Source organism: Pituophis catenifer, unplaced genomic scaffold, assembly GCF_029215685.1.
Source record: "Pituophis catenifer annectens isolate HBS135680 unplaced genomic scaffold, rPitCat1.0.hap2 SCAF_1, whole genome shotgun sequence".
Classification (NCBI taxonomy): domain Eukaryota; kingdom Metazoa; phylum Chordata; class Lepidosauria; order Squamata; family Colubridae; genus Pituophis; species Pituophis catenifer.
In genome coordinates this window covers 61,303,012-61,447,190 of record NW_027256881.1, presented here as the reverse complement: position 1 = coordinate 61,447,190, position 144,179 = coordinate 61,303,012, and the positions used below count along the sequence as shown (strand labels likewise).

The 144,179-nt window shown below is 40.7% G+C and overlaps 3 protein-coding genes across 7 annotated transcripts; 1 reads left to right on the top strand and 2 right to left on the bottom strand.

The window, feature by feature from the left end:
* Nucleotides 1-1,593: 1,593 nt before the first annotated feature.
* Nucleotides 1,594-17,302, bottom strand: DLK2 (delta like non-canonical Notch ligand 2). The gene is made up of 5 exons (XM_070950117.1): nt 17,230-17,302; nt 12,548-12,617; nt 11,187-11,317; nt 2,633-2,777; nt 1,594-2,359 (listed from the first exon to the last, which is right to left on the bottom strand). Exons 1-5 carry the CDS (start codon nt 17,300-17,302, stop codon nt 1,594-1,596), a joined length of 1,185 nt encoding a protein of 394 aa, XP_070806218.1.
* Nucleotides 17,303-49,138: 31,836 nt separating this feature from the next.
* Nucleotides 49,139-122,347, top strand: TJAP1 (tight junction associated protein 1). 5 transcript variants are annotated; one of them, XM_070932489.1, is made up of 13 exons: nt 49,139-49,357; nt 57,400-57,472; nt 90,634-90,671; nt 92,733-92,827; nt 98,933-99,013; nt 100,825-100,983; nt 106,450-106,478; nt 109,619-109,780; nt 111,581-111,647; nt 112,108-112,137; nt 115,118-115,225; nt 116,367-116,450; nt 117,944-122,347. In XM_070932489.1, the coding sequence occupies exons 6-13, from the start codon at nt 100,858-100,860 to the stop codon at nt 119,255-119,257; spliced, it is 1,920 nt and encodes a 639-aa protein (XP_070788590.1). In that variant the 5' UTR covers nt 49,139-49,357; nt 57,400-57,472; nt 90,634-90,671; nt 92,733-92,827; nt 98,933-99,013; nt 100,825-100,857; the 3' UTR covers nt 119,258-122,347. The 5 variants fall into 5 exon arrangements, 4 of the variants coding, with proteins under 4 accessions (XP_070788590.1, XP_070788594.1, XP_070788591.1 ...); XM_070932493.1 differs by lacking the exon at nt 57,400-57,472; XM_070932490.1 differs by lacking the exon at nt 98,933-99,013.
* Nucleotides 122,348-126,446: 4,099 nt separating this feature from the next.
* Nucleotides 126,447-139,404, bottom strand: LRRC73 (leucine rich repeat containing 73). Its single transcript, XM_070950105.1, has 6 exons — nt 139,133-139,404; nt 136,976-137,136; nt 133,369-133,491; nt 131,656-131,756; nt 130,221-130,404; nt 126,447-126,613 (listed from the first exon to the last, which is right to left on the bottom strand). Exons 1-6 carry the CDS (start codon nt 139,402-139,404, stop codon nt 126,543-126,545), a joined length of 912 nt encoding a protein of 303 aa, XP_070806206.1. The 3' UTR covers nt 126,447-126,542.
* Between the last annotated feature and the right edge of the window lie 4,775 nt (nt 139,405-144,179).

The window sequence follows — 144,179 nt, the reverse complement described above, 5'->3', positions numbered from 1 at the left end:
TTTTTTTGCTTAACTTAGGTATTTCCATGTACACAACCTAGGAACTTAGCCACAATCCTAAAGTGTTGACATATTTCTGGTGTGAGATGAGGGACCTGAGCAGCCAAGGCCAACATGAACATTCTACAAGTCAGCATTTTATCTTGATGGAATATAGAAAGTACTACTGAATGGAACAGAATTTATCACTCAACCCAAAGAGCATTATGTAATATTTTCTGTTTAGCTGCATCATTACCTTCACTATCATATAGAAAACGTAAAGTAATTGATTGTATACTTTTTAAATCCTGCCATTGCCAGATAAGGATTGGATACTCTCCTACCTAAATTCCTGGGGAAGTATGGCCAATCAATATGGCAGCTTCTGTGCTAAATGTACCAGTGAAGTGACTTGCTGTGAGATAACTTCCAATGTTCCCTTAGAAAAGGAACAGCAGATGAGAGAGGAACACCTGTTGCTGAAAATAGGCAAAACTCAGCACAAAGACAACCATTCTAAAAAGTGGGTTTTGTATCTGGAACCCTAAAACTTTGTTTCAAAATGTCAGCAGTTCTACCACCTCTTTTTTGATAGAATCCAACATAGATCTTGAAGCCCTCCTCTCCAAATTTAGCATGTATCTCTTTTCCTCTCTCCCACATACATGCACACTATGTGGAATCCTCCAACAATATAATTGTTTTGATGTCACTCCTAAGTTCTTTCTCTCAAGAACTTGCTCCTTGCAATTGGAACTAGAACAGAGCTCTACTTCCAATTTCATAGACATCCATCTTCTCCTGGCAAGTATGAAGGCTCAAACCAGATATCCAAGGCAAAGCAAAGGCTTTGTTTCTCCTCCCATTTGACACCATAGCTGAGGAAATGTGTTGCTGAATTGGTGAACGAACATGATATAAAATTAAAGTATTAACAAATCTCCTGAGATGATTTGGTATAATACAGAATCTGTCTTTCATTTGCAACTAAACAAACAAACAAACAAAAAAGAAAATGAGATAGAAGAGAAGTAAAAATGGTCAGCAAACTGTCTCATGGCATTATGAGAAGATAAAGGAAACACATAATGGCAGAAATGGTAGAAAATGGTAGAAAAATTCAATATTGTTTGGACCAGAATTCTAAAGTCAGGGCATATCCACAGCAGTTTCTAAACTCTCAGAAGTAAATAGGCCATATGAAATCTGCAAAGACTCTAACCAAGAGTTATCAGATGCCTGAAGGCCTAACAAAGTTTCAGCTCTTACAAACTCTACCGCACCTTTGACGCCATTATACAATGTAGAATGTATGTCGGATAACAACCTTCAAAAGGAGGGTTATCCTAGCCCAGTGTTTCCTTGGCCGCCTTGATGAGTTGAAGTCAACATGCCAATGGATTTACTGCACACATTCAAGAATTCTTTTCTCAAAGCAGGATTTACTGCCTTGTGGACACTTTCCTTCATGCCAATTCACAGCCTTCAGTTCCATGAGAGACCTCAACGCTTTGGAGATAAGCAGCCAGAACTGACCCCAGACACAGCTGGAAGGATTCTCTGAGTCGCCAGTGGGCGTTTTTAGATCAACCAGGCCCTGATTCTGGCTCCTTACAGTTCCGTTGTTTTCCTGTGTTCTATCAAGATTGTACTTAACATTCCCACTTGACATTCTTGGTCCTGAAGCTTCCTTGCAGTTTGAGAGGGGCTCTGACTTCTCTGACGCCCCTTCTGCCAATTCTTCAGCAGCAGCAACACGGTCACTAAGATCAACACAACAGTGATCCCCCCAAATACAAGCACTAAAATGAGCTGTGACTGACTCAGTCCTGAGTCTTGTTGAGTTACCACCTCTTTCACAGAGATTAACAGCCCGCCATCATTTGATTTCTCACTGTAGTTAGTGATTCGCTTTCCAGTAACTATAACCTTGGCTGGCTCAGACTGGGTCATCCAAGAGTAACTGCTGGTTGTGCTTCCCAGAGCCCTGTTGTGGTCCTTAGCATCAGACTGAGACTCAGTGATCCAGGTTGCCTCTGGAGCTAGGAGCTCGCATGTTTTCCCAGCAAAGGCCTCGGGACACAAGCAATCAAAATCGTTGATGCGATCATAACACTTAGCCCCATTCCTGCATGGTTGGCTGGTACAATCATCAATGTTGATGGTGCAGAAACGTCCTTCAAAGCCAACCTGACACTGACAGGAGAAGCGATTAATGCCATCAAGGCAGGTGGCGCCGTTGGCACAGGGACGCATGAGGCAGTCGTCGACATCAATCTCGCAACGTGCACCAGTGAATCCAGCTAGGCACTTGCAGGTGTAATTGGAAGCAAAGCCATTATTATCGTGGCACAATGCACCATTTTTGCATGGAAATCTGAAAGGACAAAATCAGGGAAAAATTAAGGCCCATTATGCTTTTTTTATTAGATTACACAATCCCATATGGTCCATTGCAAAGTTGGAAGTTTCAATTTTCTCTTTGTAAAAGTAAAACTTTAATCAATCTTTGCCCAAAGCTTACAATACACTTGTTTTCATTTACGTGGCATTTTCTATAAGATGTAAATTTCATTGTGATCAAAGCAGTGGAGCACTGGTCTCAGATTATCTTCTGCTATCACCATCTTTTTTTATTAGGACTGCTCACCCTGCTTTCTCACATGGCCCTGTCTTCAGCTCACAGTCCTTTCCATGGAATCCTTCAAGGCACAGACAGGAATATTCTCCATCACGATCATACACACACTCAGCTCCATTTTTACACGGCGACTGATGCTCGCAGACATGAACATCTGAAATAATAATAATAATATAAAAATAAAAGGTGGGTTTAAAATATATTTGAGCTTGATTGTCTCATGCCAAATGTTTTTAAAAAAACATTTATTTTTATGCTACAATCATGAAGTAGAATTTTAAAAAAATACACACAAAAGGATGAGGATCCCATAGAAGTCTATAGGGAGGTGCTTCATAAAAGTTACAATTATTTGGCCATCTACCCAAGATTCATCTTTAGGCAGTCCTTGACCATATTTGAACCCAAAATTTATGCTTGTGAGACAGTTGTTAAATGAGTTTTGCCCCATTTTATGATCTTCCTTGCCACAATTGTTAAGTGAATCACTGCAGTTATTAAGTTATGGGGTTCCCCATTGACTTTGCTTGGCGGAAGGTCGCAAAAGGGAATCACATGATCCCAGGACACTGCAACCGTCATAAATATGAGCCAGTTGCCAAGCAGCCAAATTCTGATCACGTGACCATGGGGATACTGCAATGGTCATATCACTGAAAAACAGTGATATTTCACTTTTTTCAGTGCCACTGTAACTTTGAATGGTCACTAAACAAATGATTGTCAACAAGTCGAGGTCTACCTGTAATTTAGGTTGACCTATAGGTGGAAGTTTTTTTTTTAATGAACTTGATCTCAAGAAAAGATGGTAAATTTAGCCATAAAGTACTGATGAAAAGCAACTTCATCATAACTGAGTAGCATAACATACTTAAGTGTCTGAAACAAACAAAATGACAATCCAGGAGGAGGAAAGTATAGAACTGAGTAGTTAGATCAAAAGGAAAAACATTTTCCTAAAATAATTTATTGCCTGGATTCCTTCCTTCCTTCTTCATACCCAGAAGCTACTTTTTAATTTTCCTCTCAAAAAACCTGAAACCCACTTCCACAACAATTAACCAACCTAACATGTTAATATAGCTGAGTTTAGATACATGCTTTATCCATGCTTTACACATTCTCAGAATGTAAGAATGTCCCTCCCAAACAGGATGAAATGTTCAAAAGGTGACAATTGTTGACCGAACAATGTGTCAAAGGGGGAATCTTGCAAGGGATGGAATGAAGTGGCAGCAATATTCAACAAGAGCCACTTTCGTTGAATGGCCCCACTTTTACTGAAACTGCTAAAACTAAAAATGGCTTTTTTTCAGAAGTACATTATCATTGGGGTGAAATGCTCCCAGTTCGGACCGGATCACCCGATCTGGTAGTGATGGCGGCGGGTGGTTCGGCGAACCGGTAGCAAAAATCAAAGTAAAAAGCATTTTTTCTATAACCTCTTCCGACGAAAAAATGCTTTTAAAAGTTAAAAAACTTTTTTTATGGGCTACTTTGGAAAATAGGAGAATTCTAACTTTAGAAGGCCACGATCTCCAGAAGGGGTGGCATGCATATTTGTGGGATACAGACAAAAAAAAGAAAACTTATTTCCATAGACATAAAATCAGGGAATCCCTAATCCAAACATGGACCGGAATCAGACAGCGTTACTACACAAAAGTCCCCAAATGGCTCTCCACGATGGAAGCTTTGATCTATCCAAACAGGTGGGGAATGGAGAAAATGTGCAGATATAAAGATATATTAGATGGGGGAGGAAACCTTAAATCAATTGACACTCTGAGAGACCAAAGTATAAATTTAGATTGGTGGATTTACCTACAAGTAAAATCAAGATATCAGAAAGACAAGGAAGATTATGGCTTGGAATTAGGATATAATGGATTAGATAAAATTTTGATGGGACCGGAGAAAAAAGTTTTGGCCAAATTATATAACTATTTGTTAGAGGAGGATAGAGTTGAAGAGACAGCTAAAAACCAATTAAGAGTATGGGAGAAAAATATAGGACATAGCCTAAATTTCAATGAATGGGAAGAGGCATAGAATAAAAATTATAAATTAACTAGAGCTGCGACCTATAAGGAGAATCAATACAAAATGCTTCACAGGTGGTACCTAGCACCTGCCAGATTAGCTAAAATGTTCCCCAATATGCACCCCAACTGTTGGAAATGCGGCCATGGGAGGGCACCTTCTTTCATATGTGGTGGACATGCCCCGAAGTGAAAAGATACTGGAACAAAATTTGGAGTTGGATACAAGAAATAATTGGAGAAGACATAGAATTGACGCCGGAAATATTTCTCCTGGGAATAGTAAAAAAGGGGTATGGAAAGAAAAAGATCCATTTGATAATACACATAACCACAGCTGCTAGACTGGCATACGCACAACTTTGGAAAGAGAAAACCCTGCCACCAGAGGAATTTATAATTAGAAAAATCCTGGAGTGCGCAGAGATGAGTAAATTAATGTGTGAAATAAATAACGATGAGAATTCAGATTATTATACTGTGTGGGAAAGGTGGTACGAATGGTTGAACAACAGAATTAAAGAGGGAATATAAGGTATGATAAATAAGTAGTAATTGACTGATAAAGTGATACCAGAGATATGTTATGTATATATGTATAAACATTGCAGATCCGATGTAAATAGAAATGAAATTTTTGTCTCGTGTATATAAAAAACTGAATAAAGTATATATATATATATATATATATAAAAAAAGTTAAAAAAAGCCTCTGATGATTGCGCGGCTCAGTTGGGATCGTCAGAGGCTTTTCAAAGCATTTTTTTCTGCAATCTCTTGACCGAAGAGGTGGTAAAAAAAAAATGCTTTGAAAAGTCTCTGACAATCCCAGTTGAGTTGCCTGATCGTTAAAGGCTTTTCAAAGCATTAGAAAAAATGCTTTGAAAAGTTAAAAAAAAAAAAAGTTGGCCACGCCCACCCAGTCACATTACCCACCACCACCACCAAGCCACGCCCACAGAACCGGTAGTAACAAATTTTACATTTCACCCCTGCACCTATTCCTACTGAGGCTTATATAGATACTGTTAAGTCCAGTCTAAAAGGAAGAGGACCAAGAACTCTAGCAACTGTTGTCTTCTTAAAAGATACCCTTTCAAAGACAAGAAGACACTGCTAACAAAGCTATATGGTTACTGAAATTAGGCTGAACTGCTACTGTTGTTTTAAAGCTAAAGATGGGATAAGGAACTAAGGTCAGATAAAATACAGATGTCAGTTTTTAAAGCTGGGAATTAAATGGCCTAAAAATCCTAACCTGAAGTTTAAAATGTAGGAGAAAATGCCTAGGGCTTAAACCTTGGATCTGATCCACATGCACAGGTAGTCCTCAATTTACGACCACAATTGAGCCCAGGATTTATGTTGCTAAGTAAGAAATTTGTAAAGTGAGTTTTGCCTCATTTTACAACTTTTCTTGCCACATTTGTTAAGTGAATCACTGCAGTTGTTGAACTAGTAACATGATTGAGTCTGGGTTCCGCATTGACTTTGCTGGTCATAAAGTCCCAAATGATGATCGCATGACCCCGGGACACAACAACCATCATAAATATGAACCAGCTGTCAAGTATCCGAATGTAAATCACATGACCATGGGGATGCTGCAACACTCATATATGTGAAAAATGGTCATGAGTCACTTTTTTTCAGTACCACTATAGCTTTGAATGGTCACTAAATGAACTGTTATAAGTTGAGGACTACATATACCATATTTTTCGGAGTATAAGACGCACCGGAGTATAAGATGCAGCTTAGTTTTTGGGGAGGAAAATAAGAAAAAAGCTGATTGGTGGGTGGATCGGCCTCCCAGAATACCCCCAATCAGCTGTTCTCAGAGGTGAATTTTAGCAACAGGTTCATTGGTTGTGAGCTCTGTGCCTTGCTTTTTTTTCAGCCTCTGAACCTTCTGAAACTCTGTTTTAGAAAAAAAAAAAATTCTACCTCTGAAGGCCTCTGAAGCTCTGTTTGGAGGCTTTTTTTCTGAAGTTTCTTTCAGAGGCTTTTATTCTGAAGGACTATCTGTACTATGTTCAATCTCCTTTCTTTGGCATTGGTATGTAGATTAACCTCTTCCAATCTGTTGGTTATTGTGTCATTCTCCAATTTTATTTATTTATTTATTTATTTATTTATTTATTAAATTTATATACCGCCCTATTCCTAAGGGACTCAGGGCGGTGAACAGCGAACGATAAAAATACATGTAATACAAACGTTAATAATAAAAAACCAATTAAAATATACTAAACATTCTGGTCCTAGATAATTCAAGACATCCCAGTTTAAAATAAAATCAAAAAGCAATATAAAGGGAAAGTTAGGCCAGGCCGGCCTGCTGAAACAGGAATGTTTTGAGGGCACGGCGGAAAGTGTGCAGATCCGGAATCTTCTGTATCTCTGGGGGGAGCTCGTTCCAGATGGTGGGTGCCCTCACAGAAAAGGCTATCCCCCTGGGGGCCGCCAGTCGACATTGTTTGGCTGACGGCACCCTGAGAAGCCCCTCTCTATGGGAGCGTACTGGGCGGTGAGAGGCTATTGGTGGCAGAAGGCGGTCTCGTAAGTACCCCGGTCCTAAGCCATGGAGCGCTCTAAAGGTGGTAACTAAGACCTTGAAGCGCACCCGGAAGACCACAGGGAGCCAGTGCAGCTCGCGCAGGAGGGGAGCCACATGGGAGCGCCATGCTGCTCCCATAACTACCCGCGCGGCCGCATTCTGGACCAGCTGGAGCCTCCGGGTGCTCCTCAAGGGGAGCCCCATGTAGAGAGCATTACAGTAGTCCAGGCGTGAAGTGACGAGGGCATGAGTGACCGTTTTTAACGAGTCCCGATCCAGAAAGGGACGCAACTGGCGAATCAGGCGAACCTGATAAAAAGACCTCCCGGCCACAGCCGTCAAGTGTTCTTCTAAAGACAGCCGTGAGTCCAAGAGGACGCCTAAGTTGCGAACCCTCTCCGTGGGGGGCAATGACTCATCCCCAATAGTCAGTGATGGCACCAATTGACTATATCGGGACGTCGGAAACCACAGCCACTCGGTCTTGGATGGGTTGAGCCTGAGTCTGTTCCTCCCCATCCAGATCCGTACAGCCTCCAGGCACTGGGACATCACTTTAAGGGCATCATTGGGGTGGTCCGGGGTGGAGATGTATAGCTGAGTATCATCAGCATACTGATGATACTTCACCCCAAAACCATGGATGATCTCACCCAGCGGCTTCACATAAATGTTGAACAGAAGGGGTGAGAGAACCGACCCCTGCGGCACCCCACATACAAGGGGCCTCGGGGTCGACCTCTGCCCCCCTGTCAACACAGACTGCGACCGATCAGAGAGAAAGGAGGAGAACCACCGCAACACGGTGCCCCCCACCCCTAACTCTTCCAACCGGTGCAGCATGATACCATGGTCGATGGTATCAAAAGCTGCTGAGAGGTCTAATAGGACCAGGATAGAGGAGCAACCCCTGTCCCGGGCCCTCCAGAGATCATCTACCAATGCGACCAATGCCGTTTCCGTGCTGTATCCAGGCCTGAAGCCCGACTGGAACGGATCTAGATAAGCCGATTCATCCAAGTACTGAGGAAGCTGTCGCGCTACCACACTCTCAACAACCTTCGCAACGAAGCGAAGGTTGGAGACTGGACGGTAATTAGCCAACACTGCTGGGTCCAGGGAAGGCTTCTTGAGGAGAGGCCTCACCACCGCCTCCTTCAAGGCGGCAGGAAAGACACCCTCTCTCAAGGAAGCATTTATAATCCCCTGGAGCCAACCTCGTGTAACCTCCCGAGAGGCCAGCACCAGCCAGGAGGGACACGGGTCCAATAAACATGTGGCCACGCTTAGTCTGCCCAGTATCTTGTCCACGTTTTCCGGAGTCACAGAATCAAACTCTTCCCAGGTAATATTCTCAAGACTTGCCTCCATCCTGCCTCCCGAATCTACCCAGTCAGAGTCCAAATTTTCCCGAATCTGAGCGATTTTGTCATACAGATATTGTACAAAGTCCTCGGCTCTACCCTCCAAGGGGTCCTCCCGCGCTTCCTGGTGGAGCAGGGATCGGGTCACCCTAAACAGGGCGGCCGGGCGATTATCTGATGATGCAATAAGAGCGGAAAAATAGTTACACTTTGCCGCTTTTATTGCCACCAGGTAGGTCTTAATATGAGACCTTACCAGTGTTCGGTCAGATTCAGAATGGCTGGCCCTCCAACTGCTCTCCAGGCGTCTTTTCCGGCGTTTCATCTCCCTCAGCTCCTCGGTGAACCAGGGAGCCAGGTGAGATCGACGCCGGGTCAGAGGCCGCAAAGGCACGACCCGGTCCAAAGCTCCAGCGGCCGCCCTATCCCAGACAGCCACTAGGTCTTCAGTCGAGCCGTGTGCCAGAGCCTCAGGAAATGGCCCAAGCTCCGTCTGGAACCTATCCGGGTCCATCAGGCGCCTGGGGCGGAACCACCTCATCGGTTCCGCCTCCCTGCGGCGGGGTGTGGCGGTTCGAAGGTCAAAGCGAAGGAGGGAGTGATCTGACCATGACAAGGGCTCGATCGCTATATCCCCTATCTCGAGACCACTCAGCCACTGACCAGAGACAAAAACCAGGTCCAGCGTGTTTCCCCCCGTGTGAGTAGGGCCATGAACTAATTGGGTCAGGTCCATGGCCGTCATGGAAGCCATGAACTCCTGAGCCACCTCAGACGCCTCACCGACGGATGGCAGGTTGAAGTCCCCCATGACCATAAGTCTAGGGGTATCAATCGCCACCACGGCTATAACGTTGAGTAGTTCAGGCAAGGCCGCTGCCATGTGGCAGGGAGCCAGGTACGTAACCAGCAGGCCCATCTGCACCCCATGACCCCACTTCACAAGGAGGGACTCACATCCGGCCGTCTGAGGAACAGTGGCCTCCCTCGGACTAAGACCCTCTTTAATGATAACTGCCACCCCCCCCCGCCCCTTCCCTGTGACCTTGGCTGATGAAATGCCCGGAAACCGGGTGGGCACATCTCTATGAGAGGGACTCCCCCCTCCTGGCCCAACCAGGTCTCCGTAATACCCATCAGGTCCGCTCCCCCCTCCTGAACAAGATCACAAATGAGGGGGGCTTTATTTACCACGGACCTGGCATTGCATAGCATCAGCCGAAGGCCCAGGGCCTGAGGGTCTGTGCCACCTGGGGAACGAGAAGAGCATTGGGGGCCGGAGCGTGCCACCGCTTGAAGACAGCGAGCGCGCACTCCCGCAACTTGATGTGGCCCCCTACTCCCGCCATATCTGCCCCTCCCACCTACAGTACTGATGTAATGTGTATCAACAGCACAAGCTCTAACCCTCTCCTTGGCCCCAGATTCTGCATCTCCTCCGCCGTGCTCTTCAGATGGACTAGACCCCGTCCCTCGCAGGTTAATCCCTGAACCCATACAACCCACCCCCCTCCCGGGAGGCCCCCAGCCTCATTATTTACATTGGAAACCACCCTCCTCCCAGATATAATTTTATTTTAATAAAATTAACAATTTTATTGTTAATTCTTTTTAAACATTTAAATTGGGTTGTTTATTTTAATTATATGGGCCAAACTATTTAATATTTTTAAATCGTTTTTAACTTTTATATTTATGGGTTTTATGCGGGCAGTACACCGCCTTGAGTCCCTTTGGGAGAAGGGCAGTATATAAATTAAATTAAATTAAATTAAATTAAATTAAATTAAATTAAATTAAAATTAAATTAAATTAAATTAAATTAAATTAAATTAAATTAAATTAAATTAAATTAAATTATTAAATTAAATTAAATTAAATTAAATTAAATTAATATTTGTTAACATAGATTGGTTAGAACAGTGGGTCTCAACCTTCCTAATGCTGCGACCCTTTAATACAGTTCCTCATGTTGTGGTGACCCCCAACCATAAAATTATTCCTAAAACCATTGAAAATATGTGTTTTCCGATGGTCTTAGGCGACCCCTGTGAAAGGGTTGTTCGACCCCCACAGGTTGAGAACCACTGGGTTACAATCGTTACTGATTCTTCTTTTGTTGCTTGCCATATTATTTTAGATAAAAGCCTTTCAGAGGCTTTTTTTTCTGAAGTTTCTTTCAGAGGCTTCTTTCAACCTCTGAAATCTTTGTTTGCGAGGCTGGGCGGGGCTACAATCAGAGTATAAGATGCACCCAGATTTTCACCCTCTTTTTTTGGGGGGGAAAGGTTGCGTCTTATACTCCCAAAAATACAGTATATGGAATTCAATTCTGTTCTTCTCTGCAGATATGAATACTTTTGCATCTACCTATCTTGCTGTGCCATGTCCTTTAATGTTTTGTAGTTTGGCTACCAAGTATGGGGTCAAGCTTCTGTGTGTACATACATACACGCACACACACACACACACACACACACACACACGTTCAGTGTAAAGCAGCATTATGTAAGAGTATCCACTTCCAATATGTGTGTCTCCATTGTCCAGATTTTGTTTTAAGATTTTTCCATCCTGCTTCAATTGGAGTAACCTACCTTTGTCACAGAACTTGCCAGCCCAGCCAGTTTGGCAAATGCATTGCCAGGGCTGGTGGCATGTCCCATGGCCACAGCCAGGCATTCTCACACAGTGTTCACAATATTTTCCCTCCCAACCGGGATCACATCTGCAAAAGAATGCAAGATCTGGATAAGCAGAGAAAATTCCAGTATAACATATGTCGTCAAGGTATTCCCCCCCCTCCTCCATACTAAATATTGCAAGCTAAATCTTTTCCAATTCTATGTTAGTCCATAATGTGTGTCTGATATGTATTCCTAACACTTTACTATCTACTTTGAAATAAACAAAAAGTTAAAGATACTGAACTGGAATTCTGTCTCTCATACAGATTTTCTCTCAGGCTTTGGTTAGTAGAACTTCTCATCATCCATCTAACTCCTGCCTCAGAGAAACAATCTGTTTTCAGTCAAAAAAAGGTTTCCCAGTGCTTTTTCCTCTTTGCCTTCAACCTACTCCACATCCAATTCCATTTGAAGAGTGTTCAAATGCCGTTAAAAGGAGCCTGGATAGCTCAACAGACTAAAAGCCTGTTATTAACATTCAGCTGTCTGCAATTATTTCAAGTTCGAATCTCCCCAGCTCAAGGTTGACTCAGCCTTCCATCCTTTCTAAGGTAGGTAAATTGAGGACCCAGTTTGTGGGGGCAATAAGCTGACTTTGTATAAAATATACAAAAGTATGAAGGCTATTGCTTAACGCATTGTAAGCCGCCCTGAGTCTCCGGAGAAGGGCGGCATATGAATCTAATTAAAAAAAAAAAACAATATCCCATTAGTAGTATATCGAATTGTCTGGTGGTCCATCTCAGGATCACCCAGCCAATAAATCTTCAACAGTCACTGCTGTCTAATTCAGTTTTAGTTGCTAATCATCACACCTTCATTAAAAATATATATAATTTGATTTCTATAGCTGCCCATCTCAACAAGTGACCCTTGGCAGTCCATGTCATAACACGTAAAAAACAAAACTATTAAAACAGTACAAAATAATACAGAATACAAATTTAAATAAATGTACTCTTCTTATGTCCAGAATTCTCCTTTTCAAGAACCCACAGCTCCATAAACCCTCCTTCTCTTATGGGAATATCTTGCTGTAAGTAATTAAGCTAAATCCTTCTCTCAGCTTCTATTTATCAACTTACCAGTGTTTCTTTGGGTGGCTTAGCCTCTTTGGCTTCTGTGACAGAATCACAGAAAGATAAGCCTTCTTGTGACTGTTATATGCATTGTTACAATATATTACAGTACAATGAAGAGGAAGCAACAGCAGAGAGAATGGAAGGCTACACAAAGAAAAAGCTGTACTTGCATCAAAAAAAATTGTTTACCTGCATTTGCCATCCTTTTCACAGCTGCCGTGGGCCAAATTACAGTGGTCACTGCAGTCATCACCTGCAACTTAGAACAGAGCATAGAACTTTATGCACAATAGAGCCAAGAATGCAATGTTAGCTACATCAACATTAGGATGAAAGTATAAGACTGGCATAATAAGGATTCTTCTTAATACAGACTGGTCAAATAAGAAAAAAAACTGAAATCAAGATTCTGAATGGATTTTAAACTTCTATGACACCTAGAATCACCATGGCAAGATAAGAATAGAAGTTAATAATAAAATAAAAAATAAAATGAATAAAATATAAATTAAATAAAATATTACAATCCATGAAAGTAGTACCAGTTTACTTGAGGTTCACCACTCACTTCACTGGAATAATTGCATGTTTATTCTTTTGCATATGGTCTTCTCTTTCTCACAAAAATGGAAAAGCACTTAAAGACAGAAGCTTTGTCAAAATCCTATTCTATGTCCTGCATTCTGGGTCATAGAGAACAGATCGGGACATTTTTCCCCATCCAGACGTTCAGAGTCTCCAAGGAGTGGAGCTACACTCCAACAGCATCACCTTTCTGGGCCAGGTTGGAAATATATAACTGGTTATTATCAACACCAATAACGCCATAACTCATGCTTTCAAATGACCTCACTGGTTTCATGCAGATGTCAAAGAAGATCAGTGAAAGACTTGATCAAGTTTCACATTCCAGAAACCTAGAACTAAGCCTCTGTTCCCCCATCACTAATACTGACTGGAACCAGTTGCATAGGAAGGAGAAAAATCCTTCTGCTATCTTTATCTCAAGCCCTCCAAAGGTTTTCCATGGTGGAGTTTCTCTGAATTCAGTCAGCTTCTGAAATTGCATTGGGTCTACCAGTTGCTTAAGGTGGACTGATCAAGAGGCCCTAGCTCCCTTCATGGAGAGGTCACTGTGAACCTAGGGCCAAGGTAAGGGACTGATGTTAGCATCCCCCAACTCCCAAATCACAATTTCACTGCCTTGAAAGAAAAAAACAAATCGATTGTGAGTCAGGCCCTGAATAAGTTGGACCGGGTCCTTCGTTGTCATGGTGGCCATGACTCCTTAACTACCTAAGACTCCAGGTCCAATGAAGGCAAAATGAAGTTTCCCAGGATCATAATTCTGGGGAATTCCATTGGCCACAGAATCTAGGACTTTTGGAAAGAAGGTTGATACACTATAGAGAGGAAGGTACGTAAGCAGCAATCTCAGCTGTTTCCCATAAGTAATCTCACAGAGGTCTTGCATCCAATTATGTATAGGACAAGGCCATAAAAGTCCCCCAGAAACTATCAGATAACAACAGCCACTCCCCACTCCTGTTCCAGAGTCATGTTGGGTGACACACCTGAAATCTGGGAGGACAAATTTCAGAGACAGGACACCGTCTCCACAGGGTCAAGTTATTTTACAAAGTACCTGAAGGCAGGACAAGAAGCAATGGATGGAAACAAATCAAGGAGAGAAGCAACCTAGAACTAAGGAGAAATTTCCTGACAGTTAGAGCAATTAATCAATGAAACAACTTGCCTCCAAAAGTTGTGGGTGGTCCAATATTGGAGGTTTTTAAGAAGAGATTGGATGACCACTTGTCTGAAATGATATAGGGTTTCCTACTTGAGAGATGGGGTTGGACTAGAAGACCTCAAATGTCCCTTCCAATTCTGTTATTCTGTTATAATTTTGCCCAACCAATTTTTGGTTAAACTCAGAATGCAATATAATATAATATCAGCAATATAAGAATAGTCACCCACAGACAGCTAGTAAACAGCTAGTAACCCCAATGGGGATCTAGCGTGCACAATAGCAGCTGCTGGTGGTTTGAGGTGATACCTGTCTTGGAGTTGCAATGTTACAAGAGATGGCACAAGACTGATTACAATATTTATTTAAAAGAAAGTGATGGTGAGATCTTATCTGAGTTTGCCCACAGTTTAACCATGATTTGCAGAGTAGCTTCAATCAGTTGGATTCCCATACCAAACACAAAAACCACTGGTTTTTGGCTCAATGTAAAGTATGCACCAGGATTCAAAACCTAGCCTTTTCTGGATTCCCATCAGCCATCATGGAGACGTGTAACACAGAGAAAGAAAAGAAGCACTATCTAGCAAAAATGGCTATTGCTCAGTATAACCACATCAACTAAAACTGAGGAATAGTCTAGAAATTGGAATGGATTCCTACACCTTCAGTGCTGAGGCCACCAATATTTCCAGTTCTTTGCCCCATCACTTGAGACAAGAATTAGAAGTGTTCCAAGGTGTGGATTTCTTTTTAATTATCTAAGTATCTCCAAGGCTGTAATTGAGCCATCCGCAGGTCCCACCTTTCAATTTCCAACCATTACTTCTTTCCATCCTTTGTCTCCATCTTAGTTTCTTGTGTACAAAGCTACCCTGACTTCTCTTTCATTGAGGGGGAGGGGTGATCATGTATTGTTAGGTACCTCTAGGATATGCTAAAGTTTCCATCGGGAGAAAGCTAAGATAATGCAGAGAAAACTAAATCAGGTATGATGTACTGATAACAATAGTTTACCTTAAAATGGAAGTCTAATTCTGTTCAGGGGGATAGCAGATTGTGATGGAGGGAAAGGGTTTATTAATCCTTCCTCTGATTGTCATTTCCTGCATCAAAACATCTGCCCAAAACTGAGATTTTCTCCAGGATGAAGATAGTAATAACTACAAATAACATCTTCCTTTCCAGATCAAAGTGTAACTTTAATAAGTTATGGTATGAAAATATTGCAGGGGACAAGGTAAACAATAACAAAACATTCAGATTAGATTGTCACCGCCCAGGTATGGTTTTATAGGTTTGGTTTTTTTTAAAAAAATTGTGTGTGTGTGTGTATATGTAAGTTTTGGTGTATTCGGGTCTTTACATGGGAAAAGACCCGAATACACCAAAACTTGTATACCTCTACCTGTGAAAATCCATTTTATGTTATTTTTAACTCTGTTGACTTTTTTACTTTTATTTTATTTTAATCATGAGCCACCCAGAATCATGTATACAAGATGAGCAGCCTGTATATTTACTAAATAGATAATAATGTAACCTCTGTTTTCCATTCTTTATTATTTCTGGTTCTCAGGAATATTGTAAGGCCATCTGCAGAGTGTCCAGTAGGTGTCACTGCCTACATTAAAATTTAAATGCAGTGAGGCACAGTTCAGATGCAGGACAGCCGGCACAGTACGGAACAGACATCCTGAATGTCAGCCAATTCAATTTAAACATGACTTCCATGTTTTCAATCCAAACTCATTCCAGATGCAAGCAGAGATACATCACGGTGAAAGGCTAAAGTGAGTGTTTCCATTCTAAAACATCCTCCAGCTATTTTCTCCCTTTATGTGAAAAGATTCAGGTGGAGAATTGGAGGGGGGGAGGGGGGAAAACATTTTCCTGCTCTGTGTTAAAGATGTATTGGATTTGTTCAAAGGGAAAACATTTCCTAGGAATCCTAGGATGGGTCCTAGGAAAATCCAAGGTAATCCTGTGCCACCGTTTCCCAGCAATAATTTGTTTTTTCCAATGCCGTTTTAATTTTTCTGCAGGGAACATTTCTTACCATTGGAAAGGTGTCATATCAATCTGTTATTAATATTACTATGACTTACTGTGAGAAACAAGGCAATTTTCACCTGCAGCCCATCTACCACTCTAAAATCTTTCACCGTTTTTTATGATGGATTACTTTACACTGATATTATTTTTATGATGGATTATAGTTATACGCTCCTTCTTTAACTCATACTGGGGTCTGCGTGCACCCAAACACCACAAGTGCCCAATATCAGATAAGGATCTCTTGCCCTGCTACCTTCATGCCCTGTATAGCTTTCTATTATACCATCATTCGGGAAACAAATCTCAATAGCTCCACAAACATAATGCTCTCTTTGCCATCGCCTTGTCCTCAAAATTATTTTGCCTTATGGTCCAAACCAGGAGTGGGCTTCAAATATTTTAGCAAGGGGTTCTCTGTCCAGTTGTTGGGTGGGCGTGGTCATAGTGGGCGTGGCCTAGTTCACCTCTTGCACCACGGTGGGGGGTTGTTTTTGTCCTCCCCAGGCTCTGGAGGCTTTTCTCGAGCTTCCGGGAGGGCGAAAATGGCCTCCCCAGGCTCTGGAGGCCTTCTGGAGGCTGGAAACGGCCCCATTTCCGGCTTTCCTGAACTTCTGGTAGTCCTGTTTTTCACCTTCCCCAAGCCTCCGCATGCGCCCTGCACTTACCTCACATCCAAAACGGGCCGCATGGGACTCCTGGGAGGGGCAAAGTGGACAGGGCCAGCCAGGAGTGGGATTTGGGGGGTTCTCCAAACTGCACAGAATCTTAGCTAGAGGTTCTCCCAAACCCCTGCAAACCCCCAACATCCCACCCCTGGTCCAAACTCTTCTTTGGTTGCCTTCTCTGTTTTGGGAAGGAATCCCAACCTCAACCAAATCCTGGACACTAATTTTGTAAAAGTGCTTATTTAGCACCTGAAGAACAACCCTCTTCAAATGAGACTCACCACTCACAGAGAGTTATACAAAAAGAAGGTCATGTGTGCAGTGACAAAATAAAACGTTCTCTTCTCTTCGGCGGCACTTTAGACAGTTCAAGTGAATGTTTAGTGAATCCTCACCTAGGATAAAGTGGTGATGGGCCGCAAGGATCCAAAGCAAGGACATGAGCTGAAGACAGAAACTCCTGAGCATGATCAGTGTGGCCCCACCGAGATAGTCACCTACAAGAAACAAAGATAAGATCAGAATCCTGCCTCTCTTGCACTACTAACAGGATATCTTCTATTCCAAACACTTGGATGGACGCAAAGTTAAACATGTTAAAATGAGAAACCTTTAAGAATCATCTTGCATATTTGTGCTCCATAAGCAATAGAACATATCCCTCAAGCTTTTCTCCCCATTTACTTGGGAAGGGATTAACAACCCTATATCCAAAGGTGGGATTCACTTACCTTCCCTACCGGTTTGCAAATGTGAGTGTGCGCGCATGCACCACCTCTGCGCATGCACACAGCCTTTTGCGCATGCACAATAATCACACATTACATCTGGGTGGGTGGGCAGAGCCTCCCACAGTCGCTGCTACCAGTTCGCTCAATCCGGAAAGAACCGGCTGAATCCCACCACTGCTATATCTATGAAAAACTAAGCCCTTCTTTAAAATCAAGGGCATAGATCAGAGCACGATTCTTCCGAAGGCGTCGTTCACTATATATGCATTCCAAAGTGAAATGCCAACTGTACTGAACAGATAAGCCCATTTAGCGCTTTATTTAAATTCAAAGTTGAAGCACAGAAAAGATCATGCGGTTACTTGGCTAATTAAAAGTGCAATCCTGTGCTCCCTGCTCAGAAATAATTCCTACTGTTTTCTGAGCAATTCTGACAATTTATCAATCTCCCGGCAGTACAACAAGAACACTTAATGGGAGTATAGTTTAAAATTGGACAATAAATTTAACCATGTTGCTGTTTAATCATGGCTATTCCTACTGCTTCATGGCAGAACAGCCCAATGGCTATTTTCAATTGCTGTCTACCCTTCTGAAGGGATTTGATGGTCAGATTTACTTATTTCATGTGCATCTCTTTTATTGTGAAAAATTGGAAATCCCTCATGTTAGGGGATATTGGTCAATATGAGCAATGTTAACCTGCTCCAACTTGCAAACCTTCAGAGTATTAAAGCATAAGTCTTTCAATACACTATCTGGAGAGGCAGGAATTGAGCCCAAGATCTTCCTTCTAGGAAGCATGTATGTTCCTACTAAATGCCGGCTTTTCCCTTTCTTCCAAAAACCTCCAATCAACATACTTGTGGCTATTCTATAGCATTATTCATGCCAGCAAGAGTGGGAAATTTGAAGATCCAGCAATGCAAGAGACCTGAGCTACTCTTCCGACACCTGTGAATCCTCACTGATCACACCAGGTGAAAAGTCATGATTTACTGCATCAAGAAAGACTCCAAAGCTGTACAAATAACACCCAAAAGACCCCAGCCCAGTTTTTTTTTTTAAAGCAAAGATAACTACGGACAACTTTCTCCACTCCCTTCCCACCAAAAGCACAGCTCATCCTACATATCACATACATATCCTACATACGCCTTTTTTGCATCATGGCTTCCCCTTTTCTTCTTCTCCCCATCATCTCCCAATATACAGTAAGTATGGACCATATCACTGAAAGAAGAGACACAACCTCTTCTCTTCAATCTTGGAACAAAACATACTCTGCTGTAACATTTTAACCTTTCTTCAAATTCTAGGGTAACCTCATAGATTGCATATGTACACACACGCCGAGTTACACATGCATAATGCATATGTGCGTGCACGCGCCCACTTACAGACGTATTGGTTAATATTTATTCCCTCTTTTGGCAGGGACAGACAAATCTTTTCCAGCCAGAGGGTGCATTTTTTAAAAAAAAAAAAAAAAGGGTCTGGTGGCTAAAAATTGCAGATAGAATAGCAAGGATACATTTATTTATTTATTTATTTATTTATTTATTTATTTATTTATTTATTTATTACGATTTATATTCTCCCGAGGGACTCAGGGTGGCTTACAAAAACAATATTATATAATTACAGTTCCAGAAGTAGAATTTTGGGCTTCATTTTTTATATTGGGGGAACCAAGGGCAAGAGTTTCAAGCCCGGTGTAAATTTAGTGAACCAATTTTAGTCCTTGTTTTATGAAGAAGAAATATAAAAGTTTTTAGGACACTAAGAAGGGGGGGCTGGGGTCCTTCAGCCATGCCATTCACCATGGCTGCAGTGATAGCCTTATTCACTAAAGGTGTGAAATAGATTGCTGAGGACAAGGAAGAAAAGTGGAGAGAGTAGGATATGCCAACTTGTGACTCTTAAAATAACCACCTCACATTTGAATTAAAAATGTGAACCTTTGTTGCTATTAACTAAATGCAACAGCAAGTCCAGTCAATTTTTGTGTACAGAACAGAGGAAGCACCAGCTGCTCTTTTGTTTTGGGTCGAAAACAAAGTCCCCCACCCACATTCTCTCAGCACTTTCCCCAAACTACAATCCCAAAAGTCACTGTAACATAGTTACAGTAAGTAAAACTTTTGTTGCTTTGTAGGGGTGATAGAGCTTAAGGCAATATGAAAAGACAAGAATATAATTACCAAATGTATTGCGCCCATTTCAGAATTGTTGATCTCATGAAGCTGAATGTATTCTCGTTGAAAAGATATTCGGGGTGAGTTTACAATAAAGATTCCATGCATGTTTGATTATTAAAGGATGTTATTTTTATGAGCCTACATAGAATTCTGGTCACGTTCTGCTGTGGGTAACCGAACTCTACCATTTCCCTAAAATCCTATTGTTGTTCCAATTGGCTAGCAGATTGGCTTTCATTTCTTATCCTGAAGTATTATGTCGTGGTGTAGTGTTTTGTGCTGCTGAACAGCTGCTGCATATCAGGGAAGGGCAAAATGATTCCTGTGAATCTTATAAAATAATTTATGGATTAAGGATGAACAGTTGGTAACCAATTCCTCTTGAGCTATTAGGACCCCAGCTGAATGTTGCATGTCATTGAAAAGGTCATTTCTCCCCTCCACTCCCAATAAAGTCTTCAGAGATATGACCTAAGTCACCAGTAATCATAAATCAATTATTTTTTTCTAATTGTTTTCCCCCATAAATGTATTAAGAAGCTCAGTACCCTGAAACACTTTGAAGGTTCTTCACAACTTTCCTTGTAGGAGACCTGTGTTAGTCCATGGTCACCAAAATCATAAGGAATCTGATGGTAGCATCTTTTCTAAGTAATAAAATGTTAAAAGTTTTCTCAGTATCGCTTAAATCATGTTCTCAATATTGCCACTTCAATCTCTCTGTTTAATGATTTGGGAAAAAGCTATTCCTTTCACTGGCAGCAAATAAGATTCCAAAGGAATCTTTTCATTTATAACTAGTTCAGGGGTCTCCAACCTTGGCAACTTTAAGATATGTGGACTTCAACTCCCGGAGTTCCTCAGCCAGCTTTGCTTTCGCTTTGCTGGCTGAGGAACTCTGGGAGTTGAAGTCCACAAGTCTTAAAGTTGCCAAGGTTGGAGACCCCTGAACTAGGTGGCTTTCCTGAATTAGCTGAATTGGAGTCCCCTAAGGAAGGTGAAAAAAAGATACTGGTGTACATTTCTGGGTTATAGGTTATGCAATACCATTTGAAATAATATGGTGGGGTCGCTCATCACTATGTACAGCAGAGTTACTGAATCAAGAATTCAGTAAGAAACTAGATAAGATACTGATTTCTTTGCTTCCAACACTTTCAACTGGTTGATGGACTGACAACCTAGAGAGGATAGATCAGAGAAATTAGCACTGAGATAAGTGTATATAAAAAAGCAGAGATCTATATGTTATCCTAAAATATGGAAGCAACTTCTGCTGCTTTAGAACAGGGCTCTTAGATCTGAGTCTCTAATTCCATGCCCCAGGAAAGGAACAAGCATTATTCAAATTTTACAAAGGCAAGATTGGCCAAGTAACAAACCTACAGTGGAAAGCCCTGTTAGATAGAATTGGTGATCCTTCCATGCATATGCACGCTCTTCTGGTATTTTAAAGCCTACTGCTAAAAAGCAACGTGGCTTTGTCTAACTGTACTGCAACTTTATTTATTAAATGGTTATGCTGCCCATGTCCCTAAGGCAACTTAACTGGACAAAAAGGCAACTCGACAAGGACCCTGTCCCCTACTGTCTCTGGTTCTCCCCATCCTGACAGCATATGCAGAGTTGACCTCGCCTCCATTTGAGGGTACTTCTCTTCAAAATTGCTGTCTCTCTGCAGGGCAGATTGTACTATGCTGTTTTTCTGCCTCAACCTCTTAGTAGAGGGGTCTCCAGCCAAATTCCCCAGCCAGCAGAGCAAAGCAAAGCTGGCTGGGGAATTCTGGGAGTTGAAGTCCTCCAGGCTTAAAGTTGCCAAGGTTGGAGACCCCTGTCTTAGTACAGCAAGAGAGATGAATACACAATCTCATTCAGAGCCGGCGGAGAGCCCACACCCACCCAAAAAAAGAAGGCCTTCTGCCTATGCTGGCCACATCCTCTGCCTGATGCCTCCGCTATCTTCCAGCGGCTCCTCATCGCCTGGTCCCTTCTCCGCCCTACGGATTCCCGCCGGCCCAAAAAGGAGCGCCTCTACGGAGGGGCAGCCGGAACCACCGCGGAGCAACACCCCCCCCCCAGTCCCCGCAGCAGCCCCACGTGCTTCTGCCGCCGCCGCCGCCGTCTGGCAGACGAGCCTCTCTGACAGCCTCTTCCCCGAGAGCCCCACCCCAAGGTAGGGCGGCAGGCAAGCCCCTTCCCAAACCCACAGTCACCTCCGCTCCTTCCAGGTGCGGAGGGGAGGAGCGCTCTCTCGCCCAGCCGCCTCAGCAGCAGCAGCACACATGCCGCCAGGCGCCATCCCAAACATCCCCACCCTCGCCCCGAAAAAGAGCCCGCGCCGACCGCGCCTGCCTCCATTTGCAGGGCAGACCCTGGTGTGCCAGCTCGCCCTGGCAGCGCCCCCCCCCCCACACACACACACATATACACTCCGTCATCTCCCGCTGCCTTTGCCGCCTGCCTCCTCGTGCGCCGTGGGGAATCCTCCCTCCCATTTCAGACCTACCTTTCTTTCCCGGCAGCTCTTTTTCCCCCCAATTTCCCCGGATCCCTTCCAGGCCACCCTGGCTTTCCCCACCACCACCACCACCCTCCCCTTCTCCCTTGCGCGCATCCCTCCCCTCCCACCCCGCCCCAAAAGCAGACAAACAACTTCCCCTTTTCCTCACCTCGGCGATCGCGGCGGCTCCTTGCTTCACCCCCCCCCCCCGCCACCCCCGGGCCGGGGGCGTGCCTGCTGGCCTCCTTCCTTTGCTTCGGGACTAGCGCGGGGATCGGCGAAGGGGGGCTGCCATGCCCTGCCCTGCTTGGGCACGGAGGGTTCGGCGAAGCTGCTTGCGAGCCTCCCGGCTCCTCCGGTTGTTGCTCCTCCTGCTGTTGGTGCTGCTGCTGCTGCGGCAGCCGCCGCCGCTGTTGCTGCTGCCGCCGCCGCCGCCGTGCGCGCTCAGGCCGGCTGCCAGGGGCTGCGTGTGGCTACACATCCCTGCTCCCTCCCTGGGACATGCCGCCTCCCGCAGCTCGACGATTGCGAGAGGAGGGAGCCAGGAAACCCAGAGCCCCCAAACCGCAGGCGGACGTTCCTCTCCCGCCCAGCCTGATCACCTCTCACCTGCGACTCCTTTAGCCTATGGTGGGGGAAGGGGGGAGGGAGGGGGGAAGAGGGAGCGGAGGAGAGACGCCTTTCTCCAAACCGGAGTAGGACTGGCGCCTCCTCCTCCTCCTCCTCCTTCTCCTTCCTCCCTCCCGGCTAGACCAGCACTGAGTTCTTCTCCCGCGTTCTCGTCCCAGCGTGCAAATTGCCCCGTCGCTCTAACGCCCGCCGAGTGGCTCCAGCTTCTGCGATTCGAATTCAAGGCTTCCAACAACGACCCGAGACTCCACCGCGTCGACAGGAACCGTGGGCCTTTCTAAAGCCCTTCGTGTATTTTAGGTTGCTTTTGGCTTAAGCGTTTGTGGCTGGCGGCCCGTTTCACCACATGTGCAGGGAAGGTGTAAGTCCTAAAGGATGGTAGGTTGGGATGCACGAAAGCTGCTCGTGCGATATTTGTTGGAAACTTTTCGTGGGTCATTGGCAGATTGCAGCCGGCACACACTCTCAGTCAGTCCGTATATCCCGCTCCCAGAGCAAGTTACATGTCATTCAGTTCTGCTAGCAAAAAATTTTTTATTAAACTTCAGCAAACATCAAAAACCCTGGCAGAAAGGGTCAAAAGCCAAACAAACACTAGGGAGTAAGAGACATGAACAGAGATAAAAGGATCTATGTTATGTATATGTAACAGTAACAGAGTTGGAAGGGACCTTGGAGGTCATCTAGTCCAACCCCCTGCTCAGGCAGGAGACCTATACTAGGGATTCGAACCGCCGAACTGCCAATCTTTCTGAGCGTCTTAGCCACTGAGCCACCTAGCCAGGTATGTATAATATCAAAAGGTCCAGAGCTTTTCAGAGCCATGGAAAACAATACTGTGGGTCATTACTATGGACGGTCCTGAAGTCCTTTGATTATTCCATTTTATGTACCCAGTGGAACAGATTAGAGATAGAAAATAGGATCCTAGGTGATCCTGCCTCTGTTCTGCGCCATGAATTTGGTGGACCGGGATAATGTATCCTACGTTCCTCTTCTCATCAGCTCTGTGCCCAAATTGTGCACCATCCACTATTATTTCGGGCACTGAGTGTTGCTGCTTCTGACTATCTGAACCTGAGAAAGTGGTCCCTGGGCAGTACCTTGGTAAGCGCATCTCCACCATATTGTCCTTTGAGCAATCTATCCATTTTTCTTGCCCCTTTTCATGTGTGTCCTTCTCATAGTGCAGATTAACATCTGAAGGCTTCATATTGGGTCTGGACTGCTTTGTGTCTGCAGTTCTTAAATATGCCCTGTTGTCCTTCAATAATGTGGTTGGATCTTTTATTTAGAATCTAATAATAGCTCCCTGCATGCTGGTTCCGCCAAGCAACATTTAGCCTTTGTAGATGATAAGACTACCATGCTTTGTTTCTTACTATACTAACGAGGCAATGGGTGAAACTCATTAAAATAATTGTACAATATTTTGTACCCGATTTTTCATCAAACTTGCCACATCACATTGCCGTCACATGATGTTTTGTGAAGTTTTTCCCATCGCGGAGCTGGAGTGGGTGTGGCTTGTGTGGCCTGTGCGTGATGCATCCGGCCCACAGGCCGCCAGTTTGACACCCCTGATATAGTGTATCCAAAATGTTTTGGATGATTAGTTACAGGCAGTTTAAAATTAAAGTCCATAGTAACACCAAAGCAATAACTCCTCATAACATGGAAACTCCTATCGGGCATCATAGCCATCAAGCTATTGGACCATATGGCTATGGACAATTCAGAAGGGCATTGGGAACAACTTCAGAGGCTCAAAGCACCTGTTGCTCATAGACAGAGCAGTCACCCAGGATTCAGGATCTAGACAGACCAATCTGAGCCCAGCTTGAATTCCATGGAAATGTGAATGCCTGGCACCATGCAGAGTCAACAGGATACTAAGGACCTTTCTTAGAAACTCAATGGGAGGAATCAGTGGTGAAATGTAAAATTTGTTACTACCGGTTCTGTGGGTGTGGCTTGGTGGTGGTGGGTGATGTGACTGGGTGGGTGTGGCCAACTTTTTTTCTTTTTTTTACTTTTAAAACTATTTTTTCTACAACCTCTTTGGCCGAAGAGGTTGTAAAAAAATTTTTTTTAAAGCCTCTGATGATCCCAGCTGAGTTGCCTGATTGTCAGAGGCTTTTTTTTCTTTTAAAAACATTTTTTCTACAACTTCTTCGGCCGAAGAGATTGTAGAAAAACTGCTTTTAAAAGCCTCTGACGATCCCAGCTGAGCCGCACAATCATCAGAGGCTTTTTTTTTTTTTTTTACGTTTAAAAGCATTTTTTCGGCCGAAGAAGTTGTAGAAAAAATGCTTTTAAAAATTAAAAAAAAGCCTATGATGTTTGCCCGGCTCAGCTGGGCATGGGGGGGTGGGCAGGGATTTTTGCTACCGGTTCTCCGAACCACTACCCACCATCGCTACTGGATCGGGCAATCTGGTCCGAACCGGGAGCATTTCAACCCTGGGAGGAATGTGAAAGACAACACTGGAACCCAACCCAAGAGAACTCACACAAATGGCCATCAAGTGTGGCATATACCTAGGTGAGGTACTGTGCCCGCTGCTGTTCTTCATAGGTTTGTACCCCCTCAGCCAGATAATCAGAAAGACTGAATATGGATACGAGTTAAGTGTGGAATTCCATCAGCCACCTCTTCTCAATGGATGACATCAAGTTGTACGCTAAGGGTGAACAAGACTTCAACTTGCTGATCCACTTGACTTGGATGTACAGTGTAGACACTGGAATGTCCTTTGAACTGGAGAAATGTGGCTGGATGGTAATAAGAGAGGAAGGTAGTTAAGACCGATGGGGTAGAACTACCAGTGGGCCACATATAGCAGATATACAGACCAGCTATGAATACTTTGATATCCCACAGTCACCTGCGAACCACAATGAGGTGGCAAGGAAGACAGCAATATCCAATACCACCAAAGGATAAGACAGGTCCTGAAGAGCTAGTTCAATGGGAATAACAAGATTCACACCATCAATATGTATTCTCTGCCAGTCATCAGATACCATGCCGGTACAGTGAGTTGGCTAAAGGAGAACATGGACGCTGCCATTGTGAAGACCCAGAAGCTCCTCACAATGTATAGAGGTTTCCACTCCAAATCCAACACCCAGAGACTGCACCAGCCAGAAGGAGGGCTGGCAGGGTCTAGTGGAGTATCAAAGCTATCTTGGACAAAACCCAGAGCATCTAGGACCATATCAATAAAACAGTTCCCAAAGATGAGCTGCTGAGAGCATGCCTGGGAAGAAGATCAACCAGAGGAAGTGCAAGACAAGAACCTGCATGAGATAGATATCTTGAGGTGGCAGACATTGGGAAGTCCTACCAGTCAGTGGTGAAATGCTACCGGTTTGCACTAGTTCAGGCAAACTGGTAGTGATAAAAACTACTGGTTTTGGCGAACTGGTAGTAAAAAAAGCTACCGGTTCCGCCGAACTGGTATTTCTGATCAGCGCAATTTAAAACCGCTAGAAAGCAGGAAATCCTGCTTTCCAGTGAATCTAAATCATGCGGCACAGCTGATCCCCTCCCCTTGCTGCTCTACTTACCTTCCCAAGCCTCCTTTTAGCACATACTGTTACCAGTGGTTGGAAGTAGCTGAACTAATAGATAGGTGATTAGCTGATCATAGCAGTACAAGGACAGCTTTAAATACCAGTTACATAGAAGGAAGAGTCCACCACATTAGATAGGACCCAAGGTGCAGACTATGCTGAAAAGCCTCAGAGACAGTCCAACACATAGTGGCAGGGTGTAAAGTGAAGGCAGGAGCAGCATATGCTGAACAACACAACCAATGAGCCAACCAAAGACACAACGTATGGGATAGACTCTCCCTACCCAGATGGGAGATTCCACAGAAGGTCATGGAGAATAACAGGGCTAAGATGCTGTGAGACTCCCTGCTTGAGACAGGCAGGTAGGTACTAGCCAATCAACCAAGCATTGTGGTAATAGACAAGGACCAGAAGACAGCAGTGGTGATAGACCTAGCAGTGCCAAATGACAGCAACTTAAGGGAGAAGGAGTATGAACATCTGGGAAAGTACCTGAAAGAGGAATTTAAAAGGATATGAAAGTAAACATCAAAAGTGATCCTGATGAGGGTAGGAGCATTAAGGACAGTGACTCCTAAGCTAAGAGTGCAGTGCTAGGAACAGCTAAGATACTGCACAGAACCCTCAAATTCCCAGGTCTCTTAGTAGAGGACCCGAGATTGAGGAAGACATATACAGCATCCATAGGGATAAGAAGGGAATTTATTTATTAAAACTCAAGGCAGTGAGCATACCTGATGCAGATGGTCCTTGAGTTACAACCGCAATTGAGCCCAACATTTATATTGCTCAGTGAGAAATTTGTTAAATGAGTTTTGCCCCATTCTACGGCTTTTCCTGCCACATTTGTTAAATGAATCACTGCACTGTTAAGTTGGTAACACAGTTGTTAAATGAATCTCAGTTGTTAAAATTCAATGGGCTTCCCCATTGGCTTTGCTTGTCAGACATTTGCAAAAGGTGATTGCATAAGCCCAGGATGCTGCATCTGTCATAAATATGAACCAAGCATCCGAATGTAAATCATGTGATCATGGGGATGCTGCAACGGTCTTAACTCTGAAAAATGGTCATAAGTCACTTTTTTCAACGACGTAACTTCAAATGGTCACTAAATGAACTGTTATAAATTGAGGACTACCTGTACTGCCACCTATTCCCCCCCCAAAAAAAACCTACCCTGTAAGGTGGGTTGGGCTAAGAGACAATTATTGGCCTAAAGTCATTCAGCTGGTTTTCTTCCCTATGGGAGGCCTACAACAGTCTCCTGGTTAATAAAAGCACATTGTGATCCTACTCATACTGCATTACTGTTGGCTTCAATGATGCTGCCTCCCCCACACCTCTTTTATCAATGTATTCACACATCTATATTTTGTTCATAATAGTAATTTTGTTTGCAATCATAGAGATAAATTATCCGGCATTTTAATTTATTTATCAAATGTATGTAGCTGCCATCTCCCTCAAAGTGGAGTTCAGATTAGAGGTGGGTTTCAGCAGGTTCTGACCAGTTCTGGAGAACCGGTAGTAAAAATTCTGACTGGCCCCGCCCCATCTATTCTCTGCCTCCCAAGTCCCAGTTGATCGGGAGGAAATGGGGATTTTGCAGTAACCTTCCCCTGGATTGGGGTGGGAATGGACATTTTACAGTATCCTTCCCCTGCCACGCCCACCAAGCCATGCCATGCCCACCAAGCCACACCCACAGAACTGGTAGTAAAAAAAATTGAAACCCACCACTGGTTCAGACAGTGCAGGAGTAATAATATTTCTACCGCTCACTAAGCTTTATAAAGAAAGGCTCCATGGTTTTTTTTAAATCATTATACACCTTCCCAAGCATTGTTCAGGGCCTAAAATTCATCTTTCATTGGATGCAAACAGAAGGATTAGAGAAATTTAGTTCAGTGAATGCCAGCTGCAGAAGCAATATTGAAAAGAGACATCCTAGCTTTAAATGAAGCCCCGAGAGCAATAAAAGGATGGGCATAGCAACCAAAATATACTATACTTCACTTAAGAAGACTTTTACCAGACGGCTTTGCTATGCTAATGCCTGGCCTTGTTCAGTGCAGTTATTAGGCCAATTATTAATTTTTCCTTTGGGGAAAGGAAACCTTAGGAGAGCTTGCATAAAATCCTCTGGCATTTCATATCTTGCATTGCTTATTATCATACAGTCCCAGAGGCTTGAATTAATCAGCTGCTGGATCAGCGTTAAGAAGATCTTTTTTTGGGGCCCTGCTAGACAAAAAAACGCATATGTGTACACACACATTCACGCAACCTTATAAGTCTGACGACTTGAGATGGAGAAGTGTTTGGGCATCTGTCCATCAGAAGCATCCTTGACACGTTATCCTCCCAAACTCTCTTCCCTGAATCACACAAAGTTCACTTGCTAAAATCAACCAGTGGTGCTATTTTCTTTTTTTGCAGTTTGCAGCAGTTGCAGTTGGAACACAACAAAAAAGTGCAGTGTGGAGGGAAGAATAAAGTGGTATTCAAGGACCTGGGCCAATCCTCCCCTCCTCCTCTAGTTGCTGAAGGGGGGGAGATGCAGGCAGTCAAGGGCTATGAAAACCAACTGCAGAAGAACAGTAGACCCCACTACAATGCCAGATTAAATTAAGAACTCATAAGTGGCCGCTCATACAAGGTCCATTGCAAACAAATGCCCATGCAGAAGTCAGTGCTAAATCAGACTTTATGAACCGAATGTTCTCCTATATACTGTGTCCTTCCTCTTTCTTTTCCCGTCCCAGCCAGGCTCACCATTAGCAGCCTGTTCACCCTGCAATAGTGTAACCCAATGCCTTACCATTGTTTCCCCGTCCCCAACATCTATATTTGACTCTGCAGCCACAATGTGTGCAGTGTGTATGTGTGTGTGTCTGTGTGTCTGTGTCTTTGTGCGTGTATGCGTGTGCAGGCATATGCTTTGGTATTCAGCACCTCATTCCCTAAATGCCCAGGATTGCTTACAAATAGCTTCCATGGGCAGAAGGGAGCTGTGTATATGTCTCTCTCTCTGTGTGCGTGCAATGTACATGTGTGTGTGTTAGGAAGACAGAAGAAAGAGGGAGAGCTGATGGGGCAAGAGCGAAACAGTCTGTGGCTCATCATTTATTATTTAGCCTATTCATCTCCCCATGGAAGCTGGCTTTGTTGAAATGTAGATCTGTGCAAGTTGTGGCACGGAGAGGTAGCCACCCTCTCAAATTGCTGCTCATCAGCATATACCCCTGGACATAAAGGTTGCTTGCTAAAAGATTCCACCTGCTTCCTCTTTGAAACAGGAAGAGGGGATTGCTGCTGTATAGGGGCACTTGTCCTCTGTCCAATGGGGTGGAGAAGGGTTATTGAGGCTAATCCGGGCAGGGGGAAGTGGTCGGGGTCTTTATAACCTTTCATTAGATTGGAGTGGGGTGGATTGTGTTCTAATCCAAAGTGAATTGAGGTGCAAGAGTTTATCCTCTGATACTACTGTTAATTTTCTCATCGTTCCCACCACCCATCTCCTTCCACTTATGACTGTATGACTGTAACTTTGTTGCTTGTATCCTTACGATTTATATTGATATTGTTTCCTGATTGCTTATTTGTACCCTATGACTATCATTAAGAGTTGTACCTTATGATTCTTGACAAACGTATCTTTTCTTTTGCAGTATCCTGGGGTCATGTGATCACCTTCTGCAACCTTCTGACAATCAAAGCCAATGGGGAAGCCAGGTTCACTTAACAACCGTGTTACTAATTTAACAACTGCAGTGGTTCACTTAACAACTGTGGCAAGAAAAGTAATAAAATAGGGCAAAACTCACTTAACAAATTTCTCACTTAGCAACATAAATTTTGGGCTCAATTGTGGTCCTAAGTCGAGGACTACCTGTATTTACATTCCAAATAATATAAATTCTAATATAAATCTATATAAATATAAATTCTTAATACTATAAATTCAATTTCCTAAAAATGCCACAGCAGGTGGCAGTATCGAGCTGATCTTGGCAGATTTAAAAAAAAAGCCCCAACAACCCAAAGACATGGATGGGAGACCATAAGGAAAGCTATGGATGGAAACCGAGACTAGGAAATAAACCATCTTCCATATTGCTAACAGGAAATCTGTGCAGCTGTGTCCATATATTTAATAGCAGACAAGCTCACTTTTCCATTCTCCCCGAGCCTCACATCAGTCCCCATGTAGAAATGTATGCAGGGTTTGATTAAAAAAAGTCAAGATGGCAACTGCAAAGATGTGGTGAAAATTCTGGTTTTTATGTGCATCACATCCTTACTTTTTTGACCACACTTTACAGACACCCCTGTTAACTTTTGAAACTATTTACAAAGTACATATCTATGCTGCTTTATGATTGAGCGCCCAATCATTGAGCGTATGATTAAGTGTTCCTGAAATAACAGCATTCCAGTTAAATGTTTTCCATATTGCAAGGTTTCTGGTGATGTTGCTCCAAATCAAAAACATATATGCCCTGAAGGATGGATGCTCCCAAAATACAAAATACGTGGCCACGATCCCAAAGTTTTGTTCATTCTATTAAGGATACTTCAATTTATTGTCAGTCTCCCAAGCCTGGTGCTGCCTGATCTATTTGGCCTGCCATTTCCAGAATTCTCAACACAGTATAACACGGAACTTGCTGGCGGAAAGGAAAATTGTAAATCAAGGGAAAGAAATTTGCCTACGCAATATCAGTAGTAGCAGCTCCTGATTTCTGAACTATTTCCAGGAAGCAACAAAGGAGTTATGCCAGCTTATTTAAAAGAAATGTACCCTAAGGCTATTAGTGATTTAGAGGCTTGTTGCTGGTTGGATTTCATAGTGCTTTTATTACAAATGAAGAGAAATATTGCAATTAGTGTGCTGACTCAGTATGGTTAGAATAGACTCAGCCCTTAGCTGCAAATTAAATGGTAAAATTTAGGCCCGTCCCATTCAGAGTGCAGAACGAACATTGGTCAGAATTAATTACAGTGCCAGAAGAAAGCGCCAAATCATACTATACAGTCAATGGCTAGGTTCATTGATAATGCCAGGACATGTCTTATGATTCTGGTTTGTTAGTAAGTCACGGTGACTGTGTTCACACCCAGTGCTAACTCTGAAACCAAGATTTATAATAGCGCTTTTCAACCTTGGCAACTTTAAGATGTATGGACTTCAATTCCCAGAATTCCTTAGTCAATAGTTACGTTTATAACAACCCTTAAGGCAAAACAAATATAACTGGCTTGGTGATGTCCAATGGAAGCTCAGAAGCATTGAATTGCTTCCATGAATGAGCCTGGGTACCCTGAAGCAAATTATATTGTGTCAGAATATGTCATTGATCTGGATTGTCTCTTTATGAACTTTTCCACAGGAGTGTATTTATATGGAATTCCTAAGCAGACTAACTTGCCAGCAAGACCCAATTAATTAATTAAGCAGGAATTTGCTTAATTTAAAAGTAGACAGGCAGTGGGGGGTAGTGTTTAAGATTTTGGATTAGAAGTACAGAGACCCAGAGTTCAAGTCCACCCTCAGCCACAGAATTTAATTAGAGACTTTGGACCAAAAACCACTCACAGTCCACCCTCACAGGGTGGCTGTTGAGAGGAAAATAATAGAATGCGCTTGTTTTAAGTTCCTGAAGGAAAGGTGGGGTATACATCTAATCAATAATGTATATGCTATTTTCACCACCATGCAAACAAAGGAATTAATTCAGGAATAATCCTTTGATAGAAAAGCTTGCATGATTAAATCTTCACTGACTTTGAAAATTGAAAATGCATCATTTGAGCAGCAATTCTGGCGAGAGAACCATTCCACTAGTGCGTTCTCTCTAGGAAATGCCGTTTGTATCAGTAATCCAGCAAAGGAAGGAGTTGGCCATCTCCTCTGACCTTTGCTTTTGAGTCATTAATGTCCTGCGTCCACACTACTCAGCCCTGCTTTTATTAGTGAATTAAGTGTAGGTCATGGGTAATAATTCTAAGAAGCTTCCATTCCCACTTTTAAACCCTTAAATATCAAACTACATTAGATGAAGGTAAATGATAAAACTATCAGATTGGGACAGGTCCACCGAATCATTTACTAACAGGTTAAACTTAATGACCCAGCTTTTTTAGTGGATCAACCTCAAGTCATGATTTGAAAATGCATCAGGGTGTTTAACTGTTAGCTACCAAAAGGTATGATTTCCCTCCCTCCTTAACTTTATAATTGTTAGGGACTACAAAGCACGTGTGGTGGAATAACCTTCCTGAATGCGTTAATAATTTACATAAATTAAGGGGGAAGGAATATGAAAGAGTAAAGATAAAATTGCAGATGGCTTTCGCACTGCAATCAAGGTTAACAGCCATTGCTCTCCAGGACTTAGGTGAATTGGTCCAACACTTTTTTTGAAGCTAGCACAGTGTCTTCTAGTACTAAATTCCAAAGTCTTAAGTATTTGTTGTGCAACAACAGCAACACAAATCTTTCTGTCCATCCTGATTCTTTCAGGATTCAATTTTATTGGCCATGCAAATAAAGTCAGTGCCTGACAGTAGGCATAGTGGTATATGGTTTTTCTGTAGTCATCAGCTCAAAGATGGGTTTGCACAGTGGTGGAATTCAGATTTTTTTTACTACCGGTTCTGTAGGCATGGCTTGGTATGCGTGGTGTGGCTTGGTGGGTATGGCAGGGGAAGGATATTGCAAAATCTTCATTCCCACCCCACTCCAGGGTAAGGATACTGCAAAATCTCCATTCCCACCCCACTCCAGGAGAAGGATATTGCAAAATCCCCATTCCCTCCCCATTTCTGGGGGAAGGATACTACAAAATCTCCATTCCCACCCCACTCTGGGGCCAACCACAGGTGGTATTTGCCAGTTTTCTGAACTACTCAAAATTTCCACTACCGGTTCTCCAGAACTTGTTAGAACCTGCCGTATTTCACCCCTGGGTTTGTAGCTCTGTTTTATACCCTAGCCTTCAAGGACGGATGGGCTCCAGAACAACCCAATCAGGAATCTACCAACCTTCTCTTTTTACAAAGGTGGCTTTTATGTAATATGAAATACAGTTTGCCCCTCCATACTGCCCTTGGAAGCATGCCCTGCCCCCTTTAAATGGATTGAACAGGCTGCAAGAAATCTCACAAAAAGTTGAGGCCAAGTATTTTCTGTAATGAAGTGTTGAGCTCTATAGCAGTAAAAAGAAATCCGTGTTAGCCATAAACCCTGATTTTTATAGGGAAGTACATCTGAATCTCTAGAAGATTATGTAACACTATCATTCTTGTTACACGATTGCTTTAATTTCACATGCCAGGTGTTCCAAAGGAACAAATAAAACAGAATGTGGCAATTAATTTGTCTGCCTGCTGTCATTTTTTTCTTTTTACACTCTCTTTTAACATGGTGTAAGATGTTATATATTGATCCATTTAGGAAGATATTGTGGAATCTAACTTCCTAAGAATGTCAGTACACCGAAATACCAAATTTAAGCAAATTTGTGATGTCACACATTTATTGTAATATGTTTAACTTTTGTAATAACACAGAATTATTTCTTCTTCTTGTGAGAGCTGAACTTATTTACATGTCCTCCTTATTTATGTTTTGACTGCCCTTTTTTAAGGAAGGAAGGAAGGAGAAGGAAAGAAAGAAAAGAAAGGAAGGAAGGAAGGAAGGAAGGAAGGAAGGAAGGAAGGAAGGAAGGAAGATTATTAAAGCATATCACACGGAGCATGAAAAGGACCCATAGAGGCAGCACATTTTAGTTAAAGTGAATAAGTATAAAAAGGACCCGAACGATCATGAAGCAGACAAAAATGAGTCTCGATAGCACATGACAACAATAGCTTGTTGCTGAGGAATTCTAAGTGGTCCTATCTGAGTAGAATCTTCCTAGCCAGAGGTTAATGGCCTGCCTGATTCAAAGAACTACGTTTTCAGACTACCAGGCTCCTTGGTCATGGAGTTATCTTATGAGCCAGCAGTAATACAACTCACCTAAGCACCAACGGTGTCCTAAGGTAAAGTAATTCTTTCTCTGCCTGCCCAAACCTGTCCTATAAACAACTAAGCTTCCACAGGGAAAACAGTATTACAGATTTCACAAGATTTCTCCTTAATGCTACAGAAATATCTTCAGCTGAAGCAATACTCCTCCAAGAGCTCATTGCTCTAGAGAAATCTATGCAGCAGAATTCTTTCTCTGACAGGCAAAGACTTAAATGGATGAGTAGTACAACAGTGATAGCTGGCACTGGATTGCTACTTAGCATAGTTATTGAAATTGACTAGGGAAACACACACAGTGACAAATTTTCTCCCATTCATTTATGGAGGAATTGGCTCTCACTTTACCATACGCAGATGAGTCATTTCCCTAATGCATGCAAGATAGAGGGACAATCATCTCACATTTGGCCAGAGAACCAAAGATAACCGTTTGTGCAACTACTTGCATATACATCGAGTTACTACATTTTCTGCAAAAATATATAGTCAATTCCCTGGCAAGGAGGTATTGGAAGCTTCAGCTGGCAGAGAATACAGCTGTCTGTACACATGTAGGAAAGAGGAGTAAACAACTGGGTCACAATAACACAAATGTTTCCTTCCCAACTGCAAAGATTGCTATTGTTCATTACTTTTAAAACTGTACATCAACTTGGAGCAGGATCAAAGCTTGGCTGTTTAGATCACTTACAGAAACCTTGTTTTCTGATTAGATGGTACAAAGGACAGGGACATTCCTGAAGGGATCCATTGCTGCAAAACCATCTGCCATGGAAAGTTCACTGGATTTGCTGTTATATTTTGGAAAATTTTTAAAAATATCTCTTTCAGACAGAACTACCTTAGGTTTGTAAAATTCTATCTTTATAGGTTCTGTTCCTTTGTTTTAACCAATCTTTATTTAAGATAAAGGGATTTAATCAATTCCTTTCACAAATTCCTTTCCTCTCCCTTTATGCAACATGTTGAACAAGCAGTATAGCAGGTGTGACAATTTAAGGGTGATTTCCTTTCAAGGAATTCACTTTTGTTTTCTACCTGTTGCACTGTGTCATTGCCAAGGTAGGAATACAGGGTATGGCCACTCAACTACAATTCTCTCTGTGACTTTATCTCTTCTATAAAAGACTTTGAAATAAAAAAAAATCCATCAAATCAGAACCATGTTCCAAGAGGTGACAATTTTGTAAACATTATCATTTTCTAGCACAATAATTTAAATCAGAAGTGAGACACTTTCCCAAAGTCTGGAGCCAAAATTGACTTTACTGACCAGCTGAAGACTAAAAGATAACAGCACGCACACACACACATACACTTTTTTAAGGCTAATTAAGAACTGGAAACAGAAGCAAGCTGGACCTGTGAGACAAACTGCTGCAGTTTCTATTCCTTAAAAGATTTTAATTCCTTTTCCCCCACCAAAACTGCGACTTAAAATCATGCCATTTGAAATTAGGTAGCAAAATAGCTGAAATTCTCCAGGCATGATTAGCTGAAATGATTTGCCACCCACACTGATTTCCAATCTTGTTTTTGTGAAAAAAAATAATTTTGCTGCCAAATTCAATGGCAAAATTTTGGGGAGTTAGAAGGCTACATAGAAATGCTTGGTGAATCACTACGGCCAAGGTGGATCAAAGATTAACTATCTCTGATTTAAATTATGAAAGATTTCAAATTGTAGTGTAGGGGGTGTTTTTAGCATAGGATTTCATATTTTTGAATGCAATATTATTTCCTGAGATAGGAAAACCTATGGTGAATATTTTGGTTTTGCATTTACTAGCTGTTTCAGGCTGCCTTCTCAGTAGAGCCTTGCAAGTTCTATATAGAGTAAGTATGTGTCAATCCACTGAGAGTTGCAATTCCATTTATATTTTCCTGAAGATTTTTAAAAACTTTCCTGCTCTCCCCAAGAGACCAAAATATGTTTCAACTCTCATTTTCCGGCAATGCTAGCTCAAACTCGAAATTTGACTTAACTGTCAGTTTGTATACCAGTTCTCTATAGTAGTCTGTCTTAGGAACGCACCAAGACTTTTTATGCCTAAGGCATAATGACATTATTTATTTATTATTTATTATTTATTATTTATTAATTATTAATTCAATTTGTATGCCGCCCCTCTCTGAAGACTCAGGGCGGCTCACAATGCATTTAAAATCATTATAAAAAACAAATAAGTGGCATCCCACTCTTTAATGGAAACTTATAACAATTAATTAAATAAATAACAACTTGTTGCAACATAATACCGTAAAGGCCAAAGTCTGCAACCTTTGACATAGATTGTCCCACTCTGGTAACAGTTTGATCTTCCTGGTCCTTTGTATGTAGATCCAGTTTCCAATTAGGAATGGCATGATTGTGACTTTGAGATGCCAAGGGTTCTGATAACACTTCCTGATCAAAAGGCAACCTGTCCCAAGTTTCTTCCCGTCAATTAACACTGGGTCAAGGGAAGCCAGTCAATCAGTAATCAGGATTGTAGAAACAAAAAGACTAATGTTTTTGTACATGACCTTCCCGTGAAACCTTCTATAGAAAATGATGCTTCTTGAAAATTATTTTTAAAATATTATCTTCTACTTTTCATTTAAGCTTTTCAAGTTTAAACATTTAAGCTATTTAAAATTTAGCTTTTAAACAGCATCTACCCCCGTGATGGCGAACCTATGGCACTGTGTCACAGGTAGCACACAGCACCCTCTCTGTGGGCATGCAAGCCGTCGCCCCAGTTCAGCTCTGCCGCACATGTGCGCACGCCGGGTCTCTGCTGCGTATGCATGGGAGGGACGCATGTGGGGGGCCGCACACACATTGCAATTTGAGGGTTCGGGTGCTTTGGGAACTCAGCCCGGAAAAGGTTAGCCATCACTGATCTACCCTATACATCCAGATTTCTTTGGCATAGATTTCAAGATCAAACAGAGTCTTTTTAAAATATACTGCTCAAAAAAAATAAAGGGAACACAAGCAGAAGACATCCGAGATCTGAATGAATGAAATAGCCTTATTAAATACTTTGTTCTTTACATACAGTAGTTTATACACTGCTCAAACAACTAAAGGGAACACAAAACTACTGTATGTAATGAACAAAGTATTTAATAAGGCTATTTCATTCATTCAGATCTCGGATGTCTTCTGCTTGTGTTCCCTTTATTTTTTTGAGCAGTATAGTTTATGAAAAAGTGTTAATTTACTTCATACTTGTTAATAAAGAGTGATCTTGACAAATCTGCATACTAGGCCCCATCTAACAAAATGAAATTCAATGGTGAGAAAAGGCCTACATTTGGGCAAGAAGAAAACAAATGCACAGATACAGAATACTGGCTCAATATTGTAGTAGCAACTGCAAGAGGGATCTTGGATTCCCAGTGGACATCCATTTAAATATGAGGCAGCAGTGTGCTGCAATGGCAAAAAAGCCAACATGGTCCTAGGCTGCATTAACAGAGGGAAAGAAGCAAAATTACATGAAGTGTTAATAACACTTTATAATGCCTTGGTAAGAATGCACTTGGAGTATGGCATCCAGTTTTGGTCGCCACAACATAGAAGACTCTAGAAAGAATGGACAGAAGAGCAACAAAGATGATTGGGTGTATGTGTGGAGGCTGAAACATACAGAAAACAGTTGCAGGAATCTAGTTTAATGAAAAGAAGGATTAGGGGTGACATGAAAGCAGTGTTCCAATATTTAAGGGGCTGGCACAAAGAAGAGGGGGTCAATCTATTCTCCAAAGCACCTGAAGAAGAATAGATGGAAACTAATCAAGGAGAGAAGCAACCTAGGGTAGGACTAAGGAGAATTTTCTTGATAATTAGAACAATTAATCAGTGGAATGACTTGCCTCCAGAAATTGTGGATGCTCCAACAGTGAAGGTTTTTAAGAAGAGATTGGACAACCATTTCTTTGAAATGATATAGGGTTTCCTGCTTGAGCAGGGGATTGGATTAGAAGACCTCTGAAGTCCCTTCCAATTCTGTTATTCAGAGAGAATTTAATTAGCAATTGATTCTAACAAGCAACACTATATTAGTATTGTTTATATTATTAAATATGTTAAAAGGGACACAGTGGCTCAGTGGCTAAGACACTGAGATTGTCGATTGAAAGGTCAGCAGTTCAGTGGTTCGAATCCCTAATGCCGTTAAAACAGGGTGAGCTCCCGTTACTTGTCCCAGCTTCTGCCAACCTAGCAGTTCAAAAGCACATAAAAAATGCAAGTAGAAAAATAGGGACCACCTTGGTGGGAAGGTAACAGCGTTTGGCGTTTAGTCATGCTGGCCACATGACCACGGAGACGTCTTCGGACAGCACTGGCTCTTCGGCTTTGAAACAGAGATGAACACTGCCCCCTAGAGTTGGGAACGACTAGCACATATTTGCGAGGGGAACCTTTACCTTTTATTAAATATGTTGCATAATGAATGTCAGCATCCAGTACATCTTTTTTATAATATATAATATATATATTATAAAATATAATATATATATAGTATTTATTATATATAATATATATTTATTATATATAATATAAAAATAATATAAAATATGAATATATTTTACTGTATGCATTTAAAGAAAGTCAAAGACAAGGGATTCATAGATGTTCTAGCAGATTGTAGGTTTGGATTTTCATTTGAAAATATTAGGGTTTTCTAGTAATTGTCTCAGAGGTAAGAACTGAAATTCTTCTAGAATTAAAGTTATAGAATTCTATTGTCAGCTATTTACACTCTTTTGCCATGAGATTGTTTGACTTAAATAGTATAACAATGCCACCTAGTCTAAATCTCTGCATTGCACATGAACTATAGCATAGCCAAGCAATCCTGAAATCAGTGTGTACTATATACACTGTGCCATAACCCATACTATTCTTATAATATGATCACATTAGTAGGTAATTCTGGGATGTATAGATCCAATACATCTAGAAGGGAATAAGCCTGGGGAAGGCATATTCTAGATCATAGACTGGAGATGAATAAACTGAAATGGGGCCACTAAATTTTAATGGCCAATTTCAAGAAAGATATTTCAATTTTTAAATTGGTTTTTTTTTTAACTGAATAAGTTTTCTTTATAAAAAATCCATAAAAAATCCTAACCTATTTTTTAAAAAAGTCCACTATAAAATACTTGCCATACCACTGTTGTGGATTTAATAAGACCAACACAACTTTTGGATTAATCAGAGACTATTTGTATATTGCGCAATAGGTTCAAAGCTCTGTACATGAAGCGTTGAACAAAGACAGAAAATAGGTACAATGGTTTTATACCCTTCTAGACAAAGGATTCTGTTAACTGTTAACAAAGGATTCTGTTAACTCAGCAATTCATATGGTCATATACATTTGTCATTTTTAATTGACATTTCCTAATTACTGAGTTTCTTTGCAAAACAGTTATAATTCTTTTTGTAGATTACTGAAGCATAGACTCAAATCATCTTCTGACGATAGACAACTTTTAACTCATGTGGATCCCCTTGACCTAACCAACCTTTAAGCTGTATGTCATTAGAATGTTCCTTTCTTCTGACAACTTAGAGGCCTCCTAGAGGAACCAAAAGGATTTTGGCTGAGTTTGTACTTTTTCCAACCGGATGCATTGCTTTTTAGAATAGAGTGAATAGAAAGTTATCCAGTGGTCATCTATCAGAGCCCGCTTCATTTACATTACCACCTTTGGTGACAACATTAATATTATTGTCCAATAGATCATAATTTTAACTGCTCTAGCCAAAATATGTGGGAATTTTGATCACCAATTAATTGTCCATCCCTAGTTAGGCCATATTTATCTTCATATAATTTACAAAATCCAAATACATGGCAACATGTCACCAACAGAGAAACAACAGATGTGTGGTACCCAAAGTTTCTGTGGAAAGGAGGTTTTCTGTTTGACCTTGGACATAATAAGAGTGAATTTAAAAGGTGTGACCCCTAACTACATGAAGCAGAACTCAGAAAGTCTCTAAAAGAGGCTCTTAATCTCTTATAACGTGTTAATGTGTCATTTGCTTTGAAATCCTGAGCTTTAAGAGGACTGTTAAGAGAGCAAATGGCTCCTATCATTGTCACCTTGGAGAGACACCCATGGAAACCTGAACAGGGCACAACTGTGGAAGCTTCAAGGCAACACAGCCTGCTGGAAATGAGAAACCTCACTACAGCTATGAAAATTTCATCAGCTGGCGCTTGGGAAGCAAGAATCTGGAAGTGCAGAGCAGATGGACAGCCTGGATTCTTGGAGTCATTGTCTTTCTGTTTGTTATCTGACTCCAGCACAGAGAGAGGATTCAGAGAATTTATGGAGGGCAAAGAATTGAGGGCCTTTCTTGAAATACCTCCAGCTGATGTATGATCCAATGCAGCACTGGCTTTCCAGCAAGAGTATAAATTTCCTAGTGTTTCTTCCATTGCACTATTCCAAGGCCATACAAATAGGATCCTGTTGACAAGATTTTTTTTTTCTTTCCATTGTACATGCACCACAATTTGCTACTGGGTTTTGAATCTTCAGGAACATATATTGAAAGAAAGTGAACTTTTATGTGCTATCCAAATGACTTTATGATTCTCTACTTTTGTGTTATAATGTAGACCATCATCCCCATACTAGTATATATAATACACACACACAACACACACACACACACACACACACACACACACACGTTGTATTATCTTAGTTTTCTACAATTAATGTTGTAGGAAGTTAGCACCCACCTCTCTCCTACAAGAATGAAATATTTTGAGGAATATTTAAAAAGGCAGGATAAAATATTTCCCCTAAAAGAGAAATAAAAATCTTAAGGGAGACAAAAACTCAGAGCCCCAGCTCCCCCACCCAGCAGATATTTTGTGCCCATTGAGAAAGATTGGGTCAGCCTATCTACAAAACAAAAGACCTTCAGTTCCAGGGTGAAGGGATTAAGACATGACCCTTCAGGACGTAATAGGATTAACCCACTACCATCCAGCAGCAGAACTCACCACATTGCACAATCTCCTAAGGACATCACATCACCCTCCAAACTTTAAACAAACTGAGCTCAGACAACCTACAAAGCCAGCTATGATCCCTACAACAGCCAATAGAATACATGTTCTTGCACAGGAACAGGAAGTTCAAGTGCAAAGCCCAAGAGAACGTATAAAAGCTACCCACTCTCAACTCCATCTGGTCCAGTGGTGGGTTGCTACTGGTTCACCCCGGTTCGGGTGAACTGGTAGCAGCGGCGGTGGGATGCTCCATCCATCCACCTGGATGTCATCAAATACACTATGCGCTTGCACAGAAGTGGTGCACGCATGAGCAAACTGGTAGCAAAGGTAAGTGAAACCCACCACTGATCTGGTCAGCTGCCTAGAATCACATGTGCTTGGTGGTTCTGCTTCATCAATAAATGGACTCTCTTTCAAATCAGCCTCCAGCCTCCATTTTGTCTCCAGTGCCTTTCTCCTGACTTGGAACTGAACCAGATGGATATTTCTTTCAACAATGTGTTACAAATATAGTTGTGCTGGTGACACTTAGAAAGCCAATAGCTGTTTAGTCAGCATTGCTGGTTCAAATCCTGCCTGGGTCATGAAGCTTACTGCTTGACATAAAGCCAGTTATATCTCAGCCAAACTTGGCTTGTATTGCCTGTATTTATATTCTGCAATAAACTGCAGCATACTTTCCTTGGGGTTGTCATGATATGTTATGTAAAGCCTCACAACGTGCTATGTCATGTTAAAACATGATTAAACAAACCATGATTAGTGTAATGCAAAACCATTCAGAATTATAATAGGGGGTTGGTGAAATAACTGTATGTTGTTCATAGGAGATAGGTCTGAACACATCTGGAATAACTAATAATTAAGAGTGTAATATGATCTAGATTCACAGTAGTATTATATTGAGAATAATCCACAGAATTGCCAAGAAAACCTTGAACAAACCTTGATGCCAATCGTGTGTGTTGGCCTCTTATTTTATAAACACAACCTTTCAGGTTTTTTCTACTGCATTTCTTTGTATTTCTTTTATGCTTTTGCACCATAATAAATTAGAAAAGTCTTTTATGGTAATATATCTGTTACCATAGAAACTAGCTATACATTGCTTCCAGAACATAAAGCCTGATGCCCTGCAGTTTGTTGCTCTACTAAGTCTTTTGAAAGTACTGGGTTGCAAGTGCCTAAGTCGATAGAAGGCAGAATTGATAGACACTGAGAGGTGAAATTTTGGGTAATTAGTAACATAACAGAAAAAGGAGACTTCTGTTACTATAACTGCTGTAGTTTTCTCTCAGCCATGGAAATACATATCTATGTTAGCTTCAAAATTCAATACATTTACCACAATTGCATCTATTTTTTTATTTGTTCACTAGAAGAAATACAGAAGAGACAAAACATGAAAGTGTTTCTGAAAAGATTTTGTACATTCACCATTATGCTCAGAATAGCACAAAACATAATAGAGGTTTCAAAAGACTGTTGTTGGGGTAATTTGCCCTCCCTTCATTAAAGAATGTGTGAAGTTGTAACAGCAACCAATTCAGAAACAAGATAATTGTCTGCTGCACAAGCATTTGTCATTGTAAAATTTAACTCCCCTTCTGTTGTTACTTTTCCAATAATAGCCTTGTCTGTACAGTACACTAAGTCAAAATTAAACAAAACACATTTGCTACCCTAATGTTATTTTAATTGCATCAACTGTGGTTTATTCAATAAGACACGGGCAACCAAATTATATCTTAGCATGACATATGAATCCAATTCTCCATTTATTATCTTATCTTTACTTTTTATTGTAAAGGAATTACAGAACCTTATATTTTTTAATAATCTCAGACATCGTAGCCTCCTGAAGTTAAGAACAAACATTTGTGACAAACTGCAGGTCTAATGCTGAATGCCAGGATTTTCAATCAATCAGAATAGAGTTGGAGGGACCTTGGAGGTCTTCTAGTCCAACCTCCTGTTCACATGGGAGACTCTATACCAGGGATGTCAAACTCACGGCCCATGGGCTGGATGTGTCACACACTGGCCACCCCCACCCCCGGTTTAGCGAAGGGGGGGAAGTCATGATATGTCATGTGACGCCGCGAGTTTCAGCTGTCTCAGGAATTCTGGGAGTTGAAGTCCACAGGTTGTAAAAGGGCCACAGTTGCCCACCCCTGGACTAGTCTCTTCTTAAAAACCTCCAGCGATGAAGCATTTTAGAAGCAACTTCTAAAGGCAAGCTAATCCATAGGTTAATTGTTCTGTTAGGAAATTTCTCCTTAATTCCAGGTTGCTTCTCTCCTTGATTAGTTTCCATTGTTTTTTGTTATGCCCCTCAAATACTGGAATACTGTTATCATGTCACCCCAGCCCTTCTTTTCTCTAGACTAGTGACTAGACTCTAGACTTCTCTAGACTAGCCATACCAGTGGTGAAATCCAAATTTTTTTACTACCGGTTCTGTGGTCGTGGCTTGGTGGGTGTGGCTTGGTGGGCATGGCAGGAGAAGGATACTGTAAAATCCCCATTCCCTCCCCACTCATGAGGGAAGGATATTGCAAAATCTCCATTCCCACCCCATTCTGGAGCCAGCCAGAGGTGGCATTTGCTGGTTTGAACTACTCAAAATTTCTGCTACCGGTTCTCCAGAACCTGTCAGAACCTGCTAGATTTCACCCCTGAGCCATACCCAATTCCTGCAACCATTCTTCAGATAGTTTAGTCTCCAGGTCTTTAATCATCTTGCTTTTCTCTGCACTTTTACCAACGTTTCAACATCTTTTTTATAACGTGGTGACCAAAACTGGATGCACTATGGTTTTATAAGGAGTATGGAGCTTCTTGGAGTTTGAGTTAAGAGATCCTCCCAAACTGACGCAACTTCTTTCCAATAATTCTGCTAGTGATTCCTAATTGGCCAGATAGGAATTCATGATGTCCACAGCCTGGGTTTTTAGAAAAATATATATCTGGGAATAAGTTTCTTTAATTTTAATCAAAAATTAACCTGCCTTTTGTTAACATTTTCTTAAAGCTTGTATCATCTTTGTACAAATCACCAGGTCCATACACTTTGCTTAACCAGGGTTTGTTAACTAAGCCACAATTGAATAAACTCACACAACACTACAGTGATTATACATCTTATTATATAGGATAATCCTTTTAGAAAGCTAAATCTTTTAGATTTAATTTTGTTTTTTTTACCTTTTATCATAAAAATGGTATAATAGACTTTTGCATTCCTGTGAAAAATATGGCAATTCTTTTTAAACTAAATTTACATATACTTTTTGATTTTAAATAGTTATATTAGAAGATGCATTTTTGCTATTTTTCTTATTTGTAAAGCAAAGGCATAAACTTTCTGGATTGGAGGCCATGTTCGAGTTGATTCATGGCTTGGTCACTTCCAGTTTGGACTACTCAAACACCCTCTACATGGGGCTGCCTTAAAGATCACCAAGTTATAACTGGTCCAGAATGCAATGATGTGCAGTGATGGGTGCTCCTAGGTTTACCCATGTTACACCCAGTTGTGCAAGCTTTGTGGCTCCCAGTTTCCTTCTAGGTGAAATTCAAGGTCCTGGTTATTATTTTTAAAGCACTATATGGCACTGGACCAGGCTATCTGTGGAATCAACTCTCCCTAAGCACATTTACTGGTCCTACCAGATCAGATAGGGTGAGCACACTCCTTGTCCCTCCCCTTAAATATTGCTATCTTATGGGACCCAGGAAGTGTTCTTTTTCCATTCCGTTCCATTGATAGAGAACTTAGTGGTGAATTGCATTTGAAAATTTAATGATTGTGCCAGGTTAATATTTGTGGTTTTGATATTTTTATTGTTTAACCTTTGGTTGTAAGTGCCCAGAATTTGGTATGTGCAACACCATAAGCCAAATAAAAAACATTATAGTTTTGAACAGAGTTCAAACTCCTCCAAATAATTCTCTTTGGTTCACAACAATACTTGGTAAGTGCTGAAGTTGCTTCCTAGCAAAACGAGAGCACTGTTCACCATATTGACCAAAAGGTTGGGCCACAGGAGGTATTCCGGAGGTATTCCAGAGGAATGGTATGGCTGTAGTGATATAATATAAGCTGACATGGCAGGTTGCCTGACAAATACAGGGCCTCATTAGTTAGATCATGCACTTAATATCTCGATGCCTTTCGCACTTAGTAGCATACCTATCCAACATTGTACAGTGGTGGGGGTTGCTGCTGAGACAGTGCTGGCTTTTTTTTTTTAAATTTGATTTATATGCCGCCCTTTTCCGGAGACTCAGGGCGGCTTACAACGTGTTAAGCAATAGCCTTCATACTTTTGTATATTTATACAAAGTCATCTTATTGCCCCCATAATCTGGGTCCTCATTTTACCTCCTTAGAAAGGATGGAAGGCTGAGTCAATCTTGAGCCTGGTGAGATTTGAACTTGCAGTAATTGCAGGCAGCAGATGTAAGTGGATGTTAATAACAGTGCTTTAGTCTGCTGAGCCATCAGAGCTCCTGGTGGCTCAGCTGGGGTGAAATCCAGTACGTTCTGACAGGTTCTGGAGAACCGGTAGTGGAAATGTTGAGCAGTTTGGAAAACCGGTATTGGAAATGTTGAGTAGTTCGGTGAACCGGTAGTGGAAATTTTGAGTAGTTCAGCGAACTGGCAAATACCACCTCTGGCTGGCCCCAGAGTGGGGTGGGAATGGATATTTTGCAATATCCTTCCCCCAGGAGTGGGGAGGCAATGGGGATTTTGCAGTATCCTTCCCCTGCTATGCCCACCAAGCCACGCCCACAGAACCGGTAGTAAAAAAAATTGGATTTCACCACTGCTTTGTAGGCAATGGAAAGGTGAGGCTTGCCTAGAGGAAACAGATTGGGCCTACTTGAGGAAAGGAAAGAGATGGTAAAAGAGGAAGATTGTGTCTGAATGTTGCTTTGCTGGGTGAAAAAGGGATAAACTTTGCAGGAAAGAGGTAAAGGGAAATGACTCAGAAAAAAACCCAAAGGAGATCTCTGCTCAGTAAGGAGAAGAACGCAAGATTTGGCCAGCTAGTTCTTAATGAGATAGACTTCCTAGCTCATACCAACTTAGATACAGTATATTGAAGAAACAATACGATGAACCCGGTAATAAAGCCAAATATTGTTGCTTTTGTTATTAACAAAGGAAATTGGTTTTCTGTAATTCTGTTTTGGAACTCTGTTTTCACAATACAATATTTTAATATAATACACTATGTTTAATAGTGTTGGGAGAAATATCCATCTGGGTTCAGTTCCAAGTGGGGATAAAGACACTGGAAACATGGAGGTTGATTGGAGAGATTGCTTATTGGTGGACAGGACCACATGGGTTTGAGAGAGAGAGAGAGAGAGGTATTTATACCCTGGGTGAAATCCAGCAGGTTCTAGAGAACCAGTAGCGGAAATTTTGAGTAGTTCAGAGAACCAGCAAATACCACCTCTGGCTGGGAGGGAATGGAGATTTTGCAATATACTTCCCCTGCCATGCCCACTAAGCCATGCCCACATTGAATTTCACCCCTGATTTATACCCTCTTGGGCCTTGCCCTTCCTGTTCCTGTGCAAGAAATGTATTCTATTTGTTGTTGTCAGACTCCCATGTGGAGTCATGTTTGTCTGAATCAAGTTTGGTTGAACCTTGGGCTGAGGCTGATATCCCCAGGTGCCATATGGTGAGCTCTGCTGTTAGATGGGTAGAGGACTAATCCTATTATGTCCCGAGAGTAAAGGTCTTTTGTCTTGTAGATAGGCTGACACCAAAATATCTGCTGGGGGCAGGAATCTGAGGATGAGTTTCTGTTCCCTTTAAGATTTTTATTTATCTTTTAGGGGAAATATTCTGCCTTTTTAATATTTCCTAGAATATTTCATTCTTCTATAGAGGGGTGGGTGCTAAAAGAGTCTTGGTGGCGCAGCAGACTAAAGTGCTGTTAAGTAGCACTTAGCTGCCAGCTGCCTGCAATTACTGCAAGTTCAAATCTCACCAGGCTCAAGGTTGACTCAGCCTTCCATCTTTCCGAGGTAGGTAAAATGAGGACCCGGATTGTGGGGGCAATAAACTGACTTTGTATAAAAAGAACACTGCTTGGGGGGGCCGAAAGCCCTACTAAGCAGGTATATACAAAAGTATGAAGGCTATTGCTTAACACATTGTAAGCCGCCCTGAGTCTCCGGAGAAGGGTGGCATATAAATCGAACCAATAAATAAATAGCATACTTGGGTAGTCAAAGTTTTTGATTTGCTATGATATTTTGTATCATTATATGGAAAGATTTCTGTGTTGTTGTCCTTTGGCGACTTACTCTTGACAATTTCAATTTGAAATCCCTGGCCTATGGATCTAGTCCTGAGACATTTGTTCCTAACCAGAATGAAGCCAAAATGACAGTATGTTATCTCCCCACAAATTCCATCCTTTTGCATTTGTGTCACCTTGTTCACAAGTCCAAAAGTGGTATAGTTATGACTATAAAGTTACAATGTGTATTTCATCACTTCCTCCCCCCCTCCTCCCGATTTTACCTTTATAAATGTCTGGGTGTGTATTTTGTCAACTGGTAAAATTTTATCCACACTTTTCAATGTTGGTATTGGAGAAATCCCTTGAGAAAACCATAGATAATCAAGAAAACAGATTATTTAACAAATCAGTCCAGAGTTCTCAGTCGAAGCACAAATGAGCAGGCTGAAATTTTGGGGACATTATGCAAAGACTCAGCTTTCTGGATAAATCTATGTCGCTGGAAAAGGTGGAAGTAAACAGGATAAGCAACAGAAAGTGGATGGATTCAGTTAACAAAGCCACTGGGTGATAGATTTGAAGTGCCATTTTGGGACAGGTCATCCTGGGGATAATCTATGCAGTTGCTATAAGCTGATCCCAATCCTAATCAATATTTTATTCATTTGAAAGTGCAGTACAGTTATCTTTTAAAGTCACCAGTCCTTTTTTTTTAAACAGCAACACCCACACCCACACACAGAGCTAAGTTTGTCACCTTCTGCAGAAAACTCCACCATTCATTCATCCAAGGCAGCGAGTGCCTGCGGGTCTGAGAAATTCACTACTTTAAAACGTTGACTAAGTGCATCCGAGCATTCACCCAGATAGGCCAGGTTTTCTTCCAAACAGGACTACAAGGCATTGGAGCTTCTGGCTCCAGAAGCTTACTCGCGTTCAAAACGAAGCCCCTTCCCATTCCTCGAGGGTTCCCTTCGGGGATGAACGCGGCAGAAGCGCTGCCTAAAAACGCCGCAGAGAAGCGCAAGGACCACCTCGCGCCCCTCACACCTTCCCCCGCCTCCCCCGATTTTCCTCATTGCCATGGCAACCCTCCCGACGCCAGAGCAGCCTCCCCCCTCCCGTCTCCCCTCGTCGCTTTCCTCCGGCTCTTCTTCTTTTTTTTTTAATGGGGTGATGATGCAACCACGCCGCTACGTGGGGATTCCGCCGGATTATCCGGCGTGCCCCGCGGCAAAATGGCGGCCTGAGCTGAGCGGGAGGGTCCGGGCCGAGAGGGGCAGCGGGCGGTGGGTGGGAGGGGGGAAAAAAATAAAGCAAAGTTTGCCGGAGATTCGAAATGATTCGGCTCAGGCCGGAGCGACGAAGCAGGGATCGGATCCTCCGGCTCGACTGAGCGGGCAGGAGCAGCCTTCCCGTCGCCGAGAGAGCGAGCGAGCGAGAGAGCCACAAACTCCTCGGAGTTAGACCAACTGCGTGGGTCTCCGCTGCGGGTCGGAGGCGGCTCAGGACCCCGTGATTCCGTGGAGGTAATAATAATAATAATAATGATAAGCACCCCCTCGGAGAACCGCCTGCTAACGAACCGCCCGGGTGGGAGTGGAAAGGGGCGGGAGCTAAGCGCCGTCTCGCCTTCGCCTCCCGGTCCCGGAGACGGTCTGGCTTTTGTGGCTGTAACCGCAAGGCTGCAGCTTGAAGTTCGCCCTCCCAAGCAAGGTACAAAACCCCGGAGCAGCCTGCGCTCAAATATAGCCCCGCACGGAGGTTTTGGGGGAGGTGTGTGTGTGTGAGGGGGGGGGGGGAGAGAACTGACGTGTGTAGCCCAATCACTGGGGTGGACTTCGTGCAATTCCGCCCACCCCGTTCAGACTTGGCGCCAGCCTTTGCTTCCCGTGTCTTTCCTGCGAGCGAGAGTGGCGGCCAAGGGTGGTTTCTGCGGGAATCGGTTGGCTTTTGTGAATAAGCAAGGGCAGTTGGGGTGAGGTACAGCGAGGAGGACGAGCGGTGTAATTGCACTGCAGGTTCAAATATGGAGAAGGCTTTAGAAACGGGTAATGGGGTAAAGAGAAAGGAGCAAAGGTCCTGCCGCGGTTATTTTATTTATTTATTTATTTATTTTTCATTTGCCTGGAAAATCCTCGCATGCTTATCTCAACGCCGACATGCTGCACGCAGAGGATTTTTTTTTTTTTTTACAAATTGCATTTACCTTCTGTCAAACTTCCAAGCCGCTTAAAATAGCACCCCTCCTTCCTCAGTCCTTTTATTGGTAGCAGTCATCAAGGTAGATTTGGGAAGGAGAAGGAGAGCAACTGATCCAAAATCCTTCAGCGAACTTTGTGGCTTAGAATATTCTGAGCTGCGATTTCCCAGGATTAAAACTAATAATTAAAACTGCATTGGTGGTGTGTAGAAAGACTGCTTACATGCATGCCCTTAGCATACTTCAAACATCTGGGTTAAATATATTTTCATCTCTGGATCCTTTGGGCTCTTTCCAGTTCCATTGTATTTGTGCTATGCAAGAATATGATTTGTTATCTTGCAGCGTGTGCACTGTGCAAGGTCCAAGAACTGGAGTAACTTTCTGGTGCATGAACTGATCATGCAATTGGGTTCATTCAGTAAAATCTGATTAATTTAAACATGAGTTTTGAATACATAGGTTTTATCTCACCAAAAAAAAAATTGTTTATTTCCTTTTGTGAAGTAAAAGAAATGAAAGACATAGAATAAAAGCTGTACATGTCTATGCCCAACATGTCTATTCATGGGTTGTAGTGCTGGTTTACACTGTAGGAAGTTAGCACCCACCCGTCTCCTAGGAAAATGAAATATTCTAGGAAATATTAAAAAGGTAGAATATTATATTTTCCCTAAAGGAGAAACATGTTTCTAAAGACAGAGCCTCAGCTCCCTGCCCCCCCCAGCAGATATTTTGATGCCAACATATCTACAAGACAAAGGCTGGGCCAGTTTATCTACAACACAAAAGACATGCCCCTCAGGACATGATAAGATTAGCCCTCACTCAAGATCCAAACCAGGACAAAGCCATTAAGCCATAATAGGAATTGCCCAAAGCCCCTTCATTACATCATCACCCAGCAAGATTCAACCAGGCCTGGGACTCAAGACAACCTACAAAGTTACCCCTGCATGGCCCCATGGTAGTCTGACAACCAATCAGAAACAGGAAGCTCCAAGGCAGGGCCTAAGAGAGGGTATAAATTCCCCCCCCCCTCTCTTACCCATGTGCTCTTTTTTGCCCAGGAGCTCAAACTATGTGGTCCTGTCCACCATTAAACCATCTTTCCAAGCAGGCTCCATGTTTCCAGTGTATTTCTTCCCACTTCGAACTGAACCCAGATGGACATTTCTTCCAAGAACACTATGCACTGAAATGCAAACTAGATAGCTACATTTTAATCTAGTGTGTTCAAGTTGCTAGTTTATATTCAGAGTGTCATGTTCAATAAATCAGAGCTTACTTCATTAATATGAATCAGCATAGCAATAGCAATAGCACTTATATACAGCTTCATATGCTTTACAACACTCTTAAGTGGTTTACAATGTCAGCATATTGCCTCCAACAATCTGGATCCTCATTTTACCAAGCTCAGGAGGATGGAAGGCTAAATCAACCTTGAGCCGGTCAGGATTGAACTCCTGGCAGTGGGCAGAGTTAGCCTGAAATACTGTATTCTAAGCACTGCACCACCATGGCTCCATATTGTGCAATTGCCAAACACATGTATTGTGGAAATAAATAAACCTCGCAATAAAATGGTATAAAAAATAGTGTGGAATGTGGTGTGAAATAAAATGGTGGTATAACTGGATTTGGGAATATTCTTCTGAATTAACTGAAAAGCCAACTCCTTTTAATTCAGAAAATAACTTATTAGCCAACATGCTGGAAATAGCCCATTCCTCTGAATGCACTCCTTTGTTTATCATTTGACATTTAGATTCAGTTTTTCTATTTATCTGCACATTATTTATCATAATTAATTTGTCATGCATGATTTATTATTTTGCAGGATGGTTTTCTGTATATTATTAGAAAGTTAAGACTTAGGAAAGTCTTAACTTTGATCCTGTTATTCTCTTTGACTTGCTATTTTTTAAAATATATTTTTTAATGATTTATGGAACACAAAGTTAAGAAAATGTTTATAAGTGATACATTGTTTATTTAAATTACTTGTTTTAAAGAAAAACTTAATATCTAGCACTTATACGTACCCTTAGGATCTGAATTTTCACACCACATATCAAAAGATATTTGTGGTGTGCTATGTTGTGAGTATATTCAGGCACTTTGGATATAATACTTGAACAAACAATGGCTTACTATGCTATCTGAACATAGGCATATTATTACATAGGAAATTTCTACAAATGATTAATATGGAAATTAATAAAGGAATGTAAACAAATGTAATAACATGTATATAAAATTTGGTCACAGCCAAGAGTCAAGATAAGATACAATTAATAAAGGTACATATTAAGGTAAGAGTTGAAGAAAATACTATATAAACATTCAGAAAGGAGTTTTATATAAAGCTTATGTTACTTTTATTTTAATTATTTTTAAAAAAAATACTTTTTCTTACAATAAACACATAAAAGGAATTTCATATCCTTTCTATATTCAAAGAAATGCCACTTAATGAGCAAACTGTCACTTGGAACTGTTTGAAAAAGTAGGTAATGTAAATGAAGCGGGCTCTGATAGATGACCACTGGATAACTTTCTATTCACTCTATTCTTAAAAGGAATGCATCTGGTTGGAAAAAGTACAAACTCAGCCAAAATCCTTTTGGTACCTCTAAGTTGTCAGAAGAAAGGAACATTCTAATGACATACAGCTTAAAGGTTGGTTAGGTCAAGGGGATCCACATGAGTTAAAAGTTGTCTATCGTCAGAAGATGATTTGAGTCTATGCTTCAGTAATCTACAAAAAGAATTCTAACTGTTTTGCAAAGAAACTCAGTAATTAGGAAATGTCAATTAAAAATGACAAATGTATATGACCATATGAATTGCTGAGTTAACAGAATCCTTTGTCTAGAAGGGTATAAAAACCATTGTACCTAATTTCTGTCTTTGTTCAACGCTTCATGTACAGAGCTTTGAACCTATTGCGCAATATACAAATTGTCTCTGATTAACCCAAAAGTTGTGTTGGTCTTATTAAATCCACAACATAGGAGTTAACATAGTCCGAATAATTTGAAGAGGGACTAAATCAGAACCAGTAGTAATCTAATCTTTGTCAAGATTAAAAAGCACCAGTAGTTGGGGATATTAAAGAATCTACTCTCGGCCAAGATGACAGCAATAGGTATGGTTCTCCAAATCTAGAACAGATGCATCTAAATTGTAGAAAATGAGAAAGTGCCTTTCTACTTTTCTGTTTGTGCATGTAGCATACAGTGGCTCTAATAATCTGAAGCAACTCCATGTTTATAAATTGCATAGTATTTGGAGATGAACTGCAGTGCAATGTGGATTGGGAATATGAATAAGGGATTTGTAAAGATGGGGCATAGATTTATTTCTGAGGCAGAATTAAGGGATCAGTTCCTTAAACAGAAATATAATCTATTTCCAAAGACAAACCCCAGGAGTTTAATCCTGATGTTGATGGATTGAAAAACAATGGTGTTTTACATAGTTTCAGCTGAAAGTCACAGTGTGAGTTAAAAATTAATTTTAGCTGTATTGGCCATGTGAAACTAAATCTATAGAGGCCAATTTATTTTAGGCCAAATGAAATGTTACAAAACCATTACTACTTTGCAAGTTTCCAGATTGTACAAAATAGGAAAAAAGAGGGGGACAGGAGAGGGAAAAATGTAATCAGTATAAGAGCCATAGCTATACTAGTTTACATTGTCCCATGAAATCATTTTTTCTCCCTTTTCCTTCTCTTTGTTTCCTCAACTATTTTTTAATGAAGAGATACAGGAACTCAGAACCATGCATCATTTTGGAAAATTCATGTGGCTTTATGAAGTGTGAATTGCTACATTTTAGCACCCATTAATTATATATTATAATATGGGTGGCTGGAATGGGGAGATGCTTGATTCTTCATGTATCAGATACTATGAGTGATATATAGATCTTAGAAATATGTAGCAGTAATTATGAATATAATTATTTGGGATTAATGTAATCCAAATAAAAAGATGAAATTGTGAATGCTGTCTTAACCACTATGTTGTGAATAAAATAGCTGGCAAGGGAAGTTGTTGATTGAAGATATGAAAGGGGAAAAAGTCATAGGAGGTTTAACTGATAGGCAAAAAAGTCTAATCTTGGTTTCACTACTGAGAGGAAATGAGAAAGGCTTATTTAGAGCTGTGGTTTTCAATACTGCATATTTATCTTTTGAGAGAGATAAATTGTTATACTGATAATACGGGCACATGAAAGATGCACCTTTCATGATAGTAAAGTAATCTTAGATGTGGTGATTGAGATGCTGTTCATGTTCAGTTGAATGTTATTTCTGCTTTGCTTGAAAAGAGTCCATGTAATCCAAATTAATTTCTTAATTTGAATATTTTAAATATGGTTCTGTGTGACAGCCAGTTTGATGTAACAGTTAGGCATCAGGCCAGAAACTAAGAGACTGTGAGTTCCAGTCCCACCTTAGCTAGTTGACTTTGTGACAGTCCTTGTCTCTCAGCCCTAGGAAGTAGGCAATGATAAACAACCTGCTAAGAAAACTGTGAGAATTCCATAGATAATGGAGTATTTGGTATTCTCTGAACTTGGCTGTTTGCTTGTGAATGTTGTGTTACCAGAATAAGTAAGATTTTCAGTGCTAGAAGAGGTGGGGTATGCTCTGTTTATATACAGTAGCTTAGCTTGCCCTGTCAGTGTTGAAGAGGGTTTTTTCCTCTTGTTGTTCTTTGAATAGGGTATTGTTTACTTCATCTTTCTCTGGTATGAATTCTGGTATTCATCCCTGCTTATCTGGGTGTTGATTGTTGGTGAGGAGGTGTTCATTTGTTTCCTTTTTAAACTTTTTAAGGTTTCTTTTGAATGGTGTATAAATGAAGTTTATTTCTATGTGCCTGTTGTTGGCTCATTTGTCTGAGTGCGAAGCTTATAGGTTTCCCTAGTGTTCTTGGATTTTATTTGCTCTAGATGCTCATTTCCCAGTTGTAACTCTGGTTGAGTCTGTCCATATGTTGTAAGATTATGGGGTGTTTTATTGTATTTTCTGACTACTAGTTGCTGTTCATAGTTGCACTCTTCTAGTCTTCTGCCTTTTGTTCCACACAGTGGATGTTACAGCCTTTGCACTATATGTTGCAGATGATTCCTGTTTTTTCTTTTTTGGCTTATGAGTCTTTGGTTTATTTAAGATGTTTTTTTTGAGGGCTTCAGTTATTTTTTTAAATAAATCAATATATTCAAATGAACAGAATACTGAAAACAGAATCATTGGAATTCTTCCCAAGTATCCTTTAATATGGCCCAATAAATGAACACTAGAAATTATATTTTGTTTTGTTATTTATTATTTTACATACTCATAATTTTGTCCAAGCCTTTTGTGTTCAATTTGAGATCACAATTTTTGACTATAGCAATTGATGTTTGACAGTATTTCTTTTGGAACTGGAATAAATCATATGTATAACATCTCTATTTCTCTACCACTTTTTTGTTACATTTTATTTTTTAAAAAAGTTACAACATATTGCATAAAAAATCTAAATTTTATCTTTTATTGGAGTGACCAAGTTTCACAATACAGGATTTAGACATTGGCACTTAATATTGCTTATTTCCTCATTTTACAAGAACTGTTGTATTCTACTGATATGCTAGTCCTTTTGTTTCATGCTTTGTATTTCTGTAGGAATTTGTAGTACAAATTCAGAGCCTGAATTTGCTTCTTCTCTTTAAGAAGAACTTGACATGACTTGATCTCCATAGTTAACAAGAGTAAGCAATGACAGTTTCCTAGATAGATCATTTTTAAAGAGGCTGATGTGGTCTCCTAATAAAGTAACTCAAATAAGAAGTCTGTGTAGAGCATAGATCTAATTTGCCTTTTTCCTTTCTTCCTCTGGAAAGGAAGAGATCATTACAGTGCTTTGTATTTTAACTTTACAAAGGATTTTTTCCATCACAGAAAATTTGAGAATACTTATAAAATTGAGCTACAAACAGGTCATCTATAGAGAAATTAACTATAGAAATGTATTGCAACTTGCCCAGTAGGAGGAAATAATACTTTCAAGCAGTTTCCTTTTAACCTCTTTAATCTTGAATGGTACAATAAAAAAATATGTCTTCCATTATTATGCTGCCTCTGTATTATATATATATTTCTCCCATTATTTATATGCTCTTACATTTATGTTCCCTTTTGACTTGTATTACTTGTCACTGCCTATTCTTTCCACCTGTTCTTTTTAAAGACTCAAATCATTTTTTGTTCTGTGCCCATTCACATAACCTATTCTATGGCTGGTTTGTAGATGATACTGTGGAAACATTTTACATGCAAAGTAGATATAATCACTTTGAGTGATTATAATTGTTTAACGGTGCATAGATATTAAAAGATAAGCTACTTGGTTGACAGAAAATTCTGCCAGTTGCAGAGATGCTATTTCAGGGTCTTGAGAAATAGGGAGCAGATGCCCCAAGAGCTTCTTGTTTAATGGTGGTGGTAAGGTAAGATTTAGAGAGATTTCTCAACTGAGGCCCTTGGTCTAGATAGGTTCTTTAGGCAGCCCCATGGACCTCAATTTTTTTCCTAACTGAAATGAATTTTGCTGTCATATTGTTCATTCTGATCAATATTGCTTTCACTAAACCAAATGAATACTGTAAAACATTTTTTTTTCTTTATGATTTGTTAGCCACTTCTGGTGAAGGCAGTTTTTGCAGAGGTAAAATGAGATTACAATTTAATTTTCACATAAAAGGCCACCGGATTTACTTTCAGCTCTAGGTATTTAATGCTGTGGTTGCATCTGAACATGTTCTTTTTCTTTGTGTGCAGTGCTTGATCAGATTCAAGAGCTCAAATAATCACAGTTTGCTGAAGTTCCACTGTGGCTGTATGAAGTGGCAAAAATCACCACTTGAAAGGATTTGTGGGTTGATTTGTCGAAGTTTACCTTTTGAGTTAAGGTTGCCACTATCAAAAAGCTGTGGGGATGGGTCTCCATGAGGCGGTAAATTCACTCTTCAAAGGCGAAGCAATTTTACCTCTGTTGAGTAAAGCAATCATGTTCCCCATCTTTAAGAAGCTATCAAGCTCATTTCTCTACTTGGAAGCTTCAAGATTCAGATTCAAGCAATAAGGAAATTCTTTTACTTACTCCCAAAGCACAGAAGCATGAGGAATTTGATCTTTCCATCCATCTCTCCACGTTGCAGGCTTGAGTGAACTTTAGTTGGCATTTATCTTGAAACTGTGCTGTCTTGGGGGCTGAAAAAGTCAGGAGTGTTTTAATAGTTTGACATAATCCTACTTTATCTAATTTATACTAAAACAAATGCCTTAATTATGATTTGAAGGCTGTTAGATTTCTACTGTGGAGACCGTTGCGGGGCCATTGGGACAAAAGAAGATAATAAAGAAGGAACTTTGGTAAGTATGTAATTGAATAAAATAAGCATTATAGTAGAAGGAAAAACGAAGCTGTCAGTGCAGCTAGTCCCTTAATTGCTGTTTTGAATCAGAAAATGTCCAGTGTTTGTAGAAAGGTTGCAACCATTTTGTTGCATGTCAAGTTTGAGGACCTGAAGGATGTATATTCTTGTTCTTAGACTTTGTAACAAATGCATAATTTTTTTAAATTTATTCTTTTACTGCTTTTTAAAATAATGACCCAAAACATGGAAAAAACATCAAACACATAAAATCATGAAGGTTTTATATGTATATATATTAGAAACATATGTACTTGAATAATAATTAAATTAGATAACTATATATAGAATTGTAACTATTTTGAAATAATATTTAATATACATTTCTTTTTTGTGTGGTATTTTTTACTTTTTTATTTTCTTGCCAAAGCACTGTTTTATTTCGTAAAGGTTATAGACATATCATATTTAGTCAGTGAGTTCAGGGTTTAATCATGAGCTCTTGAAATCACAACTTGAAACAGAGATAGGTAAGGTACTTCACCATTCTTCTGCAGCCACCAGAACTTTGATGGTGGACATGGGAAATTGAGCAAAAAAAAATATGTTCTAGAAATGCATCTGCAACCTAAGTTTTTTTTAATCATTCTGAAATTCTTGGCAGAATGAGGGAATAGAGAGTATTGGATTATGTATGTGTATGAATGTGGAAAGGTACTGAATTTGTAGGAACTTACTTAGCCTTGCATCTGCTTACCTGGGTCAAAGGGACACAACTAATTTTGTAGTTCAGTAACCCAGCAAATGTATCTATAATTGCTCTTATTATTGGCTTCAGTTGCAGTAGGTATAAATAGTTCTTAATCTCTTTAAAAACTGTTTTAAAGATTTGGCTTATGTTTAGGCAATATCACAGTACAACAGGTAGTTAAATGATGTATACTTCAGTTCTATTAGACAGTTTTATATTTTTAATGAGAACTGATTAAAAGGTCTGCCTTCCCTATTTTATCAAAAGATAATCCAAGCAAATAATCCAGGATACTTCCAAATCTGTTTTTTAAAACTATTGAATGGGAGATTAGTGGGTTTTTTATTAATGAATCTAGAGTACAAAATATTGGAGAAAGTCTTATTTATTTTTGTTTAATGTTTTGGTTTATTCCAAAATCAATTCTTTATTTTTAAAGAGTTTTTGCTACTTTGGGGTGCAGGAATGTCTTGTGTGAATGTTTTCATAAGTAGTCATACATTTCTTTTATACAGTACTTTAATTTTGTCTTGCTAAGCAAGGATAATTCTCTGGCTTTTCTGTAATTCAACTTGGACTCTCTCCTCATTGGCATACAGCACATCTGTTTTAATTCTGCTATGTTACATTACACATTTACAGTTGAATTTGTAACTGGCTGACCAACCACACTCAACATTTTATTTTTTATTTTATTTATTTTACTTCAAATTTATATACTGCCCTTCTCCCTAGGGACTCAGGGCGGTGTACAGCCAAGTAAAAACACATAAATACATAATACATAATACATAGATTAAGAACAGATTAAAAGGAAATATCACAATTTGGCCCAAAATTTAAAAAGACAAACGAATTTAAAATCATTTAAAAGGAATTTGTTAGGCCAGCCCGGCTTGTTGAAAAAGGAAAGTTTTAAGGGAACGGCGGAAAGCACGAAGGTCTTGGATTCTCCTTATCTCTGGGGGCAGTTGATTCCAGAGGGTGGGAGCCCCCACAGAGAAGGCCCTCCCCCTGGGGGTCACCAGCCTGCATTGCTTGGCTGATGGCACCCCGAGGAGGCCCTCTCTGTGGGAGCGCATGGGTCGATGGGAGGTCGTCGGTGGCAGAAGGCGGTCTCGAAGATAACTAGGTCCTATGCCATGGAGCGCTTTAAAGGTGGTAACCAACACCTTGAAGCGCACCTGGAAGACCACTGGGAGCTAGTGCAGCTCGCGCAGGAGCGGTGTTATGCTGGAGCGCCATGCAGCTCCCGTAATTACCCGCGCAGCCGCATTCTGGACCACCTGGAGCCTCCGGGTGCTCCTCAAGGGGAGCCCCATGTAGAGAGCGTTGCAGTAGTCCAGACGAGAGGTGACGAGGGCATGAGTGACTGTGCACACGGAATCCCGATCAAGAAAGGAGCGCAACTAGCGAATCAGGCGAACCTGACAAAAGGTCCCCCTGGCAACAGCCGTCAGATGTTCCTCCAAGGACAGCTGTGTATCCAGGAGGACACCCAGATTGCGTGCCCTCTTCATGGGGGCCAAAGACTCGCCCCCGATAGTCAGCGATGGAGTCAGCTGACTATATCGGGATGCCGGGAACCACAGCCACTCAGTCTTGGAAGGGTTGAGCTTGAACCTGTTCCTCCCCATCCAGATCCGTACAGCCTCCAGGCACTGGGCCATCACTTCAAGGGCATCGCTGGGGTAGCCTGGGGTGGAGATGTACAGCTGGGTGTCATCAGCGTGCTGGTGGTACGCTGTAGTCCTTAATGGAATTGCAACTACATGGAGGGAAGTATGCAGCAAGGCTCTGCTTTGGCCTAGTACTCTTTAGTATCTTCATCAATTATTTAGAAGAGAGGATAAATGGGAAACCCATCAAATTTGCAGATGACCTCAAGCTGACAGAAATAGCCAACACTACAGAAGAAAGGCTTAAGATACAGAAGGATCTTGACAGTTTTGAGCATTGGCTCTATCTAACAAAATGAAATTCACTGCTGAAAAAAGTACATTTTTTCTACATTTAGAAAAAAGAAAAAACAAGTGCACAAATACAGTATAGGTCCGTGATGGCGAACCTATGGCACACATGCGTGCCCATAATAGTGGGCACGCAAGCGTTGCCCTAGCTCAGCTCCAGTATGCATGCGTGCGCCGACCAGCTGGTTTTCAGGCCTTCCGGTCCCACCAGAAGTCAGCAAACGGGCCATTTGCGGCCTCTGGAGGGCCTCTGGGGGGTTGTGGAAGGCCATTTTTGCCCTCCCTGGGTTCCAAGAAAGCTTCTGGAGCCTCGGGAGGGCAAAAAACAGGCCTAACGGGCCCACTGTTCCACCGTGTGCCAAAAGCAGGGGGAGTGTGAGAGGGATCATGTGCGCATACATGGGGGGGCGGGGAACATTGAATCATGGGTGTGGGCATGCGTGTGTGCGACCCCCCCCACGCTCCCCCTGCTTTTGGCACGCAACGGCAAAAAGGTTAGCCATCACTGGTATAGGTGGTACTTTGCTCAAAAGTAGTAACTGTGAGAGGGACCTTGGAGTCAATCACTTAAATATAAGCCAGCAGCTACCAAAAAAGCCAATGCAGTCCTAGACTGCATTAACAGGGATAGAATCAAGGACACATGAAGTGTTAATATCACTTTATAATGCCTCGGTAAGGCCACACTTGGAATACTACATCCAGTTTTGGTCGCCATGATATAAAAAAGATGTTGAGGCTCCAGAAAGAGTACAGAGAAGAGCAACAAAGGTGATTAGGGGACTGCAGGCTAAAACATATGAAGAATGGTTGCAGAAATTGAGTATGTCTAATTTAATGAGGCATGGGGCTGCCCTTGGGGTGCACCCAGAGGCTCCAGCTGGTCCAAAATGCAGCCGCGCGGGTTGTTACGGCAGCTTCCCGTTACTCCCATGTTACACCTCTCCTGCGCGAGTTGCACTGGTTACCAGTGGTCCTCTGGATCCGCTTCAAGGTGCTGGTGCTTACCTATAAGCCCTTCATGGCATGGGCCTGGGGTACATGCAGGAGCACCTACTGCCAGCCTCTCACCGACCAGTGCGCTCGCATAGGGCAGCCCTCCTCTGGGTGCCGACGGCCAGGCAATGTCGGCTGATGGCGCCAGGATGAGAGGGCGTGATGATCCTCTGGAATGGTTTACCCACCAGGCTCTGCACGGCTCCCGACCTCCACTCCTTCCGCAAGGACCTAAAGACGTGGCTTTTTAAACAAATAGCCTGACCTGTGGGGTGTTTTTAGTTTGGTTTTAATATGGGTTTTAATTGTATTTTTAATTTGTCTAAATCAATTTATTTTTACTGTTCTACGGTTTTAATCCTTTGTGAGCCGCCACGAGTCCTTCGGGAGAAGGGCAGCATATAAATTTGACCAAATAAATAAATAAATAAATAAATAAATAATGAAAAGAAGGGCTACTAGGAGAGACATGAAAGCAGTGTTCCAATATCTAAGGAGTTGCCACAAAGAAGAGGGGGGTCAAACTATTCTCCAAAGCACCTGAAGGTGTAAGAAGAAACAACAGAATGAAATTGAACAAGGAGAGAAGCAACCTAGAATTAAGGCAAAATTTTCTGACAGAACAATTAATCAGTGGAACAACTTGCCTGCAGAATTTGTAGGTGCTCCAACACTGGAGGTTTTTAAGAAAAGATTGGACAACAATTTGCCTGAAATAGTATAGGATTTTTTGCCTGAGTAGGGGGTTGGGCTAGAAGACCTCCAAGGTTCCTTTTAACTCTGTTATTGTACCCATTCTATGCAAGTTTCCTCATTCCTTTTTTTCTGTAAAAGGTATCTTTTTCTACCTTGCATTTTAACATTTTCTGTTTATTTCATTTTTTGTGTGCAAAAATCAAGTAACGTTTTACTCTTAAAAGGCTTAAAGTTAAGTCCTTCATGTCTGATCCAGAATGAGAATTTGTATATTTTAAAATGTTAATATGAAGATTATAAATAGGGTTCTATGTGTACACACAGACATGTTTGCAATCACTTATTTTCCTTGACATATATTTGGGATATGTAATCTAAGTATATTTTACACATGGTTCTTTTAAATTAGACTGAAGAAGAATGACCACAGAGAGTAGGAAGATGTTTAACAATTAAAGATTTGTTGGTTTTAGTTTAGTCTAGCTTTACCATTAAAAAATGAGAAAGGACTTGGGAAAACAAAATTAAAATGAACTTTGTTAGGAATAGTTTATATATTGAAACAGAGTTAATGCTTTTCTGTAGAGTATAAAAATTTGTTTAAGAATCTAATTTTCAGGCCTCATTAAGTGTCTTTTAAATGGAAAAGTGGGATAAATATTTGCAATAAATACATTCGCCTGAATTGGCTTAAGTAGGTGACATCAAAGAGAAGTTTGTTGAAAGGGTACAGAACCAGTCATTGTCTTGGGGTATGACCTATAACTACAGTATTTCATTTAGGTATTAGATTACAACTTTGTTTTGGTTTAACTGAGATGGTAAGTTAAGGCACTGTTAATTATTACTTTAAACAAATTGAGATTAATGGTCAGAATTTTGCCTCTAGCAAAGACAATATTTTATTCTTATCATATACTAAATAGGATTTACCAGTTGAACATAATTGCATTGCATTGAACATACTTGGTTTGTATATTCCTCCAGTTGTTGCTTTAACATCTTTCAGTTATCAACAGCATTAGAACATAGCATATCATTAAATAGTTACTATAACTAAATTGATGTTTCCAATAGAAGAAAATATATGTTGCTCAGAGTTGAACTGTGGAGTCTTTTGTGCTCTCTAGATTGGTTATTTGCTTGCAGATGTTTCATTACCCAACTAGGTAACATCAGTGCTAGTGAGTGTGAGGTTTACTTTCTGTTCATGTAATAATAATAATAACTTTATTGTCATTGTACGTGTATACACAGTATACCCATACAACGAAATTCACTTAACACCCAAAGCCCAGGTCCAACAGACACAACAATCCCCAAACACACTTTCACCCACCACAATTCCCCACTCCTAAACCACCCAAACATCCACACAACAGACCAAGTAATACTGTCCAACAGCTCACTGATAGTGGCCCTTTAGTTCTTTGTTGAGTGCAATTTAGGTCTGGGATAAAAACTATTCAGAAAACGTGTGGTCCGAGTTTTAATTGTTCTGTATCTTCTGCCAGAAGGCAACAGTCCCAAAAGATTGTAAGCAGGATGGGAAGAGTCTCTGAGAATGTTATGCAACTTTCTGAAACAGCGAGATTCGAAGATGTCATCCAGGGCTGGTAGCTGGAGTCCGATGATATTCTGGGCAGTTTTAATGATTCTCTGTAGAGCTTTTTTGTCTGCTACAGAGCTGCTCTCATACCATGCAAGAATGTCGTATGTCAGGATACTCTCAATGGTGTTGCGATAGTAGGACAGAAGTAGATGCTGAGATAGATTTATCTTCCTGAGCATTCTCAGGAAGTACAGCCTCTTCTGTGCCTTCTTCACAAGCATGTTAGCATTCATAGTCCATGAGAGGTCCTTCAAGATATAAATGTACAGCACCTTGCCCCATGTGCTTTAATACAGAGTTCCCCAACCTTTCTGGGTTGGTGGCCCTGAGTGGAGGGAGGGGGGGAAAGAGGAGATGGTTTTGTGGGAGGGGCAGGTGCGTGCATACATGTGCATGAACACCCGTTGTGAGAGCGAGGGGGTTGTGAGCACTCATGCAAGTGGGGCAACAAGAGCTCGTGACACACCAGCCAGCTACCCATGTGGCCCGGTGGCCAATAGGCCACGACCCACAGGTTGGGGACCCCTGCTTTAATATGTTCCTGAAAATGAACACTATCAAAATATATTTTGTTTTGTTATTTATTAATTACTTTCCCTGATCATATTTATTTTAATCCTTTATGCTAAATGCTATTGATTTGAGATCACAATTTTTTGGCAATGCAATTGATAATTTGAGAGTATTTTGGAGGAGTGTGGAATAAATCACATACCTAACATCTCTATTGTTATATTTGTTTTCTTTGTTTTTAATTTTTAAAAAAGCTTTAAAATATTGTTCACAACACTCTAAATTGTCCCTTTTGTTAAAAAAGGGGGATAAATGTGTTTTCTTATAATATAAATCTGTTGGTTTTCTTTTTCTTTTATGGTACAGTTTAAAGTGAAATATTGTGACTGTCTTAATTTCTTTGATATCTTGACTTATGAGTTGTCCTGGATCTGAAACACCATAAACTAAACAACTGAACCTACTATTTAAAGTCTATCTTAGTTTGAAGTGCCCCATTTTCAAGTGATTTCTGTCGGCTTAATCTTATAGGACATGCATCTTCATGTAATTCTGGAAAATGGTTTGATAGGTTTTGAAAGTGAATCCTCTGAGACTTTCTTGACATAAGATGCCAGTGAAACAATTTTATTTTGCAGCAACACCGGCACTGGCACTACTGAAACTGCTTCCAGTTCAGAAAACTTACTTTTGGAAACCACCAGACATCTTCCTGGAACAGTGTTGTTGGAAGAAATTTTGGCATGATCCGGATGGAAACAGAATGTTCTGAAATTATTCAAAACAGTTTGTTCCTGGATTGATGAATTTTGCACATCTCTAAATAAATCTTCATATATAAAAACCTGTGTCATAATTACTGAGATTCGGAAATATTTACTTTGGCTTTAGCAGTTCTTCAGCAGTTGTAACTACCCCTCTATAATCCTACCTGTATGAAGATTAGGAATGACCCTTGGTTTCATATAACCTTTCCCTCAGTGCAAAGAGAAAAGATTAAATGCTTTCATTTGTTCATTTTATCTCAGAAACAAGTATAGACAAAAAGTGGATGTCAACAAATTCTTAGCATTAGTTAACTCTACAGCCTTATATCAGATAACTCGTTTAAATATAATGGAATAAGTATTCAAAGAAAAAATGTGAATGTTTTAACTTTCCTGACTTTCATGGGGTGTCAAACTCGTGTCGTCACAGCATTGTCATGTGACATATCACAATTTTTCCCCTTCGCTAAACTGGAGATGGGTGTGGCTAGCGTATGATGCATCTGGCCCGCGGGCTATGAGTTTCATACTCCTGATGTATATCAACTTCTATTTCTCCATTGGATTCTGGTAATAAAGTCCAAAAACCATTAAGGGCATAATTAAAAATTATGATATCATCATTAGACCCTTCTTACCTTATGACAGGGGCTTGGTTCCTGTTTTGTCAAAATTCTATTTCATTTCAAGCATTAACCTCTGTAATGCTTATTTGGAAATTATTGGAACAGAAGTATAATTCAAGTCTTACAATCAACTGGGATAATCCCAGTCTGCAAATTGCAGGTAAAAATAATTAATAGGCTAATAGGAATTTCAATATTTGAACTAATTGCATATTTTAAAATTATTTAAATTACTGTAAGGGGAATTTGGAATATTTAAAACCAAGGAATGTCAGTATATTTAATTAAAACATCTTTTGATTCCACAGCTTGGTTTATGTTTATAGTCATTTTCCAAGGTTTGATTGCCAGTTTCATTGTTCATTTATTTATTTAACATAACAACCATCTCTATAAACAATTTATGCTAGAAATACAAAGTGATGGGGGGGCTCATGCACCTGGTGAGTAGTTGCCCTGCTGTTGTTCTATTTCGGTTTAATAACCATAATTATGGTTATTTTGGGAAGTTATGTTCCCAATAATTTTGGAAAGAGTAAGGTTTAAAAATGTGAACATGACTTTGAATTGCATATGAAAAAATGGAATGTATCATTTATGATTTTTATGGAATTTATAAATGTTATGAATCTGTCCGTTTATCAAGCAACATTCAAAACTTTGTTAACAGCTTTAAAAGACTTGCAGGTTTAATTGATAAAATCTAAATCTTCTCCCCCACCACCACCAATATTTAGTTATTGTTGAAAGAGTTCTGATATCATTGAGTGCAGTCATAGGGCCCCAGCTGATACAGTGAGTATTTTGCATCTAGTATTTACAGCTTGATTGACAACCTGTAATATAAACATTAGTCCAAACATGATCTTAAAGTGAAACTCCACCCATGCGAGAAGCCAGCAGTCCTCCTGCCACGCGCCATAAATCGTTTACAGTTTGCTCATGCCAGTGCATTTGAGAAACAGCTGCACCTGGGATTAGCAGTTTGTAGAAGGCCTCTGATGAGCTAAATAAGGGCCTTCTGCTCTGGTTCTAAATACTGGTAATGGAGAGCAATAACAGAAGTATTTTCTCTGCACCAAAAAGCAGTTAGTTTAGGCAACGAGATAGGGGATTTGCATAATATAGGATAATGAGTAATATTATTCCATGCTATGATAGTAGCTTATGATCATGTTGCTTACTCTTGAATTGAGTTGGTAATCAGTATTTTACATATGGAAGCCAATATTCAGGTAAATGTTACATTCTGATAAAGGGTACTGAGTGACAGGGAAACATTTCTTTGGTGATGTTTACTATTCGTGAGCAATGAATATATTGTCATATGTTCAAGTTATTGGGGAGGAAACTTATCTCATGTCATAAAACTGGTACAATTGTTATTGGAACTACATTCAATACATTACTTACATTACTTAGCACAGTACACTCAAGGAGTACTTATGCCCATTTGATGTTCCCTATGTTTAGCAGCGGAGATCCTGATTTCAGATTTCATTGTATTTAGGGATTTATTGGTCTTCATCTTTATCAGGCTGTAGATTTGTGGTGTGGAACGTCTTTTCAACCGGTGCTTAATATTTTGCAAATTTCTTAAAATATTTTCAGTAAATATTTTCAGGGTATTGTTCTCTGGTTTTCCATTGTATTTTTATGTTGAATGCTTTAAGAGCCATGATGGCGGAGTAGTTAAATGAGTGCTGCAGGCTACTTCTACTGACTGCTGGCTGCCAGCAGTTTGATTCTCACTGGCTCAAGGTTGACTCAGCCTCCATCCTTCCGAGGTCGGTAAAATGAGGACCCAGATTGTTGGGGGCAATATGCTGGTCTGTAAACCGCTTAAAGCGGGCTGTAAAGCACTGTGAAGTCTAAGTGCTATTATTATTGCTAATAATTGTATTGTTAGATGATTCAGAATCATTTAGAAATTCAACACATTTGTAATTGATAGCGTTCTGAATGCTCCAAAGCATGTCTTTCTGAAAACAGTTAAGTCAAAGATTATACGGTGTAGGAATCTGCGGTCACTCAACAATACGGAGCCTGCATCTGGACTGATCCTGTTTTAACTTTTATTGAAGTCAGTTGCTGGAAACTATTCATTTTTGTGGTTATTATTTCAGAACACATTTTTTTCTTGGTATGTCTCTAGATATATCTGTATTTGGATGTTAATACTGCAGTTTTGGAGCTTTGCCATTATGGCAGGTAACAGCAAACACTTGTCAATTGAATCCTAACTGTATGGGAATTTTTTTTTTTAGTCTCCCTGTTCCTTTAAGAAATCCATGAACGAATGAGTGAATGAATGAAGTAAAAATTGGAGATTTTGGTTTTATGTCATGGGTTTTCTCCATTGAGAGTGGAGACAGCAGCCAGGATGGGTAGCAGCAGCCAATCAGCATGAAGGACTGAGTCTATCAATCACATCAAGTCCCGCCCTTGTTACCGGGTAGACCCGCTTTAGACTCAGTCCTTCAGCTTGATCTGGCGTGTGGGTCTTTAGCTCTACCTCATTTCTGGCTATTTAGCTTATTTGGATGTTTTTCTCTGGCTTTTTGACTTCGGACTTCTAGACTACGGTTTTCCGCTTTTTCCCCTTAACGGTTGGATCGACTCTCGGACTTCTAACAACTTTGTGGTATCGTTCAGCCCTTTACTGCCCTTCTAGATAGGACGCTATTTCTAACTGTAGCACCCCTGGGGGGGGCGCTTGTCTTCCTGGTTGGATTGCCTGGGCTGGGAGGCTTCCCAGAGGGACTGGCTCTACTCGACGGCCGTTTTAGCCTCCGTTGCAATTTGGGCGGCAAATTGCTTGTATCGGCAGGTCGCGCCGGCCATTTTATTTTCCCTTGCTCGCCCTCTGCAATTTTACATCGTCGGAGCCTTCGGCGGCCATTTTGATTGCCCTCAGTAGGTCTTGGTTTCTGAGTCAGGGCGGCGGCCATTTTTGTTTGCTCTTTTCTCCCCTGACGTCTCCTTGCCAGCAGAAGGTTTAGCTTCGGAGTCAGGGCGGCGGCCATTTTGTTTGCTTCTCTCCACATTGAAAGCTGCTTGCCAGCAGGAAGTTTAGCTTCAAAGTGAGGGCGGCGGCCATTTTGACTGCTAATTTCGTCGTTTCTGGCCTCAATTTGACAAGAATCTCCCTTTATTCTGCTCTGCCTCTGTTTGACTATTAAAGTTACTGGACTTGTTGGATCTCAACAATAGTGGACCTGCTGATTCCACTTAGTGGCCTTACTGTTTGGACTTCCTTTGTACTTTCTACCTAGCTGTTATTACCTCATCAAGTGCCACTTTGGACTAAAATTTGCCCATTACTACTAGCCTTTGTGGAGCTCTCGCGCCCCCTGGCTCTTCTACACTGTGACCTTGCAGACGTTTATTAGAGGGGTTTGTCCACGCCCCCCCTTATTGTCTTGGCCTGCTCACATTGACTTTGTGACCTTGTGAAGTTTCCTACGCTCCCCTTGCTATTGCACGTGAGCCCCTTGCCAGCCATTATGCCTAAGGCGCTGTCAAAATCGAAACACGGCCGTAGGGCCGGGGCTAATGGAAGTGAGCGTTCAGGCCCTCAGTCTGCTGATCAACCTTTAACTCGGGAGGCCTCCCAGGAGCCATCCCCAGTTTTACACGAGCCTCATGCCCATCACAGACCTGATAAACAGGTCTTGATGTCCAGAGCTGAAAAAAGGAGGGACAAAGTGTTGAAAAAATTATGTGACAAGGCCTGTGCTGATCTTACCTGCACTGTCTCTCAGCCTCCTGCAGTAAGGGTGGCCTCAGCACCCTCAATACCTTCTCGCCCGGACACTCCGGATCAGATGTCACTCCAGGATTGTCCAGTGACCATCTCTACCATAAATCTCTGGGGCGCTGAGACCTCTGGTCAGCCTGCATCCTCGGATCCGGATCCTGCGCAGGTCTCTTCTCCAACGCGCAGCTTGGAGAATCCAAAGCTTCGGGTTGTTCAGTAGTTGATAGCCTACACTGAGTGTGTTCCTTTAAGAGATTTCTCTTCAGACACGCCCACTTGCTCAACAGAGTCCCAGTTTAGTTCACTCAGTTGAGCCTGTGACACTGTCTGAAAATTTCTCTGATTACTATCTGAACTGTTCCAGAAACTTTGGATTCTCCAATTCCAGTCCTCTCCTTTCTATAATTGCCGGTGGTGAGTCTGCCTGCTGCTTCAGGCAAGCTGTCAGTTTCTTCCCATCTGCCTGACACTTGCATATTGACTGCCCTCTTTAAATTGCCGCCCTCACCGTCTGGACTAAACTTCACCTTGGCGGCTGGAGATTGACGCCCTATGCTCAGCGGCGTCTCTCTCCCTCTCCCTTAATTGTCCTGAGGGCTTCCTGGCGTTTGGATCACTTCTGAGTGATCGCACGCCGTCGCCATCGCAGGGATCGCTGCAGCCTCCTCCCCCACGGACGCCTCGTCGCCGGAGCGATCCTCGAGCGCCGGAGCGCCCCACGTGCGCCCCTTCATCGCCGGAGTGCTCTCCCATCAATCTAGACAGCCGGGGAAGCGCTTCTGAGCCTTCGGCTGTTTTCTCTCTCGGCTTGCAACCTTTCTAAGGGCTCTAGGCGTCGTCGCTTGGACTGCCTTTCAAAGCGCGCGCCTTTTCCTCCTATTCGCCTCAGCGCTGGGAGCTGCGATCAGCGCAGCTCGCGCCCCTTGGCCTTCCTCCTCCCCCCACAAGGACTCTTCCTGACGCTGGGTCTCCGTTCTGGGCTCAATCTTATCGTCGTTCTACTCTTTCAAAGGGGAACAGCCCCCCCCATTCCTTCTGTCGCCCTCGCTCTGCAAGCCCTGTTTGGCGCCATTTTCTCTGCCTGACAAGAGAGGATTTCTAACGGCTGTCAAATTCTGCCTGGTGACAGCCTCACGCAGGCGCAGTGAGTTGCAGAGGCCGGTCTTCTGATTGCAAGCATTGGGGGACCTACTAGCCTGTCTCTTTGGAGCAATCGGCTAGTTGCACAGCTTCCATACCCCCCCCCCCAAATTCCTCCCCCCAGCCTCTACTTCTAAAATAAAATTAGAAGAAAAGTCTTACCTGCTAGCCCTGGGCTATCTTCATTTACTCAGTAGTTCTTCAACTGTTTCCTGTTAAAAAAAATAAAATAAAATAAAATAAAATAAAATAAAATAAAAAAAAAATAAAAGGGCTAATAATCAACAAATTAAATACTTACTGAATCTTCATCTTCCTCCCTTCTAAAAAAAAAAAAAAAAAAAAAGGAAAAGGAAACAAAGGTTACAACATGGCTGAACGTGTTCTCTCATCCGATCTGGAGGACAACAGCTCTCCCGAGCGCATTCATGACCAGGCCAAGCAATGTAAACGGTCCCGTAAACGCGCTTCACATTCATCTTCATCGGCTGCTCCACGCTCTAAAAAGACAAAGCACTCATCAGCTGCAGACAAGGACGCCTCCAGGAGACACAAGGCTCTGGAGCGCCAGTTCGAGAAAGCGCGCAACCAGTCAGCACAAGCTGTTTTCGCACACTTACCTACGCCACTCTCGCCCGTTGTCGAAGCTACGGTCCAGCCCGTCCATCAGGCTCCTCAACAACCTTCGCAACCGTTGTTTCCATCGCCAAACATGGAAGTTTTCCCTGAGGCGTTATCGACTCACTGCATGGAGCCCGTGGACCTCTCGTGCACTGCCATTCTTCCTCGACGGTCTCAGCCGGAGGCGATCTTTACTCCCACGGCGGCAGGCTTGCGCGCCACGGAGGCAGCTCCTCCACCTTCTCAGTATGATATTCAGCGGATCATCTCTGACACGGTTTCCAGAACACTGGCAGCGACTTCTCAACAGGCTGCACCATATGGAGCCTGGCCTCAGCCACGTTTTCCTCCTCCTCCTCTGGCCCGGGACCCTCAACAGGTCCCTACCCAGTATCAGGCTATGACGCATGAGTCCGAGCTGTATCTGGACCATGGTCACCACGAGGAGTCGTCTTCGGAGGAGGGAGAGTGCGACCCGTCGGATATGGATTTATCTGATGATGCAGATATGCCACCCGAAAAGCCAGCCTTCTCTGGGCTCTTTAGACCCTCGTTATTCAAATCGCTCCTGCGCAAGGCCAAGTTGGCCACAAATATGGCTGACCCAGTCTCTCAAGTTGATCAGCCCGGTTCCTCTCAACAACATGAGGCCTTGTTTACGGCACCTAAGGCGCAAGCGGACTTTATTCCGTGTCCACAGCTTTTTTCTGAGGTGGTCCAACGATCCTGGACCACACCCTCATCCTTGCCCACTCCTTCGGGGCTAGACAAAAAACTTTATTGTTCGGCGCCTAGTCTCCAAGATCTCCTTCAGTTACCGACTGTAGACGCGCCAGTGGCCAATCTGACGGCTTCCTCTGTAATTTCCAACGACGTCGCCGACGGTTTGCGCTCAGAGGACCGAAAAGCTGAGTTTAACTTCCGACGTACTCACAACGCGGCCGCCTGGGCGGTTAGGGCAGCCACCTCAGCTTCCTTCTTCAGCCGTGCCTGCTTAATCTGGCTCCGCCAACTTCACGAGCGCCTTCCCCCGGCGGATTCACGCCTCCGCCAAGACGTCAACAAACTGGTGGCGGCTACTGAATATACGGCGGACGCTTCGCTCAATGCCGCGAAGTTCGCTTCGTGCGCCCTGGTGTTGTCCGTCACATCTCGCCGTCTATTATGGCTTAAAAATTGGAGAGCCGATGCCAAGTCTAGGTGGCGCCTCGCTTCAACTCCATATAAGGGTTCCCGTCTTTTTGGAGACGCCTTAGACCCCATCCTTGTCGAGGACAAGGATAAACGGAAGGTGATGCCATCCTCATATAAGAGGGCAGATCGTAGACCATCATCCTACTTCACCAGGCAGCCCTTTCGGAACGACTCCGGCCCTTCGGGGTCCTTCTCCTCAAGACCCTATTCTCAAGGATTCGACCGTTCCTTCGATAGACCCGCCTTCAGAGACCGTGGTCGAAAGGCCCCAGCGCCCAAACGGCCATTTCGAGGTACGGGCTCCCGTACCTTTAGAAGAGGGAAGTGACTACATCCATCTTCCCATTGGCGGCCGTCTGACTCATTTTCTTCCCCAGTGGGAGATCTCGACGTCGGACGCCTGGGTGCTCCAAACAATCCGTCTTGGCCTTACCCTGGAGTTCCGCTCCAGACCTCCCTCACACTTTGTCCAATGCCCTATTTCTCCCAACCTGGACAAGCGCCAGCTAATGGAGGCAGAAATCCATCACCTGCTTCAAATCCAAGCCATCGAACCGGTTCCCCACCATCATCGCGGGACCGGCTTCTATTCAATTTTCTTCCTGGTCCCCAAATCATCCGGGGGTCACAGGGGCATCCTAGACCTCAAGAGGCTGAACGAATTTATAGTATATCATCAGTTCAAAATGGAGTCCCTCCGATCAATTCTGGCTTCCATTCGACCATCGGACTGGATGACCTCTATCGATTTGAAAGAAGCGTACCTCCACGTACCCATACGACTGTCCCATCGTCATTTTCCTACGCTTTGCCTACAACAACAGGCATTACCAATACAGAGCAATGCCCTTCGGCCTCTCCTCCGCCCCAAGGACCTTTACAAAGCTCCTGGCAGCAGTGGCGGCCCATCTACGTCAACATCCGGTCCGCCTCCACTGCTACTTGGACGATATCCTAGTGCTCTCCCCTTCTCCGGCCCGGGCATCCCGAGACCTAGAGGTGGTGTGTCGCTGCCTTCGTCATCATGGCTTCTCCCTCAACATTCCGAAGAGCCAACTGCAGCCCACTACTTGCATCCTTCACCTAGGGACAATAATAGATTCCGTAAGGGGCCAGGTGTTCCTGTCAACGGACCGGCGTTCCAGTCTCCAGTCATTAACATCACAGGTCCTCTCCTCTCGGAAGGTGACCTTGCTGCTCCTGTCCCGCCTGCTCGGCAAAATGATTTCCTGCCTGTCTGTCGTCCCTTGGGCGAGATTCCATTCGCGCCAGCTCCAGTGGTTCCTCCTCCCCTTTCAGAGAGCCAGGAGGAGCAACTCTCCCACACTAGTTTCCCTCCCGCCAGAGGTCTCAAGGTCTCTCCTCTGGTGGTCCTCCCAGAGCCTACATCAGGGCAGCTACTTCCAGAATCTACAGCGCCTGGTAGTGACAACGGACGCCAGCCTGACGGGATGGGGAGGTCATCTTTTATCCCACGTTGCCCAGGGAACGTGGTCAGCAGAGGAGAGCCTAAACGAGATCAATTGGTTGGAACTCCGTGCGATCCGCCTCTCCCTCCAACGGTTCCAGCAGATTGTGTCAGGGCACCATGTCCTGATACGCACGGACAATGTAACAGCAAAGGCGCACGTGAACTGCCAGGGGGGGACTCGCTCGGGTCCATTGATGGAGGAAACGACCCTACTGCTGATCTGGGCGGAGACGCACGTCCTGTCCCTTGTGGCGGAGCACATCGCCGGGACCACGAACATCACAGCGGACTGGCTCAGCAGGCAACACTTGGACCACGCCGAGTGGCGACTTCACCCAGATCTGTTCGCCGAGATCGTCCGCAGATTCGGCACGCCTCTGATCGATCTATTTGCCAGCCGCGACAACACTCACCTACCCAGGTTCTTCACCCGGTACCAGTGCCCTCAGGCGGAGGGAGTCGACGCCCTCGCCTCTCCCTGGCCCAGGGGTCTCCTCTATGCCTTTCCCCCTCTACCGCTCCTTCCTCGTCTGATCCGCAGGATAATAGCAGAGAGGGCAGACGTCGTTCTGGTCGCACCCCACTGGCCTCGGAGGTCCTGGTTTGCGGATCTGGTGGACCTGTCGGTGGCACGGCCGTGGAGGATTCCAGGGAACAGGATCGTTCTCAGCCAGGGGGTCATTCTGCACCCAGACCCGCAGTGGTTGCAGTTGACCGCCTGGCGCTTGAACGGATCTTGCTAAGGCGAGCCAACGTGCCTAGCAATGCGATCCCCACGATTCAGGCGTCAAGACGGCCGTCAACATGCCGCATTTATAACGCAACCTGGAACTCCTTCTGCTCCTGGTGTGCTAAATCCCACCTGGATCCAACGTCTGCTTCTGTTCCCGAAGTGCTGGGATTCCTTCAGCGGGGCATGGACAAGCACCTTGCGCCCAACACTCTTCGTCGCCAAGTTGCTGCACTTAGTACGGTCCTTTCGACTTCTGCAAAGCTTCCTCTCTCCCAGGACCCGACGATTCGCGACTTTCTGCGAGGGGCATCCAACCTGCGCTCTCCTGTTATACATTGATACCCGACCTGGGATTTGACTCTGGTCCTTCAGGCCCTCATGCACCCTCCATTTGAGCCTCTCGCCTCCATCAGCCTCCGCTTTCTGTCTCTTAAGGTGGCGTTTCTGGTCGCGATTACTTCGGCTCGCCGTGTATCCGAACTAGCTGCACTGTCGGTGAGAAGCGACCTTTGTGTCTTCCATGCAAATCGCGTGGTACTAAGACTAGATCCCTCATTCCTGCCTAAAGTAAATTCCACATTCCATCGAGCCCAGGAATTAATCCTTCCGGACTTCTGCCCCGATCCTCGACATCCTCGGGAAGCAGACTGGCACCTGCTAGATGTCCGACGGGCCCTGCGCAGGTATATTAAACGAACACAGCATTTCCGGAAATCAGAATCGCTCTTCGTTTCCTTTCTGCCCTCCTCCATGGGCCGGAAGGTATCCTCCACAACCATTGGGAGGTGGATTAAGTCCTGCATCTCCAAGGCTTATTCAGCTCGGAATAGACCAATTCCGCAGAGGATTCTTCCACATTCTACCAGGAGCGCCGCCACAACGGCCGCCTGGGCCACTAATGCCTCCATCTCTGACATCTGCAGAGCGGCCACCTGGTCATCCTTGAATCCCTTCATCAGGCACTACAAGGTGGATTCCTTTGCCTCGGCGGAGGCATCCTTCGGCCGCCGGGTGCTCCAAGCTGTATGCAACTCTTCAGACGACGTACAGCAGCCGGGTTCCCTCCCTGTCTGAACTTGCTTGGGTAAATCCCGAAGCTTTGGATTCTCCAAGCTGCGCGTTGGAGAACGGACGTTGCTTACCTGAACGTCCCTTCTCGACGCGCAGCTGGAGAATCCAACCCACCCAGCTTGGCTGCTGGACATTCCTTCCTGACGCTCTACTGCTCCTTACTTCGTGAACAAAACTGGGACTCTGTTGAGCAAGTGGGCGTGTCTGAAGAGAAATCTCTTAAAGGAACACACTCAGTGTAGGCTATCAACTACTGAACAACCCAAAGCTTTGGATTCTCCAGCTGCGCGTCGAGAAGGGACGTTCAGGTAAGCAACGTCCGTTCTCTGTCTCCTCCTCCGACTGCCTCTGATCCTGATCCTGGGCCTGTTCAGCCCCCTGGCCAGCTTTCTCCGGAGCAGATACAACGCATGATTGAGGCGGCGGTGCAGAGGTCTCTAGCCGCCCATTCCTGCCTTTCCAGCCGTGCGGGTTCCATGAGGTCAGCATCGCCCGTTTCTCCGGAACGGCCAACTCCTGAAAAGAGGCAATGCAGGGCTCCTGATTCTCCATCCTGCTCTCATTCTACTCAGCCCTCAACCTTGGCGGATGCTGAGTATAGCGACTCCGGTCTCTCAGATGATGAGAATCTTCCTCCGGACCAGCCCTCCTTTACGGGGTTGTTTCCGCAATCATTGTTCAAGTCGCTTCTGTTTAAAGCTGTTTCTACGGCTCGTTTGTCCTCTCCAGTCGTTGATCCTGTGCCCGCATCTCCAGCTGACTCATTGGATCCCATGTTTGTCAAACCTGCCAGACCAACTACATCTGTGCCAACCCCACCGCTCTTTTTGGACACAGTGAAGCGGCAGTGGTCTTCTCCTACTTCAGCTGTCCTGCCCTCGGCCAATGACCGAAGGAACTTCCAGGTGGCTACAGAATTGGACTCCATCCTTCAAATCCCTTCTGTCGACGCGCCCATCGTCGCTTTACTGCCTAATGTCAACGTTCCAGGGGATCCGGACGAAGCGCTTCGCCCAGATGAACGTAGATCGGACTTAGTCCTTCAACGGGCTCACCAAGGATCCGCCTGGGCTATTAGAGCTGCGACCTCAGCTTCATTCTTTAACCGGACTACCCTGCTCTGGTTGCGACAGCTGCAGGAAAAATTGTCACCTGATGATTTACGTATCAAACAGGACCTTAACAAAATTGTTGCAGCTCTGCAGTTCTCAGCTGACTCTTCCTTGATTGCCGCCCGCTTCGCTTCTAAAGCTCTTGCTTCCTCCGTGGCTGCCCGCCGCTTAGTATGGTTGCGTCATTGGCAAGCGGACACTAGACACAAATGGCGCTTAGCCTCGGTTCCCTTTGGGGGTACCAGGTTGTTTGGAGATGCCTTGGAGCCGTTTCTCACTGAAACGAGAGACAAAAAGAAGATCTTAGCTCCTATTTTCCGCAGGGGGGAGTCCCGTTTTTCCCCTTACACCCCTCGTTCTCAGTTTAGAGGTAACGATGCGGGTGGGTCTTCCTCCTTTGGTTTTTCTAGGCCCCCTACTAACTTTACTAGATTCCGTGGCTCTCAGGATAGGTCTGTTCGTGGTAGGCCCTTCGTATCTAAACGGCCCTTTCAGGAGGGAGGAGGTCGTTCCTACCGACGCCGTCGCTAAGTGCATCTCCGGTCCTCCCATAGGCGGCAGATTGGCCCTCTTTACCGCCTCTTGGGAGAGATCTATTTCCGATCAATGGGTCCTGGCCACGTTAAAATCTGGGTTGGCCATTGAATTCCTTTCCCCTCCTCCGAGTGTCTTTGTTTGCTGTCCGATTTCTCGTAATCCGGAAAAACGTGTCCTTATGGACGCTGCGGTACAGCATCTCCTTTCCATCAGGGCTATCCAACCTGTCCCTCCTGATCAACGGGGTACGGGTTTCTATTCCCGGGTTTTTCTGGTGCCTAAGTCCTCGGGGGGGTGAAGACCCATTCTGGACCTTAAACGGTTGAATCGGTATGTAGTATACCGAAAGTTTAAGATGCAGTCCTTAAAGTCCATCCTTGACGGCGTTAGGAGGGGCGATCTCCTTTCTTCGATAGATCTCACTGAGGCCTATCTGCATATTCCGATTTGTCATTCCCATAGGCGTTATTTGCGATTTTGTTACGGGGGGGTCCACTATCAATACAGGGCCCTTCCCTTTGGCCTCTCCTCTGCTCCCCGCACCTTTACTAAGGTGCTAGCAGCCTTAGCTGCTTCCCTCAGGGTTCGTTCAGTTCGGCTTCTCTGCTATCTGGACGATATTCTTGTTCTGTCCTCATCCCTACAACAGGCTACTCGAGATCTTCGGCTTACTCTAGAGACCTTGGCCTCTCATGGCTTTTCGATTAATCTTGAGAAAAGCCACTTAATACCTTGTACTTCCCTGGTCCATTTGGGGGCCCTCATTGACTCTGTCCAGGGGAGGGTTTTTCTTTCTACAGAAAGACAGGACAGTCTGCGAGGGTTGATATCTAGGATTGAAAGGTGTCGGGCTGTTTCACCTTACGTTCTTTCCCAACTCCTGGGGAAGATGATTTCGGCCATAACCATTGTTCCCTGGGCTCAGCTCCACTCCCGGGAGCTTCAATGGTTCCTTTTACCTTTTCAGAAGGCGGGCAGAGCCACATCAAGCAGGCCGATTCCTGTTCCCTCAGCTGTTCGCAGGTCCCTCAGATGGTGGACATCGCCAGCTCTGTCGGCCGGCTCCCTCTTCCTCGAGCCTCAACGAGTGGTGGTCACCTCAGATGCCAGTCTTCTCGGCTGGGGAGCTCATTGCCAGGGGCAGATAGCTCAAGGAACTTGGACTGTCCGAGAAGCCGCCCGTCCGATCAACTGGCTGGAATTGCAGGCTGTTTTCCTTGCCCTCCGAGCCTTCCATCACCTGGTGTCCGGTGCTCACGTTCTGGTACTAACGGACAATGTCACTGCCAAGGCACACCTCAACAAATTGGGGGGCACCAGGTCGAAGTCCTTGCTTTCTGTGGCGCTGAAGTTAGGTCTCTGGGCGGAGCGCCATCTCAGCTCCCTTCGCGCAGAACACATCTCTGGAACCAGCAACACTCAGGCGGATTGGCTGAGTCGACAACATGTGGACAATGCGGAGTGGCAGCTTCATCCTCGCATGTTTCAAGGTCTGATTCAGCGATTCGGCGTTCCTGTGATCGATCTCTTTGCCACGCATCTGAATGCTCAGCTACCTCTCTTCTTCGCCCGATACCCGGAGTCTCAGGCTGTTGCCACGGATGCTCTGCGATCCCCTTGGCCGCGGGGCCTATTGTATGCCTTTCCTCCGACCGGGCTGATTCCCAGGGTCATTCGCAAAATCCTGACAGAGCGGGCGGAGGTGATATTGTTGGCTCCCCACTGGCCTCGGAGGCCTTGGTTTGCGGACCTGGTGTCTCTTTCAGTCGCCCCTCCTTGGCGCCTTCCACACGATCAGGACGTTCTCATTCAAGGTGCCTTGTACCATCCGGATCCGCCTTGGCTCAATCTGACCGCCTGGCGGTTGAGCGGCGCTGTCTGAGTGACGCGAACATTCCAGGCGACGTGATTCAGATTATTCAAGCCTCTCGCCGCCCTTCCACAGAGCGAGTTTACTCGGCTACTTGGCGGGCCTTCTGCTCGTATTGTGCCAGTCATGGTGTGTCGCCCCTTCAGGCTTCTATTGTGGACGTGTTGGTGTTCCTTCAGAAGGGTTTCTCGAAAGGCCTTTCTCCTAACACTTTGAGGCGCCAGGTAGCGGCTATCTCATCAGTCCTTCGCTGTGGTTCTCTCTCATCCTTGGCCCAACATCCTCTCATTCGCCGCTTCCTCCGGGGTGCTTCGAACATGTCTCCCCCGGTGTTACACCGCTATCCAACCTGGGATTTGCCGTTGGTGTTGAACTCGCTTATGGGTCCTCCTTATGAACCGTTGCGGACAACGAGCCTCCGATTGTTATCCTGCAAGGTCGCCTTCTTGGTGGCCATAACTTCGGCCCGCCGTATTTCAGAGATTGCCGCCTTGTCAATTCGCTCTGATCTATGTGTGTTTCATGCTGACCGTGTGGTTCTCCGCCTGGACCCCACCTTCATCCCGAAGGTCAATTCGGTGTTTCATCGCTCCCAGGAGTTGATCTTACCTAATTTCTGTCCCAGACCGACTCATCCTCGAGAACGCCGTTGGCGCACTTTGGACGTTAGACGAGCTCTGCGGATTTACCTGAAGAGAACAGCTGGGGTTCGCCGTTCGGAATCAATGTTCGTATCCTTCTTGCCTGTTTCCCTGGGCCTTCGCGTGACTTCATCTACAATCGGCCGCTGGATCCGGCAAACCATTGCTTTGGCATACGACCTCCGTTCTCTTCCGCGACCGGCACGTATAACAGCGCACTCCACCCGCAGTGCTTCTACGTCGGCTGCCTGGTCTACTCAGGCTTCATTGCTCGAGATTTGTCGTGCGGCGACATGGGTTTCACCTGTTCCCTTTATTCGGCACTATAAAATTGACTCCTTTGCTTCGGCGGAGGCTGCATTTGGTAGACAGGTGTTACAAAAGGTCGTTTCTGGGGAGGATGTTTCGCACCAGTCTGGTCCCACCCCGGCTTCGGGACAGTGAACTGGGGTATGTCCCATCCTGGCTGCTGTCTCCACTCTCAATGGAGAAGGGGCGTTGGTCCTACCTGATACGCTCCTTCTCGTTGAGTGGAGACAGCAGCCAGACCCTCCCTTTAAGTGTTTTTTCTTCAGTCTGGTGCTTTCAACCTTGTTTTTTCTTCTGGACTCTGTTCTTCTTTTCCCACACGCCGAGTCTATCTCTTCAGTTCTTCGCCTAAAGCGGGTCTACCCGGTAACAAGGGCGGGACTTGATGTGATTGATAGACTCAGTCCTTCATGCTGATTGGCTGCTGCTACCCATCCTGGCTGCTGTCTCCACTCAACGAGAAGGAGCGTATCAGGTAGGACCAACGCCCCATCTATAATAATAGCAGTTGACCTAAAGTATAGAATTTCATAGCATGGGAAATTGATCCTCATTTTTATCATTTCACTTCAAATGAACGCAGTTCTTTAAAAAGTCTTGATTTGCTCTTTGTATGCCAATTTGGTTTGGGAACACGCTTCATGAAGGAATAAATTGTTGGTAAAGGCTATTACTTAATAGTATTATAGACTCCATTCTGCAAAGAGGATAAGGAGTACAATACTGCAGCATAGCATGTCCTACACTGAAAGAACTGAAGATGAGTTTTGAAAAAATTGTACAATATTCAAAGGAAAAATTATTCTTGCTAAATGACATAGGTGGATAGGTGAAACACAAGTGTACAGAAAAAGTGATTGGCACATTCAGAAGAAACCAAAGAATAGATTTCTGTTAGATACAATTTTTGAATTATTATATTTTGGCTTTGGCTTCTCTTTTCTTCATGGTAATTTAAGTGGTTTGTTCTGGCATCCAGTTTGCTTTCTTCTCTTTCTTCATTTTTGGCCATTTCTTTTCACATTTATTTTAAATAACCTCGTTGAATTCATTCCATAATCCCTCTCGTTCTCTATCAGTGAGATTCACGACTTCAGAATGATTCCTGATGTTCTCCTTGAAAATGCAGGTGATGTCTATGTATAGAGGTGCCATTTTGATTCTTTAAAGACAGTATTAGCTATGGAAAAAAACCCATTGCAGTGGCAGTAATTGATAAGTTTCATTTCAATTTCCTAACCCATACAATCCAGTTCTATGTTCCTCTTTAATGTTTCAACTTTTGCATTCCAGACTCTGATCACAAACAGTACATTCTGCTTGCATTTTCCATCAGTTTCAAATTGAAGTTAATCATAAAACTCATCCATTCTTCTTCTTCTACATTGGTATTTGGAACATTAGCTTCAATTACCATAATATTAAAGAGTTGTCCACAAAATCTAATTTATATTATTTGGTCATTGATTGCATTACAGCCAAGTACTGTTCTTGTTACACCGTTTTAAACTATAAAAGTAACCCCTATTTCTTTATTTTCATGTCCTCAGTTATAAATATGGTGAGGTGGCGCAGTGGTTAGAGTGCAGTACTGCAGCTACTTCAGCTGACTGCTAGTTCAGCAGATCAGCAGATCAAATCTCACTGGCTCAAGGTTGACTCAGCCTTCCATCCTTCCGAGGTGGGTAAAATGAGGAGCCAGATTGTTGGGGGCAATATGCTATTTAGTATACTGTTTTTGGTGTAAGCCGCCCAGAGTCCTCGGAGAGTGGGCGGCATAGAAATATGACTAATAAAATAAATAAATAAAATAAAATCTTAATGTACCTTAGTTTGCTGATGTCAAAATCTCAGTTTTAGTAGTTTCATTTCATCTTTTATTGTGTTAAACTCTACTGTGTTTATGCTTATCTTCCATGTTTTTTACTGTAATTATGTTTGCTTCTACAGTTTTTTCCCCTTTCTGAGAATATTAGCAAATAGATATCCTAATGGTTTTAATTTATTCACATTATAAAGACCTTTAGTACCCTGGAAGATCCTCAATAGCATCTTGAGTGTCATCTGATTTGAGATATGCATCATTGGGCATTATATTGTGAATCATTTTATTTTTTCTATCCATGTGGTTTTCTTGGTAGAAATACTGAAGTTGTTCACCATTGCCTTCTCCTATGCAGCATGAATAGCTTTGCCATTGTCATTAAAATGATTGTCTGCCTCCAGCATCTTTCTATATTGGTGCTGCCCAATATAGATGCTGGCTTGGTTTAGCTGGGCAGCTGGGATGACTTTCACATCTTTGGTGACCCTGCTGGGAATATATATTCCTGTACTATATATACTGTTGGCACACAATCCCAATTTTCTTTGCTCATCATCCCAGGAACACACACATATTCTGCCAAAATAAGGCAGCACAGCACAGAAATAGGTGAAGAGGGTTAAAGAAGATGTGTCCAGTAGTGTGAATGGAATTAAAAGTGGTAAAATATTTTGGGATGAAACTGAAGTGAGGAAAATCTGTATGTTCAAAATTGAATAGAGCAAGAGAGATATGCACAATGACACCTTTGTTGTTTCTTGAACTTAGAAATGAATGTATAAGGAATATTTATGATTACACTTCAGGTATGTTGGCTTGGGGCATCAATGTGGTGTAATTTACATTGATGATTCTATCACTTCTTTGTAACATTTTTGAGGAAGTGGTTGGTATCCAGGTGCAAAGGGCTCTGAATAAGAGAGATTATGTGGGGTCCTTTTAGTTGGGTTTTAAGCCTAGGCCTGGTGTGGAGACTACACTGGTGTTTTTGGATATTATCTGCAGAGGGACCTGGAGACAGAAGGGCACTCTTCTTATCTTTTTAAGCCTCTCAGAATCTTTCATAACCTTTTAATACAATGTGTGAAGGTTGGAAATTGGGGATACCATTCTGAAGTGATTCTACGCTTTCCTGAGTGGCTGGTGCCATTCTGCATTGTTGGGAAAGGAGGGATGAAGTAATTGGGGATACCAGTGTTGATCACATTGGGGAGAATTATTTCTCATCCTGTTTAATGTCCGCTTGAAATGACTAGGTATTTTAAAAAACATCATTGTTGCATAATTTTTAATGTAAATTTCAGTATCATTTGTGTTTTCATGTTATAGCTGTTTTTAAATTTTAAATTAAAGTTACCTCAAGTTGTTGAGTTAGATGGCATACAAATGCTGTAAAATATGTTACATATTAAATAGTGACTTATTAAAGCAAAAACTGAAAATTATTTGGGTACCTTGGTAGGATATTTATTAGACAGAGGAATGTGGATGGATAAAATTTAAGGCATGCAAATACTGGTAGAAGAGAAGTGGGTAGTATATGATCTATTGTGAGAAATGAACATTTGCTGAAAAAGGTGCAAATGATTTTATAAAACCATATTTCTGCCTGCTTTGTTATATTGAAGTGTATGTTGGGTATGTCAGGAGAAACAAAAGTAAATTGACCAGGGTTGGAATGTATGCTTAATAAGTGTGCATAATAAAAAAAAAAAAGAAAGTATAGATTGAATGAAGGTGGACTGGATATCATTAAGAAAGTTTCATTGAGATGGTTTGGTTATGTAGAAAGGATAAGTGAAGATCAAGAAGTAAAGCAGTTGTATGAAGGAACAGTGGATGACTGAGAAAGTCATTGTTAAATGGAGCTGATGAGATTTTCAAAAAGAAAGAGATACTTCCAAAAATAAAAGTCAACATAGGAATCAGTATATGGCTATAGGAGAGAGAGAAGATATGCAAAAATAGAATATATATATATTCTAATATATATATTCTAACAATGAAGTTTTCTCCTAAATGCAACTTGATGTCCATTGAGGACAGGCTGGGATGTAGCAATGTTCTGAAAAATTTGATTAGTTTTTTAAAAAATATTTCTAGTCTAGCTTTATGGGTCAGTGTCCTGCAACAACAGCTGTTTAAAAACATAATGATCACAGATTAGTAAACAAACTCAGAAAGCTGTAATTAAACAAAAACTGCCAAATTAAGCTAATTAAAATGGAGAAAACTCAAAACAATCCAATAAATTTCTCTGAGAGACTAGAAAAAGAGATTTTCAAAAGGGTTTGCAGTAACAAGCCATTTTGAGAGGTGGTGGTATCATTATACAAAATATCCCGTTCTGTGATGTTTAAATTTGCTGTTTTTACGATGGCAAGTGAGAAATACCTCTTTACTGATTTGAATGAGTAATTACAGTACCATAGTGTATGTTATTGTACTAATACCAACCACTTAATGTTTCCAAGTTTACATTGTATAAATTATTGTCTGTTAAAGTTGTTGTTTTACTCTTTAGTGAAACACCCATGAGGACTAGTAACTTTCATAATAAGGGGGAAAAGCTACATTATGCCCTGAAATGAAACAAGAACCTACATGCTGTTTGCTACCTGCCCCCAGGTTAACCCAATGAGTCAGACAAGCCTTTACTCTATTTGCTTAGCAGGCAACGCATGGCTTACATGAGATAGATTTCTAACTCACTCTTTCCTGCTTCTGGGTGTTTGCTGCTGTTGAAAGTGATGAACCCCCCCCCCCCCCTTAAAATATAGTTTTTAATGTTGCATCATGTTGGTTATCTGTCTGAATTAAATTAATCATATATTAGCCTGTGATCTCCCTGTTTTAACTAATAATATTTCATGCTGCAGCAGCATTTCTGTGTTGTTGTTTTTTTAATGGAAAACAATGGTTTCTCAAGCGCAGCCCTTCTTAGTCTTATCCCTGCCTATTTCTTCTTGAAAAACATTCAGAGGCTCTGTAGGCAATGAAGAAAGATGTGGGTGGGTTAGGAGGAGTGAAAGAAATAGTGGGCATACAATTGAGTTTCGTTCTTCTTGTCTTACTCTTTGCCCAGCTGTATATAGTAAGTTACTAGTACGTGTCTCTTCTTATTCCTATGAAAGTAGACTTTGTTCTCTGGAGACTGCTAATCATGCCCCATGGGGGTGTAATCAGTTATAAGGTATTTAATATGTGCAGGCAGGAACAGGCTGCCTGGCCAGGCTGGCAGATTGCAACACTACAATTATAAAGGGCCCCTTTCCCTAGCTCTGCCCGCCCACCAGTGGCAGGATGAGGGCCATGCCCTGAGATGTTGTAAAACACACAAAGAATAAATGTGGGTGGGAGCAGGTGAGCTGCAGAAACACCTCCTCTGGGTCTATTGCTTTCCTGATCATCTGAATTGCAGCCTTCATAGACAAGACAGCCGGGGCTTGTGAATCAGGAAGTGGATTACTGGTAAAAGGGCTTCTCCCTTCTGGCTTTTCCCCTCTGACGTGTGCTTGTAATTGGGGAGAAGCGTTTTTGTACCATAGGTTGCTTCTGGGTCACTGACCATCCTACAAACTTCTTTTTCCCTGCTTTAATACAAGTAAGATGCAAGCGCCATTGTGTTCATGTTCTGGACCTCTTTCCTTGATAGTCCTCAAATTGGGGGAAAAGTGTTTTCTAGAGTGGTTGGTGAAGAATGTAAAGTAGTTGTCTTGGAATACAGAGTCATGAACCGATTGTGTTTACCTTGTCAATGTGTTCCAGCCTGTTCCTGCTCTTTTCAGCATTCCAGTTTAGGTTTCTTACCTGTAAGAGGAGTTGTGTCATTAATTTCGTACAGGGTCATTACAAATCGGTCCTATATTAAATACAGGATCTTTGATGAAAAAACAATAACCCACAATCAGTATTTCAAACCCACATGCTTAAAAGTAGAACATGTATGAGGCAGCGGTGAAATCCACTTACCTTCACTACCGGTTCGGGAATGGGAGCGCTCGCGCTATGCACTCCTCTTCTGGGATGTAATGACGTTCCCAGCGGGTGGGGGGAGCTTTCCACTACCAGCACTACCGGTTCAGCGAACCAGATAGAATTGGGGGGATTTCACCGCTAGTATGAGGAAAATTGGGGGGGGGGGGTGTTGCTATTCAGCTTCATCTGAGTTTGTCAGAGAGATAGGCAGTAGCTCTTCCTGAAATAAAGTTTCCTGTTTCAGTAATGCCCTTTTATTGTGTATTATTAGTGCAGCCTACTCACATTATTCTGTGTATTGTGGACAGCTGTTTGTACTTGAAAAAAAATGATTACCATTCATTTGTAATGGAGTTATATGGCTTCATGTTCATTGTCTAGCCACTGCTATTATTATATGAGGGCACTCGTGTGTCAAAGTAATACAGTTGGTTTTCCAGTCAAGCTACTTGTCCTCATAAAAAATAATGAAGGATATCAAAGTGTTCAATTTTATAACTAGGCAAAGAACCAGGGTGTTTGTGGGACCGCCACTCTCTGAGACTATCTGCCTGCTACATTAGACTAGATAGGATGGGCACATTCCAGATTTTGTTCTTTAAGTGTTGTCATCTAGTGAGACCCAGAAACTTTTTCTGTATCAGCCCTTGACTGTGGAGCTCCCTTCCCTTCCCCCTGGGATTCAGCCTTTTTAACCTTCTGGAAAGCTGTAAAGGACTGGCTTCTCCCCCAGGCATGGGGATAAGGTAAGGTTGGAACTCAAGGATTGTATGGATTGATGGTGCATCAGGCACCTGGTGTTCTTGTTTCCCCCCTCCCTAATTTTTGGTTTTATTGCTGTGAGCTGTCCAGAGGCACCTTTTAAAATATGGGCAATCCTATAAGTCAAATCAATCAAGTCTGAGACACAGTAGAGCCACACAAAAAGCTTCATAATTCAACTAGAGTTTGGAACTTACATTTAGAATGATTTTATATAGAAGGGCAGTAGTGATGATTCCCAGAATTAGAGACTTCTCTTGAAACCTGTCTTGATGATGCAGGAATACATGAATCAAATATTTATTGTCATAGGCCAGGATAAGGAGAATGGAATACAGACAATTAGTTAAAAAAAAAAACCCTAAAAGATATAAAAAGTATGTATAATAATAAATATACCATCATACGGAGAGTGAGGTACACAGGATTAAATAGCATAAAAAATACATCAAAGTTTAATTTTTTAAAAAGCTAAAAGATAAAGTCTACGTTAAAACAAAAATCTAAAAAAATTGAGGGGGTGGAGTTAAAAAAAAGTTAGCATATGGCAAACTAAATCTATCACAACATAAAGCACTTTTAAATAATGAACTAAATGCATATTAAGTCTAGTTTATGGACAGGGGTAGGTCAACATCTGATGGATTTTAAGTACTGCTGCACAGAATCTGGCAATATTATATCTTGTAGCCAGATTAGTATCTGCAAGCATCAAGGAGGTATAGAATTGTCCTGTGTGCCCTGGGATGGATGGATGGATGGATGGATGGATTTATTTATTTATTTATTTATTTATTTATTTATTTATTTATTTATTTATTTATTTATTTATTTATTTATTTATTTATTTATTTATTTATTTCCTGCCCTTGTTATATTTACAAATAACTGAAGGCAGCAAACATATCCATCTTCTCCTCCTATTTTCCCCAGAGCAACAACCCTGTGAGGTGGGTTGGCTGAGAGAGATTGACTGGACCAAAGTCACCTAGTTGGCTTCCATGGTTAAGATGGAACTTAAACTTATGGTCTCCCACTTTCTAGCCCAATGTCTTAATCACTAGACCAAATTGGCTCTCGTGTAATATATATACAGTAATGGGGAGCTGACTACAAATGTCTTTGTAATATAGCATTGAAGAAATGCTGTTTCTGTGTGTCCATAGTCAAAGAGGCATTGACTCTACCGGTAGGGAATCTTCCTGTATTGGCCCTTTAAGGGCAGCTGAGGGGAGGGCATAACATTGTGCCAGAATAAAGGCTCTCTAGTGGTTAGGTATTTGAGGCTAAGTATGCCATGCGGGAGACAGAATGTTTGAGTTTACTGTCAATAAATGTTGGGGACCTGACTGGATCCATCTAGCATTCTCTGTGTGCTGTTTAATGAGTGTTTTGGCTTGATCATATCCTATGATGAGTAAAAGACCTGGAGAGAAGCCCAGGGATGAGATTTTAGTAGCCGCTGCCTTTCTTCCATGTAGACTGAAAATTATCCTTCATAGTTAATGGGGCAAGGCAAAGAGGGAAAAATAGGGTTTTTTAATAGCCAATTATTAGCCATATTCAAGCTAATAATTGTATGTGGTCACCCACTTCCTAGCCTCCACATCACCAACACTCTGATCTTCAGTGTATATACATTGTAGTTTATGCTTCCATCTTGTATGGGTGGATTGAAGAAGAGTATAGACTTCATACTGTATTGAATAGCTGAGATATTTGACTTTGTACTTAACATTTCTGATAGTGGTGAGCTATCAGCAGAGGAGATATTGGATTAGTCTATATTGACTTGAAGTTGTCTGTTTATATAGTAGGCAGAGAGTAGATATCAGACGTTGAAGAAGGACATGAGTGCAATTCCTAAGAATAAAAAAAAATATACTGATGGCTTATTGGATTTCTCTTTGTGAATTAAGTCAATAACAAAACGTGTGAACAAAACCTGTGTTTGGGTGGAGGAAGAGAACTTCCTTTATATTCCTCAAAAGAAAACTGTCCTTGGCTCAAAATGTTAAATTCCTAGGTATACTTTTGTTTCTTCAACATCTTTTTTTTTTGTTACTTTTGTTAAATTATCCTTTCATCCTCTTTATGTTGTGCCAAAGCAGATATTGGTAGCTCCTGTGCTTTCCCCAGTGCCTGACTGAGGAAGTGGTGGACGTCTGTAGCTGGTATATTTCAAGGTGGTATGGAGGACACGTGGGCTTGGCTGCTTGTTTTTGTTCTGTGCCTTTCGTGGAATGCAGTGTGTTTGCCTTTCTTGGCCTGTGGTTTAAGCCTGCATTCCTGTGTATAGAGTCAGCATGGCGGCAGGCGGCGTGCTGTTCATGCCCTACAGCTACATGGTTTCAGCTCCACATCAAAGGTGTGTTCAGTGCGTAGCTTGTGCCATTCCTGGCCACACCTGGTGGCCTGCAGGCACGCAAGTAGGAGGGCTCAGAGATGCAGTTGCAGACTACAATGTTTAAACTCAGGCTTCTCCATACTTGTGAAATCAGGGGAGTTGAATTTACGTTAAACAACCAAAACAGGTCAAACTCGGTAGGAAGAAACAGTCTCTCTAAAGGCCAGCCCAATAAGCAATATCACCTACTACCTCTAGCGCAAAAAGAAATAGTGTTTCTTTAATAGACTAAGATCATTTGAGGAGACTTGTCTTCCATGCATCTGTCATATTATTAGTCAGGTGCCTGCTGATGGATTATCTGCTACATTTCTCAAACAGTACCCTGTGCAAAATGATGTTGAAATAGGATGCATTCTGACAGTAGGAATATTTTGCATATCAAGAGAATGACATAATTCCTTGCTTCAGATGTTTGGGTCTTGTCAGGCTACATAATAGAAGAAGATCATGACATCCCATGGAGCTGTTGAGGGGGTTGTCTTTTCCTGAAATGTTATTCTCAGCTAAGTTTCTTTCCTTATATTTTTGTTTTAATAGATTGATATACCAAACATAATTTACTGTACTTAAAATCAAATACATTATCTAAAATTAAACACATGCATTTTAACATTTTGGAAGTGCTTGCTATCTCTTAAAAAGTGGCCACTTTCTTCTCTTAACAAAGGCCTTCTTGTGTTTGGTATAGAATGGTAGACCACATAACTGTGATCAAGATTGATATCTGTGTCAAGATTTACAGAGACTGTAACCTAATCATTTCTACTAACATCCACCAGTGTTATTTGTGCCACAGGTGAATTTAAAGTGATGGAAGTTAGGATCATTGTGCAATATAAATAGCTTGTGTGGGATTATAATGTAATTTGATATAAGAAATATTTTTGAAGCTGTATATAGAACTGTGTGTAAGATGCCTGCTGGTTAATACCCGAAAGAGTGGATCCAGGGTTTCTACTGGGGTTGTAAGATTTCTGGATATACTTGTAGACTGTCTGTGTTTTAATGCATAACAAAGTAAAATGGTATCTGTGTGTTCTCTGTTCTCCTTGACACACTCCGTCTTGCTTGGGATGATGATAAATTATGCAGAAATTAATGAAACCATCTTTTTAGGTTGATTTATTAATAATGAGTGGCTAGGGGCTTGATCTATATAAAACTGCCTTCATACGTATGAATCCATGTGACAATAGCATTGCTTTTTTGCTAGTACTAAAGCACCCTCTCCTGGGGAAAAATTAATATGACAGATCTATTTCATTGCCAGCACAAATTGGTTAACATGGGATCAAACTACATGTTATGGGCAGTTTTGTATACTTCTGTGTCTTTTTAAAAACCCTGCAAAATAACCATTGAAGCTGCCATCAGGCCACATAGCACCCTCCAGCTCATCATAGATAAACAATCATCTTTTTTTCTGTTAAGGACATTTACTATCTTCTTCTGTTTCTTATTATTACTGCTTCAAATACTACTTTTAAGTTTAAAGAATAGTTGCAAATAGGCAGGCAGCTGCCTGCAATTTAAGTCGATTTTCATATGTTTAGCACAGCTGATCTTCACTAGCTCAAAAAAAAATAGTTATCATAATCATAGTTCGATTTTTGTCATGTGCTATATTGTAAAGTCAAGCTCTATAGCTAGTGTAAGTATTGGAATTAGAGTGTAAGTGCCATTATCACATCTTGCCTTATAAAATATGTCCAGAATTCACAGGACTGTCTTGTACTGCTTTATGTCAACTTTGTGCTGACATATAAGTAATCTACTACTTTTTTCTTCTCCTAGGCTGTGAGTTCTCTGTGTGAAGACTGCTATTAAAACCAGTAAGTTATAGGCTTACTCAACAATTTTAGTGAATATTAAATTTATCTGGTGGTGGTTTTTGTATGTTATGCAGCATTATTACTGTCAAAATTGTCTCTTAAGAAAGGTTTTCAGGAGTAGAGAATCATTTATCTAGTTTTCACATAACTGTAAAGAGGGTTTGTTTTGCCAAATTGTGTTAAAACAAATGCATGACTAAAACTTTGAGGTAGACTTGGGATTTAAGCCATTTTGGGGATTTATTACTGATAGAGCAGTGTTTTTCAGTCTTGGCAACTTTAGGATGTGTGGATGTCAACTCCCAGAATTCCCCAGTCAACATGCAGTCAGATGAAAGAAAATGGAATCATGGATTGCATGATTTTTCGCTCTGTAGATTGGGAATTGAACTTTTGAAGGTTCCTTGCTCCATCATAGTTTTTCTCAACTTTAGCAACTTTAAGATATGTGGCCTTCAACTGATACTTGCCAGCTTACTTTATAGGAATATCTTATGTTTTGAAAAAAACTGTAAATAAGTTGAACTTTTGCTTCTCAAGTTGGCCATAATTAAATTGGGTAACATCTTTTATAAACTTTTGCTGTAAAGATTGCCTCTGTTTGTAACCGGTTAGCCAGCTGTATAACTTCCTGTTGTTGCATGTTTTCCCCCTGTAGTTTTGCAGCAACATGATGAACCTTTTTTTGGAGGCACATATGTTGTTTTTGGAAACAGAGTGCATGTGCTTTTGCATGTGTTCTTAGCATTTATAAAGGGCTTCAGGATGGAGAGTGCTGAAGAAATCTTAAACAATAATTCTTAGGGAAATAAAATGCTTCTTAGAACTGGGAAGAACCAAAGATGGGACACAAAAGAGCTGCCCAGAGTCACTTTCAGTGGGAAGATGGGCAGCATATAAATTTAACAAATAAAGTCAGTTCAGAAATGCTTTTAAAAGAATCTTCATTTGCAAGCAGCTTTGTATAGTTTCTTTTAAATGATAAATTTAATAACTATTCAATAAGATTTAGGAAATTTCTATTTGTATATTCTTTTTTTAATAGTCTCATCTCTTTAGCTAGGCTCCCATAGGTAACTAATTATTTAAATGTTGTGTAATGATTATTAAATATTCTGAAATGTTGTCATAATTCCCAGAAAGCAGTCTAATAGGGGTTAAATTCAGAAGAGAGGAAAATCTATACAGTAGACCGCAGCACAACTATATTAATTTATCTATTTGCAGCATATAGCTAAGAGTATGAAAACTAAAAGCAATTAAAGTAGTTCTTAAATTTTGATTTTTAATCTGAACTTTAAACTATATACTAAAGTTTACATTATATTTTGAGAAGGCAGCCCTCTTTAAAGTATTAAATGTGTCTTCTGTAATCTTTAGCCTGAACTAAGGCAACTATTTGGGCAATCAATTGCAAATTTAAGCTTTATAAACTTATTTTGAAATCCATTCATATGGCAAGAATTAATAGCCCCATTCTGAAAGTCTCTGCTCATTTTATTGCAAATCAAGTTGAACTGCCATGATTGTTGCCAGAATCATGAGGTAGTAAACTGATGAAAATATTTGCATAATTGTTATTTATTATAGATATCGCACTCTAAAAGATGCTGGGCAGCTTATAACAGCCTACATATAGCTTAAAACAATTAAAAACATAACCACAAAATATATAATAGCTTGGACACAAGCAGCCATAACAGTAAAAAAAATAAAAATAAAAAGCTCCACTAACACACCAAACCCAGGCCTGGAAAGAATGATATTTGGATAGGTTTTGTCCCAAGGCTAAATTTTTTTCAAGGGAAACAGTCTATAAAAGAAAGCTAAGATTCTTGTCAGTAGCATGGTCATCAACTTTCAGGTCTACCTGGATTTTTTTTAAAAAAAATTTGATGATAATTTCAGAGTTCCAATAATACCCTGTCGAATTGTAGCTTGCGGGTTCTGTTTAGCTCTCCCTGGAAAATATGAATTAGAGTAGTTCTAATTCCTGCAAGTTATTATAATTCTTTGTGTGTCAGGCTGATTAGTAACTCATGCAGAATTTCATTTCTCAAGTTTCAGGAGCCTTCAGCCAGATGCTGTTGGATGCAGTTAGGAGACTACTTTCGAGGTCATGTGGACAAACATGTTTGGACAGGACATTACTTTAGGTCTGTAAATATCTTTCTTTTATGAGAGGCCTATTCAGGGATTTTATAACTTTTTGTACTGATCTTACAATTGTGCCCCAAAAGCTTTATTTTGGATGGGATTGGTGAAGTAGAACTAAAGCAAAAAATTGTTTAGTATGACAAGCAAGATCAGTTCAATCAAATGATAGATAAGTAAATTCCAGGAAGTTGATGAGGGTTTATTACTCCAGCTCTCAGTAAACATAGATCAGATCTTTGTGGTACAGTAAAGCAATTTAAAGGGATTACTACAAAACTTTTAAAAAGGTAATAAGTATCAAAGGTTGCTAGTGAATAGGGTCTTTGAGGGTTTTTTTTGTTGCTATTTTTTGATTTAAATCCAGTAACTTGAGAATCCTTTGTCAAGTGAGAAAATCTGGAATATTTTTTCTCACTGTTATAATATAAAAATATATATAAATATTTAAAAAAATATTTTCTCATTATTAAATATGGTAGGTAGGTAGGTAGATAGATAGATCGATCACACACATTTTATATATGCATAATTTCCAGCATTTGTTGCTATATAATCCAGAAAGGTTATGCAGGGCTTGATCATTGGAAATAATAATAATATCCTCCCTTGGGCTTCAAGGAATCCTTTTCAGGAATCCAAACTTCATCCCTTATCTTTAATAACACTAACCTAGGCAAGGTATTTACAAACGCATTAAAACTGATCGCAGAGAAATTCAACAAACGAATAAGGCAACTGCACCAGTGTTACAGGGAAACACCAGCACTAGAGAAGAAACTTAACACAATTCAATGTTTTAAACTATTTGGGAAAATAGCAGGTCCTTTGCCAGGCACTGAAATGACAGATGAAACCAAAGAAGCACTAGAAGAAAGCACTTTCTGTGATTGCTTATTCCCTAAACCCAGAAGGGAAAAGAATCCCCCAAAGGGCCTCCGATTAAAATATTTTTAAATGTTTAATATTATATATATGTAACAGTAAAAAAAATAGGTAAGTTGCTCTACATGGATACTTCCATGTTTCTTATGGGAACTGATGCAAAGATGCTCCTTTTCTGTTTATCGAAGGTCTGCCTAAAGATATACATTAGAAAGGTTTTTTATAATCCCCCAAAATGTTGCTTTTAGGTTGTTGAATTATGATGACAAAAGTAGTAACTTTCTTTCCATTAATGCTATTCTCTCAGTGCAATTCCTTAATGGAACAATTCACCTCATAATATTTCCAACACATAGCAGTTTTTATATATGCTGCTCTTAGCATAAAACACACTAGGTTCATACACATTATAAAACTGTTAAAACATCAAGGGGTGGTGATAATGCTGCAATCCTGAACATCCTGGCCTATAATGCCTGATTCTGTACTTGATCCCCAGATTGCTATATTTCAGGACATTTAAGCCACATATGTAAATATAAATCCCCTCTCCAATGCAGGAGAGACACGATAGAATGTATAGTGTAATAGTGGAGGCGATATCATTGACTAATATTTTTGATTGCATAATTCTTCCTGTTTTTTAAAAATATGGATTTATAAGGAGGGAGGTGTAGAACCATATATTTTTCCGAAGGTGAATTTAAATTCACCTGCCCTAATTTATTTCCCATATGCTTTTAGATTAGATACTATTCTGTACTGTGTTTCCACTTGTATATTATAGATACCTGGCCTTTGGCTCCTTTTGAAAGAAAGACACAACAAATCTCAAAGATATTTGGCATTTTGTCCTGAATTATTATTTTTAGGGAAAAACTCTTCATATTTCTTTTGAATCAATGTATTTGTTTATAGTAGGTCGTTCAGTTTTTCCTGACAAATTTATGATGCTCATTTGAGTCATCAGAAAAGGATGCTGTATAGATGCAGTCATGTATAAGTAAGGTGAACAATATTTTTGCCCATGGGCACCAAGCCTATGGAAAAGCCATATAAAGTGGACTGTGAATTATGACCTATTTATTTAATGGAAACAAATTGTTTTGTAAGAAGCTATTCTCAAAGAAAATTAGAGATTTTGAATTCCGTAGTTTTAATAGCTTAATGTCATTTTTACTTCTTATTTTTATAAATTTAGATTTTTTTTTTATTATAGTGCCTACATTTTTTTATTTTTTCCATTTTATTAAGTTAGGGTGTTTGCCAGCGTTTGAAATAAGACAACAGGTGGTGATTTAGAGGATAGTGTCTAATCAAGAAGTAGTAACTTAATTTCCTCCCCTAGTTTCTTACTATTTTAATTCTTTGAATTACATGATAATATATTTCTGCATTTCAGATTTATTTTTAAATCAATGCATCCAAAATATTTAAGATTAAAAAGTCTAAATTGTGTAATGGGACAAAAATGTTAACTCTTTCCTGTATCTCCAACCAAGTACTTAATTTAAAATATCCTGTTTTCTGAGTTTTTATATAAACCTAATTACTCGTGGAAGTATCCAACAGCTCTCAGATTTACTTGACAGAGAGATGGGTAGCATAAATTTAATAAATATTTTTTTTAAAATTAGAGGGGTTAAAAGCCTTAAATATGAAAAGCAATTAATTAGGGCATCCGTCGGAACCCTGACAATATGTATGGTTAATTTGTTTTTGTGTTGATTATTTTTTATCTTATTTCTTTTTATTTTGAGGGTTGCTTTTATTAAACTAGCTAGTGATTCAGTGGAAGAAAAATAATCCCTTTCTTTATTCCCCTAAACAGACTAAACTTTTTGATGTCATGTTATTTCCCTAAACAATGGCTTTTGATCTGTTTATATTTGAATTAAGTACACTCATAAAGGATTTTCAGAACGTAGCTTTTTATAGCAATAACATCAGCTTAAGTAATCAAAAGCTTTGAAAGCATACAGTATTAACAAGAATACAAACATTTTCTTTTGACTACAAAAGTAAATTGTATTTAATGTTCTTTTTGCAAAAATTATATGATGAATCCTGACATGACCTTTATATATAATTTATGATTATTCTCTTTGCCTTATAAAGTCATTTCCATTTTAGTTCAACAAGACTATTTTTTTCTAATGTTTAATAAGACTGTTGATATATATATAAGAATTATACCAGGAATGGCTTTTTGGTACATCTCTGCTGAGCTGTAAAATTAATTGGCAGCATTTTGATTGGCAGATATCATGGACTGGCTTGAATTATTGAACAAACAATAAGCAAACAAATACACCTTATTTAAAAGAAAATAAAGATCACTCCTCAGTGAAATAAATTCCCTGTCTACCACATACTATAGAATATAGGGTAGTCCTTCAGCAATCTGATTTAAATTAGCAGAATGGGAAAATGGTGTTATGTATTGCTATTTTGCTTAGTTTAAATGATAAGAATGAAATATAGTAATGGCACCTTGCACGATATAACAGAATAACCAAGATTATATTTCTTTTCTTCTAGAACCAATTTAAGTAGGATTAAACCATTGCATTAAATTTAAAGTTAAAAAAAAAACCAAACACCATGCCAAATGCACTAATTGACCAATCATTTTGTTATTTGTACAATAAAAACCATACAATTAGCCCTACTATCAACCTATTTAGTATATATTTAAAATAAACTTCAGTGGAGGCTAACTTGTTTCCCTATGGTAGATAGGCTGGGAAATCCACCAACTATTAGAAGAGGCTCCACTGGGCACTGCAGAGATAATGGTGGTAAGTAATGTAATATTAGTGGAAATCATCTCTTGGAGCACAGGTTTGATAATAAAACTTCAACACATTGGCTTTTGCTTGGGATTTTCCTACCAGTTGCATTTACTTTGTTTCCAGGCATTTCCGTAATAAATCAAGGGGTTAATAATCATCATCAAATGGCTTTTCACAATGTTTTTAAAGATGTGCTAGTAAATAATTAGGAATTATTTGTATTCTATTAATCTTGGGGGCTATTCACAGCATGGAGTACAAAAAATCCTGGCAGATATAAATGGAGATTTAGAGAAGGAATTAACCAGGACAGGTCTTATATTTGCTTTCCTCCTCATACATAAGATAGATATCTTGTTTCATTAAAAAAAAAAGAGAGATATTCAGAAAGTTTTTCTTTACTTGTATGGAATTGCAAAACACAGTGAGTCCTTTTTTGAGCTGCTTTCTCCCCAGCTGTGCTATTGTAAGATTGTTTATTCTGTACTCATTGAGGCCCAAAGAAAACACTGTAGTAAGGAAAGGGGCCAATAAACTTGTTGGGGCAAGGCCAATAGCAGGGCATCTATAAGACTTGTTTCAGCAGCTTTCTAGCCTAGTACAAGCCTTGCTGACTTCCTGTTCTATTAATTTGAAGCTTTAGATCTTTCTAGTTAATCTTTTCAGTGTCATTTGCAAATTAACCATATTTAAATTTGGAGCAAATGTTATTGATAGATAACATTTTTTATAATACAAAGTATGGCAGTTCTAAGCTATTTGTGCGGATTGCTTTCTAGGCCTTCGGATATTCAGCATGGAAGATGGGGAAAAAAAACAGGAAATGGCATCACAAGTGGTCTTTGATGGGAAACCAGCCTTTAAAACCTGGTCCATATTTTATACAATAAAATGCTTGAACACGAGCACACTGTACAAACTCTTCCCCCCCCTCCCCAAACAAATAAAAAAGTTTGAAAATGAAATCTTTACTTAGGCATCTCAGAATAGAATTTTCCTTTTTCACTGGTTATATTCATGACTGGATGTAATTTGGTCTCAATCACAGCTTAATTTTTTAAGATATTTCCTTATCTTCCACTTGTAACAAACAGTAACATTTGCAAACTGAAAGAGCCCCTAGAGTCCTATTTGGATCACAGAATATTTCCAATTATGGATAAAGTACTTTAGATCAGAAGCTGCAACTGCAACTTCAGTGTTGGGAGTGCTTTAAAATGACAGAAGTTGCAGGTTCCTCAAGGTGAAGTATTTGTAGTAGAGGAGGTATTCATCATAAATTGATTGCCCCCCCCCAACTCTTAGATCCTTGGATTGAGTGCCTTTTTCAGACTTCAGATCAGAACCCAGATTGGTAGGTATTTCAGTATATCCATTACATAGCTATGGGCATTGCCTGTAAGTCTCATATAGCCTGAGGACTGTACCTCTCTACATAAGATTCCATTTCAGTTATTTCTTCAAGGAGGCTTTATGTTGTTCCTGATATTTGGGATATGAACTAAAGAAGCTACGTTATGCTAGATCAGAGTATTTGTTCAGCTAACTCAGAGCTGTCTTGTTTCCAGTATTGTCTGTACTAATTTCAACTATTCCAGTACTGTATTTCCTATCATGGGCGGCTGATCCTTTAAACGGGTGAGTGCGTCATAGACTAAAAGTATGTGATCTTATTACTGAACCAGGATCCTTCCTACTATGCAAAATATTGACATAGAGAAAGGCTTTCTCAAGACTCAGATACCAAGGGTTATCACTTTTGTGACTCCCATAATGCAAATTGTTGCTAAGTTTTAGAAAAATGATAGGTATAAGACAAGTTCTCCGGAAGGAGGGAAACGACAGTCAGGCTGGGTATGACTCCTCTATGCAGCATGCCGAGTCTGCCAAATTTGAATAGCTCCGCCCTCTTGGCCCAGTGTTTCGACTCGGTCTATGCTGGATAGACATGTCTTCCAGTATGGATCATCAGCTTACTTACTTCTCTCAGAGGTTGCTGCTAAGTCCAGTTTTCCTATGGTTATATGGTTACAGTAAAATATTGTTTCTAATATGCAGTAGCATACCTTGATTTATACAGTAGGATATTTATTGAATCAGGGACAGAAGAAATAATATGTCTTCATTCACAATTTTGTTTCATTTGGAAGAGGCTGGGTGCTATACAGAGTGAAATTTCTTGGAGATTCTGTGTTCCTCCCCATATTCTTCTGTACCTCTTGGTCTGCTTTAACCAAGCATTGCAACATGCTAGTTCTTGAGGATTGCAAAGCCCCTTATGAGAACTAGATCTTATTGCATTGTTGGCTCAAGGACATGCATTCCTTGTACAGGAGGAAATAGACAAGAAACTGCTTGCTTGCAAAGGAGATAAGCTCCTTTCTGCAAAGTGTTGTCTGATTTACTATATTTGTTTTTTTTTTTCAGCCTCTTCTGACCTTACTGATCTTTGCTATGAGCATTCCTTGTCAGTTTCTTACAATGCTTTGCATTGTTTTTACAAGATAGGTATGTCAATCTTATTAATCATATTTGTGCTATTAATTTCTACCTTAGTATGAACTGATATAAGTGAGTTCTGCTTGCAGTTGTTGTCAATAGACAATTCTGTATTGATCCTGGATGATGATAGTACACACAATAGCATACTATGTACCCTTTAAATGAAATATAGATATACTGTAAATAAAGATAGAGATAGGCTACTACACCCTTGAATACTCTGGTCATACTGGTTTGAAGCTAGCCAGCCTGGTTTCCAAAAGGGGTTAGACACACCTTGTCTGTATATAATACATTTTCTGGTTTTCAAATGTTTGCTATATTATAATAGAATAGAGTAGAGTAGAGTAGAGTAGAGTAGAGTAGAGTAGAGTAGAATAGAATAGAATAGAATAGAATAGAATAGAATAGAATAGAATAGAATAGAATAGAATAGAATAGAATAGAATAGAATAGAATTGGCCAAGTGTGATTGCACACACAAGGAATTTGTCTTAGGTGTATATGCCCTCAGTGTACATAAGGAGAATAAAATATATTCATCAAGAATAAAAAGATACAACACTTAGTGATAGTCAAGCTATCAAGCTTGTCTAGTCAAGCTAATAAGCTATCAAATTGTACTAGGAAACAAAAATAATATAATTGAAAGGTACAAGCAACATGGTTTTAGTAATGTGGGAAGAGATAGATACTAGTAAGGAAGAGAAAAATAATAGTAATACAGTCTTAGTAAATTATTTGACGGTGTTGTGGGAATTAGTTGTTAAGCAGAGTGATGGCATTCAGGAAAAAATTGTCCCAGTGTCTAGTTGTTTTGGTGTGCAAAGCTCTATAGCGTCGTTTTGAAGGTAGGAGTTGAAACAGTTTATGTCCAGGATCTGAATGGTCTGTAGATATTTTCACAGTCCTCTTTTTGACTTGTGCAGTATACAGATCCTTAATGGAAGGCAGGTTGGTAGCAATGGTTTTTTCTGCAGTTCTAATTATCCGTTGAAGTCTTGTGTTTGTCTTGTTTGGTTGCAGAGCCAAACCAGGCAGTTATGGAGGTGCAGATGACAGACTCAATAATTCCTCTGTAGAACTGAATCAGCACTTATTTTTAGTGCATTTTATGGCTGCAGGACTATTTTTATTATATTTGTTGGTTACTACTCTGATGTCTATTGTATGAATAGCCAAGTTCAGTTTTAGAAATGCTTGCATTTTCCATTTAGGATCTGTCTTTGGCTTTGCCCTTGGCTTTTGAGGAAGCATTAACAGCGGATGTTTCTTTGGGCTGTTTGTGTCCTTCTCTCATTCAAATATAATTTGCCTTTAATTAATTCAAGCTCACAACTATTCCAGCTTGTCTTATATTTCATATCTGCAGTTTATTCTCTATTGTCACTGTTGGGTCTGACAGCATTAGATCAATAGCTCTTGTCTATTTTGTCACTGTTGCCTGTAACGTTTTTGGCCTTTCCTAAAGAACCCAATCAATATTTTGCTCCAAGGTTTGTTCTCATATGCTATATATAATCTGGACACATGCCATTTGTGTGTGTGTGTGTGTGTGTGTATGAATGTATATATCACACGCAGTGAGAGGATGAACCTGCTTTTGCTCTCACTAGCTGGGCTGACACCGCTGTGTTTTTTCTTCTGCTCTTTCTTTATACTGCAGTTACTATTCCCACACTCTGGCCTGCTTCTTTCCTCTGTTCTCGGATTATATGGCTATTGTGAGTCAGCAGATTTTTGATTGTCTCGTGAAAACATACTTGGCTTTTGGGGGCATCTATGACTCTTTTTTTTGTAATTTCTGCTGTTGGCAGGTGACCTGTGGTGAAAATCAAGCAAGAAGGACAATGACAAGCACAGTACCTTCCAAGAAGCCTTACCGTAAGGCTCCACCACAACATCGTGAGATTCATCATGAGCTGCCCATTCTGTGTGATGAATATGATGGTGTGATTTTGGCAGAGCAGAATCAGGTAACTGAAATCAAGGCACTTAAGGATCTGGTGTATCTGCAGAAGGGGTGCAGCTGTATCAGGACAGATAACCTTAAACATCAGGTGGATGGGTATGATGAGGTTTGCAATGTTAACTTTCCTTCCTTGTCTTTGGAGTCAAGTAGTGACAAGAAAGTAGCAGGATGCCAAGCAGAGCTAAACCTGAAAAGTTTTAATCTATCTTCTACCGTACTTCCCAGTTGGAATGTAGAGAAACAGAGTATGAAGTACTCTCAGTATCCTAGCCAAAGGTGGCTCAGTAAGTTCATGAGCCAGAGTGGGGAGACGTTAATGGCTTCTGGAGATGAAGGCCAAAAGCCAGTCTGCTCCTTCAAAAGTAGAAGTTCTCTTATGTTCAAAGAACCTGCTGAGGTATTGGCACCAAGGAAATTCCATATTCCAACCACTCACCCACCTCTCAAAGGCATCTTGAAGCAGACAAAGATGCTGAATGTGCAGCCTCAAAGCTTGGGAATATCCAACTCAGTAGAAACCCTGACCCAAAGCCACCAATCACAACAGTATAATGACCCTCAATTTTGCGTCAAGAGACATGACAGGCATGCATCAGAATGTCATAATATTAGCTCTTCAGAGTTTATTCAACGAAAGGCCAAAAAAAGACAAGAGAAGCTCCAGTTCTCAAAATTCCTGGATGAGATCACCCACAGAGTCCTGAGTCCTGTCTATTTGGCTGAAGATAGTGAAGAAGAAAGAATCCAGAAGTCTTTTACAGTTTCCAAATGTTCCACACGAAAAGGGCAGAAGGAAAGCCTGCTTGAGGGCACTAAGCAGATTGCTAAGAAAAGCCCTTGCCTAGTTAAGAGAAGAGAAGAATGGCGGCGAGAGGGCCTTGAAATAATATTCTGCCATAGGAAGACTCCAGAGGAGATGGACAGGACATCTAGACAAAGGAGAAAGCTTGCTCTATTGAGGAAGGTCAGCACAGAGAAGCTTCGCTCTATGGAGAAACAGGTGGTGGATTTGTGTCAATATCAGTTGCAGTACCCAGTGGAATTGAGTTTTTCAACGTATCTTTTAAGCAGCAGCATCTACCCTCATGGAAAATACCTTAGCAGGTGGGAGGGAAGGATACAAGGCAGGACCAAAATGAATATTTGGTATGTACTTGCAATCCACCTGGCCACATGTCATTTTAATGGAGGTTACCTGGAGGAGAAAAAGAGCTCCTCTCCTCCCTTGTGTTGGAAACAGGAGAATGGTAGTATACCGCTTAGAATTTCTCTTTCTTTCAGCTTAGCTATCAACAAGGTAGGTGCTTAGAAAGAAGGGATAAGTAACCAATCTTGCACTACAGATATGTAAAATACATATCTGTTGTAGCAATAAGCATCGGAAGGGAACTTCTCCTTCGTTCCTCAGTTGAGGATTTAATACAAAGCTTTTTAGCCCTGTCTTTTGTGGAAAGAGATTATTATGCAATAAGGAAACTCAGCCCATTTGCTTAAATGGGAACCTTTCAAGTATTCAGTTAATTTATATCCCTTTATATTGAAATTTAGATTGCTTTGGTTTGTTTCTTCAAAGTATTTTTTCCACACCTTTATGGCTGTGGTCAGTTTAGAGCACCTCCTGTGCATTAATTTGAATAGTAACGCAATAAATCCTGCTGCTGTTGTTTGTTATCTGATTGCACGATTGCAAAGTGGTAGCTTAAAAGACTAAATGCATCTGCTGCAATTTACTTACTGGGTCAGACAGGCTAATAAATGCACATTTTCATCTAAGCATTGTTCTTGAGATCTTCCATTCCTTTCTCCAAGGAAAAGAATTCTTAAGTTAAATGCTTTAACAGACGATTCTGCAATTTCTGATATTAGATTTTAGAAGATATTGGGTCTTCTAAACGATGTTTTTTCTTCCGTTGTCATGGTTTTGTATGTCTGCTCTTCCTCTTTCTTGCTATCTGATTGGTCACCTTTCCCTCTGATTCAAATGCTGTGTGAAAGCAAAGAATAAAAAGTGTGGAATAGCTAGTTTGACAACTATATCAGTGGTGGATTGCTACTGGTTCGCCCCAGCTTGGGCAAACCAGTAGTAGTGGTGGCGGGATGCTCCACCCACCCACCCGGAGGTCATCAGATATGCTCTGCGCATGTGCAGAAATGATGCGCACGAGCGAACCGGTAGCAAAGGTAAGTGAAACCCCTCAGTGAACTATATATATATGACAAATATGCCAAAAGTAGCAATGTGCAAGAAGAGAAGGAGCAATTATTCCAAAGGTGCTTTTTCAAAAGCAACCGGACTTTGTTTTTCCTTGAGGACATTTCACTTCTCATTCAAGATGCTTCTTCAGTTCTGAATGAATGGTGGAGGATGGAAGGATTTATATTTATATCCTCCACCATTCAGTCAGAATTGAAGAAACTTCTTGGATGAGAAGTGAAACTTCTTTAAGGAAAAACAAAGAAAGTCCAGTTGCTTTTTGAAAAGGCACCTTTGGGACAACTATCACCTGGATGACTGAGAATCTCCATAGACAAAAGGAGCAATTGGAAACTATGGTAGTTAAAAGTTAGAACCACTGAGGGTTTCTGATTCAAAGCTTCCCAAACCTCGAAAGATAATTATGAAGTAAAATTAAATAGAAATACCAAGCAATAGTAAGTTTTGACACTTGACCAATTGAGGATATCTGGATTCAAATTCCTATCAAACCATAACATTTAGAGGATGAATTTAGATGGTTTCATTTCCGTTGGCCTAAAATCAGTGGTGGGATTCAATATTTTTAACAACCGGTTCTGTGGGCATGGCTTAGTTGGGGAGGGTGGCTTGGTGGTCATGTGACCGGGTGGGCGTGGCTAGCTGGTCATGTGACTGGGTGGGCATGGCTATGTGCATAGGGACTACTCAGAGGGCTGAAAAAAGTCATTTCTGACTGGTCCTCGCACTTATGACCATCCTCACATTTATGCCCATTGCGGCATTCTTAACAACCGTGTCAGTCATTTCACCACTACTTCTCTTCACCATGGTGACAAGATAGGGCGTAAAACGTAAAATGTGAGGACAGTCGTAAGTTCAAGGACTGGTCAAAAGTGCGAGGACCGGTCAAAAATAACTTTTTCAGCCTTCTGACTAGTCCATATGCACATAGGGACTATTCAGAGGGCTGAAAAAAATCATTTCTGACTGGTCCTCACATTTATGCCCGTTGCGGCATTCTTAACAACTGTGTCAGTCATTTCACCACTACTTGTCTTCACCACAGTGACAAGATAGGGCGCAAAACATAAAATGTGAGTACAGTTGTAAGTGCGAGGACTGGTCAAAAATAACTTTTTCAGCCCTCTGAGTAATCCATATGCACAAAAGGATACAGCAATAGAGAGGGATGAAGGAAGGAGAAGAGAGATGGAAGAAAGAAAGAGAGACAGAGAAGGAAGGGAAGGGAGGAAGGGAAGGGAAATTAGAGTAAGAGTGAGGATAAGAGAGGGAGGAAGAAAGGAGGAGAAGAAGAGGGGGGGAAGAGAAAGTAAGAAGGAAAGAAAAGAGAGAAGTGGTAGGTTTGAGGAGAAAGATTGCTGTACAGTAAAAAAGATGAAATGGAAGAAAGGCAACCCCAAACAAATATAAAGATATTAAGATAAAGAATGAATTGTTAAACTTTAAAGAATAAAAGAGAATAAATATGAATAAATAGCAGTAATTAGAAACACACATACAAACATACAATGTATTTTCTTTGAACAGAGTATTTGGCCAGTTCACAAATGTAAACAGTGTTTAGTCATTTCAATTAAATTTACAATTTCTATATTTCCTTTTTGCCATATTTATTCCTTATCTATTTTTTTTTAAAAACAATATTACCCTTCATCCTCATCTCTAATCTTAATCAATTCAATTTTTCCCTTCTATTCTATATTATACCCCTTCTCATTGTCATCTATTTTTATATCCATCCTCACATTAGTTAATTATGTAATATTACAGTTGTTTAATATAAATTCAACATTTTAATATAAATCAATTAGTTATATAACTATCTTTTTTGTATATTAATCAATATGAACATGAATATTCCAATTATTTCCATGCAATCCAATTTCTTACAAATCAATTAATTATATTTACCAATAATAATAAACCAAATAATTTCCCCCATATATTCCTCCAAACCACAATTTAACCATTTCTGCTTTCAACACAATATACAATTAATAGTATCTCAATTATTACAATTCCCTAGTTAAATAGAGCTTTTTTTCTTTTGTGTTTTAAAATCTTGAACTCTCTAAAGGTAGTTTGCACCTACCTTTTTTGGTGAGGAAAAAGAAAAGAAATCTGCCTGCCTAATTTTCCAACGTTGCAGCAACAGTAAAGCAGGCTTTTACTTTCAGTTTCGTTTTTCAGCATAGATAGGGGGAAAAAAATCTGCACTCTTTGCAAGCAAGCAGCAGAGCCCTGAGCAAAACAGCTGAGAGCAAATCAGCTGAGAGTCGGGAGGCCGATAGAATCAAGGGGCTAATTAGCCTATGCTGAAGCTCCGCAGGCCAATAAAATTACAAAAAAACACCAAACCGTTTGTTAAATTGCTGGCTCGCCCGCCCCTCGCCCACCACTGTTTATTGGCAATAAATAGTGGTGCGGAGGAGCGGGGTGAGCCAGCAATTTAACAAAGGGTTCGGCCAAACCCCCTAGAACCGGCAGAATCCCACCACTGCCTAAAATATCTTACTTTGTTGTGAGAATACCCTTTCTGTAAAACAGAGTCCATAAAGAATGTTCTAGGTCCTTGATAGCAATATCATTTATCTTAATTTTTTATAGATAGGATTGCTAAAGTAATTGATTTAACACTGATTTATGGCACAATATAGCATTTTGCTAACATCCCAAAACAACAAAGTGGTACGTTGAATGTCAAATAGTTTGTGATGATAGAAGGGAATAAATAAATGTCTGGAAAGGCTTAAGTCAACCTGTGTTTTGACTGAAAGAATATATTTGCCATAAAATAAATCCTAAGTACTATTTGTGTAATAAGCCTTGTGATTGAGAGATCTGATCAGAATACTCTGTTCTTAATCCAAATTGTCCTCCCTTCATAACCACAGTTCTGGCCTAACATAGGCAGTTTCTCAGAACTATTTGTGGCTTCCTCAGAAATCTGATTTTCAGGTTGGTCTTGTCCTCTGGCGTCTGCTTGCACAAGTCCCTGCAATTTTCTTTGCAAGATTTCAAATATACTTTGCCATTGCCTGTTTCCTAGGGCTGAGAGAGTGATTGGCCCAACTGAGTTCAGGCAGGAGTAGAATGCATAGTCTCCTGGTTTCAAGACTTGATACCTTTAACGACTATCCAAACTGGACCTTATTTTTTCCATTTAGCATTTGTATGGTTTGGTTTGATATTCTGGTAACTAGTTTGCACTTTTAATTAAACCTTGATTCTGTTTCCTTTAATTTTCTGTAGGAACCCTTGACAGATGCAGAAAGGATAAAGTAAGTATCATGATCTTTTTTTGTTCCATAGTTGTTTGTAGTACTTCTGGTTTCAGGTTATATTATCTGTGCTTATTTCCTGATGTTGTGGAATTGTGTTTTCCTCTGTTAACTTTTTAATATGCTTAAAAAGAACTAATGTATAACTTTTAAGTCTGGCAAAAGTGATCATTGTAGAGCTGATAATGGCTGAATTGAGCTTAAACTGCCAAGGATGCCCTTCACAGAAACCCAGCTGTAGAATTATTAAATGAAAACTCCAATGTTATCTTCATCTTAGTGCAACTGTAACAGGTTAGTTTAAGAACAATTTCCATTCTAAGTTTGATCATTTATTTATATGGCTTGAAAATATTATTTTATGTTGTTTTTGGAAAATTGAATGGGTAAAATATTTGCAGATGATAAGCCTGTGAAGAAGAACGCTAACAGAATTATTGACTCTTTGGGAGACTGTCTACATAGATGTAAATGTATGGACATGGCAACATCATCCTTATGCATCAGTATTTCCAAAGCCAATATATGAATCTTTACCTAGAAATTTATTTGGTGACCTAGAAGTGGATAGTTCTCTTAATATGAACATTAAAGTCAAGGTAAAAATGGGATGGTTATTTTCCTTCCTGCACTGTTATTTGTTTTCCCTAAGAACACATAAATTATTGAGTGAGTTTCAACTTCCAGAGGAGGATACCTAAGCTATTTAGCCCCATCTGGTTGCTGTGCTTAATCTAAAGGCTGTAAACTAAGAAGGAGCTGCTTGCATAGATGGGTGGCCTACTTTTTAGAATTAAACTCTCTGTCTGAAGAGTAGTAGAGAAATGATGAAGCATGGAATTTTCCTTCCCTGACCAAAACAAGTTGCTCACATTTGCTGATGTTGGTGTCCAGATGGGCTTACTCCTTAAAACAATATTGTGGACATCTTCATTCTGTGCATTAGAGTCACCTAATCTTGCATACCCTTTTTGATCCCAGATTTATCCCAAATTCCTTTCATTTTATTTTCTGGTCTGATAACATGCTAGGAATTTTGAAAAACTATCTTCAGCACTACCCAAATAGCAATAGCAATAGTGCTTAGTCTTATATATCACCCCTTAGTGCTTTACAACCCTCTCTAAGAGATTTACAGAGTCAGCATATTGTCCCCAACAATATACTTATACTTTTGCATTTCACAAGTAACATTTTAGGAATTCCCTCCCTCCCCTCCCTTTCTTTCTCTCTCACTCACAAACACTCCTACATCTTTAACCATCACAGACATGCCAATATAGTATTCCACTGACTACTTGCCTTCTGACTTTCTTAGATTAAATAAACCTAATATCAGTACCTGGGAAATTTTTGGGCAGATACTAAAGCAGGATATTTGTAACCATTTTAAATACAACACTGTGCTTGCTAAGCCAAGCTTTTTATAAAAATAGGTCATGTGAGACAGACCTCATCTCATTTGCAAGTCAATTATTTTAGCTATCCATGCTGTGGATATAGCCTGCCTCGATTCCAGCAAAGCTTTTGACAAGATTCCACATGGCATTCTCCTTGACAAGTATTAAAGTATAATTTGGATAGCACCACAGTAAGATTGGTCTACAGCAGATGACCAGCTGTGCTCAGGCAATCAGCATGAACGGTTCTACATCATGTTACAAAGCAGTAACTACTGCAATCTGTCTTACAGCAGTATTATTTGGCATTTTTATAGAAATCTGGATAATGAGATCGATGGGCTGCTTACTAAATTTGTAGAGGACACAAAATTGGAAGAGCTGGCTAAAATCTTAGGTGACAGAACAAGATTGCAGTCTAATTTGAACAAATTAGAAGGCTGGACTGAAAAGAAGCAAGTTGTTCTTCAAAAGGGAAAAATGTAAGTTGTTATATTTAGGGAGGAAAAATACATGGCACGCCTAAAAGATGAGTATTCTTGGCTTGAAAGTGCCATAAATGGAGAATGACTTGTGTGTATTCATTGTCAACAAGCTAACATAAGTTAGTGTGAGATAATTGTACGAAGAGCATTATATCAAAGATGTGTGATGCCCTTATTCCCCTCTATTACACACTGGTGAGTCCACATATATAATTTTGGGACCACATTTCCAGAACGTTGCAGGAGCTTCATCACTGGATGTTTTAAAAAAAAGACTGGACAGCTACCTATGTGAAACGGTATAGGATCTCCTTGAGAAGGGGGTTGGACTAGAAGACCTCCAAGGTCCCTTCTAGCTTTATTCTGATTGATTGATTGATTGATTGATTGATTGATAATTTAGAACAGATTCAGAGGGAGGTGACAAAAATGATAGAGAAACTAGAGCATAGACTGAAGGAACCTTGGATGTTCAACCAGAAAGAAAAAAGACTGAAGCGAGATATTAAAAAGGTGGTATAGTTAAGATAAGATAGGTAAGGTAGATAAGGTAGAGGACAGGAAGGTCTGGAGGAATGTTGTCCATGGGGTCATGATGGGTCGGACACAACTTTGCAACTAACAATGACAACATAGATAAGATAATCAGGTACTATTTTCCATTGTCACAGAAATGGAAACCAAAAATAATGGTTACAAGTTTTAGCCTCTTGAAATTTGCTTAAATAAAAGGATAAACTTTTTGGTAGTAAGATCTGAACAGCAGTGGAATATTTTTCCTATGGAGGTGGTGGGTTTTCTATCCCTGGTTAGATTTTTAAGAGGAAGCTGCTTCTTGAGGGTAATTTAATTGTTTTTCATGCATTTTGCAGACAGTTGATTCTGTGATTCCTTTCCTGGCTTACCAAATGATGGTTTTTGAGAATCCTGTACAGGAAAATTTGAACTTGAAGCTATCCATTTTCTGTCCACAGAACGTGTGGATATTATGCAGAAGTGATGGTGATTTGGGTGTCTGTGTGTATGGGTTATAATTAGCCAATTGTTTTAAGCAAATTTTCAGATTATAAAGCTCATTTGTTCACTTTTCAGCTAAATTAGGTGACAATTGAAGCTATGTTTTTTGCATTTATCTTGTTTCATCTTTCCAGATTCCAGGAATGAAATTGAACTTTGTTCAGAGGCACATTGCTATATTGGCAGCAAAGTTTCCTGTAGTGTAATTGGAAATAAGTTGCTGCTTTTTGTACCTTAGGTTGTTGCAGCATGACAATGAAGAGCTGCGTCGACGTCTGGCCTATGTCACCAACAAAATGGAAGCAATGGAGAGGGAGTTGGAGTCTGGGCAAGACTACCTGGAGATGGAATTGGGCCAAAATCGAGAAGAGCTAGAAAAATTTAAAGACAAATTCCGTAGGTATGTGACTTTTAGAACATCAGGTGGGGAGGAGGAGAGGAGAGAAAAGCAGTCCAGTTTGTTAATTGGTAGGGTTTAGCTTGTTCTGCAATATATTTTACCCTACTCTGCCATTTATAGAAATACTGCAAATGAAGTCAGGGAAACCTTGGGCTTTCCGGGTGGTTGTTCAGTTACAACTCCTAATAGCTCCTGGCTGCTATTCTTCATAGTAGTTGTTTGATAACATCTGGAAAGCCAAAGACTATATTCTCTTGTAGATCATTATGTACAGGGAAATTGTTCTATATGAAATGTGTGTCCTGAGGTGTGCAGACACCACTTACAAAGCTGGATTTTTTTTCCCCTTTACCATTTTGGCTTGCTATTGGATAGCTTAGTGTTATGTAAGATCCATAGATTTACAGAGCTATATTGTAATTACTACATAGAGATTCTTTGGTCAGGCTTTTTAATACTTTGGTTAATAACTGAAGACAGTCATAGAGAGCCGGAAACAGAGAAGGAAATGAGCTTTACTGAATATTGTGAAAGACGTGTGCCCAATCCAAATGTTTCCCCATGAGTCCCCAAGATGATGGCTACATTGGCTGCATTGTCTCAATTGACACTGAATCTTGAAATCAGTAATACCTGCTGAGATATATCACATTTTATTTCCATTATCTAGATCACTGTACCTCAACCTTGGCAACCTGGAGGTGTGTGAACTTCAACTCCCAGAATTACCAGAATTCTAGGAGTTGAAGTCCACACATCTTCAAGCTGCCAATATTGAGATATACTAATCTAGGGCTTTGTTATACCTAGGAAAGTTGTTGACATGAGTGATGCTTTACTGTTATAGAGGGAAAGGCTCCTTTCTCATTGCCTATCAATATTTATAGTTTATTAAATATAACTAGGCCTGGATACAGTAGTTTAAACCAAGTTGAGAGTCCAGTTCTTAGAAAACACAGATAAGTCATGAACCACCAGTTTAGAAACTGGGGCAATGGAGACAAATGTGCAGTGATTAATATAACAACTTCATAGATGGGAGGAAGATGAGGTGATGAAGAGAGAGGCAGAGATTAACCTTTACCAGGGGTGAAATCCAGCAGGTTCTGACTGGTTCTGGAGAACCAGTAGCAGAAATTTTGAGTAGTTCTGAGAACCAGCAAATACCACCTCTGGCTAGTCCCAGACTGAGGTGGAAATGGAGATTTTGCAATATCCTTCCCCCAGGAGTGGGAAGGGAATGAGGATTTTGTAGTATCCTTTGCCTGGAGTGGGGTGGGAATGGAGATTCTGCAGTATCCTTCCCCTGGAGTGAGGAGGGAATGGGGATTTTGCAGTATCCTTCCCCTGGAGTGGGGTGGGAATGGAGATTTTGCAGTATCCTTCTGCCACGCCCACCTAGCCATGCCCACAGAACCGGTAGTAAAAAAAAATTGAATTTCACCACTGACCTTTACTGATAACTGTATTCTACCATATAGGATTGGGAGATTTCTCTGAAAGCTTTATCATAGTCTTCAACATTTCTGTTCTTTCACTGGAGTGAATTTTGATCATTTCCCCTTATCAAACTTGTTCTCCCCCCCCCACATTCTCACACCCTCCCCCCAATTTTGTACCTCCTTTCTCAAGCTTCATGCAGATTAATGCAGAAGGAGATGAAATACCCAAACATGGCAGAGTTTAAGGCATGTTGTAAATACAATACCACAGTCCATTGTATAATATGTCATATCTGGTGTTCACCCTGGGGAACCTTTTGTGCCTATTTAGTAACATGGCTACTCTTCTATATCTTAGATTGCAAAATAGTTACACAGCTTCACAAAGAACAAATCAGGATTTGGAGGAGAAGCTGCATGCCCTGGTAAGTGATTGTATGGCCCTATAATGAGTAGAATGGGCAGGTCTAACTGTTTTAAAGATCTTAAAGGGTACCAGTACTGTATAGTAATATCAACATGCAATGAATCAAGATTTGGAATAGAATTTCAGTGTAGAGTTGATGAAAATGAGCATTGCTTCCAAGTCTTGTGTTTTGTGCAACAGTGTTTTGGGTGTCTCCTGCAACTCAGCTATTTGTAGTTTTGTCTCCAGCTTTTTAAAAGACTCTTGGAGTTGTCACGTGCTACCTATTGCAGAATCTGGGTGGGATGGTTTTGTCATGAATTGTGGGGTGTCAGAGTAGAGCCAACATTTGTATATTATGTGCATTCATAACACTCATGGCTTTTTTTCTCTCCTCTCTCTCTTTTTCTCTGTCTCTGTCTCTGTTTCTTTCCTTCCTACGCTGCTGCTGGCACATGCTGGGTGTGCTCACCTCTCAGGCCTCTCTCAGTCAAAACTGGATTTTTGCAGTTGCGTCTTTTCGTTTGTGTGTTTTTCTTTTCCTCTTCACATGTTTCAGCCTTTCCAGTTTCATTGTTGTCCATGCATTACTCAGCCCCACTTGCACTGTCTTTGATGGGATCCAGAATCTGAATCAGCCTGCAACTTGGGTTTGAATGAAATAGCTGATCCTTTCCTAGCATGACTTACTCCATCCTATTTTATGGGATGTCATAGGGTTGTTGTTTTTTTGGGGGGGGCAGGGGATGCCATTTGTCTACCAAAAAAATTAATCCACAAACTGACATGAAATGCAGTACTTTTTCTTATCATTGCAGAACTAGGAGATGGGTAGTACAGTTCTCAGAAGCTTCAATCACCATAACCAAAACTAAGGATTTCTCATTCTAGTAAAAATACAGTATTAAATCATTATCATTTTAATCCAATATCAACACCCATGCTTCACAAGACAGAATGGAGTGGGAACAAGTTCGCGTTTTTCAAATCAAGTGAAATGTTTCGCTGAAGCAGCTGCTGACACAAAGGTGTCAGTAATCTTTGTGTTAGTGTGAAAGTTATGTTATCTGTCATATGAAATGAGAGATGGGTGGCAAATAAATTTGAAAATAAAATAAATGGGGTGAATGTGTGAAATAACAGAAAGCTTCTGATCCTGCTCACTTTATGTCACAAGTTGTATAACTACGGGAAAAAGAAACAAAATTTTTCTGAGTGGGCTTTAGAACAATAAGGTATTACTTTAAATGCAAAATGAATACTCTGAGAATCAATTTTCATGGAAAGCACAAGTGGACAAAGTGGAAAGCACAAGTTGTGTATTTTCCTGATCCCTGAATCCCATCCTGACCATACTCCTTTCCTATGAATGCTTTGCTGGGTGGGATTGCCACTGAGGCAGGAAACACATATAGCGTGAGCAGGAAAGTAGGCTTAAAGTAATAGTCAGATCTCAACATTCATTCCTCAAACTCGGGCCCCAATCACTTGCATCATCAATCTAGTAGTAGTAGTACCGGTATTTAAAGGCTGTTAACACTTATTTGAAAGCAAACCCTATTAGTCTGAATGAGGCACACTAGACCTGTGTGATACTGGGCTGTTTTTCTGTAGAAAAGGTAAGGTACTTTTGTAGGGCAAATGCCTATTGAAATTTCAGAGCAGAATTTGCCATTCCTGTGATACGTAATTAAGATCCTTATCTTTTGCTACTTCAGCAAAATATCTTATTTAGAAGAAGTTGAGATAAAAGGACAGTCTTGGAGACTCAAGAAATAGTTGAGAGCTAGGATGCGCAAATCAGTTTAAGTCTATTTCTTCTCAAAATGGCATGCATTTAAACATTACTTTTTGCCCCTCAGACAGTCTCTGAATTACCTGCTTAAATAAACACTATCCAGTTTTGTCTAGTGATTCAGGCACCAGGTTAGAAATCAGGGGACTGTGAGTTCTAATCCCGCTTTAGGCATGAAAGCCAGCATACATGATTTTGGGCTAGTCAACCTCTCTCAACCTGATCTACCTCATATGGTGGTGGTTGTGGGAAGATAGGAGGAAGAAGAAATATTAGGTATTAGATATATTTGCCACCTTGAGTTATTTATAAAAATAATAAAGATGGAATAGAAATTAATTAATTAATTAATTAATTTAAAAACCCTCAATCATTGTTATTTATTACACTTGTCCTGTGCACCTTGCTCAAAGCATGTATTTTTGTTTGAATTCATTCCAAGATGGATTTCATTTTTGGTGGGTCACATCACTTTTATTTTAAAGAATATATATATATATATATATATATATATATATATATATATATATATATATATATATATATATATATATCACTTCACTTTTGTATATATATATATACACTTCACTTATATATATATATATATATATATATATATATATATATATATATATATATATATATATATATATATTCTTTAAAATAAAAGTGATGTGACCCACCAAAAATGAAATCCATCTTGGAATGAATTCAAACAAAAATACATGCTTTGAGCAAGGTGCACAGGACAAGTGTAATAAATAACAATGATTGAGGGTGTATATATATATATATACACACTAGCCTGCAATGCTAGGTAAGTGTAGGAGAATAAAATTTTAAATCTCATGGTGCAGGAACCTTTTCTTTCTAATGATAAACTCTAGATATTGATCTGATATGTTTTTAAAGAGTGCAATATCTGCTTGTTTCCAAGATTTTCTCCTACCATTCTCCCACCATGTCTAGACTAAAACTTGAAAATTGATATTTTTTTTAATTAACATGGAGTATTATGCAATTAAAGGCCATGTGTAACGGTGAGATTCAGACGAAGCCATTACTGTTCCTCTGCCCCACAATTACAGTAGATGATTGTTACAGAAAACCTGGGTATGTGTAGAGTTGTGGAAAACATGAGTAGAAGATATAATAAGTACAGTTGCTTTAGATATTTTATGTGCTCCTATTATTTTTCTTTAGATGAATACACACAAACAGCTTTTCACAGTTTCCCCAAGCATAATTTCTCTCCTTCTCAAATGTGTCTATTCAAATCAAAATTACTAAAGTCTGACCTTGCTCGCTTTCCATGATGTTCTTGGATTTCAGTTCTTATAATGCCTGACAATAGATAATGCTAGCTTAAAATGATATAAATTGGAGTACAGCAGAAGCTCAGGTTTGCCAATTCCTGATTTAAAGGGCATTCTTCATGTTTGTATGGTGTTTTTGCAAACAGGTATGAAGAAGTCAAGAAACACTCAAACAGAGTTTGCGTTCCTAAGTCATTCCTCCCTAAGACACACAAAAAGAATTATATGGGTTAAAAAAGCCTCTTTTTTAAAAAGCTAAATGAAGAAAAGGAGTTTGACTTTTGGAGTTGGGTAGGATGTAGAAGAGAAGAGGGCAAGGATGAAGACTGCCAATTGTTGACTAATGTGACTCATCACCTGTATATTGCTATTCTCTAGATTAAAAAAGCTGAAATGGATCGGAAAACTCTTGATTGGGAAATTGTGGAGCTCACTAATAAGCTTCTGGATGCCAAAACAACTATCAATAAACTGGAAGAGCTTAATGTAAGATTTTTTCAGAATATTGATCTTGTGTAAGAAATAGGGAAATAATTAATAGGCTTATCCTTACTTAAGTGTATTAGTGTTTAAAGTTCTGTGAAGAGCAGCAGATGACAGCCTGCTGAAGATCAACTATTCTAAAAAAAACTGGCATTGTATAAGAGAGCCCAATTCCTATCCAAGCAACATATTGACATATATACTTTTTCAGGAAGATGGATTGTGAAAATTGGGATACTTAATCTGTGTTTCATTTAGAACAGCCTTTCCCAATTGGGTGTTTTTAAAATGTACAAAATTAGGAATATGGGCCTTCCCACTTGATGTGGTTCATATGCTAGCATATCTTGAGGACCTAGGTATGGAAATGCAGTGCATTAACTGACAGCCATACAACTCAGTTTATTCTATCAGACATTTACCAAGGATTCTGATGCTTTTTTTGGTCTAGTGAGTTGTTTTTTTATTTTTTAATTATTTTTCCTGTTGGCTTTGTACACTGATGTATCAGCCTGACCTACATATGATTTATATATGGTCCTATCTTTACAGTAGATATAGTCTAAGTCTTTTCTTGGGCCTTATTTACTGACTTCTGTTTGAAAAGCTATGAAGTTCTCTGCTTACAGTAGTTGTCTTTCGTAAAGCCTGTTTTAAAAATAACTATTCTAGTTTGTGAATGAACTTGTCAAATCGCACAAGTTTTAATCAGCCACAATGGAGAAGAGGCTAGTAGCTAGAACAAGTAGTAAAATATAGTAGCTGTACATTTTAATGCATTTTTATTTTTCTAAAATGTTCATTGGGACTTGTGAGAGAAATTGATATGATCAAGACTAGTTCTGTCCTTAGCCTTCAGCTGAAGATTCTGGGTTGCCGTAGACCAGGGGTGTCAAACTCGTGGGCTGCAGGCCGGTTGCGTCATGTGCTGGCCCTGCCCCCGCCCGATTTAGCAAGGGGGGAAAAAGTCCCGATACGTCACATGACAATGCAAGTTTGACACCCCTGCCATAAACTGTTGCAAGTTCTCAGTTGTTTTGTTTTCATCATTATGAAATACTTTTGTACTTTTGCCTGGGACATCACATTGTTGTGGACCATTTCCAAGCTATACCTCTTCAATTATGATGTGTTGTCTTGACAGGAGCGATACCGGCTAGACTGTAACTTAGCAGTGCAGCTCCTGAAGTGCAACAAATCTCATTTTCGGAACCACAAATTTGCTGATGTGAGTAAAAACCTGGAGGGGTTTGAGGAGTGGTGAATCACTTTAATGGCCTGGGATGAACTGCATGTCCTTATTTTTCTGGGATTTCTGTTTCCTAAAGGGGACAATAAACAATTAATGCCAGTCATCTTGTACATGTTTCTCATTTTCATTGCCTCATTGGCTTTGAATTCAGTAGGTTCCTGAAGAGTTTCATGAATTGCAGGCCTCCTGATTAATCCTAACTTTCCTCTTTTTGTTTCAGTTAACCATTTCTATATGAGTCCTCAGTACAATGAGATATTATAACAGAATTAGTAATCCAGTACAAGAATCTGATTACTACAGAATCTGATTACTACAGGGATTTTTAACTAACTAAAGTGAGGAGGCGATTTAGTAGCCAGGACAGAAAACAAGGAAGCTAGTTAGACTAGGAAGTTTAAATATCTGGAGCGTCTTATAGTCCGAAATTTTCGTTGTTATTAGTTGCGAAGTTGTGTCCAACCCATCGCGACCCCATTCCTGGACAACATTCCTCCTGTCCTCTACCATATATTACTTTTAAAAGGGTGGGGTTTTTTTTCATTTATATTTGCAGGCCTGGTACATGTTCTCAGGTATCAGTGTTTACACATTTCTACTGCTGGATATTTATGTTAGCGCAATGCTTGTCTTTGCAATCCTAACACATCTGGTCCATCACAGGGCATTTGGTCAGGGACAAAGACTATGTCACCTCTGCATTCATCCTATTTAATCATTGCCATGGGTGCTTTCATGTTCCCTGTCATTCCTCTTTTCATGGTTTACAGGAATTGCTGCAGTATTTATTGGGAAATGAACAAGAGCAGAGTCCTGCAGGAAGGCATCTTAGAGAGGCAAGGAAGGACCATGTTCTGCTAAAAGCTCAGCTCTAGGATGCTCTTCAAGATGTTCTGCACGGAATCTGTTTGTGTAACTGCATAGATGAAAGCTGATGAAAATGATGTACTCCTTGGTTATAATTTGCTAGACAGACTGTCCATGAGAAGATTCCCAGGGAGTGCAAAGTGGTTCTGTTTCCAAAATCAATTGAACTAATTCTAGGGCAGTTTGGCCAAGACAGTGCCCTGTAATTACTAGATGTTTTCTGGCAGACGTAGCTTATAACAAGAGCAAGGAGGGAATTGGTTATTCAGTTCGGTGTGGCAATCAACTTTTTTTTCCACCCATCAATGGTACTGTGTTGGCGTAACACAAGCAAGGAATGCAAGATATTACAAATATTTCTATTTGTTCGAAATGTATATTGGAAGCACAATATTTCCCTTGATTCTGGGATAGAAAGAGAAGTATTTTGAATGTAGGTATTACATATTTGAAAAGCTCTTCAGTTACATTTAGTTAGAACAAGCAATTTAGATGGGTTTTGCAGAACCCTCTACAGACACCGTGGTGTATTTGTCCATCCCATTTACCGTGTTTCCTATATGCGATTTTAATTCCAGACTACTCTGTCTTTTTCTTATTAGCTTCCATCTGAGCTGCAAGATATGGTCAACAAGCACTTGCAAAACACTCAGGATTCTGTAGGCCCTGGCCAGGAGGAACTGCACACCTTGGCTCCCTCTGATGTTGTGCCCACCTCAGTCATTGCTAGAGTGTTGGAGAAGCCAGAATCACTGGTGCTGAACTCAGCCAAATCCAGCAGTGGAAGTTGCTCTATGGCTGAAGATGTTTTTGTGCATGTAGATATGAGTGGCACGCTTCCTGAAACTTGTGTAAGTTCGGGGCAAGCAGAAAGCAAGGGGAAGGAGGGATCTAGACAGCAAAATGGGAACTGCAAGCCACAGAACTGCTTGGAGAGCCTGCCAAAGGAGGTGCCTGCTTTTGAGAAACTAAGCCCATATCCCACCCCTCCCCCTCCCCACCCCATGTATCCAGGGCGGAAAGTCATCGAGTTTTCTGAGGACAAGGTGCGGATTCCAAAGAACAGCCCACTGCCCAATTGTACTTATGCTACCCGCCAAGCTATCTCTTTGAGCTTAGTCCAGGGGGAGGATGAGAACTGTGACAGGCAGCGCCCCCTTCCTAGCAGCCCAGCCTCAGGTCAACGCTCTGCCTCCAGCTGCTCCTACCAACCTTCCCCTAAGTTGAGCCGGGTTCCTGGATCTTCTCAAAGCAGCCCTTTCAGCAGCCCCCCACAGGTTCCCAGCACATTTGCCAGCTCCGCCAGCTCCGAGGAGGATTTACTAGCTAACTGGCAGCGGATGTTTGTGGATAAGGCTCCTCCCACCACAGAGCATGTGCTAGTAAACCGTACTGCATTTAGTCGTGACACAGCACAGGAGCTCCAGAAACGTTTCAGCCGCTCCATGCAAGAGTTAGGTCGGGTAGCTTCCGCCTACTCAGATGGTGAAGAATCCGTGCAGAGCTACAGCTGGACTGTAAGCAGAGACTCAAGCATGGACATCGACAGCACAGAGTTTCGAAGTCGCCGGAACCACTTCTCTTCTGATTACAGCACAGATTTCTCCCAAGACGAAAGCTGCAAATTGCTGCAAGGGTCTGGTACTGAGGGGATGGCAGAGCCTGTCATTTCTTCACCAGAGAAGTCCAAAGATTACATAGACTACTCATCTGGGAGCCCAGGTGAAGAACAGGAATTGTTGCTCCTGGAAAGCAGGGTGAATAGCCAGGAGGGGGTTTCTGAGCAGAGCAAGGATGGTAAGAGCAAGCCACCTCCTGGGCGCCCACATCGCAGCCCCAAGAGAATGGGGGTTCATCATTTACATCGGAAGGACAGCTTAACCCAGGCTCAGGAGCAAGGCAACTTACTTACTTGAGAATGGAGAAGAAGAATTGTCTTGGCTACCCAGGTTGAGTGTTGCATTCTCTTCCCAGGGTTGCCCTTCAAGCCCTGAGACTCAAGGGATTGCTATCACATTATTTTTGGCCAGGAATTCTAGGCAATGTTTAAGTATTTACTGTCTTTTTAATACACAGGAAAGGGGGAGACAGCTCTTCTCTAGCACCAGGATGCACTTGGATGTATGCTGGCAACTCTGTTGTGCTGATGTTGACTGCTCAAGCACTCCTCAGGTGTGGATAAGAGAGAGAATTGTGCTTTCTGTGCCTGCCTTCTTCAACCTGTTCTCCTTGACTTGAAGGCCAAGATCTAGAAAATAGTTAACACTGAGTCCAATTATAATAATATATATGATTGGAAAACCAGCACAATTTTAGATCTACACAAGCACTCTTAACTGTATGAAATTGAATCTGATGTTAATTACCTTACCGACCTTCCCTCTTAAGGTAAAGAACAATGGAGCAGTTGAAACAAAGGCACGCTTTCTATCTCCCCTCCATGCGTCCTTTCTCAAAACGCTTGGTGAGGGGTTCCACCTGACTTCATTTCTTTTCTTCAAAAAGTCTGCCTTCACACTTACTGATCAGTTCCAATTAATTCAAATTAAGTCCTGAGACACCTGAAGCCTATATTTCTACCTTTTTGGCTTGTGGCACGACATAGGAATATTTAGTCCCTATTTTCTTGCCTCAGTCTCCCACCAAGCCATCAGGTGAAGAAGATGAATGAAGTGAAAAGCCTTCTGTGAATGAATATCCTCAGTTCTGTAAGCTTTTGGTGAATTCTGTAACATTTTGGTGAGTTCATGTTTGTTTCTCCAAGCCTTCCTGTGGCTATATGCATAGGTCAACAAGGCAGATGAGGCACAGGAATCACCTCTACCGTTTCTTTGCATGTTGCATATGGGGAGTGGGGCGCCATATTCTGGAAGTTGGGGTTTTCTGCCAAACTAGACCTCAGACTCCCTGCCATAGTCTCCCAACTTGAGCTAGATTGTTTGCCATAATGAGCTGAGTCTGTGTAGCTGTCTTGTTTAGCTATCACTTGGATACTCTGGATCATGATTTGGTGATAGTATACTATCTATGTTTTCCTTTGGATTAGTCTTCCTCACTCTTATTCTTTAGACGTGTAGGGGCTAAAATTCCCAGCAAGTGTGACTGTATAGGGCTGTGTGGTTTCAACACTTATGGGAGGGGGATGCCAAATTGAGGAATGCTGCTTCAAGTCTTCAACTGTTAATATGTACTTCTCTCTACATTTTTGGGTGAGCAGAAAAGTGTTGTGGGATGGGGTGGTACATACTGTAGAAGAGATATTTCAGCTTTTTGATCTTGAGTCATCTTACGTCTGGTCCATAAAATTATTTCACTAGCTGAGGAAAAAATTCCCATTAATCCAAGACTAAACCATACAGCCAGCTTGCCTCTTGATGACTCTTCTTGGCACAAAATTAGATACTTCTTGTTTGCCCCCTTGGAGACGGCTGATGAGGATGGGCATCCCAATATGGGGTCCAAATTGACACTAGTGCCTTTCCAAGGCCTTACCCAAGGTCTTTTATTCCCTTTCCCCCTTTTTGGTTTCCTACTTGTATTCAGTATTTTGTTCTTCCTTTCTGGCTGTTTTTGTGTGTTATTTGCGCATTTGAGGGGCGGGACTAATTTCATAGTGTTAAGAATTTTTCATTAAAGAATCAAATCTCCATATTTGAATTCATTAACCTGCCCTGCTATTCATGCAACCAGAGAAACTTCTTGGCTACTTCGCTTAATTGTTTTTGCCAGTTATTTGTTTGAATGAGATTTTGGAAATTTTCTGTTAGAGAATATTATGGCCTTTTTTTTTTTTTTTCAAATACAGCAATCTGGTCATATCTGACCTTTTGGATATGGTCGTGTTTAAATTCTTATTAATGGACCATTCCTTTAGTTAAGCTGCTAGCTACTGCATTGTATTAGTGAGATGTAACACAGTATTTTTTGATAATAAACTGGTGCTAAAGATATTATTCCTTTAGCTTACATAATACTTAATGGTCTGATTTCTTTAGCTGATAATTTACTTACTTCTTTGTTCATTCTCTTGATTTAGTTTGTGAATTCCTTGAATTTTCTCTGCACTACATGGAAGAGGACAAAGGTCACTATTTTTTTCTGTTTCAATCCTATATTCTTTTAATCCGGTTACTGATGGAGATAGGGCAGCTTGGTGACCTTTTATTTAAACCAGTATTGGTTGAATCTTATCTAGTTGAAATGAAATCATTCTCGTGAGCTAATTGGGTCAATGGAATCGATTCGAGACCATTTTGGTTACAATATGTTAAATCCAGATCCAGTTCTCCTTTCTGTGTTTGGCTACATAAAACATTCCGAAGCTGGCACAAGTATAGCTGATAACCAAATAATCTAAATATTTTTTTCCTTCTCTCTTTGGGTAGATAGCAGGGACCCATAAAATTAAGCTCAGGGTCGCTACCATCCCTTTTTTGGCCCTCACAGCCCTCCATGTTGGTGGGATCTAAAATTTTGGACTTTTTACATTTTTTTGAAAACAAAAGTTGGATCTGGTTTAAGGGCCAGAAATGGATTATTTAAAGCCCTGCAGATGTTATGGGTACCCATTTAACCCCTTCTATAAGTGACCTTTGAAGTGCTGTTGACATGCCACCCAAGCACTCAGGTAGTCCTGTAGGTAATAACTTAATGGGCTAAAGGCTGGGGGAAGAAAGCGAGAAGAAAGGAAATGTTTTTTTATTATTATTATAAATGAATAGTATAATTTATCAAGTGAATTTACTGTCCTTGTGCAATCTGGCTTCTTAGCCCTTCACCTCTGGCAGTATTTTGTTGGAGAACTTGAATTGACTCATTTAGCTGCTCCCACACTTTAGAGTCCCAACTCAAGACTGTTAATCTACAACTAAAATGTTTTGGTGGTGGTGGTGTGTGTTTTGTTTTGGGGTTTTTGGGGTTTTTTTTTTTTTTTGGTTTTTGTTTGTTTTGAGATTTTCAAACTGATAATGTATATTTTAAAGGCAGAAATAAAACTATTTTAAAAATATGTCTGTGCAGTCGGTTATTTATTTTGTGGTTTGAATCAGAAACAGACCATAGAAATCTTTGCTAAAATTCTAAAGGTGCAATCACAGCTATTTTTCAAAACTTGATAATTGATTTTTTAACCAGAAATGCAAGGGATCTAACCTGGAACCACCTTAATGCAAAAGATTGCTATACCACTGAGATACAACTCTACCTGTAAATTACACCAAGGTTAATTTTCCTTTATGATTATATTCAAATTGATTTTTTCCCCCTGGAATTATCAGTTAGGTAACAATTGACCTTTGGTCTTCAGCAGGATGCTGAAGACCTTAGTGTAGCATGGGGCATCCTTAGTAAAGTAGAACCATATATTCTTTTTTTAATTTTCAGCGTTTAGGTTTTAGAGTCCCTTCAAATTATTGATATATTTGTATACCAGTCTTTCCAACATGAGTCTTTCTAGATGTTTTGCTAATATCAACCTCACCTTCAACCACTTTGAAGGTTGTGTTTGAAATCCAAACCAACTCTGGTTGGAAGTCCATTATAAACCATGCAAGGGTTTACTGGAAAAATCCTAATTAGAAATTGAAGACACTGCTGCCTCCTATTGGGTTTCAAGGTCTTTGTATTTTATTTGCAGAGGAGATATATAATTGCATTTCTAGAATGATGGTAATACTGTACAATAATATTTTTATTGTTGGACCAAAGTGAATGTATACATAGAAGTAAGGCCAATATATAAAAATTAGTAGAGATAATGAGCTGTAATAACACCTGATCTCTGTAATATGCTTTTAATTCTTCACTAGTACTTTAAACAGTGTGATGGTCTATTGTAATGTTATCACTTTGGTTCTGAATTAGTTGTTGATACATTACGGGGGGTGGGGGTAAAGGTTTTTAAAGTGTTTTTTTTATCAATACATTTATGTGTGCTTTAATATAGCTGTTTTGGATTTTATTTTTAAACAAGAAAAAGTTGGTACATTGGACTTACCACGCAGTGGGACAGAGGATTTTGTAGTGTGATATCTTCTTCCCACTCACACCCAAGGCAAAACCAGAAGATTCTCACAATGCTTTCTGGGGGAAGATACAACTTCTCCACCAGCTTCAGTATTACAACTCCCAGGATTACCTAACAAAAATACACTTTGAAAAATATAGCGTATGAGGATTGAACTGTGTAGAATTAGTTGCTGAAATTGATATATATCTATCAACACCTAAGTGAGCTAGATGCCCTGTTTCTGTTGTAGAAAAAGAACTTAATGTAAGTCAAATGGTCTTTAGCAAAATCAGAGCATTTTATAGTGGGATATACCAGAGCTGTCCCGGAGAATGGAATTTTGCATCTGGACAGTTTCTAGTCCTTGCTAGAAACTACCTTCTGTTCTGCCAAAAATGCTTCACCCTATCATTGTAATAGTTATTCTCACAGTGTTTTATAAAAGAGGACTGAGGACTGTACGCAATTCTACAAATGTGTTCCAAGCAATCCATGCATATATGAAGTTATTTGGGGTCCACAGGAAGGCAAATTCTAGACTCCATTTATTTGGAAACAGTGTTTGGTGCTTACTTTTCCCCTTTTGCCAGTGGGAGAAAATATTTCCCTGGCTGGAGCCAAGGCTCCAGGCCTGGTCACGGGCCTGGTGGCTCAGCAGACTGATAGCATTGTGATTAACACCAGCTGTCTGCAATTACTGTAAGTTCGAATCTCACCAGGCTCAAGGTTGACTCAGCCTTCCATCCTTTCTAAGGTAGGTAAATTGAGGACCCAGTTTGTGAGGGCAATAAACTGACTTCGTATAAATATACAAAAGTATGAAGGCTATTGCTTAACGCATTGTAAGTCGCCCTGAGTCTCTGGAGAAGGGTGATATATAAATCAAATAAAAAAAAAAAGGCTATATGACACATTTGAGGTTTCTGTGCCTCCTCCAAATAATGTGTCCCTTGTTGCCAGTTGCTGCTTTGGGTGTGGTAGGGGCACAAGAAATGGGGAAACTCAGTCTGATGTCCTGGTTCCTTTGTCTTCTTGTTGATTAGGGATAGGTTAGGTTAGGCATGTGCTGGTTGGCTGGCTGGTTGGTTAGGAGTTTCTTTTTTCAATCTCAGTAAGATCCATATCTCTAGAGGCTTTCTAAATAGATTACTATGTTTGAAAAGTCCCAATATGAGGACTGATTTTATTACTTTGCTTTCCTATATTCTACCCATAGTTGTCACTTGGTGTCTACATTAGAAGTCATGTCTTCAACCAAAACCTGTATAGTTTAGATTAATATATGCCATAAAGCCAGGCTGGCTATTATGATTATGCCTCACCCTTGGCCATGGGATCAAAAGTCTAGGGAAAATGGAATAGGCAAGGAATAGGTTCTTAGTAATAAGACTAAGGCAGTAGCTAATGGGCTGTGTGTTATATAATCTTCATTTGGTCCTCTGGATATTCTAAAAGCATCTTTCTCATCTTTATATACTTTTAGCTTCCAAAATCAGAGGCATCATGGGAACAGGTCCTGGAATGCCTTTGGAAAATTATAGAATTTGTAGGCCAAGGGAAGTACCCTACCTTACACCCAATTCCAACAGATCTAACAGGATCCATAGAAGCAAACAATTCCAATTCTTTTAGTCTAGGGACTTACGGACTACCCCCTCCCCCCCAAGTTGTGGAAAGACTGCCTTTTGGAAAAGCCTGATGGATTTGACACATGAATGTTAATCTTCTGCTCCATCTAAGGAGAACTGCCTCTTCCTCTTCAACCAAATTTGCATGTGGGAGGACAGGATGGCTTGCTTTCCTGTATCATATATCTTCCCTTTGCAATCAGCCTAGTTCTTGTCTATTGCAGTGGAAGTCTGGGGAGGAAGAAGAAAGGGGGACAAAAGAGGAGAACGATGCTACTTTTCTCTCTCATTTGCTTCTATAAATTAATCTGGCTCTCAATCATCCATAGTGGCATTTTCTCTCTTTCTCCACTTCCATGGCTGAGTAGGAAGGTTTAATCTAGGAAATCTGGGCCTACTTGGTGAATTCTTCCTTGATCCTAGAGATCTCTGGCCCATGGCTTTCAGGGAGGAAGATATGGTTCAACACTTGTATTCCATCTGGAGGACAGAGAGGGCTAGGTATCCATCGTTGTCAGCTTGTCCCCTGTGATACTTGTGGGATAGGGATGAATTCTCTGGAGTTGCAAATGGAGTGTGTTGATGGCCTGCAGCTTTGGTAGTTGACTGTGTTCCCCTCTTGAAGTGGGATAGGGAGGTGAGAATGGATAATGTGCTACTATGGGCCTCTTACTTGGCCTTAGCTATCTGAGCAGTGCAACCTGTTCACTGACAAGAAGTTGTCTTTGGGGACTACTGTATGCACTCTCTCATTTCAGCCCCAACTTGGAAGAGCCATCCAGAATCATGTGAGAGTTGGGTGGCATCCACATTTTATTTATTAAATTAATTTATCAATATTATTTCCACAATCAATTATGTGATTGCTGTAGCTTCTATTTTTAATGGCCTATTGTCATTTTGTGAAACAAAGAGTATATCAAAATGGATTTGAGAAAGTAAAGACATGAAATTGAGTTCAGTGTAGGCCTTGGCTGAAAAGGTTCTTGCAACATAACTCTTAGCATTCTGCTTTTCGTAAGACAATAAGATACGTGGAGTCAAGCAGCCAAAGTGTTTTACTAATGACATACTCAGGTGAGCTGTTACTATTTTCAGCGTACATCTCCTCCTTTCTAACTTTTTCATCCATACGTAGATCAGAACTCTGCCATGTTTTTGTGAATTTTATAAAATTTTACCCAAGCATAAATACAAGCAATAAAAAGAATTTCTCTTATACATAAATATATACATCTGAAAAAATGCAGCTTCTCCCAAAGATCAGTTAAGTATGGCAAAGTATAAAAATACAGCAACTGAATCATCAAAAGCAGATGATAAGGACTGATTAATTAGGATCTGATTCCAGAGCAGGAAAGAAAAGGTGACTAGTATATGGATCTCCAGTCACACAGCCCAGTATTTGCATACAGGCATATTAGCTTTCCTGTCTTTGCTTTGTGCACACATGAATTCAGAAGCACAGTAGACATTACACAAGATGTGTGAAAATACACATTTCCACCAATATACGATCTTTCCAAATAAAGTACATGGAAATATTTTTCGCATCAGACATTCTGTTCACATCTCTGTTTCCGCTAATAGACTTTCTCCAAGGCCTGATGTTACCAAGACCATCTGGGAACTAGAATCTGAAATGGAAAAAAGTTTCTTTAGCATTGACACTGGCAACTTTTTATCTTCCTTTCGGCCCCGTAGATAATGCTGCCAAAATCCAAAAGCAAAATGGTTAATTTTCAGCCTGTGAGAATTTCTCTTTTGACTTCATCTCAAAATTACAACAGCAAAAATCCAGCCATCTCTATCTAGTGATAACAACAGTTTCCTGCAGGTTTCACCGCCAGGAGATGGTTGAGGAAAAATTGAGGAAGTCATCCTCAATTTCAGCAGAGCCTTTTAAGAACACCAGGTTCATTAAACCTCCCTTTCTAAACACCTTTTGAAGTGTAATTACTATAAAGTTGCAAAAAATCTTGGAAGCAACAAGTTCGTAAAACCACCCGGTGAGTTAACATTTGTTCCAATACAAAAGATAAAGTAACAGCCTGCATAATTAAAAGAAATTGAGGTAAAACAGCAAAAAGCTTAATAAGTTAATCTTAAAAAGTTACAAACAAATTAAGGGATCAGACAGTTTTGGAATATTAGGACTTTTGTTAAAAGCTTTTGGAAATAATTTTAAAAACCCAGTATTATCATGGGAATATGAATTAAGTCTATTAGAAAATAAGCAATAGAAATTTGAAATTTTGCAATTTAAAAATTTTAACACTAGAGGGGACTAAAGACTTCAGGCAGAAGAAAGGAAAAAGTCTTGTGAAACCTACCAATGACAAACACGGTTATGACATTTAAGACATTTCAGGACATTTTTGAAGAATGGGGTTTGCATCTGGTAGCTAATACGTCAGGAACAGTGTTTTCCTACAGTATAAGAATGTATTACTTCCAAAAGATTTTGAAAAAGAAATGATAACTGAAAGGGAATATTTTGGAAGACTGACAAGATGAAAGGGATACACAAGTATTAATGCAGAAATACTTGGAAATAAATTCTGGACTATAAGTCGGAGATGACAGACAAAATGGAATTACAAATGGTAAGACAAAATAACCCTGGATAATGACTTTTTATCAGATTTACGAATAAATCTTTTGAGATGGGAAAACAAAAATTGAAGTGAGATCATATCCTACAAGAGCAGCAGAATGAATTAAGGATTATTAGAAGCAAAAGGAAGGAATGCAAAGTTGATGTCAGGATTAAAATATGACATATTTATGAAATACTGGGAAGCCTTTACAAGCTTTTTGCCAACATCTGGACAAAAATAAGGTTTTATGGATTTGCCAATGGATAAGTGATAGCTTATAGGAGGAAAGTGATCCATCTGTAATATTTTAGAGGATGGGAAAATTTTGTTTGTACTTGTAAAGTTCAGAAATGATTTCTTTATTGGTTTTTTCTCCCCTCTTTCTTTTTTCTTTGAATTTTTACTTTTTTCTAGTCTTTTTTTTTTTTCCTGATTTCAGTTTGTGCTATCTTTTATTACAAGTAGTAGTTTACAACCATTCATTCAGGAGCCCTTTGAAGTTACAATGGCACTGAATGGTGGTTAGGGCTGATCTTTGGAATGTATTTTTTAAAATCCTTAAAAAAATCATTTTTAAAAGAAAGAAGCAGCAGGTCTTGGTATTTATATGTTTGCTCTGATTCTATTTATCACCATGGCCTGTATGACGCTCCAATGACTTTTAGTATCAGCGATATACTAAGATAAACAAACATTCAGCATGTTTTAAAAATTGGCACATACTTTTTCACAGAATTGTATTTTCCTCTCTTAATTTATTTAATTGATAAGTGTTTATAGCTCCAAATGAAGAACTAGGCTGTTTCCATTTCTATTTTCCAAGTACATGGTTTTGGACCTATGTGGAAATTAGAGGTATTGTTTACGTAAAGACGCAGCAAACTAGCTCCTTTCTTTTCTAAAATTAGAAACAGAAAAGATATTCATTGGTACTACATTGTCTCCCCAAGATAATAACATATTGCTGCATTAATTGTATATACATATTGAAGGGGCAACCGTATCTAACTTCTGATTTTAATTATGGAACTGCTGCATATAGAAATAAATAAATTGGAAACCAGACTGGTGTGTGTTTGTAAGCAGGGTAGGTGACTCTATTAATTACTACTTCCACATACCATTTATATGAATGATTCAAGAAAATAGCTTTCAATATGAAAGCATTTATTTAGGGTGTATCTGCATTTTAATGTCACCTGGTGACTGCCTAGACAAGTCTCTGCAGTTTTCTTGTTTTACTATATTATTTTTGTAAAGGAACTCAAAACAAAAGCATTTTCCCACAAGGATTCTTTACAATTAATTTCAAAATATTTTTTTGAAATTTATCTGAACCCTTAGTCTGTTATAAAATCAAAGCTTTAATCATCCTTTTTGCTGTTTATTCTAGAAAAAAAAATCATTAAGTATTTAATAAATAAGCCATGGTGGTGCAGTGGTTAGAGTGCAGTATTGCAGGCTACTTCTGCTGCCTGCTGCCTGCCTGCAATTTGGCAGTTCGAATCTCACCAGGCTCAAGGTTGACTCAGCCTTCCATCCTTCTGAGGTCGGTAAAATGAGGAGCCAGATTGTTGGGGCCAATAGGCTGACTCTGTAAACAGCTTAGAGAAGGCTGTAAAGCACTGTGAAGCAGTATATAAGTCTAAGTGCTATTGCTATTTCAAACTTATTTCACAAGGATTGAAAGAGACTCACTGGGTATTATAAAATTTGTTGATTTGAAAGTTCCTTATAGCTGAAAAGCAGTTAACATGTATTTTCCAAAAGTGATTAGGAAAGGGAGTATGCAAACCAAGTGTCTTTTTGAGGAACCAAATGGAGTTTGAACAAGATGGCTATTCCCTAATCTCCCAGAGTTTTAAAGCTACTGAGATCACTGTCTCATGGTCTCCCCATGAGGAACAACTATCTGGAGCACTTGTGATCCTCTCATTGTCTGAAGAGAAATTGTGGAGAGGCAGTTGCTGGGTCTTCATTCTGTCATGGTCAGCTTCACCTTTTGTGGTGCCATCTTCAGCTTGTTGTTTCTTCCCCAGAAGTCTTCCCTGCAGTTTTCTTGAAAAGATTTTGGAAGTGGCTTGCCATCTCCATGAAAGCATTAACTATTAGTTTATATTCAAATTTAGTATCCATCGGCTTCTATTAAGATTTCATCCTGAAAGAGGAATTTCAGTTCTAGATAAACTATGCCAATTATGCTAATACAAATAAATACTGGGACGAAAGAACAATACAATTTGGAGAGACAAGTATCAAAACTTCAAAATTACAAGAATGAGAACATATCCATTCTCCATCAAATTATGTGGAGATCTGAAATATAGAATTCCTCTATATTTGAAAAAACATCTCATCACTAGGAATCTCAACTAATGGGCTATTTACGTATCTGGTCTGTTTAAGCTGTTCTACATGGCTTAATATACTTTTCCCCTTTATAAAGTCAGATAAACTGACTGAAATACAAATTAGTTTTACAGTATGATAAAAACATACTAGAGACTAAATGATCAGTGTTCTAGTAAAGAAAATTCTTCTCTTTCCAAATAAATCAAAAGATAAAAAATGTAGTATCCTAATTCCACATGCGTGTAAATCTCCCACTTAGTGTCACCTCCCATTCTCAAGGAGCCAATCTTACTGCTTTGACAGATCCAGGAATTCTTCTCTCTGGCCATCACTTCATGGTTCACAGTCTCATCTTCCTCCTCGCCCTCTGAAAGAAGGTCTGAGATTTGCTGCTGTAGTTCAGGACTAATGTTGTTTTCTGCCAGGATCAATGTCCTCAGAGCTGTTGGATAGTTTTCCACCATGTCCAATAGGATCTGAATTGAGTCAGAACATGAGGCATCATGAAAAACAGCTCGCTCTAGTCACCAGGGAAGAAAAAGATCTAAAATGCACTACAAACATCATGGTGGCGCAGTGGTTAAAGTGCAATACTGCAGGCTATTTCTGCTGATCACTGGCTGCCAGCGGTTTAGCAGATCGAATCTCACCAGGTTCAAGGTTGACTCAGCCTTCCATCCTTCCAAGGTCTGTAAAATGAGGACCCAGATTGTTGGGATCAATATGCTGACTGTAAAACTGCTTAGAGAGGGCTATGAAGCGGTATATAAGTCTTAAGTGCTATTGCTATTGGGAGGTGGGAGAAAATTCTAAAGTAATTTACCAGATTCCCTGCATAAATTGCCCCGTGACAGATTGGGAGGAAGCTAACCACCAGACTGCAAGAACAAGAGCAAACGGTTAGATGAGAGGACCCAAACTCATTGCAATGAACAAGGACATGCATTCAATTTTGCAGCTATTAAGATTGTTGGCTGAGCAGGGACAAAAATAGCCAGAGAAATTATTGAGGCCTGGGAAACGGGCCCCTGACCAGTCAATAAGACTGCTGATGTACCACCACCAGCTTACCATGTATGTAGGAGCCAAGTGTGTGGGCAGCACAAGGAAACAACAACTAACTACTTAATAGCTGGCCATCAACATCCTAATTAACAACTAAAAGCCACACACAATCAGGCATCGTATAAATACAACTCCTAGAACAGCCACGTGCACACATTCTGAAGAGAGAGAAGTTCCCTGAGGACGGGCTTCAGCATGATCCTGAAAGCTTGGAGGAATAAACCTTTGGTTCTGGTGACCGACTCAGACCGAGTCCTGCAAGATCTAAAATGTATTTATTATGACATGGGATTAACAAGGCTTGAATGGCCAATTAACCTAAAACAGTTGTATTTCTTCCTATTGCCTTAATTACATAGAGCAAGTTCTGCATCACTAAAGAGAATCAGTACTTTTATCACTAATTCACCCTATCTAACACTTATGACTATGTCCATCTTTGTTGATTCAAAATCTACACTCCCTTCACATCAAACCAAAATCTAAGGGGAGGTAGGATATCTTCCACATCATAAAGTTTTAAGTAATTGTAAATTCTTGCGTCCCTTGAGAAAAGGAAAAATACACTGGGAGGGGAATTATGTGCAAGCTTTGCAGTTGGTCACACTGACTTTCATGACTGGCAAGAGAAATAAGGGCAACAAAAAGAGATATTTCCTTACCATAGCTGACTGGTTGGTAAGTCCTGTCCCTTCCAAGTCTAAAACTTCTAAGGTGCGGCTGGATGCCACTGAAACAGCCAGCATTGCTGCTATCTGGTCACCTATGGAACAGAAAGCCAGGAGATGTGAGAAAAGCATAGTGCAACTCTACCAGATGCAGCCACTTCAAGAGTAGCAGAACGTGAGGGACATCCACAGTCATCTGAATACTGAAAGTTTCTCCACTTTCTCTCAGATTATGGCTCCTAATGCTGAATTCCATAGTTGCAGCTTTATATAGAAGATGCTGTGTTAATACTTTACTGTGTGTTGACAGTGCACGATGCTAGGCAATGGTGAGGAAATTCTCCTTTTCCTCCTGCTTTTCATCCTTGGCAAACTATAGCCAAACAATTAAAAAAAATCCTCAAACACTGAGCAAATCTCCGAGTACTCCTTGTCTCTCCTTGTCTCTGAGTAGCCCTCTAGCTCTAGCAGTTTATGATTGGTTAGCAGATGAAAAGATACACACCGCTCCTTGGGAACTGAGGTGTGGGGGGGGGGGGAAGGGGGGTTATGGATGAGTAGTACAGAGCAGCCTGGCTCATCAGCTGCCAAATCAGCTCAGCAATGCAGCTGGGAAGAAAAGAAGTTTCCATGGCAACTACTGTTGAAACTCCTCATTGCCTTGCTATTTTTTGAAGCGGCAGCTGGGAAAGGGATAACTTATGCCCACCAAGCCCGGGATAAAGATCTACAGGATGTGGGATAGAATCCAGCCAATTACCCCACAAATGAGGTACTGCCACGGAGTCTGCAGGAGAAGCTCATAATCTTGGTTCCAGATGGCCCAATAGTGCTCTGTTGCCCTTCCTTTGTGTAGAATGGGGTAGTCCTCCGTCCTACTTTTCCAGAATAGAATAGAGTATGTGATGATGGCAGGTTTGGTTTTGTGGTTTTAGCTTTCAATTATGGAGTGGTTTCTTAAGCTTTTTTTTATTGCTTTTATTTTAAGCATGTGGGTGGAAGATTATTCCTGACAAAATAGGCCCTGGCTTACAGACAAGGAAAAAAAAAACTAGATTGGGGGAAGACCTGACTGAAAATTACCAAGTCCCTACCAGCCTTTGAAGATCAGGTGGTACAGTCTCAACACATCCAGAAGACAATGGGCTATAGAAGATTGAGATAAAAACACCGGATAAGCTGGCACAATTGGGTTGATTTTGTAGAAAGCAGCTTCACCAGCTGCCAAATTTGCTTTTTTTTCCAAGTAGTCTTCTCATAAGTCCTTAGGTCCTCTTGGTTAGAGGACAGAATAAACTGCTTTTAAATTACTATTGGTATAAGGCAAGCATGGCAAACCCACAGGCCGCATCAGGTCCTGGACAGCGAGTAATGAAGCCCTACAAGATTTATTTTTAAAAATTAAAGGAAATTTGTTATTTATATACAGTAACTACATATTTTATATGCTGCCCAAGACGATTCCTCTTCAGTCAATGAGGCCCAGGCAAACCCAAAAACTCGGCAGCCATGGCATAAGGCAATTTGACTTTGTTTCCTAACCGAGAAGGCATAATGGCCTTCTAAGTAGTTCCATTGGGTATTATCTGGATTTGTTTTAAGATGCAAGCCTTAAATGTTATAACCTGTATAAGCCCAACAAGATCTCTAGTAGCTGGAAGGACACACAAACACTGCCAAGTATCCAAATCCAAATAATCCTCTCACCCAGGGGATTGTAGTCCAAGTTCAACACTCGCACCTGGGAACTATGAGCCACTGCAATAGCCAGACGTCCCCATCCCTTGGGGGTGATGCCAGAATTTGCACTGAGAGTCAGTTCCTTCAATCCTAGGTATAAAAGAAAAGCCAGGTGACCTCAAGGCAACTTTTACAAAGTCTCTTCCATTCCATTGATATCACTGAATTATTAATGTAGGTGAAACTTATCCAACCCTGATCAATTAACCTCAAAATATATTTTCAACACACTATTGTTCAAACTAGCACTACAATTATTTGGTAACCTATGTTAGATATGGAGAAACAAGAAGTGGAGCAAAACATTTTCAGGAACAAAAGAAGCTCGAGTTGCTTGAGTGGCTGAGAGGCAAGCTCCAACAGTGTTACCTTTACCACCCCCAATTGTCACAATAATGTAACAATAAGCTAAATATCTGACCATGTTCTACCTTTCCCCAACTAATGCTGTTCAGATGTGCTGAAATGAGAACAGAAATCCTAACCACTATGGCCCAGTGTTGCAACTTGCAGTCCCACAACTTCTGGAGCCCAAGATTGGGGAAAACTGCTTCAGGAATATTTGAAGTTCTGCTCTCTGATTCTCCAATCCAAACAATAGTTACAGGTAGTCCTTGACTAACAACCCTTCTGTTTAGTGACCGTTCAAAGTTACAACGGCACTAAAAAAAAGTGACGTGACATTTTTCACGCTTATGACTGATCAAAATTCATGTGATCACCTTTTGTAACCTTCCCAGCTGGCTTCCAACAAGCAAGGACAATGGAGAAAGCCAACTTCCCTGAACAAGTGCTATGATTCACAACTATTGCAAAACTTATGTAACAACTGCTTTGTTAGCAGCGGAAACTTTGTGGTCGTAAGTCGAGAACTGAGGGTTATCAATTTAAAAAAGATAAATATAACAGACTGACCTGTATTACAGTTTATATGTCTTGTCTACAACCCCAGGATGCTATAAACAAAAATATACTTTCAAAATGGAATATTGTTTATTAAGCTATATTGTGAATATGTGCTTAAAATGATGTATACATTCATTACCCTTTGACTTAGGGGTATATTTCCACACCTGCAGCTGATTAGAATTTTACACTTTTCCATATTAATGCATATGTCTGATCAGCTGAACTGATAATGTATGCAAACATACTGTACTATATAATTAGAGACTATATAATTAGGCAAGATGTTACAGTCTTCAATTAAATAAATATATATATCATAGTTATATGTTCCAGGGGAAGATTATTATGGTTTTAGATAATCAGAAAAACAAGATTGCATTACTTATTACTTAATTTTTAAAATATACCGTTTCCCAAAAAATAAGTTCCCTGATAATAAGCCCAATTGGGCTTTTGAGTGCATCGCAATAAGGCCAAGCGATTATTTCAGGGTTCAAAAAAATATAAGACAGGGTCTTATTTTCAGGGAAATATGGTACCATAATTTCAGGAAGTTCATTTATGTAACTTTTGTGCATTTAAAATCAGCATTTGATTTGATTCTTAAGGATGAATGCTTAAAGAAGTACAATTACTAATAGCAAACTCAAATGATTGTTTCTTATTCAACAAATTTATCCTTAACTGAAGCTCAAAAGTAATCATCATGGTCACAGTCTAATTTAATTCCAACTTGGAAAAGAAAAAAAAATAACAATATAACAGACATCTTTCCGCTTGTTTATATTAGTGGTACTTTCCTTGACATCAGCTAGTACAAGAGAGCTTTATAGCCTCTTGCAATCTATTGTGTATTGAGGAATTCTTAATTATCTGTTTTCCTAATGGAAAAACAGAGGCAGGTTGTTAAAAAAAAAACCCTAGCCAAATACAGAAAGCAGGTAAATTGAAAATACATATGCAGAGCAAATCAGGTTTTACAGATCTCAGTAGGTTGCTTTCCATATAGCAGTAGTTTCCTATCAGGCAGAAACTGGTTGAAAGCGCCCAAACAATCTTTCTTCCTGAGGTAAATAGAACTAACCGCCTATAAATGTTGCAAAAGTAGTTGCTCAGCTGTTGTGGGGTACCCAGATCTTCCCCTATAATGTTTTGGCTAGGTAGAAATGTTCCATCCAAATTCTTAACAACTATGTTTGTGTTGTACATACTATTGTATCAGCAGTCTAGATTGGTCACAATTGAAGCTTGAGCTCAAATTTATTTACACAATGCTTAATTTAAACTAATCTTTCCTCTGTTGATTTGAATTTCCTAATCTAGTTGGAATGCTTTAAATCCTTTAGAAACAATCTTGGAAATAAAAACATCCAGTATTATGAATTTGTCCTGGATTTAGCTCAGTTGAGTTTTTACAGAAAACAAAACAAAACAAACAAAACTTTGTCCTTGTGGTATTATTTATTAGATTTGTTTGCCGTCCATCTCTCTTTGAGACAACTCTACAGGCTTTACTAAACTCCCCAAAGTGGTATTATTCCCAATTACTGAATCTTGGATGCCGTAACCAAAACTTTATGCTTGGATGTTATCATTCTATTATGATTGCCCCAAATCAGAGGAGAGCCTCCACAATGTGTGTATGTATGTATATCAGGGGTGGGTTATACTTACCTTTACTACCGGTTCGCAATGGGGCATGCACAGAAGCGTTCTGATGACGTCGGGGTTGGTGGGCGGAGCCTCCCACCGGTTTTACTACCGGTTCTATAGAACCGATGCAAATCAGGGGCAACCTACCACTGATGTGTATGTTATATAACTGTGTGTGTGTGTGTGTGTGTGTGTGTGTGTGTGTGTGTGCATGATTGTATGTGTATATAAGCACAGATCTATTCATTTATTTTTGTATTAGACCAAGGATCCATATTCAGCAGAACATACATTCAGCATTTCTACTCTTGAATTCCTACTGGAATCTGGGTTAGAAATTAGTGAAGAATGGCAGGTGGGAGGGGGGGGACAGATTATAAATTCAGAAAGGCAAAGGAGTATTTTACTCAGTCGAGCATTCTCTGGTACTTTTTCTAATTACAGATTTGTTTGAAATTTGCTATATTTAGTTGTTTTGCTAAAAACAAATCATATTTACAAAAAATCTTTTATGTTATAGAAGAATGCTTCACATCTCTAGGGTACCGAGTTGTGTGTGTGTGTGTGTGTGTGTGTGTGTGTGTGTGTGTGTGTCTGTATCTATATCTATCTATCTATCTATCTATCTATCTATCTATCTAACTAACTATCATCTATCTATCTATCATCTATCTATATCTATATTTATATCTATATCTAGGCCCATTTTAGTTTCACATGAAAAGAAGTACACTTCTGTTCTTAATATTGTCTGTGAGGAGTTGAAAATCATTTTTGAATATAATTTTATTAAATGTTTAAAAACATTTTACTTGAAACTCATTTATTCTTAACTCCTTTAAGCCTCATAATCTACCAGAGGATTTCTGGTTTGAGCCCATTGCACTAAGAAACCAAAGCCATAATTTCTTTTGGATAAGGAACTCTTGTCACTCCCGCCATCCCTTTTGCTTTGATAGAGCAAAAGATCAAAGAGACAGCTGCAAAAGTTGACTTGTCCTCTCTTCCTTACCTGACTTGGCCCCATCAGGAGGAAGAAGGCCACAAATCAAGTTGATACCTTCATCCCCCAGCATGCAGTCCCCTAAATCCAAGGCCACAAGGGAGGGATGGATGGATAAAGCTGGGTTGAGAATGGCCAGACCAGCATCTGTCAAAGGACTTCCATGAAGGCTGCATAAAGAAAAAGGACTTATAGACTCTCTTTTCTTTGACTTGCAAATGATAAACAAATCCTAGGTCAGTGTTTCTCAACGTCAGCAACTTTGAGATGTGTAAATATCAACTCCCACAATTGTCAGCCAGCATCCACACATCTTAAAGTTGCTGACGTTGAGAAATACCAGTTGGCATACTTGCTGCATATGTACTTGTTTTTCAGAAATTAGAATGAAACCAGGCACTGGTAGAAAAACACAGGAAGATTAAAATGGAGGATAGGAACACTTGATCCGTCTGAAACAGGCAGAGAAAATGCTCGATAAAACGTCTTCTCTAAAAGCCCATTTATACATATTTTTGTCTCAATTGTCTTGTTTGGGAGCCTATTTCTTTTCTTGGAAGGGATCTTGAAATCCAACCTTGTCCAACCTTGGCAGTTTTAATACTTGTGGACTTCAACTTTCAGAATTCCCCAGCTAGCAGCTAGCATCTTAAATCTTAAAGTTGCCAAGGCTGGACCCCTCTGAGACTTTTCTTAGGTAGATTCTTGTTCATGAAAATTACTTGTTAATTTAGGAGTAAGACATTCTGCTGGTTTTTTTTTTTTTTTTTGTAACAAACATTCAAGTTCAGGTCAACCTGTTCTGTATCAAAGGCAGCCATTCCCCACCTTTCTAAAAGCACAATAAGTATCAGAAAGGGTTGTGTATTATTTTCCTGATAAAAATACATTAAAAAAATACTAAAGAAAACTGTCATTATTTGAGAACCAATAGGGTAAGTTTTAAGAAATAATGTACACTTCTTCAAACTTCAAATTCATAATTGGCATTAGCCATATCCATTACTGGTTGAAGTTATTCTGACTACAGTGGTACCTTGGTACCCAGTAGCATCGAATTTGTTACTCCACGCTTTTTATTGAGAAAATTTTGTCCTGGTACTTATCCTTTGTTTGGTACTCAACACACAAGTTAGACCTTGTCGGTGTTGGTTACCTTGTGACTCACTACCTTTTCCAGCCGATAGTCACACGGGCAGCTCTTGCCCTCTACACGTCCTCTGGCAGTCTTGTCTTAGTTTCTGTGGTAATTCTGTGGTATATTTTTGCACTTTTTTTCTCATTAGTACAGATAAAGTGAAGTTTTTATTTTATTTACTCTATTAGCTTTTAGGTTTATTTCTCATGTAAAGTAATGGTATACAACCCTATCTTTTTACGTATTGCCTTAAAATGTACATTGTCCTTGGTTTGGGAATGCATTAAATTTATTTATATTATTCCTTCTGGAAAAAAATGTATTTGGTACTCATAGTTTTTGGTATTCATTGCATCTCCCGGAACCAATTAATGACAAGTACCAAGGTATCACTGTATTTGGATTAGGTAAATGAAAATCATACAACCTGCAATTATAGGGACTGAAGCAGCTTTTTAAAAAATTATAATAAATTTAAGAGGACTGTCCCAGACCTCCTCAGAAAATTAATACAAGATTTGGAAGCTCATTTAACTGTTCCACCAACATAATGCAACAGAATGGCAAAATATGGGTCTATGTTTTCATGCTTTCTTAACCAAAGGTGGGGAAATTGCATTTCTACTAAAATCTATTGGATTTTGACTTCTTATCAGCTCCAGCCCAAATAGCAAACATTCTAATTTGTGGCATTTACTAAAGACTACGTATTACTCTGGAGAATTCAATTGCTGTAATTATCGATATTTAGGATTGGATGACCTCTGGTTCTTTAAGATGCATTAAAATGCCACCTTCCCAGGGCAGGAAGATATGTTTCTTTGGAACAATAACCATTTAACAATATTGAAAGGATATGCTAAGGAATTATAATAGATCTCTCTCACGCCTGAGTACATTCCATTTATGTCAATGAAACATAACTTTTAAATAAACCAACACAGCATTTGCCCTGCAGGATTTGCACCACTGGAGTAAGAGGCAACATTCTCGGTTGGTACTAAAAGGGGGGACGGGGAGCTACTCACAATAAAGATTGGACAGAGCGGTTTGTCTTCAGAGCTTCAGCCAATTGCTTGACCCGATTGATATTGGAAACAATCCCTAAATTAAGATTAAGTTGAGCCAAGGAATGAGACTCTGCCACCCCCTTGCAGATGCGACCGAAATCTCTATCGGAAATTTGGCAACCACGGAGGGAAAGCAGTTTGATGGAGTTCTCCCGCAAGCTCTCACAAATATCCCGAATCTCTGCACTGGATAAAGTCTCCCCAGAGATCTGAATAGATCCTGGCAACATCGCTCTGAAAACCAGCAAACACCTTCCGCAGTTTTAACTACGTTAATCTGGATTGCTCTACTCAAAAAAAAAAAAAATATGGGAAACCCAGATTAGCGCACCAGGAGCGCTCTGCGATCCAGTTGAAAAGGAGAAAAGCAGCGCGTTACAAAAAGGAGAGAACCGGCAGTCTTTTAATCCGGTGTAAAATCGGAGGATTGGGTGCAATTTTAAATCAAAGGAATGCATTGATCAAAAAACAATATGCAATTCGGAAAAAATCCTGCCGGACGTATTGCACGAACTCGGACCCACCCGCGGAGACACATCAACCCACGCGCCTTGGTTGCATTGAAGTAAATCCCGCGCAAATCTTGAGTTAAAAGCTCGGAGGGTTAACAGCGCCTGCCGTCTAGACAGGGGGAAAAGGGAGCGCGCTCCATTTCTAAGGATGGGTGGGAAAGTGAGCGGGCTGATCGGCGGCGCAAACAGAAAAATCCCAGGAAGAAGAAATTGCAAAATCCAAATCAGAGCCAAAGTCTTTCCAGGGTTTTAAAAGCTGGGCAAGGCGGATTTTCTGGATTCTGCAGAAGCGGGAACCAGGCGTCCGCCGGTGAAGGATCCGCCGAGTATCTTCCGGGTTTTCTCCCGTTTCAAAGAAGCCCCGCTTTTCCCCGGGCGCGCTTCTTCCAATCCGCAGGGCTCGAGTGGCCAGCCTGGGGGATTGATCGCCGCCTTGGTGCTCCCTCCCGGCTGCCACACCTGCTCTCCTCTGGCAGCAACCAAGGCCCGACTCCTCCGGCCCGGAGATTGCGGGCGCTTCCTCCTCCTCTTGCTTTTACCGCACCCGCGGCTACCGCTGCAGCCCTTGACGCAGCTTGACCGACGCGCGGAGCGGATCCGGCCAGTCCCGCCTCCTCCCTCCTTGTGTCCCGGGGGAAGGAAGGATCCAGTTTGATATGGCGCTGGGCCGGTTTCTATGGCTACCCTCCGATACTGCCGCCGCCGCCGCCGCCGCCGCCTCTTGCCAAGACAACCACTCGGCGGCGCCTGCAGCCACCACTTTTCCCACTAAATCCCTCCGCGGGCTGATCCCTGCAGCATCCCTCTCCTGTACCTCTTCTTCCCTTCCGGTCTGGAGAGAAAAATAAAAGTATCCAAGTAGGGAAAAAAAATTAGATTGTGCAGAAATGAATAGATTAACCCTGATGATTAAAGATAAGGAGGAATCAGAATATTTTAAAACATGGAATTATTTTTATAGTTGGTTGGAAAAGAGATATAAATGACTGATACCGTAATTATGTATAAATGATGATTACAATATTGATTAAGCAATGAAATGTTAGAATGAAGATTTCTGAAGATGAAGATAGAATGATGAAGATGAAAATAGAAGAAACTTATGGAAGATGGAGAAGAAGCCTAGAAGATAACACCATCTCATAATTCATATTACAACAGCGGCCAGACTAGTTTTTGCAAAGTACTGGAAGGATAAATCAACTCCTCCAGAGGAAATACTAATAAACAAAATCCTAGAATGTGCAGAAATGGCAAAATTAACAAGTGATCTTAATAATGATGTGAACTCAAAATTCTATGTAGTATGGGGAAAGGTGGTATAAATGGTGGAATAATAGAATAAGATCGTGATGTTAGGATATGCTTATCTTTAGTAATGGTGGCTTTGAATTAATCTGATATATATATTTTGCAAATATGTAAATACACGACACCTCGGATGTTAATGGAGATTTGATGTTTTCTACAATTTAAAAAAACTAATAAAGTATATTTAAAAAAAATAAAAGAAAAGAAAATAGAAGAAACTTATGGAAGATGGAGAAGAAGCCTAGAAGATAACACTGAGATGTCACAGGGAAGGGAGGATTGATGTATTAAATGTTTGTTTGTCTTAAAAAATAAAAAAAATTACTAAAAAAAAAAGTATCGAGCCCAGGTGGGGCTCGATGGGAGAATTGCAATTATCTTAAAAAGCAATAGCTGGACTAGATACGAGGGGATGTCTTCATTTTGGATAAACTTCTTGTGGATGCTTCTGGTGGAAATTCCTGGGGAGAACACCAGACCCCCAAATGGTGAAGACCATACTTGGAGTCCCGCAGGTTACTTGACAGATGCTCAGAGATATTGGTGTGTTTTTTTTTTCTTCCTTCAACCAGATTCTGTAGAAAGTCAGCACCCACCCACCCTCCTAGAGAATGAAATATTTTTGGGGATATATAAAAGGCAGGATAGAATATTTCCCCTAAAGGAGAAATGGGGAAAACATATTAAGGGAGGCAGAAACCAGCCCAGTCTCCCTGCCCCAAGCAGAAACTGAAGAGGCCAGCTTTTAGAAATGCAGAATTGGTAATTCATTCAGAAAGACTGGGTCAGACAGAAACTTCAGATAAGCAACAAGCCAAAGGTTGACAAGATTAGCTCAGACAAACACCTAAGATTTGCATTTCCCCTTTTGTCTATAGAGCCAGCATGACCCCTACATGACCCCATAGGAATCCAGAAGGTATAAAACCCACCCACTCTCAATTCCATTTTTGTCAGCTCTCCCAAAACTGCACACTGTGTGTGTCTTGGTTCTGTTCACCAATAAACAATCTTTCTTTCCAATTACTCTTCATTTTATTCCTGGCTTGGAACTGGACCTGAATTTTTCTTCCAACAATTCAGCCCTTTCACCTCAGAAGGAAGAGCTAAATGGAAAAGCTTCCTTTTCCATTTACAAAATCAGAGTCCATCCTCCAGAATGTGAATCATAAGGTCTGCTTCTTAGTTGAGGGAAAACCATATAAGAATTAGGACAGTGTTTTTCAAAGTCTGTAATTTTAAGGTGGAAGGACTTCAACTCCCAGAATTCCCCAGCTATCAATGGTACTCATCAAGAAACTTGAATTGTATAGATATAAATAATGAATATGGTGGTAAGCTTTAATTGTTATGGCACAAAAAAAAATGTACCCAGACGACACACTGTTTAATGAATGATGGAATGTTTTGTATTAAAAGAAATTTTTAAAAAAATTCAAAAAAATAAAAGAAAATTGAATTGTATGTTGTTGTGTTACTACAAACTGAATGTGAGTCAGCCATATAACATGATGCCCAGAGTTGCATTATCATGGAGATGGAAGGCATATAAATTCAATAAATAATGGCTGCAATATAAATAATGCAAATATATTTTACCTTGCATTATCAGAAATAGGTCTTTTTTCTGCATTAATCATTCTTCATTTTCAGTATAGGGCCCAATTTTGAGTACCACAAATATGGATTGAGACCAATTTAGATATGTTCGGAGAGAAGCAACAGGGATGATCGAGAATCTAGAAACTATGTCCTATAAAAAGAGATTAAGGGGACTGGAAATGTTTAGTCTTGGGAAAAGAATCTTAAGAAGCTATTAATCAGTAGTCTTTAAGCAGGGTTGTTAATAAAATTAGGCAACAACTGGTTTTGATAATAATTGGTTTTGTTCTTGCTAATTTGCTTATACTAATGCAATCACGTCTGGTATACATATGCATGAGCCTATGTTTTTTTAGCCCAATCCTTAGTCCCAGATTTTGCTACCTGCTACAGCTTTAAGGCACAAGAGCCTGGCGCTCTATTTACATGCTATGTAGGGGTGTTTCAATGGGGAAAGAGATGGTTGGATGCTGATGGGCTTAAATAATGGCCCTTCCCTCAGAATTCATTGTTGCCATTGACTGTGCTATCACAGATCATTTAGCAGGCCACAATTGCCTAGAGTCATGACAGCGTGTGAAGCTTAATGTTTAAACTGTACATAGGAAAAACCATTTAATGACTTAGCATGATATCTAACCAGTGTGATATCAGCAAAACGCTTGGCCACTTTCTTGGTTATCTGAGCCAAGACATATAGCCTTCGTACAGGGACCTTTAGGGGGAATAATCAAATGGAACTCAGCTGACCTATGCCATCTATAGTGAGTGTGTTGATCCATCAGGGATAACAGGTTTCAGAATTTGGCTCAGTACATTTTCACACTCTACTTTTTCCATTCCCCCGAGTGCCAATAGTGATTCATTATCACAATCTTCTACTCACCTTGCTGCAGTGAGAAGCAAAGAGTTATTGCTCTGCCCTAAAAATCCTCTTGACGCCTATTCTCTGTAAAAGAGAAATGGACACCCTCCCTATCCAAGGTAAAAAGCTGTTCTGCCACTTTTCCCCTTGAAAAATCTGCAAAGACAGGTGGCCCACAGGGAGGCAGCAGCTTTTGCAAATGGGGACATGGGTTGCCCAGCAGCTCTGCAGAGCTGCCGCATTTTAAAGGAAAGGATTAGCTTTATCATCGCCGTTTCAGAAATGCTGCTGATGAATCAGAAATGACTGGGATTAGCTCCCCAACACTGCTGATGCCCCATGATCACGGGCAAGCTGGAACTGTTTTCAAGTTAAGTCCTCTTGTGGAATTGCTTTGAGCTGCTGTCACCACTGTCACCATATAGTCATACTCTATTCTTTCTTCTGCTCTCATGAGCCCAGCTTTTGAATTTACATAGCTGCAACTTATTTGCTTATGATCTAGAAAGCCAGGCAGAGAACAGTTCTGGCACCTAACATCAGAGGTAGGATTGACTTATCTGAGAACTCCTTTCCCTCTTTTCCCACCTTAGAGGAATTATGGAATACAATTATACAGGGGTGGGCTTGAAAAATTTTAGCAAGAGGTTTTCTGCTCGGTTGCTGGGTGGGTGTGGCCATGGTGGGCATGGCCTATTCGGCTTCCTGCACCATG

Excerpts from the sequence above, each read along its gene's own strand:
- DLK2 (XM_070950117.1), bottom strand. The coding sequence starts at position 17,302 with ATGCTCAGGAGTTTCTGTCTTCAGCTCATGTCCTTGCTTTGGATCCTT. Across the intron at positions 2,778-11,186 it reads TGGCAAGTTCTGTGACAAAG|ATGTTCATGTCTGCGAGCAT; the intron begins GTAGGTTACTCC and ends TTATTATTTCAG. Across the intron at positions 2,360-2,632 it reads GGGCCATGTGAGAAAGCAGG|ATTTCCATGCAAAAATGGTG; the intron begins GTGAGCAGTCCT and ends TTGTCCTTTCAG.
- TJAP1 (XM_070932493.1), top strand. The coding sequence starts at position 100,858 with ATGACAAGCACAGTACCTTCCAAGAAGCCTTACCGTAAGGCTCCACCA. Across the intron at positions 109,781-111,580 it reads TTTAAAGACAAATTCCGTAG|ATTGCAAAATAGTTACACAG; the intron begins GTATGTGACTTT and ends TCTATATCTTAG. Across the intron at positions 115,226-116,366 it reads ATAAACTGGAAGAGCTTAAT|GAGCGATACCGGCTAGACTG; the intron begins GTAAGATTTTTT and ends TTGTCTTGACAG.
- LRRC73 (XM_070950105.1), bottom strand. The coding sequence starts at position 139,404 with ATGTTGCCAGGATCTATTCAGATCTCTGGGGAGACTTTATCCAGTGCA. Across the intron at positions 133,492-136,975 it reads TCCTGATGGGGCCAAGTCAG|GATTGAAGGAACTGACTCTC; the intron begins GTAAGGAAGAGA and ends TTTTATACCTAG. Across the intron at positions 131,757-133,368 it reads CTTGGACTACAATCCCCTGG|GTGACCAGATAGCAGCAATG; the intron begins GTGAGAGGATTA and ends TCTGTTCCATAG.